The 108964-nt window shown below is 52.8% G+C and overlaps 3 protein-coding genes across 9 annotated transcripts; 2 read left to right on the plus strand and 1 right to left on the minus strand.

Moving 5' to 3' along the window:
• Nucleotides 1-2113: 2113 nt before the first annotated feature.
• Nucleotides 2114-64891, plus strand: AGRN (agrin). Of its 6 annotated transcripts, XM_090123136.1 has the most exons (39): nt 2114-2479; nt 6795-7056; nt 23233-23253; nt 29653-29700; nt 36925-37140; nt 38024-38248; nt 39277-39501; nt 39605-39811; nt 43358-43579; nt 44312-44506; nt 45011-45211; nt 46500-46645; nt 46764-46869; nt 47063-47176; nt 48161-48325; nt 48464-48607; nt 48759-48883; nt 49158-49263; nt 49373-49756; nt 49869-50003; nt 50729-50856; nt 52349-52463; nt 52683-52802; nt 52993-53352; nt 54152-54344; nt 54732-54947; nt 55064-55293; nt 55723-55857; nt 55980-56076; nt 56409-56573; nt 56815-56926; nt 57235-57246; nt 57702-57818; nt 57969-58158; nt 58518-58605; nt 60967-61191; nt 61570-61673; nt 62199-62403; nt 62513-64891. In XM_090123136.1, the coding sequence occupies exons 1-38, from the start codon at nt 2294-2296 to the stop codon at nt 62354-62356; spliced, it is 6198 nt and encodes a 2065-aa protein (XP_089979262.1). In that variant the 5' UTR covers nt 2114-2293; the 3' UTR covers nt 62357-62403; nt 62513-64891. The 6 variants fall into 6 exon arrangements, with proteins under 6 accessions (XP_089979262.1, XP_089979263.1, XP_089979264.1 ...); XM_090123139.1 differs by having other exon boundaries at nt 2200-2479; nt 62199-64891; XM_090123137.1 differs by lacking the exon at nt 57235-57246 and having other exon boundaries at nt 2115-2479; nt 62199-64891.
• Nucleotides 64892-67261: 2370 nt separating this feature from the next.
• Nucleotides 67262-95274, plus strand: LOC116242713 (tyrosine-protein phosphatase non-receptor type 11-like). The gene is made up of 16 exons (XM_031613658.2): nt 67262-67364; nt 80943-81065; nt 86057-86251; nt 87241-87433; nt 87526-87645; nt 87798-87911; nt 88290-88386; nt 88946-89025; nt 89648-89803; nt 90279-90410; nt 90688-90842; nt 91004-91071; nt 91385-91536; nt 91751-91851; nt 92213-92322; nt 92656-95274. Exons 1-15 carry the CDS (start codon nt 67351-67353, stop codon nt 92295-92297), a joined length of 1785 nt encoding a protein of 594 aa, XP_031469518.1. The 5' UTR covers nt 67262-67350; the 3' UTR covers nt 92298-92322; nt 92656-95274.
• A 383-nt stretch (nt 95275-95657) lies between these two features.
• RNF223 (ring finger protein 223) lies at nt 95658-99183 on the minus strand. Of its 2 annotated transcripts, none has more exons than XM_031613659.2 (2): nt 96966-97017; nt 95658-96634 (listed from the first exon to the last, which is right to left on the minus strand). In XM_031613659.2, the coding sequence occupies exons 1-2, from the start codon at nt 97015-97017 to the stop codon at nt 95787-95789; spliced, it is 900 nt and encodes a 299-aa protein (XP_031469519.1). In that variant the 3' UTR covers nt 95658-95786. The 2 variants fall into 2 exon arrangements, 1 of the variants encoding a protein (XP_031469519.1); XR_016459458.1 differs by lacking the exon at nt 96966-97017 and adding an exon at nt 99095-99183 and having other exon boundaries at nt 96524-96634.
• Between the last annotated feature and the right edge of the window lie 9781 nt (nt 99184-108964).

Here is a 108964-nt window from a genome sequence, read left to right on the forward strand (position 1 = left end):
AGGCCCCTCCTGCAAGAAAATCTTGGAGACGCAAAGCAAACACACCCGGAGGTGTCGGGCAGCACACACAGCATCCATCCCTTCCTGTTCTCCCACCCATTCAGAAGCTGAATGCCACACTTTGCTTGATTCACTGAAGGTTTTGCAAGCCCCAGGTTTACAATAGCTGTCTTGTAAAGTGTCTGAACCAAGCTGGTGATTTACACACTTTTGTCAGCGACGCAGTTTATTTATTTTGTGCGTTGATTTGGCAAATATTTTGTTTCAGTTTTCCCACAGTCGCTCAGCCAATGGCTCCAGCAGAGCAAGGAGCAGAAAAGCTCAATGCTCTCCTTTGGAAAGCCAACTCCTTTCTACTCATGGCCTGCACTAAAGCTCCATCAGTCTCCCTACCCAAAGCCTACAAGTTTGAAGTGTTTTGCTTGAAGGAGAGGGGCAAACCCACCCCAAAAGCTTGCAAATCCATTTTTCTCTTTGGAAGCAGATGGTGGGGTGGGGCTGGGAGGGAGGGAGCAAACAGAAAAGAATCCGAACACAGCATCCGTAATGCTTCCCCTCTCCCCTTTGTGAGGTTAGGGAGGAGAACATCACCGCTGCTTTCTCCCACCTCAAGCTGAGGTCGTTGCTTTGCGATTTAGAGGAACGCAATGCCAATCGTTAATTGGAATAACGAAAACAATCTGCTGGGTGCTGAAATGTATTTAGCTGGGGGGTAATAGGAGCAGAATGTCACGGAGTCCTTTATGCTGTGCAGAGGTTGGGATCCCAGGGCCACATGGTGGGTGCAGGGTGAGTTCTTCCCACCATGCTGAGCATCCTTCCCCAAAACCAGCTCTGTTATGGGCCGCTTCCTTCAGACAATGGCATCCCCAAAGTCATTATAAGGTGCTATCAAGGGGAGGCTTTTCTTGGGTGTTGAGGTGTTGGTTTATGGGACGGAAGCTGAGGTTTGGGAGCAGAAGAAGAGCTGGAGGGGTTTAGCAGAAGCTAAAAAGTTGGGGCTGAAGGCAGGGTTGAGGTGCACGGTTTGAGACATAGCCATCAGACCCTGTAAAACCACAGCGGTTGTGCTGCACTCAGACAGATTTATGGGACCTCTGGTATTTTGGTAGGCTCGGATGGCGCTCTGAATGCTCAATGTGATTCATTTGTTCCTATCTTCAGCGAATTTGTGCTCATGGTCCAGAGGAGATAAAGGATTGGCACACACACAGACTGCAGGGCTGAGGGAGCAGCACGACGAGCACTCAGGGGATGCAGACGAGGGATGTTCGCTTGCACAGCCCTATGGTGTGGGATGCAAACCCTGCACCATGGTTAAACTTCACCTGCAGGGCTCATGGACACCGCTTGTTTAGGTCCAGCAAGGAAAACAGGCGTGTAAAATGCCCCAGGGGACGGCTAATTTATGGAGGGGGGAAACAATATCCCTCCCTCGGTGCCACTTAACTTTTCATTTTATATTTGCGGTAATTGCAGGCGACATCTGGGAAGGTTGCCCCGCCGTCCCCGGGGGAGGGCAGGGCAGAGGGTCACGGTGCTGCTGGGGGCAAAGCATGGCGCGGTGCCCCCCCCCCCCCAGCCGGACAGCGCTGCCTGCTATTGTGGGGGCTGGGTGGGAATGGGGAGGAGGGGGGGGATAGGAGGGGGGTTGGCTCTGCCAACCTCAGTTTCCTCGGATGGGAAAAAAAGGAAACGTCACCAGAATGGGATCGCAGGGCGGCCGCACCCGCTGTGGGGTTCGGTCCCGTGGGGAGAGCCTGGCGGAGCGGGCAGCTTCTATGGGCTGCTCCCAGCACCCTTCTAGGACAGATCGGGTTCCGTGCACCTTTCCCAGTCCCCCCCCCCTCCCTCCCATCGCTCCGTGCTGGGCCGGTTAGCCATTAACCTGCCGTGAGCCCCCGGGCCGGGGGAGGGCGTACGCGCAGCTCCCGGCCCCGCAGCGGCAGCTCCCCCCGCTCCGCTCCCCTACCCCCCTCTGCTTCCCTTATCAGCAATTCAGATTGCATGCAAATCTCCGGGCTTTCTTACAGGGGCAAGGCAGGGGACACAGCATTTCTCCCCGATCGCTGCTTCGGAGGGGGGGGGGGGGGGAGAGAGAGAGAGAGGGAGAGATATCTCCTCCTTCTTCTCCACCTCCTCCTCCTCCTCCTCTCGGGATTTTCCTCCCCGCCTCCCTCTCTCTCTCTCTCTCTTTCTTTCCTCCTTTTCACCTCCTGGAACAAAAGTAGCCCTTCTCTCCGCGCTCGGCCCGACCCGCTTTGTGCAGCGGGGACTCGGGGGGCTGCGGACGATGGGGGGGTCGGGGGCTGCCGCGATCCTGGCTTTGGGTTTGGCGCTGGGATTGGCGCTGGGAGGGTGGGCGAATTGCCCCGAACGGGAGCTGCAACGCCGGGAGGAGGAGGCCAACGTGGTGCTTACCGGAACGGTGGAGGAAATCATGAACGTGGACCCCGTGCACCACACCTACTCGTGCAAGGTGAGGGGTTTGGAGGGCGGGGGGGTTGCGTGGTGGAGGGGGTTTGTCCGTCGTCCTCTCCCCCCACCCCCAAAACCTTCCGATGAAGCTCGGGGGAAACTTTGGGCTCGTTCGCGTGCGGGAGCATGTGGTTTTTATTGTCTAAATGAGAGCTTTGGGGTGTAATTAGGTATTTTTAGACTGCGGGAGGCTCGCCCCGGCGCGGCCCCGCCAGCTGTTTCGAGGGGAATCACTCAGGGTTGCTTTTTATGGGCATTTCCCTCTGTTCAGCGATGCGGAGCCCATTCCCAGCTTCGTGCTGCGGGAAGGTGCCGGCGTTGGGAACTCGGCTCCCCAGCTGCTGCAGCAGCATCCCGAGTTCCTCCGGCTCCAGCTATTGTTTAACCACGGCTCTGGCCTCTGGCTATGGTTTTTCCACCCCCCCCCCCCCCTAAGCTGAGAGTCGGTGAAGTACTGAACAACCTGAAATACCATCCGCCTGCCTGTCAGAAAACGTGCTGCGTGGTTTAACCCTTCCCGGGACAGGACTTGCCGCTGTGCTGCGTGGTTTTGCTCTCACCTCCCGGTTCCTTTTTGCCATCCTAAAATGTGCTGCGGTTCCACCCCGCAACCAACCCTATGGGGAGCTTTGGGGCGATGCCCAGCTGCTGAAAGAGCTCCGGGCTGGGTTAACTTCAAAACACGGAATTAGCCTTTATTCTGGAGGACCTCTCGGCTTTAGAAAGTAGTTGAAAAGCTTCTCTCTGTCCAGCTGGTGCCTGCTGCTGCTCGCTGCTTTGCTTGCACGGCTCTGCCCCTTGCCACGCTGCTGCAGGGGACAATCTGTATTCCTGTAAATTAGCTCACAACCTCCCCCCCCCCCCAGACCGTATGTTTGCAAAGTGTCTGGCACATCCTGGGTGCTACGTGGAAAATGAATAAGCTGCTGCGAGCAGCTTGGGGCACATATGGCCGGGTGGCTGCAGCCACCTGATGCTGGGCTGCCATGCATGGAGGCAGGAGGTGCTCAGCTGAGAGGTCGTTCTCCTCCTTCTGCTCTGGGTCCATAGCAAGGTGTCTGTCTGGCGTGAAATCCGGGCTTGGTCTAGGTGTAGGGAAACTGTTCTGTCTGTGCTCTTGCCCTGCTTTATGGGAGAAAAGCAGAGGGCAGGTGGGGGCTGCATGGGGAAACCCAGCGCTCAGCATGGGGAGAGGTTGTGCCCATCTTCCTACAGGATGCTGCTGAGCTCTGTGCTATTAATCCAAGGTTAAGCATAGGGTTTTGTTGGGGTCACAGCAGTGCCCGAAGGCTGGAGCTCAGCCCAAGATGCCTTTCCTGAAAAAGAAACTGAAAGGAGAAAAGCCTTCTGCCATCTGTGAGGGTGCCCATCCCATCGCGGTGGCAGCGCTCTCCCGGTCGCGCTGTGACGTTGGTGATTTCCTTAAAGCAGTGGTTCCTTACTTAGCGACAGCGTTGCTCATCCCCGGGTCGTGTTTTAACGGTGTGCTCACAAAGCTTTGCCCTACAAATGCTCTGAAATGGGATTCGGGGTGGCACGAGGACCTGGCAAATGGATAAATGGCCATCTCTCCAAGCGGTGTGACTGGCTGTCACGCTGCTAACTGCTCTTCAGACCCTGAGATTGCCTCCAAATACCGCAGCTATCTGCTGTCAGGTTCTCCTTTATCTGCACGGGAAACACAAGGGCCAGGCGTGCACTGGGATCCCATTGGGGCTGGGTGGTCTGTGAGCAGCAGGCACAGCCCCGTGAGGCTGCATTAGTGCCTTGTTCTTCCTAGTTAAACTCTAAACCCTCCCAGCTGAAGCCTTTGATATACAAAGATAAGCACATTACAACTCGGAGGAGAAATGTGAGGCTAATGTTAGATAAACACCCCAAAATAGCTACCAGCCATTCAGTTGCTAGCAGAGGAGATTAATAATTAGGAGTTCTGTTAGTCTCCTCTTCCTCCAGCTGAAGCTCGCTAATGTGCCCCTTCACCCAGGGATGGGCTTGGCATGGCAGCAGAGCTTTGCTCCTAGCTGCAGCCACTCACTTCCAGCCCTTGCTATGATGTCTGTGAAGTTTGCTCCCATTTATGGGGTGAGCACGGGTTCTCCACCTGCTATAACTGGAAGTGCTGGGGAGGATGTGGATCCTGTTTGGAACAATGGAGCTTGTAGTTTGGGGGAGGATGGGGGGATGTGGATGGGGGTTGGCAGCCTCAGAGCTCTGTTAGCTCCTGCAGAAAGCTGCTCCAGTCCCATAGTGACCCTTCTGCTTTCCACCCAGGAGTGAAAGCTCTCTTCTAAGGGTACTTCTCACCTTCCCAGCTTCCCTAGGAGCCCTTAGCTGGCATTTCTCACATTGCACTCGCCTGTGCAGGCGGTCCCATGCCCTGCTGGGGGATGGACCCCATGGCAAATTGGAAAATCCTTTGACTCCCTGGTTCTGTACCACGCTCAAAACACACTTGTGCAAAAATCTGCCTGAATAAAGTCTTCGCTGTTCTCACTCCACCTCCCTGCAGCTGCCAGGAGTCTCATAAAACAGCCTTAATCCACTGTTTTATGTGCTCTTTGGTGAAAGAGTGAGCAGCCTGCCACAGGGAAGGGACCTTCTGGAACCCGGCTCCAGCCTCCTCTCTTCTCTCTCCCTTTTCTTCCCCCATCCTTGATGTAGCCAGTGAGTCACCGGCATAACAAGGTCTTAATTGCGTGTGATGATGAATGGGATGCCCTACAGGTAATCGCTCGGGCTTTGGTGCCTTCGCATCCATTCATTACAGAGGATGAGGGTGCGGAGGGAGCTGGTGGACTCTGATGTTGCTTGCGAATGCTGCAGCCTGGCTCTGCGAGCTCTGACTACAACAACCTCGCTAATTAACTCCAATTACCATCTGCTTCACAAGAGGGGCTCGGCTTCAGCCCTTCTTCCCCATAGACCTAGCTGTGAAAGCTCCCGGCTGCACGCAGGAGCCTCGGGGTGCGGGCTCTCCGCCTGCCTCTCTTTTCTTTTCCTCCTTTCTTTCCCTTTTTGTTTCCTTCGTGTTCTTGGGTTTTCACCCCGGCTGCTTCTTTCTGCACCTCACCTTGTTGCAGCCTGAGCGTGCCCTGCGGCTGCTGCGGAGGAAGAGGAGGTGGGGCTGGGAGGAAGGTGTCTTGACTTGACTGTGGGGCGAAGAGCAACCACGGGGAGCCGAGCTGCTGCGGGCAGGCAGGAGGGGAGAAGGTGGCTTGCAAGCCTGCAGGAAGGCTGTGCTCCCAGCTGCATCACCCGGGGTGCCATCGTTGCAATTGTCCCTGCATGAGCTCTTTGGAGGTGTGTGCAAAGCAGCCCATTCTGCTCCTCGCCTTCTTTCTACGGTTGCTCTCTTCAAGTGCATACCTGCGTGTCTCCTCTGAAGAGAGGCTGGAGAGTCTCTTTAGCACTCAGCACCTCCCCTGCCCCGTGTCTGGCATGCCGTGCTGGGCTGAAGTGCTCTCTGGGCAGCTGGGGAATGCGGGGCCCAGAGATGCATGGAGGGGAGGTGGTGGCTGTTGGAGCACCTGAGGCTTTCCTATCCATTGGGAATGAATGGGGACACATCTCTTGCTTGTTAGATTAACCTCTTCCTGCTCAAAACTGCAGGTTTCTGCTCCTGCAAGGGAAACACTCGGGCATCCTTTATGCTAGTCCCTAAGGTTGAAGGCTTTGGCCTCAAGATGCACCAGGGGAGGTTCAGGTTGGATATTAAGAAGTCTTTCTTCTCAGAAAGAGTGGTCAGGCATTGGCACAGGCTGTTTGGGGGTGAGGGGGAGTTACTGTCCCTGGAGGTGTCCAAGAGATGTGGAGATGTGGCACTGAAGGGACGTGGTCAGTGGGCACAGTGGGGTGGGTTGGACTGTTTGATCTTAGTGGTCTTTTCCAATCTTAATGGTTATCTGTGATGACCCTCAAGAGTTTGCTGGGAAGCAGCAGCTTATCTGGAGCCCTGATAAGGGAGGGGTATTGATACAGCCAGCCCTAAGGGAAGGGAAGGGGCCAGCCCATGGTACCCTTTGTGCTGGGGTCCTCAGGTGTGTTTGCACTGAGGGTGGGGAAGGTGGAAGGGAGCTGGAGAACCCATGAGGGAGCCCTTGGGTTGTGGAAAAGGTGATGCATTGGGAAGCTGGGTGTGATTTGGGCAGAAATAAGATGTGCTTTAGCCTTATCCATGTGTTGATGACATTGGCTCTGCTGGAAGATTCAGCCAGCTTGCGTTGCCCCTGAGCATCCCATGGTGGCGTGGTTAAAAATCAACCCAGAAGGTGCCAGGGCAAGATGTCAAATGCTTTTTCTCCCTCTTCTTCAAGGTGAGAGTGTGGCGTTACCTGAAAGGCAAAGACATCGTCACCCACGAGATCCTCCTGGATGGTGGGAACAAAGTGGTCATCGGTGGCTTCGGGGACCCCTTAATCTGTGACAACCAAGTGTCAACCGGGGACACACGGATTTTCTTTGTCAACCCTGCCCCACAGTACATGTGGCCAGCCCACCGCAACGAGCTGATGCTCAACTCCAGCCTGATGCGGATCACGCTGCGCAACCTGGAGGAGGTGGAGCACTGCGTGGAAGGTGAGGCTCTGCTGCAACCCTCAAACGATGGGTCACCATGCTGCTGGTGGTGGCCACGTGGATTGGCTGTTCTTGTTCTTGTTGAATCGTGGAATTGTTGGGTTGGAAGGGACCTTTAAAGGTGATTGGGTTCAGCTCGTTGCCTTTGGGGTGGTGCGTGGTGTTGGCTGTGTTGCCAGAAGTGGTGCGGCCAAACAAGGTTGATTCACGTTGCTTTTGCTCCAGATTGAACGTAGGTTCTTGGTGCCCTTTGCAAAGGGATGTGAGGAGCCAGCTGAGTTCTCCTGGGGCTGAAGCAAGGTCTCCTTGCTGCTCCATGATGAAGCCAAGTCACGGCCAAGCTGAGCAATCTGGGGCATGAGTTGTGCGTTGGTATCGTTGTGGTGTGGAGTAAGGCTTCCACGGAGAGGGCATGCCCAACAACATGAAAGCACTTCTGCAACATCCCATCTGCTGGCTTCTCGCTTCCTCCCCTTGTGCTCATCCTGTTCCAGCAATGAGCTCTGGGCTTGGGGGGAGCACAGTGCCCCAAAAGCCCTTTGGGGTTCGAGCACGTCCTGCGAGCAGATGAGTAAACAAGGGAAGGAATGCAGGAATTCTGCACGGACAACAAATAAACACAGGCGGTCTCCCTCCTCCTCTCGGGATGTGCAGAGCAGAGGCCATAACCCCTTCCTCCAGCTGTGAATGCACACAGAGGTGAACGACCGAACTGGGGCTGGGAAAGAGCTGTTTCAGCAGAAGGGCTCCAAGAGGTACTGTCTCAAGTGGCTTTTGCAAGAGGTTGATATGCTGGAGGCTTTCTAGCTAGAGATGTGTTTAGTATTGCACTTGAAAGGCATCAGCTCTAGTGGAGGGGGTGGGAGGAGAAAGAAGAGCGTGTGTGTGGTGTGTTGTGTTTTGTTGGTTTTTTTTCTGTTAAACCTGAGCAAACTTTTGGAAGAATTTTGCCCTCACCTAGCAGTCTGTGTTCTTTGGCACGCTCTCTTTGCACACACCGCATGCACGCCGTGCTGGGCTGGCTGAGCTCGGTGCTTCCCATTTCTGCTGAAGGATGTTGTCCCTTCAGGCCCCTGGGAGATGAATGATCTGATTTCTCTTCTTAATATTCGACGCCAAATTTATCTGGGACCCGTGCCTGCTTCCTCCTTCCGTGGGGGAAGGCTCTGAGTTGCTGCGCATTGACGTGGTGCTGGTTGCATCCCCATCATGGAGACGCATCCCCATCATGGAGACGCATCCCTCAGCCCTTCTTATAGGATGTGGGGCTGCCCGTTCCCTGCAGCCATGCAGGTGTCCCCGATTGATGTGTCTGTCTATAGCACGTCCTCTGATGCAACACCCCAGGGAGAATTTGCTCCATGACCTGTTGTGCAAGCGGGCTGAAGGTGCCAGACCTGGGCTTGTTTGAACTTTCTCCTTGCTGTGTGCTGAAATGACCGGTCTATGGCGTGAGAGGTGGGTTTGTCCTTCTTCCCTGTGATGCTGACAAACTGTCCTGATGAGAGGCCAAAATTCCTCCTGGGAATCCCCTCCTCTCTGAAGATGGCCCGACGTTTCGCTTCCTTTAATTAAGGATGATGGCTCAGTGGGATGCTGTGGTAAGGGAATGGCTGAGGGCTGAACCACAGCCTGTGGGCATCTCACCATGCATGTTGAGCCCAGCATGGTGGAGATCTGCTCGAAATGCTGGTGGGAAGGGGCAATCCCAAGGCAACCTGGAGCTATTGATGGCTCAGGTTGGTCAAGGTGGGTCGCATGAGAGGAGATGCAGCAACTTTTGTGTTTCAGTGCTTCGGTGAAGCCACTGTTCTGGTCATACCCATTCTCCAAGTCTTGGTCATTGCATGGGTGCCAGCAGCTTGGCTGTAGACAGCCTAGGACAGATCAACCCTTGCAAAAAAATTGGTTTTCTGCAAGCTGTACACAAACCTATGACATCTCTTGGTCTCTGAAAGTTCTTGACTAGATAGGTGCAAAACCAGCCATGAGAACCTGTTCCCATCACCCTGGGGACCATCTCAGAGCTCTCAAGCTGAGGATTTAGCTCCAGGACTTGTTTCCCATCAGCTCCCCCACAGGAGGGTTCAAAGCAACGCTGCTCTGAGTCAAAAAAACAAACCTTGGAGTGCTTTTGCAGAAAGAATTGGAGGAATGGCGGCAGCTGAACGGAAAAACACGAATGTTTTGAGAATCTTCATCTCCTGTTGCTTCAGCCTGGAAAAATCCTTGAGATCAAAATCTTTCTTAAAGCCTAAAAACGGGGAGTTCAAACCGGGGCACCTTTGGGTTGCAGCTCAGGTTGAAGTTAAGGCAGTGCCGTATCGTGCGTTGCTTTGATCGCAGCTCAGCGTTGAGAAAATGAAGATTTGTGTGCACGGTGAGGGAGGGGTGGTGCTGACTCCACGCTGAGCTGTCTGGGTGGAAGGAAGTGCAGATTAAAGCCGTGTTAGGGCCCTGGTTAATGAGAACCCAGGGCTGCTTTTAAATAGCGCCTTGCTCGCGGCACGGTTTGCATGAACCCGGGTGCAATTGCCCCAGTGAGGATTGTTTTGTTTGGAGCGCTGGGTGGACCTTGAACCTCCTGGGAAAAGCCATGTGTGACGTAGTGTGGGGTGGAAGCTGATAGACTTGGGTACGGGGAGCCCACGTGGCTGCAGGACGACGTCCCATCCGTGGCACGGAGCCCTTGTTCCAGGCAGCACGTGGGTGAGAAACTCCTTGCATTGTGCCTCAGATGTGAGAAAGGGGGCACAAAGTGGAGTTTTGTTGAGCGTTGTGGTTGGGGTGGATCCATCCCGCGTGGTGAGGCAGCCCATTGGTGATGCTGGGCCTCCCGATGGGGGATATCCCAGCACTGGTGACTCTCAGCATATCTCACATCACACCTTGGTGTCCCCAGTGCTGCTGTGTGGTATCTATGGGTGCATCCCTTTGTTTCCCCCCATGCAGATGCTTGTAATCACACTAGCTGTTCTGGCACGTGTTCAAGATGCAGTGTGCTGCAGATGCTCCGTATGTTTAAAAATGTCACTTAGCTCTTATTAAAATTCTTATTATAGCCAGTCCAGAACTCTCCCGACTTTTCATCTCTGTGGCAACCCCATTAATTACTCCCATTGAAGAATTGCATCCAGCCTCAGTTCTCCCATCTTTTCACCCTGGGATAACTCGTTTTTGCTTTCCTTCCCCTCTTTTTTTTCTATGTACGTTTTCCCCCATGTGCTTTATGGGGTGGAATCCCACCATGGTCTGGAGGGACCCTCAGCCTGCATGGAATTCTCCTCTCTTCCAGCCGCCTTCTCTCCACAGCAAATCCCACAGTTGCTACACTTCTCCTCCACTTTATTCTGTGCTCAGAAGTTTCTGCTGGGCTTGTGAGCGGGGCTGCTTTGAAAACCCCTCTCAAAGTGACATTGCCCACTCCGTTTCATCATCCTGCTCACTCCTATTCTGCCCTCCCTTTCTTTTTTAGCTCTGTGCAGAACTGAGACGTTTTGTTCTTGTAAAGCAGCCCATGCAAAATTCCCTTTTCAGGATCCTTCCAGGGGCTGTAAGCACTGCACAGTGGGGAACTGCTGGCACAGCTCTGCGTTAGGTGATGCGGGCTGTGGTCGCTTCCCATGCTCTGGTCTCATTGCAGCCTTTCCCCACCCTGTGCCTTTTTCTTTTCAATCCATCCCTGGCACTGTTTGTGCAAGGAGGGAGCTGGGAAGCTCGGTGTGTGGGTTTGTGCTCTTTTCCTTTTTTTTTTTTTCCTCTCCTCTCTTCTTGGCTCTGTTTTGAATTCAAGATAACGAGAACAGCATCAACACCTCCATCTCAGGGCAAGGAAGTTCTCCAGCAGCTGTAAGAGTGCAGGAAACAGAGATGGGAGAACACGGTGCTGCAAAACAGTGGGGCCCCTCCTGTCCCCTCTCAAAGGGTCAGCAGGACGGGCTGAGTCCTGGTGATGGGAACACATGGAGCACGATGCTGTCCCCATGCCTAAGAACAGGGCACTGCGTGGTAGTAAGGCGAAACATCCCTTGGGTTTATGGCAGTAGATGAGGGAGTCGATTTGTTTAGCAAATTCCTATGGAATTTTAATCTGGTGTGGGAGGCTACTGCTCTGGGAAGGCTCTGGCCCTGCTCTGAGCACGTCCTGCTGCATTGCTCTGCGGGTGTCTGGGCAGCAGCATCTTCCTTCTGCACTTTGGGCCCTGGCTGTGTGCTCCTGGTGCTGTGCCGTCTTTCGGAGTGGTTTGCTGCTCCCTACAGCTGGAAGCAATCCCTTTGGGTCCATGCAAACCATCCCTTCCTGCACTTCCAGCCCCCTGGTATCGCTTTCTTTGATTGGCAAAAGAAACGGGGCCAGAGTGCTTTCGATAATTTATACCTAATTCAGCTAATTTCAGTCTGGCTGCAGCACAGCCTACAAAAGCAACTCTTTTAATTTGCTCCTAATTCTTACTCCCTATGTATTCTGCAGCTGCCCATCTCCTGCTCACCCACCTTGCAGACCATGGCAAGCCTTACCAACACAGTGGGGTGGGCACAGCCTGGACCCATTTTCTCTTCCCACCTCTTCTATGCTTCAATTCTACTTTTTTCTCCCCATTTTTCTCCCTGAATGTGGAGGTTGGGAATGAGCTCCGCTCCCCAGAGAATGCGATGCTGTCCTGATGGGCTCTGAGTTTGCTTTCTCTCTGATGTTGGAGTGCTGCTCTCTGGTTTGCAGGGATGTCAATTAGCTGAAGTGAGTGGGGGGCTGGCTGTGCCACAGCCTCGTTGATTTGTGGGTGATAACCAATTAACCAATTAAAGCAAGGGGAACAGAGATGCTGAGGAGCTGATCTCTCTCGGTCAGAGCGTGGCTAGAGCGACTTCACACCTCCTAGCATCAATCCTGCAGTGCAGCTCATCCCTTCTGGTGCTCAGGTGCAGTACCAATGGGCCAAGCTGTCCTGCAGCACCCCAGTACCCCCAGCACTCTGCATCCCCAGCCTGCAGAGCAGCATCCCTAGGGGTGTGGGTTTAGGCACAGCGCTGCCTGCCTGCCAGCTCCATCCTCCTGCCAAGCTGTGATTGCCTTGGCTTTGGCACTGCACTCTGCAGCCAAGAAGCACCCTATCTCCCTCTGTTTCTGGGATAAAATCCATGCTCTGGGGCCTTGAGTGCAGGTACCTCTGTAAAATCAAGGGATGGCTGCTCTACTGGGGAAGCACTGGTGTGTGGGGCAGGATACAAGAGATCTGGATGGGCACCCTGAATGCCTTCCTGCTTGCAGCTCCTCACCCTGCTGTGGGCTGCTTGCAATCCATTGAGCTGATCCTGCAGGCCGCAGCACAGCCAGTTGATCACAGGCTGCAGGGAGCGTTTCTACCAACCACTGTTATCAAAACACTTCCAGAGCTGCACTTTGCAGAAGGTGTCCCAGGGTTACCTTTCGGAGTTGGTAAATGTGCTTCCCCAGGTAGAGCAGTCTGCCCCCCCCCCATCCCTATTTAACAAACAGCCCCTATTTGCATGGCTCAGGGAGCAGCTGGCAGGGATGGATATGGGCACTGAAATTGAATCGGTGCTCTGGAGCTGCCAGCTTTGTGCTGCCCCAGGATGGCAAAGCCTGGGAGCTGCCCCAGGGCACTGCGGCATGTGGGGTCTTTCTGTGCCCCTTCCTGTGGCACCTCTGTCCCAAAGCTGTCCCCTGGGTGCCTCCCCCCCCCCCTTACACCTTTCTGCTCAATAAACCTTAATCCTCTCCCAGCCCCGGGCGGGCGGCCAGGGCCGGCATTCCGCTCATAGCTCAGCCAGGTACGCCCGGATAAGCTGCTGGGTGCGGGGGGAGCAGCATAGGGATGGGGGCTTGGGAACGTGTGGGGTCACTGCCATGGGCCCGTGGTGCTGGGGGGCAGTGGCAGCGTGGGTTGGTGACTGTGGGTCCTCTGCTGGGTCCCTCCAGAACTCAGTCTTTATGGTGGGGGTCTTGGGGCAAAGCCACAACCCTGACCCTTGGTTGCTGGGTTAAGAGGGTGGCTTGACCCTATAGTGGCTTCTGACACTATAGGGTCAGAACTGGGTTCTTGGTTGTTGCCCGTGCAAAAGGTGTCAGTTGGGCTGTAGGAGCAATTTGGGTTTGGCGAGAGGCTGCATTTAGGGCAGCCGTGCTCTCGGGGAGTTATTTCTTTGCTTAATGTATCCATCTCCTGCTTCTCGCAGCCTCCCTCGTAGCGCTGGGCTGCCTGTTTATGCAGCAATAAAATCCCTGAGCAAATTGTTTGAACTGATGCTGTTTATCTAAGAGATAAAGTGGGATCAGCGGCAGCGCCTGGCAGCAGTGCAGGGAGGCTCGGCCCTGGGGAGCAGCTCCAGCCCCATGAAGGTGAGCATCCCGTCCCCGCTATTCCCAGCACCGTTGCATTCCTGGGCAGTGAGGTTGCCTGAAAGCAATGGCACGGGGACACTTTGTCACCCAGTGACGTAACCCTGGCCAGGGAGAGACCTCTCCCCATAGGTTGCATCGGTCTCCGGGGCGTGTTCCTGTGCCCTTTGGGTAAGTCCCCATCCTGGGTGCCAAATTCCTGCATGGGGGATGCTTGGGATGGGGGAGGGAAATGTCTGCTTGCTGTATTGGAGACACTGAAGTTTGGAGAGCTGGTGTCCAGACCTGGGGGAGGTGTGCTTGTGTTGGAGGCGAGCTCAGCCCTTGATCAGCTCTGATACTCCTTAAACATCTGCTGTGAGCAGCAGGATGCGACCCAGGCGGACCTTGGTCTTCCAGCCTCATTCCCTAAGGCTTGCAGGGGGAAATTAAGCAGCAGCACCCACATTTGCGTGCTCTGTGCATGGTGGGAGGTGGGCACAAAGCTGGGTTCTTGCACCAGAGCTGCAAATATCCCCGTTCTCATCCTTTTGGGATATCCTGGTGTGCTGTACGGAGTGCGACGGCTGCACGCCCGCCTGTGCCTGCACGCTTCCTTCTTTGCAGGGCGGGTGCATGGCTTCCCCAGCACGGGGCTGGGCAGGCTGCTGTGCTGCACTAACTTGCCTGAGAAGCTGCTTTTATTATTATTATTATTTTTATTCTTTTTCCTTTTTTTTTTTTCCTTTTTTCCTTCTCCCCCTTTCAGTTGTGCCTGTGCTGCCTGGTGTCGCTGGCTGTAGGCGCAGTGGTTGGGTAGGATGAGGGTGGCTGCAAGACCCTTTGTCAAAGCAGATGGAGAGGTGTTGGGAAGCTTCATTCCTGCAGAGAAAATGGGGAGGGAAGGGCCAAATAGCAAATATGCATCTATGCCTGGTCTCCTGCATAGCACTGCCAGCCCTGCTCTGCCTCTGCCAATCTGTCCCCCCCAGAAGCATGGGCTGCACCTTGAGCTATTGCTTGGTTGCAACACTCTTTTTTGGCCAAGATAGGAGCTACCAACACGTGGTGCAGAGCCATGGATCAGAACCAAACCCCTCGCTGCCAGCTGTTGGTTTGCATTCTGCTTGATAGGTACAGAGTGCCCCAGGGCTGTTGGGTGCTTGGGTAGGGGCAGGGCCGTCCTGCCAAGAGGACAAAGCGAAATGCAGCAGGAGGATGGATTGCTTGGACCCCAACCCAAGGTGGGGAGGGGAGAGGGGAGGGCATGAGGAATGCACCCAGGGCAAGTGCAGCTCTTCCTCCTCCTCCGTGTGCTGTATGCTCTCCATTTTGCAACCTGCCATGGCACGCGCCGTGGTCAGGTGTCTGCCGTGCGGCGGAGCGCTGCCAGGCTGGAATGCCAGCAATGCATCTCCACGTGCAGCAGGAGCGCTCGGACACTGCCGGTGCACGTCTGGGAGGGTGGGGAAGGGCTACGAAGGCAGCACCTCTCCATGAGGGTGTGGGGAAGGCTGCTGGGGAGCAGCTGCCCGCCCTGCTGTGCTGCTTGTGGGAACTTGCGCTGGGGTTGCGAAGTGCTCGGGCTTTGCAGTGGGGAAGGATAGAGGTTTTCAAGCAGGATTGCAGCAGTGCCGTGGAAAATTCAGCTCTGCTGTCCTGATTCTGCTGATTTAGAGTTCCTGTTCCCTCTCCTTGCAGCTTGTTGTTCACGTGAAAGGGGTTTAATCTCTTTCTAGTGTTATTTTCCACTGGCAACCAGGTGGGATAGCACCAGGCACGGCGCTTCTCTGCTCCCCAGCTTCCTGCCTAGATAAAACTCCTCATCCCATCCAAAAAAGTGTTTTTCCACTTGAGGCAGTGCTGGGCTGCCCTGTAAATCTGTGCTCACTCCGTGCCTGCAGGTTGCTGGCTCTTGTGCAGCATCAGGAGCTAATTCCTGTGATGCGCTCCTGGGCAGCAAAGTTATTCTTAGAGGACAGATGCTGGGATACCATCTGGCTTCTTGCAGCCCTATTGCTGGGGTTCCCCAGCACCCCCTGGCACCTAGACCCTCAAACAAGCCCTCAGGGGAAGCAAGCAGTATGGCTGGGATGTTTTCCCTTGGAGGATGCCAAGGGTTGCTGCTTGTCCCCAGTGGCATTTCTATGCAAGCAGCATTCTGCAACATGATGCCAGCTCTGCTAACAGCTCATCCTCTGGGGATGCACTGCTGGGATTGAATCTTGGAGGTTTGGCAGCTCAGGTGCTTGCCCTGGGATGGATGCAGTGCTGGTGGCTTCCCTGCGTGCTCCCTGAGTGTTGTGGTTGCTGCTGGGAGATGGAGCTCAGCTTTTTCAGCTCCTGTGCTGGTTTGTTGTTGTTGCTTCTGCTTTTTGGAAACCACATGAGCAGTGGTGCTGGTTTCCAGATGGCATTTTCAAACTGGGGCAGCCTGTCCCACCCATCTGTAACGTGCTGGTGTGGTGCCATAAAGGGCAGTAGTGGAAAACATCATCTGCGTGGTGATTCCATGGACCACATGCGATCCCTTCCATGGAAATGAAATTCTTTCCCTCTTTATCTCCCGGATGTACCCTGTTGTGAAGTCTGTTGTTTTTCTTTTATCTCCCATAGCCCATCTTTGCTGAGGAGCTGCCCAGTGGAACATCGAAGCTTCTCCCACCCATTTAGATGGGAAAATACACATCAGAGCTGAGCCCAGGGGCTGCACCCATGCATATCGTGGCAAGGGCACCCTGCGCTTGGATGCTACACCAGGATGTGCTGCCTGTGCAGTGCTGCTTTGCTGTCTGTGCCATTGGTGTGAGCCTGGGGTGTTCTGTTTAAATAACAGCACTGGGACCTCTCGTTGTGGAAGTGTGTTTGCAGGCTGCCTACGTGCAGCACAGCTCAGCAGCTGGCGGGTAACTGCGGTGCTGGAGGTCTGGTGATGCTCAGAGTGATGCACAGAGCTCTGGGGCTGCATTGGGTGCTCACAGCCTCTCTGCCCTGCTCCAAACACCGCCTGCATCCCTCACTGCTGGTTGATGTGCCTCGTGCTCATGAGAAACCTTGCTAGCCGCGCTCAGGGCTGTTGGCTGGAACCCAGTTCCCAGGCACTGAAACAGGAGGGAATCTAAAGAAACCCGGGCTGGGATTGTTTTTCTAGACTGATAATTCCTCCCAGACAGTTCTGTTAGACTCTTAGCCAGCTGGACTTGCACTTTCTTTGCTCAAGGGAATCTTTTAAACTGCACAGCGCTGCTGCAAGCGGTGCTTCTGCAGACACCCTGCAGATCTGCACGTTGGTAGCGGGGATGCAGCTGGGTGCTCTGCTTGCAGCATCTGCATCGAGATACAGAAGGAACAGGACAGGATGGTGGGAGAAGCTGTACCATGCCCAGCCCAGGCGTGGGAACCCTTGGAACAGTCCCCGGAAATCCCATATTCTCCTGCAGGCGGATGACGGGAAGCAGCAGCGTGGGCTGCAGCTCTGCCCTGTGAACCCAAGCAGTGAGTGCAGCCCCTGGGGAGCCCTCAGCCACTTTCACAGTAAGGGAAAGTATTGCTCCGGCCTCCTGCTGCCCTAGCAGGGTCCGGCTCCTTCACGCCTATGCACTCAGATACTCTCTACCCCATCCTGCATGCTCAGTGACCCTGTCGCAGCTGATGTTTACAGGAGGACAGGGTTGAAAGGAGCTGGCACTTGCTTGAAGCCTGCCTCAGATTAAAGGCTTTCCCTTCACGCTGAATCTGGCGTGTCTTATGTGTTAGCATGGTGCATTTTTGCTCTGAAGCAGGGCTGGAAACGGCCGTTGGAATGCTGTCCTGTGAGAGGAGCTGTGCCCGTGGGCATCACAGAATTGCTGGACCTATGATTAGTGCCATAGGAACTATGAGTGTGATGGGATGGGAGATGTGGGCATCTCTTGGTTCCGCAGTGTGGGAGTTTGGGAGCTGCCTGCTGAATATGTGGGCTCAGCACGGTGCTTAATGACCATCGGGGATGGATAATTGGCTCTGTGAGCTTGTTTTGACCGCGTCTTCAACCCCGTGGGTGCCTCGTAGGGGGTGGTGGCAGCTTCACACCCATCCTGGTGCCAACTCTGCTGCTGAGCTCATGGCAGCCCCCAGTTGGGACAGATGGTCGGCAACGCGCCGGGGGTGTCAGCACACAGCACTCATTGTTTGCAGGCAGCAAAGCTGCCTACGTGCGAATCGACACCCAAAATTCGCCGGAGTTTGTACAGATGGAGTGCGGGGCATCCGTCAGCAACTCAAGGATGTGCATAGAGGGGATGGCTCAAATTGAGGATCTGGTGGTGCCGAGCCGTGCGGTCCTGCAGCTCTTGGCTCGGCGGGATGCTCCGTGCCTGCAGTTCACCCAGCACGGCGGTGGCTGTGTGCCCTGCCTTGGCCGAACGGATAGGGATGCATTCCTCTGCCCTGACTTCAAAGCTTGTTGCTACATATACAGAGCCCAGCCGCCTTGGCAACCCCGGGCGGGTGGCAGCAGCTGCCTGCTGAGGTTCCATTGGGCACTCGCTGCCCTTTTGGCCGTGCCCGTTTCGTCCCCAGCGTGGCACGCACCCCTCTTCCTGCAGCCTGCTGCCCCAAATCCCTTTGTTTCAACCCACTTGGATGTCTCTCAGCATCCTCAGGCTCTCAGTGCCCCGCTGTGATTTTCCCCCTGGTTTAAGCAGAGTAATCTCAGGGCTGTGTGCTGGAGACCCTGGTGGAGGTGTTGGGATTTTCCAGCCCTGGCCACTCGCCCAGCCCTTTCTGAGCCATCCAGGTGACTTAACCCCATGCTGGGAGTGGTGCTGCAGCCCAATTAGGAGATTAAAGCGTGCCATTAGGAAATGAGAGTGCTGCAGCATGGGCTGCTTGCTGGCTGCCAGCCCCTCTAGCTGGCTGCAGGGCTGACCCTCCCTTGGATCTCCTGAGCTCTTTTCACCTGATCTCAGCCTTCAGCGTGGGATTCTTGCCACAGTCATGCTTCTCTCCCTAATCTGGGTGCATCCCTTCTGGCAGAGGAGAGAAGGGAACTGAGCAGAACTGATGCTGTGGGGTTTGCAGAGGAAGAGGAGGGTAGAAGGCATTGCCCTTCTGTCCTGGCAGGGCTTCTGCTAAATGCCTCTGAAAGTTTCTTGGGCAGATGAATCCTTTCTTTCCCCTTGCAGCTTCGTGCTACGTCCTGATTGCCTCTCTGCCACGATGTGTTGTTTGCATGGGTTGTGGTGGGCATCTCCCTGGGAAATGGGTACAGAAGTGCTCCAGCCTCCCACCAGCAGCAGGGTTTTGCTTTGCTCTCACCAACTGCTTTTGCTCTGTTTTCTTTTGCATGTGCTGCCCTCTCTCCCGTGGCTTCTGGATTATTCATTACTAGGTAAGAACAGCATTTATCTCTGTTCTTGGACTGAAAGTGGGGCAAGGGAGGCTGGGGCACACGGGGATGCTTTGTGTGATGGTGTCCTTGCAAAAGACAGGTCCCCATGGTTTGCTCCTCCTGGTTTGGGAGGTGGTGGCAGTGGGAGATATCCTCTGGTGTAATGCAGGATGCTATTTCAGCATCTCCATTCAAGTGAGTTTTCTTTAGCCAGAGAGAAGGGAGTTAAATGCTGTGACCGGAGGCAGCTGTGTGTGCTGTCTGCTCGACGTGGGACTCCGGCAATGACAATTCTCCAAGGGGAGAGGGAATGAATTTTAATGACATCTTGAAAGACTTTAAATTTTCATGTTAACTTCAATTATTCAGGACAGTTGGAAAGTGACTTTAAAGCTTCATAAAAAGGAAAGGGGAGGGAAAAAAAAAAAAAAAGTGGCCAGTTTGATGCATAAATATATATTTTTTTAGATTAATTGATTGGCACTTTGTAGTAGAACACGGGCATCTTAAAGGCTGTGATGTTGGCTATTGCACCTGACAGCAGTGCTGAGGAGGAGGGGTACCAGAATGAATGATGTACTGCCTAGAGCTATAATAACAGCCCAGTGGGGTGCAGTGCTGTGTTTGCAGCCTGTGGGGTATTGCACCTGCTGGGCTGCATGGGGTGCTGCAAGCTGGTTGCTGCAGCAGCAAACTGGGGAGATTGGACCAATTGGGGGCCATGCCTCTGCTGCCAGCAGGAGGACAGGTGGCACCCAGCAGGCATTCCTCTGCTTGGGGACATTGGTGCAGATGTCCCCAGCTCTGGCTGCTGGCTCAGGGTGCTGAGCCACAGCCTTAAATCCTGGGTGCCCAGAGCCACAGCCTTAAATCCTGCACTGGGTGCCCAGAGCATCCCCAGCTCCCGATGCTCTCTTGGCAGGGGATGCTGAGCATCTCTGAGCAAGCAGCTTGGAACAAGCTCTCTGCCCTGCTGCCTTTCTCCCTCTCGCTGAGCCCGGGGCATCTGTCTGTCTTTCTGTGCCTGCTCCCCAGCAGGCTGATGCCTTGCCTCCCTCCCTTTGAGGGTGCCCCACTGGTGCAGAGGGGCTGCGCGGCACAAATGCGCCTTTTATTCCCCGCTGCTGAGAGCTGCCAGCCCTGGCTGCCGGCCCAGAAAGCTGCGCTGCTTCAGAACATAAGCAGCTATTGTCTCAGCCCTGGAGACGGCGATCCGAGCTCTGCTGGGGCCGGGAGGGAGCCAGGCTGCAGGAAAGAACCCAAGGAGGGAGGGAGTGAGGTTTGTAGGGTCTGGTGTGCTCATCTCCCCTTAAATAAGGCACGGCTCCTTTGAATCCCTGTCACTGGGATGCCGGGGTTAGTTTCACTCCTGTATAAAGCAGATCCTTTGTGTTGCAGAGGATGGAAAGCAGCTGGAAGAGTGGTCCTGCAGTGAGGGTCTCCTCCAGGTGTGCCCATTGGGATTGCAGGGACAGAGCAGAGCAGTGGCAGCCAGCTGGGGGCTGTGCGCCTGCAGCATCCCCCTGTGCACAGCTCTGTATCCTCGCTGGGATGGGAGAACAAACAGAAGAAATGCGAGAGCGTGCAGGGATGCTGCCCTTGGCTTTGTGTCATTGTGTGTTCAGATCTGTGACCTGGGCAAAAGCACTCCCTGGGTAATGGTAGGGGTGAGGAAGGAGAGATGGCCACACTCCTCCTTGGGTGCTGCTTCCCAAACCATTTGGCCACAAGGGGTTGTAGATGCTGAGTGTTTTCAGCCTAATCCGCTGCTGCAGCGATCCTCTACAGCCAGCCTGGACTGAGTAAACTTCTCCTGGCTTCAATGAAAATGTTAGTGTAGCTGAGGCTCTGCCCTCACTGTTTTTTCCTCTCTCCTCTCCCTCCGGTGCCCGACACACGGCTGCTTCTGAAAAGTAAGCTCGGTGGTGGCACGAAGGGGAAACCTCAAATCCTTGCAAAGCAATTACTGCTAATGAGACACTTCCTACACATCTGGTTTCAATTCTGGCTGTGTGTCGGGGACTGTTCTTCCCAGCTCGGCAGTGGGGAAGGTGAGAAAGCTCCTGCTGCCCTAATGCCCAGGTGCCATTCTTACCTCCAATGCCAAGCAGAGACAATTAATTCTGAGTGTTGTCCAGCCTAGGTGGTACCTGTCCTGCCAATCCCCTGCCCCACTGCTGGGTTTGGGCTCGATACCAGCCCTGGAGCTCATCCAGAGATCCCACGCTGGCCTTACATCAATGGGGGGAAGCCAAGAGAAAAGGCTTCATCTCCACTGGCTGACCATTCAAATTGGGTCTTTGTTTGCATGCAGATTTGTGTGGATCATGGGCCCCTCTGGCTGCTGTTTTTGGCAGCGGAGCGCCTTGTTATCTCACTGCAGAGTGTGGCCTTGGAGCAGGATGCAGAGGAACAGTAGGGAGGGTCAGGGAGAGAGGGATTTCAGGAAGTCTGTGTCGCTTTTATGCACTGAGCAGCAGGAAGGTGGCGTGGGAAACCTTGGCTGGTTTCCTTGGGAATGAGGCAGCACGACGTGGGCTCACCAGAGCCAGCACCACGTTGGTGGCTTCCTGGGATCCACCAGTGGCATGGCAATGCTCTGGGATGGGCGTTGGTTGAGCATCAGGAGGTGAGTTGTTGGAGTGCTCTTAGAAATGGGCTCTGCTTCGTTCCAGGTCTGGCTGCACGCTGATCTGTGCTCCTTGGGTGCAGCATCAGCACTCGGTGTTGCCCCTTTGCAGAACTTGGGTGCATTCCCCTGCTCATTTTGCATGGGGAAATTTTCCAGAGCCGAGTGCCTGACCTTGGAACACATCCTCTGGCCCTCCCTTCCTTTCTGGTTTATTTAATATCTAGTGAAACAAACTTGTTTTCCCCTTTTGATGCTAACAGCTGCTTCGCTTTGCTGCGAAATGATGAAGGGGAAATCAAAGCACGGTGGATTTTGTTGAGTTGGAAGGCAGGCTGGGCTCTGAGGCTCCTTGTCTCAATCACACTTTGGTTCTAACTGAGGGAAAGATGTGTGCCTTGGGGTGGGATTTTGTGCCCCTGCACTTCTGGTCCCAGTGCCCCTATGGTGCCCAATGGACCTCTTCCACATTTTCTCTCCCAATCATCTCAGGCAAATCCCTGCTTATCAGAAGCATCCCAGAATGTGCAACAACCAACAGCCATCTGTGCTGTCAACTCTTCTTTCCCTTGGCAATGACAGCAGCCAGCTTGGATCCCCTAAAATACAGCAGGTAGACAGCTCTGTGGCAACCCCAGCCCAGCTCATCCTGAGGCTCTTAGACCCAAATGCTGCAGGGTCTGTTCCCTCCACCAACTCCAGGCCACGCTGTCCAGGAGCACAGAAGAGCTGCCAAGTGCTGAGGATGGCACAGCCCATGTCATTTGAATTGGAAGCCAGGGAAGGAGCACAGCAGCCAGATGCTGATGTTTCATCTCCACCAGAGCCAGCCATAGTACTTTGGCTTTCATTTCTGCCTTTTTTTTTTTTTTTTTCTTTAATAAATGAAAATCCCAAAATAACCGTGCTGCTCTGGGATATTTTTAAGCTGTTTTTCCCCCTCTTCCTTTCTTCCCTGCATCTCCCAGCAGCTCCGAGCCGAGCGGGCTCCCGGTTGCCAATGGAGAAGGCTACACGTCACTTCCTTGGCATGGGGCCTTCTCCAGCCCTCAATGCTCACTTTGTTTTTTTCCCCCTCATAGTCTGGGTGAGCTGTCAGGGCTCTTCTCAGGGTCACATTACTCATGTCCCACAGCCCATTGTGGGAGCTGATGCTGACGCTGCACTGGGGAGCCCTCTGTGCCCCACAGGTCGGGTGTTGGAGTGGAGGAGCAGAGCTTTGGAGTTGTGTTGGAGTTGCATCCCCTCATCCTGGTGGGATGCAGAGCTGGGAGGAGACCTCTTGTGCTCTGCACAGTCACAGGTCGCTCCCAGGTGATGCATTTGGGTAGGAGGAATCAGTGCAGGATGTGCTCCTTCAAAGTGAATGGGAAGCAGCTGGTTCTTGGGAGATGCATGGGGAAGTTGGGGAGGCCTCCAGGCTGAGCTCCTGAATGCTTCCAAAGCATGAGCTTGGTTTTGGAAAACATATTGGAATATTGACAAGGCAATCCTACTGCTGCTTGCTCCCTTCTGGCTCTTTGGCTGCACTCGTTGCCCTCTGCAGGATCTTTGTTAGCCATTGTGTGCTGCAGTGCCAATGGTTATCGGTCAGAGCTGACATCTTCCCATGCTGCAGGACAAGGTGGGACTTCTGCACCCCATGGGAAAATGCCACTGCTGCACGGCATCTCCTCTGTCTGCTTCATCTGTGCAACGTGGGGCTGCAGGGCCAGGGGTGCCCCTGCTAGGGGGGCAGGAGGAGGGATCTGGGGGCAGGAGAGTGCTGGGTGAGCTGCCTGTTCTCTTGTTCTAACTGTTGTTCTCTCCTTTTTCTCTTCCCCTCGCTTTCTAAAGAACATAGGAAGCTTCTTGCTGGTAAGTGGTGGTGTGTCATGCAAAAAAAATACCATTTATTCTTTTTCCCATCCACTGTCAAACTCACTGGTTAGTCTCCCTCATCTTTCCATCCATCCAGGACACGCTGGAGCAATAGGGCCCTTCCAGAGGTGGGGACAGCACGCCCATCCCCATGGCCTGCTGGCTGCACTCACCTCAGGGGCATCTATTGCCTTTAGATCACAGTTTGAAGAGCTGCCTGTTCTTTCTGTCAATATCCTCTCAGCCTGACGTCGGTGGGCTCAGCTGGATTGCCACTGTCCTTGCAAAACGGACAGTCAAACTGTGATCTAAGGCCACCTCTCACCTAGTGCCTGTCTCATGTCCCTCTCCATCCTCAGCCCTTCATTGCCTTCCTGGGGAAGGGTGGGGGGGGGAGAACAGCATCGCTCCAGGTGGTGTTGGGGTGGGATGTGGGGTGGGATGGAGCATGGAGCGCAGGCTGGCTTGGCCACGTGCTTTCACTGTAAAACATGCTGAATGGGGAATGGAGGGATATAAAAGTTTTATTGAAAGCTGCTTGCTCCTGGTTTGGACCCTGGGCCTCTCTGGGAGCAGCATAGCTGGGAGCTGTGCTAGCTGAGCCGACAGCATCCCCTGCTGGCATCCTGCTCCTTAGCTGTAAGATGCTGCTGGTGGTGAGGGGATAAAGGGCTTCCTTAGGTGCTCCCTTCAAGCCCCTGAGCAGGGCTTAGAACATCCCAAGTTGGAAAGGACCCATGAAGGATCATTGAGTCCAGCTCTGATGGCTTTGCTCGTGTGCCTGCTTCTTGTTAGCAGGATGGATTTCCCCACTGGTTGATCTGTGGGGTTATTGAGCTGATTGTTTGCCTCACTGTGTTGCTGTAGGATCATCCTGACAGCCCATGGCTTGGGCAGATGTATTCTTTGTTGGGTAAAAAAATGTCTGGACCAGAGAGTGGTGGTGAATGGAGTTGCATCCAGCTGGAGTCTGGTCACTGGTGGTGTTCCCCAGGATTGGTAGCGGGCTCAGCTGTGATTAATAGAGTTTATGACAGTCTGGTTGAGGGGATTGAGTGCACCCTCAGTAAGTTTGCTGATGACACCAAGTTGGGAGGGTGTGTTGATCTGCCTGAGGGTAGGAAGGCTCTGCAGAGGGACCTGGACAGGCTGCATTGCTGGGCTGAGGGACATGGTTAGTGGGCATGGTGGGGATGGGTAATCTTAAAGGGTCTTTTCCAATCTGACAGGTTCTGTGATCCCCTCCATGCTGTACTCGTGCCATAATGCAGTGGGTGGCCTCAGTGCAATGTTCCCAGCCTGGCTGGAGCTCCTCACATCCAAACGTTTGCAGTGAGAGCAGCAGATGGCAGTGTGAGACCACAGGAAGAGCAGGCTGTGCTGTGCTGTGTTGTGTCGGGGCTCTTGGCTGGCTGTGAACGGTGCTGGTTTTGGGATGAGCTTCCAGACCTTTGTCCTGCATTAGGATTAGGGCAGGAGTGCTGCATACCTGCAGTAACAGGGATGCTAAGAGAGGGATGAGCTTTGAGGGTCTTTGTCTCATCAGCTGGCTTCAGCCCTGCTCTGCAGCCCTTGTCCTACAACAGGGAATTGTCCTGGCAGCCCAACGAGCCAAGGGACAGCAGTGTGACCAGGGGCTGCCACGGGTTCCTGGGCACAGCAGTGGGCATCAGCATGGATTTAGCATCAAACTGCACCACTTCCCTCCCTGGGTTGATTTTGGTTTGCTGTGTGACCACTTCGGGGCAGCAGCCTCATCCTTATAGCAGCACACGGATTGCTGTGTGCAACTCTTGTTTTAAAGCACTGCCTTTATGTGTATTTTTTTTTAATCAAGAGGGGTGGCAGAGACATAAAACCCATTCACTGCTGCATAGTGGGACAAGGTAGATGAGGTGTGGGCTCCATGCTGTGACTTTGGGATAGCAGAAGAACAGGCTCCTGCCTGCATGCAGGTTGTGCACGGATGGGACTTGCACACAGAGAGTGGCTGTGACCCTCTCTCCCCCATCTCCCATTGGCAGGGTTTTAAAGCTCTTTATTTCTAGGCAGTGCTCAGCAGGAGTCGAGCTGGGTCCTGCCAAGTGTTAAATGAAATAATTAAAATCCCCACTTTCTCCCCCTCCCTCTCCTCTCACTGTAATGCTGGTAATTAGCCTGTAAAACTGCAGGAGGGGATGGGGAAGGGAGAACGTGCAAGCACCTTCTGCGGGCTCCCTCCTCCTCCTCCTCCCCAGGAGGGAGTGCGAAATGGCTCTCCAGGCACTGGGTGCTGTCACATAAATCCCAATTAGCTCCCTGCCAAACAGGATTAGCGAGAAGGGAGCCAGGTGGGGAATCAGCCTGGCAGCAGCAGGAGCTGGGGGGGGGGTTCTGCAGGGGCTCTGCAAGGAGGGACAGATTGACAGCTGTCAGACCCGCCCCCGAGCATCACTGCGTTTGGGGCTCAGGTTGGTACGTGGCATTTGGTAAGGAGAAATGAAGAGGCAAAGGGAATGAAATGGGCATCTGCTGGTGGTGTTTCTTCCCACTTTGAGGTTGGTGTCCTGCAAAATGCACGTGAGCGTTCCCCCATCTGTGGGATGTGCATGGACCACGATGCACTGACCCGAGATGGAGCCCACATCTGCAGCTATGGGCTTGGGGACCCCACCCCACCCAGCCCCTTCTGCTGGCAGCAGCTGTGACCTCTTGGCTGTAAAATCCCAGGAATAAACCCATTAACAGCACCAGCCTTTCCAGTGACTGGTGACCACACGGAGGCCTTAATGCGTCGAACGCTTTCATTTGGAGAAATGGGCGGGGGAGGATGGATGTGCACAAAGATAATGTTTTCTTCCCCCTAATAGAGGAGTAGCAGCTGTGCCTGAGGCTGGGCAGCTCTTGTGAGCCAGGTTTGGGGAGCCTGAGGTGGTTTGTCACCACGGTGGCTCTGTTATATTCTTCTGTCTGGTCCTTCACGGTGCCCAAAGCATGAAGAGTGTGTGCTGGGGATAACAAACAAAACTGATGGCCCACGTGGCAAATGTGATATATCCCTAATGCAGGTGGCTCCTCTGACCATAAAACCTCATCCAAAATACACAGAGGGCAAAGGTATGGATGTTGTGCTCTTTGAGGATGCAGTGAGCTGGAACCTGCCTCCCCCAGGACGTGCATAGGGAGCTCCTGCAGAGCTGCCCCTACAAGTGGCCCCCAATGGATGGGGTTGGGGGGGAGGAGGGGGTCCAAGTCCTGCAACCCCGAGAAGAAAGGGAAGACTGTGCCAGGCTGATTTGCATGTGTAAACATGCACCAGGGGGATGCAAATGGCCTCGCTTTGCTTTGGGGATTTTTTTTTTCTTCTTTATGGGAGGCCAAGCCTTGTTGGGCGGGGGCTATGGGGGGGGAATTGACTTTCCAGTGAGACCCTGACCCGAGGGGAGCAGTGAGGGCATGGGCTGGGCATTGCCGTGCTGCAGGCTCCGGGCACCTACGTGTGTGGGAGATGCAGGATGCCAAGCCTGGGTGAAGGATTTTGTCACCTGCGTGGTGGTGACCAAGAGGAGGAGAGGGCTGGAGCACTCCGCACCTTTTTATGATGCTCCAGAAATTCCCAGGGAGAATTTTCTGCTCCCGTAGGGCAGCATTTTGCCTAGGCATGGGTTTCTTCCTTACCTCCCCAGCTCTGAGCGTACCAGAAGGTGTAATTACACCTCGCTCTCTTTCTAATATGTTATCTTAAAAACGGTTGGTATTTTTTTTCTTGCTGATTTTCATGCTCCGCTCTGTTTGGCTCCTGGGGGTCCTGGCCCGGGCGGGCGGAGCGGGGAGGGGGCTCGGGCAGAGGCGCTGCCGGGGGAGGCATAATGAGTTTTGACAGTACAGTCCCCGCCTCTCCCAACATCTTTAGTTCACGAATGAAAAGGCGAAGGGGGTGGGGGGAAGAGGCGGAGGAGAGGGATTTTTTTTTTCCCCTTCCCGTGCTCTCCCGGGGGAGCAGGGCGAGGAGGACCCCGCGCTCCGTCTCGCCGGGAGCAGCGGGATGCTGGCGGGGATGCTCGCAGGTGGCTGCGGCGTGGGGACGAGGGGCGAGGAGCCGAGCTGAGCTCCCGCTGCCTTTGTGCTCCTCAAGCGTTGGGGCAGAGCGCTGCCCGCTGCCTTTGTTCACAGCCGTTCCTGCTCCCATCACGGGCACGGGCGAAGCGGACGAGCCGGCGTCCTTCCTCATCCTCCTTTCTCATCCCTATTGTCGGCAGCCGTTCCTCTCCGTAGGGACCGGGACACCGGAGCTGAGCGAGGCGGAGAAACTTCGGGGCGTGGGGCAGGCGGGGACACGCGGTTGCTTGGCTTTTTTCTTCCTTTTCCCTTGTCATTTTATTGTCTGGTGCCGCTCAGCCCTCTGACCGCACGCGGGTGGATGAGGGCTGAGCGCTGTCACATCACACGCATCGCTCTCACCGTCGCTCTCTTGATGCCCGGCTCAGCGAGGGACGGGGACCGCCTTGGGACGGACTGGCATGTCACAGCAGTGTGAGAAGGGGAGCTGGCCCATCCCAGCCACCACGCAGGTGACAGCTGGCAGCGTGCTCCCTGCCGGCGAGGTGACAGCTCGAGGAGGGGGACGAGCGAGGCGGTGGCTCCTTGCTGCTGGCCCGAGGGCTGGGAGGGTGCCGGAGAGCTGGCGAGGCGGCGGGGGAGAGGAGCTGTGCACCAGCAGAACGGGGATGGATTTGGATTTGCGGTCGCTGTGAGAAGGGCTGCAGTTTGTGGGGGTCCTCCCCAGCCCTGTCTGCAGGGTACGGGATTGGGAAAACTCATCCCAAGGAGCTGCGGCTGCAGGAGGTGCGAGGAGCGTGGAGGGAGCAGAGGCATCCCTGGAGCCATTGGGAGGACGTGGAGGCTGAGAGAGGGGTCCTATGCTGGTCCCCTTCCTGCTGCCCCTCTGCCAGCTCTGCTCGCAGGCACCGGGGTGTGTGGGTGCTGCGGTGGCTCCCCAACATACTTGTCATCGTTCCGGTGGGCTTGGAGGCAGGAGTTGAGCTCTCAGCACTTTTGCTCGTGGTTTCTTTGCCCGCTCTCTGCTGGCACGCACGGATTGACGTCTCCCTGGCTGGAAGGGGCATTGCTGAGCACGGGGCTGTGGGGGTCTCTCCGGAACACGCTCGGATCCATGATGGCAGATGTGAGGATAAACTCTTGGTCCTGAAGGTGCCACCAACCTGCCCTGCCCTCCTGTTCCCTTGAGGATGGGAACCTCTGGGAAAACTGGGGTCTTGCTGCTGCTGAAAAAAGGGGAACAGAGGGCATCTGTGTGAGCTCGTGGCTGCTCTGCCTTGGATGGATCACCAGCAGGTTGAACTTTAAGCACAGCATGACGGCTTGCCAGTACCCCATGGCACCGGGAGCCTTGGAACGGGACCGGCTGTACCAGCACAAGGTCTCCTTGGTGGTGCGCTACTTCATGATCCCATGCAACATTTGCCTCATCCTCCTGGCCACCTCCACGCTGGGATTTGCTGTGCTGCTCTTCCTCAATAACTGTAGGTGCCCCTCAGGGGCGTGGGAGGAGCAGGGGAGGGAAGGGGAAGGAGAAGCAGGAGAAGGCTGGGGAGAGGTGGAAGTCCTTTTTCAGTGCTCAGGCTGCCAGTCTGCTTCTGGCGTGGCTGAGCATATTGCACACAGCCACGTGTTGCTGGCTGCTCTGTGGCCTCATCCTTGCACCAGCCTTTCTCCAGGCACGCTCCTTGCAATGGTGTCATTGACCTCCTTGATGCTGGAATGCACCTGCAGGGAGGAAAGCCTTGAGAGGATGGGTGAATCCTCCAGCTCTGGGGTGCATAGCTTCCCTGGTGTGTGTGCTTGGACAGCTGGTAAAAGGTGTGAATACACTGCAAAAGTACTGCCCAGAGCAGGGTAGATGCAATGGGAGGGGGAATACTCGGGTGTTAAGGAAGCAGTGTGTCCCCTCTGCTGCCATGGGTGCTTTGCTTACTAGGTGGCAGCTTGACACCGGCTATGGGCTGCTCCTGAGTGAAACTCTTCTGTTTTTCCAAATGCAAAGGACTGGCTGATGGCAGGGTTGTGCCTCACAGTCCTATCCTTGAGATATTCTGTCTGCCTGTGTTCCTTTGTCCCCTCTTCTTTTCTGGGCTCCCCTGGTGCTGTCCCTGTCCCAAGCAATGGGCCACACAGTGGGATTTGCACTGCAGCCGTGGCCAAATGGCACAGAGGGGGGCTGCAGCCAGAGATGCTCAGTGATGCCAGTGGGAGAGACAGGCTCCTGGGGCTGTTCCTAATGTTCCCTGCTCACTGCAGGTGCTCCATGGCCCCAGATCCACCAGGGAGAGAAGCTGTGGGGAAGGAGGAGTGTGTGCAATAAGACTGCTGATAGCTCCTTGTTTTTTTTCTTTGCAGATAAGCCCAATAGTTATTTTACCCAGACTCCACCGACCCCTCGAGATGGTAAGTACACCTCTGCTTCCTGCAGCTTGGTTCCCATGAAGGCAAATTGCTGGAGCCTCCCTGACCCAGTGATCTATTTTGTGATCTATCTGTGCTCAGAGCAGAGCAGCTCGCTGCTCGCCCTCCCTGGGGATGCATTTATCTCCGGGTAAGGAGGGAGGGCAGAGCCTCTGCCCTTCTGCTGCTTGTGTGATGCGTTCTGGAAGTGGGGAAGGGCTGGAGGAGCAGATGGGGCCTTTGCTGTGCTCTGGCAGCATTGCTGATTTGTCTGCTGAGGTTGTGGGGGCTGGAGAAAGGGACCTTAGAAAGCAGCAGTGCTGAGTTCAGTGGTTGTGCTGTGTGGATTTTGGGAAAAGGAACTGGGAAGATGGAGATGCAGAAGTTCTGCAAGCAAGGAGCAAAAAGCAAAGCAAGTGGCACATGTACCTGTGGCATGTGGCCATGCCAGATCCGCACATTTGTAGAACTTCGCTTTCTGGCAGCCAATGGGCTTAAAAGCTGCTGGCAGGCAAGCATGTGCTCAGATAATGTCATCATATGAGCTGTGTTTTCTTTGAAAATCAGGCTTCAAGTGCCCTGCTTTCTGCTGGCAGGCTCCTTCCCCAGCCACCTTCCCCATCCTCCCTCATCTCATGTGCACAGAGAAGAACCCAGCAGAAAAACTGCAGCCAATTAATAACACGTTTGTTTCTTTCTTTCCTTCTCTGATGGGGGTGGGGAAGGAGGCGGGGGAGAAACGGATGCTAGATAAAATGTGATTAATCTATAATTGGACCAGAGAAGATATCTAAAGCAAAAATAAAAACGAACGTAGGTGTAACTCCTAGCTTAGGGCTCCAAAATATGAGCAGCCCTGCCCATCCAGATGACATACTCCCAAAGATCTCTGGTCCTCATGGGAGATGGAAAAGTACCACGGTTGGTGCTGTGCCAGGCAAAGTGCCTCCTCCTGGTGCTGCAAACATCTCCCATGCCCCCCAGGGCAGCACTGCTTGAGCAGGTGAAGTGCAGGGTGGGCTGCACCTTTCTGCACCCCCTGGAGCGAGATGAACCGAGAGGGAGGATTCAGTGGGTGTTCTTCCAGCATCTGTGATGAGTGGTTGGAGCTCTGTTTGTTTGCAGCAACCCTTGGTGGAGTTGCACGCAGGAGATGTGGAGGTTTGTGTTGTTTGCTCTGCTCTCACCATGCCCATGCACGCTCTGCTCCTGTTCCAGTGAGGAATAAGATGGAGCTGTTCTACTGAGCAGCCCTTGTAGATGGGAAAGGTGTGATGGCTTGCTTGGGGTGCCATCTCTTGCTGGTAGTTATGCTTATGGTACCAACCAGCTGTGGGAAAGGCTCAGGTCCCATCCCTGTTGGGCTTGGATACATCCCAGAAGGCAGAGAGGGTTGAAAACCCATTTTGTTTTGGCGACTGAGAATGGAGTGATGTTGGCCCAACATGCCAGGCCTGGGAGCAGCTCTTCATGCTTATTTATGGATGCATAAAAGCAGCAGTGACGCATGAGATGGGGGCATAAATACAGGGTTTGCAGAGCAGAGCTTGACTGGTCCCAGACATGGAGCTAGGCGTGGAAATGCTGGTGCAGGTGGCTTTCTGTACTGGCTTAGGAAATCAGCTGGTTAGTGCTCTAGTGCTCTCAATCCTGGATATTGTCTTCTTCTGGCTCTGGAGAACAGATGTTGGGAAATAATTGCTTTGGGCTTGGAAGTCACATCAGGTGCTCACCTCCCCTTGGTTGCTCTGCAGTTCCTCCGTGGACAGGGTCTTCATCACTGCCCCAGGCACTGGAACCCTTTCCAATGCTCAGCCATTGTCTCTGTGAAGTCCTTCCTTATGTTCGGTCGGTCTAAACTCCCCTGGTGCAGCTTGAGACTGCTTCCTCATGTCCTATCACTTGTCACCTAGCATCACCTCCGCTTGCACTGGAACACCCTCATGCAGGTGCAGGTCTCTTCTGGTGGGAGGCTGTAAAAGGAGGGGAGGTGGGGAGAGCTTTGGCTGTGGGCTGGTTTTGCCTTGCTCTAAGGCAGGGTCAGGCATGGGGATAAAGCCTTGAGCTCCTCTTTTCTCAGAGCCAGGTGGCTCTCCAGGCAGCTCTGCACCTGCTCAAGGGGACAGGGAAGGAGATGCTCAGCTAGCCTGGGAGACAAGCCATACAAATATAACTTAAAATAAAACAGTCTCTTCAATCCTATTCCCTTTGTGCCTGGCAGCACTGGAACACCCTGCTGGTTTTGGCTGCTAGTCCTAGCCTAGTCCTCTTTTGACAGGAGCCAATGTGAGACTTGGATCCTGCAAAATGAATTGGCAGCGGGGCTGATCCCAGCTGGGAGCAGGGGAAGGTCTTCCATCCTTGGTGTGATGGGGAGCAGGGGGAGGTTCGTGCCCCATGTTGGAGCACTGGTGCTCTTTACCTGCTCAGTGTGGAGGAGAGAGAGGGGATGGCAAGAGAGGAACTGAACCATTCCTTTGGAACAGCAGGGCTCTGCTGGTGGCTGAGCCAGTTTGGAGTGGCTCTGGAGAGAGGAGAGAAGCTAAACATAGCTCTTCAAAAAAGCTGAGCAGTAGATAAGGTAGCAGCAGTTATTAGACACCACTTTTGATCTCTTGAGAGCATTTTCCTCTCCATTTACAGTGAGGTTTGAGCTTTCTCTTGGGGATCAATTTATGTTCTTTTATGTTATGTGGCTTAAGTGTTAGAGGAGAAGGAGATGGGGGACCTGCAAAGGTGTTCCCACTTTTCTTTGCATCAGGTCCTTGATAGGATTGCAGTCCTTGAGCCTTACCCACATCTGTGCCCCATGTCTCTCAAGATGCAGCATTTAGCACTGGAGCCTTGTGACAAAGCAGCAGCATCACAAAGGGCTTTATCTTTTCTTCCCCTTGGCCGTGCTGTGCTGAAGTTGTTGCATGAAGCTTGCATCACTGCAAGCTCCCAAGTTAGGAAACACTGCCAGGCTCTGTGCTTTGCAGGAGGTTGTGCTGACCAGTGAATGCTGCTTTTGTAGGAGTGTGTCCCAATGTCACAGTGGCACAGTGCGAGCCTCTCTGTTTTGGTGATGGAGAGGTGTTTGCCAAGAGCAGGAGCTGCAGGTGTGCAGGGGGATGCTTGTGTGCAGCCAACTGGATGCCACACATGAGGTACGTGTGAGCTCCTCGCAGCCAGCATGAGCAAACCTCAAAGCAGAAAGGCTTTGCCAGAGCTTGCAGCCTTGAGAAAGGGCAGCAAAGGGCAGCATGCTGCGTTGGCCTGTCAGCACAGATGGAGATGGGCTATGGACCCGCTGCAGCTGGGGAGGAGCTGTGTTCCCTGCGGGCACCCAGCCGGCTGCTCCTCATCTTCCTGCTTTGTAAACACCCCGCTCTGCAGTACACAGCCAGTGGGAGAAGCTTGGAACGATGCACGGGTGTTTTCCCCTCGCATCCTCATGCAGGCTCGGTGTAGGCTGCATCCCAGCTGGGCGCGTGCTGGCTGCCATCAAGCTTTGAGTTTTGCTGCTGTGCTGGGGCAGAGCCTGCTCCCCAGGGGAGCCTATGTGCTTTCAGTGCACTGGGTCAGGCAGAACCCCTCTGCTGGGGCTCCTTCCCATCCTGCTCCCCTCCCCGATGAATCCTCCCTGTGATTTGGAGCCACGACATCTTGCTTCGAGCCGCTCTCGCAGCGGGGCTCTGACAGATTAATGAGAGACCCTTTTAAGATGGTGTTTGATTCGCAAGAGCAGCTTTGATGTCTCACAGCCCAAGGAGGTGATGCTTTCACTTCCCTCTGCCCTGTCCGCCCCCGGCACCACCTTCACCTTGCTCACCACCGCCTCCAGCACAAGATTTTGCTTTCAGATCTTCCAAATGATCAGCTTTTCCTCCTCTTAATTACAGAAGCACGAGGGCAGCCCCGCTCTGCTGCAGGGGCCGGGCTGTGTGCTCCGGGTGGGAGCTGGGGCTGAGATGCTTCGCTCAGATTCAGATCCTGGTGGTTTTTGGAAGGGAATAATGCTTCAATGGGCTCTCCATGGCTGTGGCAGGGGAAGGCTGGAGCTGCTGGGGTTGTGCCCCTGATCATCACAGGCATTCCAGGCAGGGTGATGCTGCCTTTCAGCCCCATCTCAGAGGCCAGACCTTCTGGGTTAAGCATGGCTCTGCCAATTCTGGGCGGTGTGAATGTTGTCATGCCGTGGTGATGGGGCAGGCGGCTCCGCTGTCTCGCCAAGCAAGTAATTAATATTGATGGCAAGGAGGGTGGGCCCGGAGCAGGCGATGCGCTCAGACAGGCCTCGGCGGGAGCGCAGGCCTCGCACGTCTCCATGGCAACGCGCATCAGGCTCATGCAGAATTCATGTCAGCCGCGATGTCCTGATGCACCGCTGCTCCTCGGCCTGATGGTTTAGGTTGAGAAAAGCCTCCAGGATCACCAAGTCCTACTGCCAGCCTGGCTTGCTGAATGTCATCACTGAGCCGCATCCATTTGTGCCACATCCATCTGAAATGCCTCAGGCCTGGGGTAGCACTGCCTTGGGTAGACATTGCAAGGCTCAGCCATCCTCTTCGTGAAGAAATTTGCTCATCCTTCCTCTTTCCATGAAGAAATGTGCTCATCCGTACTATTTCGTGAAGAAATTTGCATGCCTGCTCCCTTCCCAAAAGAACTTCACTCCTTACCCTTGGCATGAAGAGATTTGCCCATTTTTATTCTCTTCATGAAGAAATTTGCTCGTCTTTATCCTTTCCATGATGAGATTTGTTCATCCTTACCCCTTCCATGAAAAAAAATAACTTATCCTTACCGCTTTCAAGAAGAAATTCACTCGTCCATACCCTTTCCATGAAGAAATTTTGCTCCTTACCTTTTGCATGAAGAAATTCTCTTATCCTTGCCTATCCGTATCCTAACGAAACGATCATAACTATAACGTGAATGCTTTGGGCTTATTAGGTAGAGCTTTTTACCTCAAGATCTCAAAGCATTTGACAAAGCCAGCTTGTTATTTATCCATACTGCTCATGTTGAGCTGTTTACCTGTTGACACCAGGGACCTGGGGATTGTTATCATTTAGATTTTTTTGCATATCAATGAGCCAAGGCATTTTTTTTAGTGAGCTGGGGAGCAGGCATGGGGTGCTTGATTTCCCACTCTTACTCCTCTCACATCAGTTATGGTCACGCTTCTTGCATCCTCCCAGATAAAATTAGAGAGGTGCTTGGGAAGGAGGAGGCTGCCTCTGAATCTCAGTCTGTTCCACCTCCTGCGTCTGGCAGGGGAATTAAGGCAGTTGGTTTTATTCTGATGGGTTCTGAGCTTATATCATCCAAACGCACCGCAGCGTGGGGTGGGTGAGGTTTAAATCCATCTGCTGGAAACAAATAGGCTTCTTCACTGGTAGCAATGGTGGTGATTAGAAGTGAAAGGAACTTAAACAGCCAATTTGCCTGTCACAATTTGTTTCTGGTTTGAAGTGTTTGTGCATCTTGCTTTGCTTCTTGGCCTGATCAGTGATGCAGGGTCCTTATTCCCTGTGTGCCTGGCTGCCCATGCTGTGCACTGATGGAGCTTGCTGGGATATTTACCTTCCTCTTTGGGCCTGGAGATAAATGGATGTTCTTTACTATCTCTTTTGTTTGTGTGGTGGGCTCTGATATTCCTGGTGTGTTTCAGAATAGAGTTCTAGACAGAAGAATAGACAGACTTCAATTCTGATAAAATATCAGTGTTCATTATGTAGCCTGACTCGTTTAACTTTGAAATACTTTGTCACCTTTTTGTCATTTGCCATTCCTTTTGCCACTTCAAAATGTGACATACTTAAATACAGTGGGCAACATGAGTACAAAGCAGATTGCTTTAAAATTGGTACAACCAAGCGTGGCAGCAGATCTGAATCAACCATGTTAAAAATTCCCTTGAGGAAGGGTCAAGACCACTAGTAGAGTTTTGGCTTAACTGGCGTTGTTGTCCAGTTGGCTGCTGGCACGGAGGGCAAAGTGAGAGGGATGCATGAGCTGTATGGTGCTGGTGTGTCCCCCAGTTGCTTTCCCCCCAAGTGGCAGCAGGATGGACATGGTGGTGGACATGGACATGGTGGTGGATGCCCTGGAGACATTCAAGGTCAGGCAAGGTGGGGTCAGAGCACCTGATCTGGCTATGGATGTCCGTGTTGAGTGCAGGGGAGCTGGACTAGATGACCTTTAAAGGCCGCTTCCAACTCGAATAATTCTACAGTTCTATGACTTGCTGTGCAAAACTCATGACCTGGGTCTAGGGGAAGGAGCCTCTTTGCCCTGTGGTGTTTTCTTGCTCTGCACACCCAGCGCCATGGGAAAGGGACAGAGGAGTCACCACTTGTCCTGCTGTTCCCATTCCTTTCTTACCATCCTCCCCTGCATCCTCTAATCTCAAAGCTCAACAGGCTTATCAGCAGTTGTAAGAATGGGAGAGAAAGAGCAGCAATGAAAGAGCAGGAGAGACTATCCAGAGCGCTTCGTAAAAATGATAAATTGCTTTTAGATATTGGGCAGGAGAGAAAGAGAGTTCTTTTTTATTTGATGATATTAGTCTCTTAGTGGCACATTGTTGCTGTGCATATGAGCTCGAAATCTCAAGGCAGTCCAAGGCAAACGCCCGGGAATTGAAGTGTAAATGAGCCACTGTCGAGCTCATTTTATTTTGCCCTTTATGATTTCTTGTTCTGCCATTATGTAGGTCAATCTCTATCTCTAATGTACGCTGTGTACGCGGTGGTGAGACACACAGGCTGCCCGGTACTGGCAGAAAGCTCCAGCATCTCTTGCTCCCTCTGTCTCACCTGCGTCAGCTGAGTTTGGGGACATCCATCCTGTCCATTCCTCTCCTGAATGTAAAATTTGCATTCCTTCCTGCATTAGCAATTCAGATGCTGAACTGGTCTGTGCTGGCTGCTCTGATTAGTGGATGTGATAAAGAGATTCGCGCATCTCCTCCTGGAGGGCCTCCAGCCACGTGATTCTGCTGCTTTGCATAAATGACAATGAATAAAGCAGCGTGTGCGGGACGACCTGTCCCACGCGGGGACCGTTCCTTGATTCTCCTTTCTCCTACCAGTTGACAAGGTGACATCTGAAGATGGCACCCTTCTCCTCCCTGTGTCATCACCCTCTACCACCCTGTGAGCTGCAGCCCCCTGAGCCAGGCTCTGCCTCCTATCTTGGATGTCCCGTGGCTCAGGTGTCCCCTATCTCTGTCCCCAGCCTGCCGAGGGATGCTGTGTGGGTTTGGGGCAGTGTGCGAGCGCAGCCCCACCGACCCCTCCCAAGCCTCCTGTGTCTGCAAGAAGACAGCTTGCCCTGTGGTGGTGGCTCCTGTCTGTGGCTCCGACTATTCCACCTACAGCAATGAGTGTGAGCTGGAGAAAGCCCAGTGCAACCAGCAGCGGCGGATCAAGGTCATCAGCAAGGGACCATGCGGTGAGCACAAACCAGGGCTGCATCCCCTCTTGGAGAAGGCGAGGGTCTGCATGGATGTGTGAGGATGGGGGTGCTCCTCCAGATCCCACATCATTGTCTGGGCTGGCGATGCTCTGAGGACAGAGCTGACGGAAGGGACAAGGAGAGAGCCACCAGCAGTGCTTAATAATAAGCAGGCAGGCTGATGGCCTGAGGGCGTTGCGGAGATGCAGGGCAGACCCGGGGGAGCAGCCCCCTCTCATCCATCTCCACTTCCCCACCGTGACTCAGCCCTGCGGCTGCAAGCACAGGCAGGATGGGCTGATGAAAGCCCTTCCCCAGCCTGGCATTCACCAGCTGGGAGCAAGGAGCTGTGTAAATGAGACCCAGTCTCCTCATCTCAGAGTAAATTAACTTGACCTTTCTCGCATGCAGTGCGCTGGCTTGCAATAAATCTGCACCCAGCTTCCCTGCTGGGGCTCTCAGCAGAGAGGGGAGAGCGCCGAGTGACTTATTTAAAATAATCATCATAAAAAAGTGACAAATTAAGAAGGAAAAAAAAAAAAAAAAAAGCTGGCAAATACACCATAGCCCTCCCCTGTCAGAGAGGAAATTGCTCCTTAAGCTCTTCCTCTAATTACAGTGTGCAGGAGGTGCCTTAAGGACCCTCGTTCTGCTTAAAGAGATGCTGGCAGTAAGGAGCTGGGGGTGCAGCCAGGGTGGGGGGAGCTCCCCTTCCCCGTGCACTGTGGTTAAGGCTGAGTTTTGCACACTTTGGGGTGGATGCAACCGGCTGCTTCAGCATCAGCAGTGGACGGCAGCACCCACTGAAGCCAAGGGCAGGATGGTGCTACGTTAGCACTGCTGGTGGAGGCAATGTTTTCACTGTGCACCCTCTCCTCAGGCTCCAAGGACCCCTGTGCAGAGGTGACGTGCAGCTTTGGCAGCACATGCGTCCGTTCTGCAGACGGCCAGACGGCCAGGTGTGTGTGCCCTGCATCCTGCAGCGGCGTGGCTGAGAGCATCGTCTGCGGCAGCGACGGCAAGGACTACCGCAGCGAGTGTGACCTCAACAAGCATGCCTGTGACAAGCAGGAGAACGTCTTCAAGAAGTTTGATGGAGCCTGTGGTGAGTGCCCCGGTCCTCAGTGGGTGTTGCATGGCAAGTGTTTCTTGCATCGGGGCAAGTGGAAAATGGGAAGGGCTGGGGGGAAAAGTTCAGCCACTCCGAGGATGTCTTGTGATGACTGTGGATGCTTGTAATTAAAAGCAACTGTATTCATTAGGAAAGCCATGAGATCAGCCAGGACACGTGCCAGGCCCCTGTTTGTCCCCAGGGAAAAGAGTGTGGGAGTGTGCTTGGGAAGGCTGCAGAGCTAGAAGAGCATGAGTTGTGCGTTTATCACTCAGTCCCAAGTAGGGTGAGATGGGCACAGGTCAGGAGCATCATGTTGGGTGCTCCTTTTTTCTAGGGCAGAGGGGAGGCTTTGGGCAGCACTCAGAAATATCTGAAATGCTATCATTGTGCAGTCCCCAGGATGATGTCTGTGCAGCTCCCCACCCCACCGTGTTGTCTCATCTCCTCAGCCAGACCACATCCCTCACTTACCTACAGCATTTTGGATCTACACAAAGCATTCTGCTGTTTTTGTTGGATTTGTAGAGGTCTCAGCAGGGGTTACACATCCCTGCTGCGATTCAGAGCAGCAGTGAGCCCTGGTAGCATTTGCCAGAAGGGAAACAGGAGATGGATAGGGCAGGTCCTGCGGGAGCTCCTTCATTTCCATGATTGCTGCACGTGCTGAGATAGGCAAAGCTTTTGGCTTCATCTGCAACCCTGTCCACTGCAGCCTCCTCCCTCTTCCAGGAAGGGATGGCATCATTGCTTCCCTTTGTCAGCCCGGGATTCTGGTAAATGCAGGGATTTCAGATAGTAGGATTAAAGAGTGGAAACGCTTGGAAAAATAAAATGCTCCTCCTATCTGATGGTTGCCTTGGAAAGGGCAAGCAGCTCCGCAATATGAGTCAGTCCTAAAGGGGGGACTGGTACCCCCTGAGCCCTGATGGGGGCACAAAGAGTGGGACAGGGTGATTTGGAAGCACTGCCTAGGCAGGATGTGAGCTGACTCCTCTCTCCTCCTCCCTTTGCTCTATTAGACCCTTGTAAGGGCATCCTCAACGACATGAACCGCGTGTGCCGGGTGAATCCCCGCACCCGCCGGGTGGAGCTGCTCTCCCGTCCCGAGAACTGTCCCTCAAAACGGGAGCCGGTGTGCGGTGACGACGGGGTGACGTACGCCAGCGAGTGTGTGATGGGGCGCACAGGGGCCATCCGGGGGCTGGAGATCCAGAAGGTTCGCTCTGGGCAGTGCCAGCACCAGGGTGAGTACCTCTTGCTTTTCTCTACGCTCGCAGAAAGGAGAGCATCCCTTTTCTGAGGGATGCATCCCTGGGGATGCAACGCATCTCTGTGTTCCTTTCCCAGACAAATGTAAAGATGAATGCAAGTTCAATGCTGTCTGCCTGAACCGCCGTGGCACGGCGCGTTGCTCCTGCGACCGCATCACTTGTGATGGCACCTACCGGCCTGTCTGCGCCCGCGACAGCCGCACCTACAGCAATGACTGCGAGCGGCAGAAAGCCGAGTGCCACCAGAAAACTGCCATCCCAGTGAAGCACAGCGGACCCTGTGGTAAGCCTGCACCTCTCCTCCTCTTGCACCCAGCCTGTGTCCGTCCCACGCAGGCTCAGCTGGGAAGCCCGCAGGTAAGTGGTGGTTGGGTTCCCACCTGGCAGCAAGCCCCCAGGATCTCCTCAATTCTACAGCCAACTGAGTGTCTGCTCCTCGTGCTCTTTTTCCTTCCAGCAGTCAACTGTATGTCTGTGTCTTGTCTCTGTCTGATGTTCTCACTAAACTGGGGAGCAACCATCTGTGTTGAGCACATGACATAGCTGTGATGTCCATCAGCTCCTCTCCATCACCACTCATTCCCATCCCAGGGTAGTGCCAGCCCCTGCTCCTGCCATGCTTCCCTTCCATGCCCACCCCTCTCAGCTCCAGGTTCTCCAGCAGGAACGCTCTCCAGAGGACTCGCCGTGGCTTTGTCTCGTCTCTGGGAGAAGCTTTTGTATGTGCTAGAAGGGGTCCTTAAGATGTTGGGAACATTCCATCTTAAAATGATTGCATGGCACATGAAGAAAGTTGAACGCAGTCATTGAATTAAGTTTGAAGGACCGGTTGTTTCAGCTTGGATTTGTTTTTACTGGAGGCATAGAACTGTGTCCTGTTTTAAGCTGATGTTTTATAAGGTGTTGGGTGCTTCAGACCTTCTGAAATGCTTGAAAATTCAGCCTGGCGCGTTGGGTTTGTTGGGTTGGTTTTGTGCTCCTGCGGTAGGTTTTAATCCTGCCAGGCTCAGCTGCTGGAAAATCATTTGTCAGGCTCCCAAAATCGCACTTAATATAATGACAACTGTTATTTTTAATCACCCACTTCAGTGTGCTTCTGGCTGCTGGATGATAACGAGTCAGATCCCCAAGTCCTTTCTGGGCAGGAAAAGCACTTCTCAGTCCTTCACCTCCTGTGTCCCTGGAAGCTGCTGGGGATGCCAGCTGCCCTGGATGTGGGAGGAAAAGGAGGATGGGGACAATCAAGGAGCAAATTTCCCATGGCATCCCAAATTTCCAGGGCAAGTGGAGAGCTATTGCTGGAGCTGCCCTGCTGCCAGACTGCCATCCTTCCCACTGCACCCATGAAGTGAGGACAGTGGGATACGCTCCCTGTGCACCTGTCCATCCCCTCTCCATCGTATTCTCTGTTATTTCATCCCCCCTCCCATCTTTTCTCCCTCTGTGTGAGTGTTTTCCAGAGGGCAGACTGTGAACACAGCAGCAGCATTTTAATCTCACACACACCTCTTTTCCAGCAGCAGGGCAAAGGAGGCAGAGCCAAACAAAACAGCTCAGAGCCTGTTTTTAATCTTTCTCTGCTTTCATACCACGATGGGACAGCTGAGAAAGGAGGGCTGGGATGACATGCCAGGAGGTGGAGGGAAGGTGGCTGGAGTTGCATCTGTCTTTTCCTCCCTGCCTCTTTTTGCTCTCTTTCTCTCCCCCTCCGCTCTCTCTCTCTTTCCTTTTTCGTCTGTCTTGTGTTTTACAGTGTTGCCTGTTTGGAGGAAGGAGTTGTGTCCTCGCAGCACCCTTCTACTCCCTACCTGGACATCTCTGCTAGGAGGTCGGCTTTCTCCCCTTCTCCATAGCCAGTGCCAGCCCTGGCCTCTCCCCACTGCTCCCTTCCTCTCCAGTTTTCCTTAAGACTCCTGGAACAGAGAGGTTCCCCCTGTTCTGCTCCCATCCCCTTGACCCGCACGCTTCCTGCCGGAATGGAGGATGCTGACTGTGCCTTGATCCTTAGAGGCAGATGAGAGTGGGAGCAGAGGTGGGTGGTACGAGACCCCACTCCTCTGCGAGCCGATACCTCTGGACTGCTCCCAGTTGCTCTCACCTCTCCTTTCACCCCTGACTAACCCCCTCCCTTCCCTGCCTCCTGCTTCCCCAGCCCTTGCATCAGCCAGGAAGCATAACAAGCAGTGTGCTTCTTCCATGCCTCAGTTTCCCTGCCTGCAGGATGGAGAAGGGATGACAGCAGGGCTTGATTATAGCATAGCCAAAGGTCCTTGCTTGCTCTCTCCTCATTATATCCACCCACATCAAAATTGGTGCCAAAACCCCCCACTGACTTCTGCAGGTGCCCAGGGCTGCATTTTGGGTTTCTCTCTCCATACAAGCATGCTGCCTCTGTGTGTTTGGGGATATGGTTATGGTACGTGTGTTGTGTTTTGTACTGAACACAAGCAGGAGATGTAAGCAGCACCACAGGGCGAAGCACCATGAGGAGCAGTTCCTGCTCCTTGGGAGCTGCTTGTAAACCCTTCAGCCACAGGGAAATTGAGGACAGAGAGGGAAGGGCTGGGTGAGAGAAGTAACCACGTGCCTCAATTGCTCTCCTGTTCCTTTGCAGCCCCTTGGCTCTGAGCTTTGGCTTGGCAGGGACTTCCCAAAGGGCCAGACCCCAAATTCAGACCTGTTTATGCCCAAGTTTTGGACTGTTCTCTCGCTGGTTCATAGCATGCAGCCAAGCTCCTGAGGCTCAAGCTTTGATCCTACTCTGCAGCTGCATCACATCGGTCCTTGCAGAGGAGGAAGGCAGGGCATTGCCCCTTCCCACCCCTGTGCTGCCCACTGGGGCTGTGCTGCATCCTCTGCTGCATCCATCTCACCTCTGCCACCCTGTCTGTTCCCACATCCTTCTTGTTGATGTGTCCTTGTCCGTGTCCAGCATGTGTTACACTGATGTCCTTTCCTTGCTCTGGGTCCTCGGGGCTTTTGTGATGAATCACAGCAATGGGTCTCAGGGCAGTGCTGGGGCACTGTTGGCTTTCAGCTGCCCACGGATGAAGGGTAGTAGGACATGGGGGATTTCCCCCAGAGCCTTGCAGAACTCTGCCAGGAGGCTCAGCATTGCCTTTTTGCTGCCAACCACCAGAAGGGCTGGCTGATCACCTTCTCACTACTGGGCATCTTGTGGGGAAGGATGCCAGCTGCTCGGCTGACTTTGATGGACTAGCTCCATTATGAGAGCAGAGGGCATGGCTGCCTCTCAGCCTGCAGCCCATGTTGTGGGGCATCCTCAGGGCTCTGCTCCCCGAGCCAGGTGCTGGAGGATTGGAGTGAAGTAAGGACAGTGGCTCTCTTCATCCTGCCCCACCAGGAGGGGAAGGCATGGGGTGTGGTGAAGCCAGGCATCATTTCCAGTTGTCCCAGGCTGGTGACATCGCTGCTGCATGGGATGAGAGGTGTGGCTTCTGGCAAAAGAAGGTTGTCCTCCATCAGTACGATGCCTTGTGGTGTTGGCTGGGAACCCATATGGGGCTTTTTGCAGAAATCTGTACAAAAACTGTGGGCTGATCAGAGTCCCATGAGGTGCATGGGACAGAAGAACAAGCGTTCAGGGAGGAGTTCTCGTGCCTGCTTCCCAACCCTAACCTCCGCTGAGCATGGGGGAGATGCTATGCTGGGGGGTACAGGCTGGTGCAAGGCCAGGAGCTCTGTGCATTGCCACAGCTTGGGGGAGGCAGGCTGCAGCCGCCGGCATGCCTCGCTGTGCACCGTGCCTGGGGATGCTCAGCAGGCAGCGAACTCACCCTGCCACCCATTTCCTATGCCCCTTCTGCAGACCTGGGTACTCCCAGCCCCTGCCTGAGCGTGGAATGTACTTTTGGGGCCACCTGCGTGGTGAAGAACCGGGAGCCCGTGTGCGAGTGCCAGCAGGTGTGCCAGGGCCGCTATGACCCCGTCTGCGGCACCGACAACCGCACCTATGGCAACCCCTGCGAGCTCAACGCCATGGCCTGCGTCCTCAAGAGGGAGATCAGGGTGAAGCACAAGGGGCCCTGCGGTAAGGAGACAGCCATACTGTGCTCGTTGGTGGGGTTGCTGACATGCATTGTGCTGTGCAAAGGGAAGGAGGGGAGCATGGCACCATTGTGCATCCTTACCCTGCGGGGATGCTGCCTGGCACGGATGCGGTGATCTTTCCTGTGGAGGTCTTCTTTCTTAACATGAGCCCTCAGTGCAAACGCAAATCAGAGCCATGTGCAGCTCTCCCATCTGCAGGCTCACTGCTTGTGCCAGCACAGCTTTGCCAGGCGGGAAGTGTTTGCATACAGGCAGAGCCCAAGCTGGTTGCTCGTGCTCCTTTGTGCAATCTGCTGGGCTCTTGCAGTTTTGTCCAAATACTGCTGTTCTGCCCTTAAATCTCCAGGCTGGGCAGCAGGTGCTCTGTACCCAGTGCTGCGCTCGTCCTCCCGTGGCCAGCACTGATTTATTGCTCCCCATAACGACGCTCAGCCTCATACTCTCTGCATCCCATTTAGCTGTAACAGCTCACAGCTCCAGTGACATTTCATCGCAATTACTCCTGGCCCTGATGGCTTTTACAAGCAGTTATTGCCATGCAGTCTCTCTCCTCCCTCCTGCAGCCTCACCTCTGCTGGAACTCCGGTCCTACAGGGCTTAGCACAAGGGGTGAGGTTGCAGGAGGGTTTGATTTTAGCTCTGACACTTCCATACAAAGCAGTTCTCGCCCTGCTGATTTAACCCACTGCTTTTTTGTTCCTCGCCCCTGCAGACCGCTGTGGCAAGTGTCAGTTTGGGGCCATCTGTGAAGCAGAGACGGGGCGGTGCGTGTGCCCCACGGAGTGTGTGCCCTCCTCCCAGCCCGTCTGTGGCACAGATGGCAACACCTACAGCAGCGAGTGTGAGCTCCACGTCCGAGCGTGCACGCAGCAGAAGAACATTTTGGTGGCTGCCCAAGGCGACTGCAGTGAGTCTGGCAAGGTCCCCTTCTTCCCTCTTCTTGCTCCTTTCAGTGGCGTTTCGAGGAGCGGATGCTCAGCATCCCCCTGCTCACCCAGGGCCCTTCGAGGTCCTGTGGGTGTCTGTGTGCTGGGGGAGGCACCGGAGTAACCTGAGGGTGGGGATGTGTGGGGCCAAGCAAAGGAAATGGGCTGCCATCAAAATGGGAGGGGTTTCATCCCCAGGGGGTGATTCTTCCCTGCTTGTGTGTGTTCCCAGCACAGGAAACCGTCTGTGCTGATTTCTCAATGAATTAAATGCCTTGCCTTGGTTTTTTTTTTGTCATTAGAACAAATGACACTTGAGCAAAAGCAGCGCGTTGAGCCCCATAAAACCAGTCCAGCTGGTCTGGTGTTCAAGGGCTGAGCAGTGCATGGGTATCCTCTCTAAAACTGGGAGAAAAGAGTAATGGGGCGCGACTCCCGGGAGCCGGAATGAGAGTCAATGGAATTTCTTGCTGGTGTCCTTGCAGAGTCCTGCGGCAGCACGGTGTGCTCCTTCGGCAGCACGTGTGTGGCTGGGCAGTGCGTGTGTCCCCGCTGTGAGCAGCAGCCCCTGGCCCAGGTTTGTGGCAGCGATGGCCTCACCTATGACAACCGCTGCGAGCTCCGAGCAGCCTCCTGCCAGCAGCAGAAGAGCATCGAGGTGGCCAAGATGGGGCCGTGTGAGGACGGTGGGTTGTTGCTCTTCCCTTGGCTGATGTCACCTGGGCAGGGAGTTGTATTGCTGCGTGAATTGCATGCCTTATCTTACACTTATTCTGGAGGAAGGGGAGTGGTTGAGGTGCTCAAGGGTTGCTCTGGGTGGAGATGCTCGAGGAGGATGCCCAGGGTTGTTCCATGGTGCTGCTCCCTGATGGTTCCCACTTGGCTCTGTCAGCAGGAACAGTGTGGATAGGTCTGGGCAGCACCAGGCTGCTCTTCCCGACCCCTTTCCAGAATATGAAAGTGTTGAGGAGGTGGGAGCTCACCTGTAGGATGCAGCATCCCCCATTGCTAGCCATGATCCCACTCTCCTCAGTAGTATCTTTTAATTATCTCTGGGTACGTGGGTAAAGCAGCTCAGCATCCCTCTGGAAGCAAGCTGGGACCTCTCAGCCTTGCCTTGCTGGTGGTCAGACACCAAGAGCCTCCTGAGCTCCCCTCTCTGTGGGGTGAAGCCATGGGTTAATGCAGGCTGAAAGCACAGACCTCCCCCAAACCTCACTGCTGTGATGCTGCCATTCCCCATCTCACTGCACTGGGAAGGATGTCAGTTGTGGCAGAGCTGAGGGATAGGGCAAGGCAGAACATGGTGTTTGATCACAGCCCTCCTTTGGGAATTTCAGGTTGATATCCCTCTGGGAAAAGATCTTAAATAATTCTCTGTGTAATGCCAACTCCCAGCCTTTGATCACTCAATAAAAAGGGGCAGGTTTTCCTTTTTTGCTTTTCTTTTTTCCCCCCTCCTTTTTTTTTTTTTTTTCCTTTTAATTAAAGAAGCCTTTGAAATCAGCGACATCTCTATTCTTGCTGCTGGAGCTCTGGGCACCTTATGGAGAGGCAGCCAGGCAGAGCACAGCATTTATAGGTTGGGCAAGAAGGCCTCTGGTCAGCTGGTAAGGCATCCCTATGCCATTTGCATTGCTTAACTCATTATTGTAATGATGGGAGAACTTGCTTTCTGCAGGGGAGGGGATCTTCTCTGCGGTACAGGCAGGAGCATCCTAACATATGGGCAACCTGATCTGGTGGTTGACAACCCTGCCCACAGCAGGGGGATGGAACTGGGTGATCTTTAAGGTCTCTTCCAACCCATGCCAGTCTATGATTCTATGGCATGTTGGCCCAGGAGATATTCATGGTTCAGATATTCAGAAGCTGTCTGGACACTTGCTCCTGGGCAAGGTGGCCCTGCTTAAGCCCTTTGCTTTCCCCTGGGTCTGCCAGGACCGCCTCTCACCATGCTTCTCTTCCATCCAGAATGTGGCTCGGGAGGCTCAGGCTCTGGTGATGGCAGTGAGTGTGAGCAGGACCGGTGCCGGCACTACGGGGGCTGGTGGGATGAGGATGCAGAGGACGACCGCTGTGTGTGTGACTTCACCTGCCTGGCAGTGCCGCGCAGCCCGGTAAGCACACGAAGCATTCCTGGGCTGCTGTCCTTGCTCTCTTCAGCCTGGTGACCTTGCCACACGCATCCCATGGGCAGGAAACCTGCTCTGAGATCTCCCCTCACCATCTTGACAGGTCTGTGGCTCTGATGATGTGACCTACGCCAATGAGTGTGAGCTGAAGAAGACGCGGTGTGAAAAACGCCAGGACCTCTTTGTCACCAGCCAAGGAGCCTGCCGTGGTGAGCGAGTCCCTGCAGCATCTGCCATCCCCATCCTGGTGCCCTGACATTCCTGTTTCATGCCTGGCCAAAGCTAGGGTCTCACTCCATCACCTACTCCAGCATCTCTGCAAGGACCGCGTGGTTTTGAGAAATGCTGCTCAATCTCTGCGTTGGCCATAACGCCCCTGTGCCTTTCTGCCTTTCTCCACAGCCCTCACCACGACCCCACCGCCTCTCCCAGTTGTGCACTGCAGTCAGACCATCTATGGGTGCTGCCCGGACAACATGACCCTGGCACTTGGAGTGGGTGCAGCCGGGTGCCCAAGTGAGTGATGGTCCCCATCTGGAGGGATGCTTGGGGTTCCACTCTGGGGAGAGAATTCCTCAGTTCCCAATTCCTCAGTTAGCTAGCTAGTTTCATTAATATTTACTAAATCATCGTCAGAGTCAGCACTTCAGCAGAAGGTACATTTTGAAAGGCATTAGCACGCTGCTAACAGCTGAGGCTGTGACTGCCTGTTAGGGAAACCCATCACCCCATGGAGACACGGCTCACGCCATGCTTGGGCCTGGCTAATGCCTGTGTGATGAGGATGTAGTGCTGCTTAATGTACCATATAATTTAAAAAGCAGAAGTATTCAGCCAGCGTCTCTTCCTGGAGCTGGCTGAGATGGCAGGAATGGGTCAGGGGGACGCTAGGGAGGAGGTGGAGCATCTTGCTTTAGCATCACCCCGATGGTGATGGTCAAAGTGATGTTCCACAGATCATCCAGTCATGGGAAGAGCTTCTTCCTCACTGTGGAATCCCGTATCCCACTGGTTTCTGTCCTGTATGTGCTGGCAACAAACATACACCAGGAGATAATCCCCACTTGAACCCCTAGTGCAGATTTCTTCTCTTGCTTCCTGCCCTGCACACACCATCTCCCTGCCTCTATCTGCTCCTAAGGTCTCCTTTGCACTCCAGCTCTAACCCACATCCCCTTCCCACTGCTCCCCAGGGGCTAAGGGAGCATTTCACCATCTATCTTTGGATCACTTCCCTCCATCAACTTCCTAATTAATGAATTAATAATAAACTCCTAATAGCTTCCTCTCTCTTTGATGTCAATGAGCAAAAAGCTGTAGATGAGAGCAGAGCAAGCGGGTTAATCCCTGGAGATCAGCCCTGCCTTGTAGCTGGAGGAGGTGGTGGGCACAGTGGCGATGGGTTGATGGTTGGATTAGATGATCTTAGAGGTCATTTCCAAACTTTATGATTCATTCTACTTGGCCAGGACTCACCTTGTGCTCTCTGTTGGCTCGCAGGCACCTGCCAGTGCAACCCCTATGGCTCCTATGGAGGAGCCTGCGACCCTGCCACGGGGCAGTGCTCCTGCAAGCCAGGTGTTGGGGGGCTCAAGTGTGACCGCTGTGAGCCTGGCTTCTGGAACTTCCGTGGCATCGTCACCGACAGCAAGAGTGGCTGCACACGTGAGTGCTGGCTACTGTGCCATTTCCAGCTAGGAACCCTAATGCTGTTCCTGTTGTGAGCCGAATTCGGTGGCTGTTTCTGCAAAATTTGCACGACTGCATCAGTTTAATGATTTCTTTTTCCCCCTCCTTGCTCAGCCTGTAACTGCGACCCGGTGGGCTCAGTGCGTGATGACTGTGAGCAGATGACTGGGCTCTGCTCCTGCAAGACTGGTATCACTGGCATGAAGTGCAACCAGTGTCCCAACGGCAGCAAGATGGGCATGGCTGGCTGTGAAAAAGGTGAGGGGGAGGTGTGTGGCACACAGAAATGCTGCTTTACGGAGTCCCTGGGAGAGCTGAGACCTGAGGAGGGGGGTTTGGATTTGACATTGGCTTTTTTATGCTTGGTATGTGTTTTGTTCATCTCTTCCCCCTTCTCTCCCTACCCTAGATCCATCAGCTCCAAAATCCTGTGAGGAAATGAGCTGCGAGTTCGGGGCCTCATGCGTGGAGGTCAACGGCTTTGCCCACTGCGAGTGCCCGTCCCCACTCTGCTCAGAGGCCAACATGACCAAGGTCTGGGGGATCACTAGGGGCTGAGCTGGGCTGTGGGCACAGGTACATGTGGCCAGCTTGGTCCTGCCAGGCTTGGAGTTCAGCTCCTGCCCACCAGGTCACTGTCCTCGGTGCATGGGGCAGGAATGTGCCAGCCATGAGTGTCCCCAGCACAGAGCGTTGTGCATCACTGATGCCTCTGAGCTGCTCTGCTCAGTTTGAGGACAGGTTTATTTTGCCTGAGGCTTGTTGGAGAACAGATACAACTCATACCTTGTATCATTTCTTCTCCCAGGTGTGTGGCTCTGATGGTGTCACCTATGGGGACCAGTGCCAGCTGAAGACCATTGCGTGCCGGCAGGGACAGCTCATCACAGTGAAGCATGTGGGGCAGTGCCATGGTGAGTGCCTCCTGCACTGCCTATGGCTTGCACTGTGCTTCACATCACCATGGGCACCCTTTCCCAGACCAGACCCTTCTTAACTTCCCTCCCTTGCTGCTCCTTTTAGAGTCCATCACTCACATGAGCCACACGATGCCACCCACCCCTCTGCCCACCTTGCCCTTGGACAAGCTCATCATACCCCCACCACTACAGCTGACCACCCGGGCTACAGAAATCACCGAGCTGGCTACTAGCTCCCTGCTGATGGAAGCCAGCCCCACTGCAAGAAGTCACCCTACAACAAGGCGTGTCACGACAACCCGACCTGCCACCACACCATGGATGACCCATGGAGTACTGAAGACCACCGTCCGCCCTCTCTCCACCTCTCCAGTGGTCCTGGCCACCACTCAGCCTGCCTTCGCTGAATCAGGCAGTGCAGAAGGCAGTGGGGACCAGGAGATGAGCATCAGTGGGGACCAGGAATCCAGTGGGGCAGGCTCTGCTGGTGAGCATTGCTTGGCAGGTCACCTGGGGTCTTAGTGAAAGAGATGAGGCTGTGTCCCAGCCTCATGGTCTAACAGGAGTGAGGTCCTACCCTTGTTAATACTTCCTTGCAGGGGAAGAAGAGGTGGAGGAAAGCCAGGTAACCCCAACGCCAGCCATTGAGAGGGCAACGTGCTACAACACCCCACTCGGGTGCTGCTCTGATGGCAAGACTGCAGCTGCTGATGCAGAAGGGAGCAACTGTCCGGGTGAGTCTGTCTGTTTTGGTGGCCAGGAGATGGACAGAACCTTTGCAGGGCACAGAGCAGGGCAAATGTTGGCAGTGAGCCCTGCCTTGACCCCAGCCTGGGCCTGGGCTCTCAGTGTGTCCTCCCCTCTTTGCTCTGGACACCACATTTCCCTTTTTAACACACAAAAGAATATAAGTTACGGACTCTCCACATGGTTACCCACAGCAGGGATCTCCATAGCTCCTAAAGCTTTCCTGGAAGGGAACCACACTTCGGGTTCCCATTGCAGTTTTGCCAGGCTGACCCCAGCATCTTTACTCAGTTCTCTCAGCACAGGTCTTCTCCTTGCCCACAGCCACATGTGGTTCTGCTGTGCCCCTGTTGCATGCCCATATCTGATTCGACCGTGTTGACTGTGTGCTGCTCTGGCTAATGTCTTTCTCTTGTTACTTAGCCGGTGCAGGGGGGCTGCTCTCCGGGCCGGAGCTCAGAGGAAACTGTATGGTAAAAGCTGCCATCTTCAGCTTGGTCTTTGCCATCTGCTCCAGCACCCTCTGATACTAATCCTCCATGGCGCTCCCCCAGACCCATCCACACTAACCCCAACACTGGCACTACCCACACACTGCCATCACCCTTTCCCCCCAGGGACTCGAACGCTCCTCATGGGTCAGCCAGATGCCTGCCCTCCATCCCTGTGAGCCAACTAAAGGAGTTTGTCTTGTCTGCCCTCCTTCCCGCAGCTACAAAAGTCTTCCAAGGAGTCCTCATCTTGGAGGAGGTGGAAGGCCAGGAGTTGTTTTACACACCTGAGATGGCTGACCCCAAGTCAGAGCTCTTCGGGGAGACGGCCAGGAGCATCGAGAGCGCAGTGAGTCCTTTGCACTTGATTGGAAGTCCAGATAGTGCATTTCTTGCTTTGGAGGAAAAAAAGACCCCATGCAGCCACCCCACTAGGACAAGGGCCAGGTGCTTTCCTAGAATCACAGAATCATGCAGATTGGAAAAGATCATTTTGGTGATGGGGCTATTCAGATGAGAGAGCCTTCCTTAATTTCTTGGATTTCCCAAAGCACCTGCATCTTCTTGAAAAGCCCATAGGCAAAAACATGTCCCAGATCCCTTTGCTCCTCCAGTTCAGCTATGCAGCTTTTGGAAATCCACTCTCCCACACTTAAGGAGAAGCCCCCTGTGTTGCCAGCTCTTGGAGCAGGTGGGCTTTCGTAGTAATGTGTACATCAAGGCATGCCAAGGAAATATTGGTGGGGTAAAAGCACTGTAACACAGCCTGCAGCGTGGCACAGCAAATACAAAGCATCTTTGCAAGGAGATTAGCATATTTAGAGCTGCTTCCAAGCTGCACTTAGAAGCTGGCAAGCCCTCGGTACAGTCATATAAGCAGATGTGTGCCTGGCATATGGACCGTATGGTTCATTCAGTTCTGCATCACAAAAGCAATATTTCCCAATACAATAGTGGCTTTTAGCTGAGGATCCAAACACACACACGTAAGGCTTCATTCACTGGTTCTTCTGTTCTCCCCTCTGAGGATACAGAAGACTTGACTGGGTTCTGTTCTCCCGGGGATGGAGGAAATGACAACACAGCATTGGCCCATAGGGCATCACATACCTGATGTGCTCCCCTTTGCCCCTCTAAGACCACTGTGCCCAAATTTATGGGGGTGACTATGGCACGGGTCCAGTTTTAAGTTATTTCTTCTGTCTTTGCCTTGCAGCCAAGGAAGGAAGTGGTGCCCTCCAGCTGTAGTGGTGCTGGTCCCACACGAGGCTGGGCAGGCTGCTAGCAGGGTGATAAAGCCCTGACTGTGTTTAAGTGGTTGGACTATCACTGTCTCTTTCGTGTGACTTCAGACAAATCCTGCAGCGTCTGAGAGGCAGGTTTTAAAAGGCATTCATGTGCTTAGAGATGCAGAATGGTGCCTTATGGGATTTTCCAAAGCGCATAAGCAGGTTTATCCAGATTTAGAAGAGATCAGTAAGACTTAGGTGCCACACAATAGCAAATCCTTATATGAACTGCAAGGTGTCTCTGGTCTGCACACATCTCCTCCATGGAGATCTCCTCTGCACTTTCCCCATGTTGCCTTGGTCCTGTTCTAACCTTTGAATTCAGACCATAACGAATAGGGACCTTCCCAAATTATCCCTACCCAAAGGAGCACTGTTCTCTGCATGCATCAGTGGGATTTCTTGCAGAGGTTTTGAAGCAAACCTAACTAGGTTGAAACCAATGAGACTCGCTGAGACCTGAGATGTTTTGCTGAAGGAGCCTAACCCCATGCCCCTCATCTCCCCATTAACCAATTGTTTGCCTTTCCTCCTCCACCTCCAATCCATTAGTTGGATGAGCTTTTCCGAAATTCTGACGTTAAGAAAGATTTCAAGAGCATCCGTGTCCGAGACCTGGGGCAGAGCAGTGCTGTCCGTGTCATTGTGGAGTCCCACTTTGACCCAGGTAAGAGCTGTTCCAGTGCTGAGAAACCAGCAAACCTTGTAATTTGTCAGAGATGTGCCCTTTGTCCAACAAAATCAGGAAGTGCTGAGCTGTGCATGGAAGGCTGGAAGCGTTCTTGTGGGGCAGGGAGTGATTCAGATGCATCAAAGGGAGGTTGTGAAGGGAAAACTGCTTGGTGGGGTTGCGTTTCACATTTGTCTTTCTCCTGGCTGTGATCAGCCACTTCCTACACGGCCGCTGATGTCCAGGCGGCTCTGCTGAAGCAGATCAGAGCCTCCAAGAAAAGGACCATCCAGGTGAAGAAGCCCCAAGAGGAGCACGTCAAATTTGTGGACTTTGGTGAGCGCTCTGTCTGTCTATGGCCAATCCCCCATCCCTTGGGTTGGGCACTTGGGTTAGGGGAGAGGGCCCTCATGCTTTGGTGCACACAGCAGTCTCGCCGAGCCTCCCTCCAAAACCCAAGCTCCTTTCCTCTTTGCAAAGAGACCTGCAAAGCACCAGCCTCACCCCACGCATTGCTGCCTTCCAGACTGGATCCCCAGGCTCTTCACCACCACCGTCACCACCACCACAGCCACCACCATGGCACCTGCCACCACACGGAGGCACACCACAGCCTCTGCTGCCACCACAGCCCATGTCCTGCACCAGGACATCACGGGCCACCCCAGTGCCAAGCTGGCAGCACCCGTGAGCACCAGGAGGCCAACATCTACCCTGCCTACCACTGCCCGGCGCAAGCCCACTCGCCAACCCCCCAGCACCACCAAGAAGCCCTCACGACCCTGCGACTCACACCCCTGCCTGCACGGTGGCACCTGTGAGGACGATGGGAAAGAGTTCACCTGCAGCTGCCCAGCGGGCAAAGGAGGAGCTGTGTGTGAGAAACGTAGGTGGCCTCTGGTTTGCCTAGGGGAGATGAAGCTCGTGGTCATTGGATGGCAAGGGAGTTAGAACCTTTAAAGGTCCCTTCCAATTCAAATGGTTCTGTGATTCTATGAAAACTGGGGGCAGCAAAGTCGTGGGAAGGGAATCTCTTGGGGCTTTTGGTTCCAAACTCATGTTCCAACCAAGGATGCTGAGGGGGATACAAGTGGGAAAGTGATCTCCAGTCATTCGTTCTGTTGCATGCTCTCCCCAAGCACCGTGATGTGCACTGGTTGAATGGGGATAAGGAGCAAACCCAGCCCTGAACTGAATGCTAGTGCAGCAAGGGTCAGTGTAACCTCTGTACCCTAGCCAGGAGCAGACTGTGCAAGCACTGTAAATAGAAAGAGGCAAAGCTGCAGGAGAAGAAGGTGGCAGCAGCAATTTCTTGCTGGCAGTGCCCTGGAGCATGAGGATTGTGAGCTTCTGCTTTTGTATCTCGTGGCATTGCCTGCGGCTCCTGAAGTTACTGAGCGCAGAGAGACCGGTGCTGTCTTTTGCTGATGATTCAGGTGCTGTTCCCCCGTGCTCAGAGCTGCTTAGCAAACAGCCACCTGCACATCATGCTCACCCAGAGCTGCTGTTACACACTGTGAGCTCCCACTGTCACAGCAGAGCTCTGGGTGGCTCCGAGTGCTGATTCCTGGAAAGCTGCATCCCTGAAGCTCTAAGCTGAAGCTCTTGAAGCTGCTTCTGGATGCGGATGCTGAATCCTGTTCCTTTTAACGGGGCTTGCTCTCCTCCCTCCCTGCCTCTTGCAGCCATCAGGTACTTCATCCCCAGCTTCGGTGGCAAGTCCTACCTGGCCTTCAAGATGATGAAGGCGTACCACACCGTGCGCATCGCCATGGAATTCAGGGCCACGGAGCTCAGCGGGCTGCTGCTCTACAACGGGCAGAATCATGGCAAGGACTTCATCTCCCTGGCGCTGGTGGGCGGCTTCGTGGAGCTCAGGTGGGTGCCCTAGGTGCAGGCTCCCAGATGAGGGAGTGGTAGGAGCAAATGGAGAAGAGGGGGAGCAGTTTTTGCAGTGTATTTCCCTGTGGCACTTTGATTAATTCGTGTCGCTCGGTTTGAATTTTAAAAAGCAAGAAGGTGTAGGAGGTTGATTTTTTTTTTTGGAGCTCTTTTTTTGGCGCTGTTCTTACACTGTAAAAAGAAACATAGGGGGAGTAGAGGGAGAGAAAAGCCCCAGAAACCCGAGGTAAAATTATTTTTCCCTTTCCAAAAAGGCACAGATTCAAGTTCTCAGCTTCAGCCTGGGGCGCAGCTGCCCTTACGGTGCATGCAACCTCTCTGCGAGGTGGCACGGCTGTCAGCCCTCCCCATCCTCTGCTCCAGGTTTAACACGGGCTCTGGCACGGGCGTCATCACCAGCAAGGTGCGCGTGGAGCCTGGCAAGTGGCACCAGCTGGTGGTGAACCGCAACCGCCGCAGTGGCATGCTGGCTGTGGATGGGGAGCCCCACGTCAGTGGGGAGAGCCCCACGGGCACCGATGGGCTCAACCTCGACACCGACCTCTTTGTTGGAGGAGCTCCCGAGGACCAGATGGCTGTGTGAGTAAAGGCGTTGCACCGTGCTGTGGCACCCCGATGGGGCACCCATTAAACCAAGTGCATGGAAAGTGCTGGTGTTTTTCTCCCCCGCTCACCGTGTCCTTTTGTCCCTTCAGAGTGGCAGAGCGTACTGCAGCTACGGTTGGCCTGAAGGGCTGCATCCGCCTCCTGGATGTGAACAACCAGATGTACGACCTGCGGGAGAAAGGCAGCGATGTGCTGTACGGCAGCGGGGTGGGCGAGTGCGGCAACGACCCCTGCCACCCCAATCCCTGCCACCATGGGGGCATCTGCCACGTCAAGGAGGCAGAGATGTTCCACTGCGAGTGTCTCCACTCCTACACCGGTACGGGGCAGGGCATTGCTGGGGCTCCTGGTCCTGCTGGGTGGTCATGAGGGGTTCAAAAGCCTTTGGGGTGGCAGAGGGGAAGATGCAGTGGGGAGCTTTGGCAATGCCTCCAAGAAGTGTAGGATGAAGCCATGCCCGTTGGAGACAGAGTCAATTTCAGATCTCTCCATACATACATGAGACAGGGGACAGGATCTGTGTATTTGAGGGCAGAGCCATGTGTGGGCATCACCTGTCCTTTTGTGGGGTCCATTGCAGAGGGTCCTTGGGCCATGTGAGCCCAACCTGAGGTAGGACAGAAAGGCTGGCAGAGCCATCAGGGGACATGCCATCCTCTACCCACCCCAGAGCAGGGTTGTCTTTGGCCAGATCGTGCCTGCTGGCTGTTAGGGATGCCCATGTGACCATCTTGCTCTTCTGCTGCAGGTCCAACGTGTGCTGATGAGAGGAACCCATGCGACCCAACGCCGTGCCACATCTCTGCCACCTGCCTGGTGCTGCCAGAGGGAGGTGCCATGTGTGCCTGTCCCATGGGGCGGGAAGGAGAGTTCTGTGAGCGAGGTGTGTTGGGGCTGGGGAGGGCTGGAGCTGCAGATGTCCTCAGCTTGCATGACTAGGAGCCCCTGTTTGATGCTGAAGCTGCTCTGCCTCCTCTTCCTCACCATTCCCTCGTTTGTGCCCAGTGACGGAGCAAGACCACACCATACCCTTCCTCCCAGAGTTCAATGGCTTTTCCTACCTGGAGCTGAACGGGCTGCAGACCTTCGTTCCTGACCTGCAGTAAGTGCTCGAGAGAGTGTTGCCAATGGCAAAACCTTGGAGATTTTACCTAGAGGGTCTGGGATTGCTGGAATTGCTGTTGCCAGGCTGCGGCAGTGATGTGCCAAGGTGCCTTGTGCTGCAGTGGGCTGGGTGAGCACTGCAGGCTGGTATCCTGAAGGTGGCATATGTCTCTCCTACATGGCAGTTCTGCCTGTTGGGTCAATGGGTGGCATCCCTAAGAGATCTGTGGGACCAGGCAGGCAGATTTCTCCAGGGCCCTTTGTACAAGGGTGGTGGAAGAGTCTGTGGGCAGCTGGTTTGAGGGGTATTTGTCATCCTTCTCTTCTCAGGGACAAAATGTCCATGGAAGTGGTGTTCCTGGCCAAGAGTCCCAGCGGCATGATCTTCTACAATGGGCAGAAGACAGATGGCAAAGGAGACTTTGTGTCTCTGGCTTTGCACGATGGCTATCTGGAATATCGATACGACCTGGGCAAAGGGGCAGCTGTGCTCAGGTAGGGCTGGAAGCAGGATGGTGGTGATGACAGGGATGGTGGCTGCTTCCACTGCCCAGTGCTGCCTGGAGCTCCATCCCCAGGATGGATGCAGGGGAGGTCCCATGCTGGCAGCAGTGACTCCTGTTGGCTGTGACTGGGGCTTATCCCATGGGCTGTGCCTGTACAGGTGCAGTGGGTATTCACAGGGGCTCATTGCAGAGCTTTCACTGTATGTCTTCTCCTCCCTTCCCACCACCAGGAGCAAAGAGCCAGTTCCCCTCAACACCTGGATAAGCGTTTTGTTGGAGAGGAGTGGGCGCAAAGGGGTAATGAGGATCAACAATGGCGAGAGGGTGATGGGAGAGTCACCGGTACGTTGACAGGCCAAAGCAAGCTGCCCAGACCTCTCTGGGCTTCCAACCCTGCTCCCCTCCTGTGTGAAACCAGCTGAGATACCAGACTTGTGGGCTTTTAATCCTGGAGGTGCATGGAGGGTGGAGGAGGAGTGGGCGAGACCTGGGAGCTGAGGATGCTGTGGGACAGCCGCTGCACACTCCTTGCTCTTGCAACCCTGCATGTTGTGATGTTACCCACTGATCTTCCATTTCTCTTTCTCTTTCTCTCTCTCTCCCTTTGATTTGCATTTGTATTTTTCCTTCCCCTGCTGTCTGGATCCCAGAAATCCCGTAAGGTACAGATAAGTATGACCCACTGCACCTCCATCTCATCTGCCATTGGCACGTTGTTCTTCTGTTTTCCATCCAGATCTCAGTGTCTCACCTGCTCCCCTTCCCATCTGACCAAGCAGCTTTAGGATCTCTGTAGATTAGAGACACTCGTTTCCTCTTCATTAATTTCCAGCCAGTTGTTGCATTTTTGTTTCGGAAGCATTACAATTAATCTGGTCATGTTTCTTGTGTTAACTCCACAAAGCATTAGCTAGTGACTCATATAACTGCATCCTGGTCCTGCTGCCATGGCTCAGGCTCCCAAATCATTTGAGTTAGAGGAGAACCTCCTTTTTATCATTGAAATGGCCGACAGAGTCATGGAATGGCTTGGGTTGGCAGGGCAAGGATGCCACTCGCTAGATCAGGTTTGCTGCAGCATCTGAATGAATCTCTTTTCATCTCCCCTCCTTGCCAGGTGCCTCATGCCTTCCTGAACCTGAAGGAGCCATTCTACGTGGGGGGAGCCCCCGATTTCAGCAAGCTGGCTCGAGCTGCAGCCATCTCCACCAGCTTCTATGGAGCTGTGCAGAGGGTAAGCCTGGTGCCAGACGTGCCAATCTCCATGAGGACATCCCCAGCACACGAGTTCCTATGCACAAGGATGTGTCACGAGGACGTGTGGGGCTCAGGGCTCATAGTTATGGGGTACAAAGGCTGACTCTTGTCCTTCCCCACCTTCCAGATCTCCATCAAAGGGATTCCCTTGCTGAAGGAGCAGCACATCCGCAGTGCTGTTGAAATCTCCCCCTTCCGCGCCCACCCCTGCACCCAAAAGCCCAACCCATGCCAGAATGGAGGCACCTGCAGCCCCCGGATGGAGAGCTACGAGTGTGTCTGCCAGAGAGGCTTCTCTGGGGCTCACTGCGAGAAAGGTGAGGCTGTCATGGCAGGAACCCCCACCAGTTCCATCTTCTTGTTGTGCTGGGGAAGCACAGGGTGTTGGCCGGTTGGCAGTCTCCTGCAGATGGGTGGTGGGGACCATCACCAAGCCCAGGTTCCTCCCTGACTTTAGCCAAGAAACCACAAAAGCTGCAGATTTCATGTCAGTTGGCTGCAAAACTGGAAGCTGGCCCTTGCTCTGCCTGTAAAGTCAGAGTTCAGGGTTGCTGTGCTGCCATGTCTGTGCCTGCCTCCCTCCTTTGTGGATAAAGGAGGATCTTCCTGATCCCCCAAGGACAGACAGACAGGCTGTGCTGTGTTTCCTGACAGCTCTTCTTTTTCCCACCTTCAGTGATCATTGAGAAGGCAGCTGGAGATGCAGAGGCCATTGCATTTGATGGTAGGACGTACATGGAGTACCACAACGCCGTGACAAAGAGGTAACCTGGCTGTGGAGCTGAGCTGTGATCAAAACGAGGAGTTGGAGAGATAGGGGCAAAGAAGCCTAAAACCAATGTCCAAAGAGAGGCTGTGAACCTTCACTTCCAGCCCATGCCTCAAAAACTGCCTTGTTGATGGAGGGGTTCCCCACAATGCCAGCGTTGGGTCTGGGTGCTGGGGTGGGGTGACACTGATGTTATGCTCCATCCATTTCCTCTTTGCACCCTCTGACCGCTCTTGCACTAAATTCCTGCCTGAGGAGAGTGTCTGCGTTCTGTTTGTTGTCTGTCTCTCTGTCTGTCCGTCTCTTCTCAGTGTCGTTGTTTCTTTGTTTTCAAGCCACCTGAGCAATGAGATCCCCGCGTAAGTACAGCCCTCCCTGCAGCCCACCCGTGGGACAGGATGGGGACAGGCATGGGGACATTTGCCTGGGGCTGCCACGGGTGGGCACTCCCAGCCCGTGGCAAGGATGGCACAGCTCTGGTGACTCGCCGGGGCTGCTGTTTGGCTTTGCTGCAGGCAGATGTTGCTTGCTGCAACTTAGCTTTAGTTCCAAGGGATGAGCGCAGAGCAGGAAAGGTCCCAGTACGAGCCTCTTCCATCAGCAGCAAAGTATTAAATATGGAAATAAAATAAGTGGACAAGCAGCACTGATGAACCACATCCCTGCAGAGGAGCAGAAAGCTGCTGCCTTCATGTCTTGTCTCTCCTAGCACCCGCAAGGGGAAGGTCACCCTCCCCAGCCACCTCCCCACCTGAGCCAGCCCGTGCCCGTTTGGGCTGTGCATGCCCCATCCTGCAAAGGGAGCTTAGCACTTCTTCCCAAACCCCTCAGCTGGGATTTGGCAGCGGCTCTCACCAGGCCTCAAGGGCTCGTTGGGTTGCCCATAAAAAGTCACTTCTCCTTCTTGCAGACAGATATCGGGTGTGCCTCGGGCAGGACCGGCGCTCCAGTTGCTTCTCTGGGCTCTGCTGGCCGTGACATGCCCGTACATTTTGTTTTGAACATACCTTGTGATACGTACATATCTCTGGAGCTGGAGCCCCTAACGCACCCAGCAGTGCCAGCAAGAACAGCTGTACTCCTGGGTTTCCCCTTCTCTGTGCACGCCCAAGTGCCCTGAGGCTGACTCAGAGCAGCCTTACGTGACCGTGCAGCTCCCATTCCCCATCCCAAAGGCTGGCAGGTGGCTGGCCATGAAGTGCTCCTTGCACGGGGCCTTCCCCAGAAGGTCCCTTCCCCAAAATGTCCCTTCCCCAGCAGTGCCCCACTATCCCATCCTAGCTGCCTGGCTGCACACCCCAACATTTTAGCATGAGGGATCAGCAGGAACATAAGCAATCCCAACCCAGGAGAGCATCGCCGTGCTGGGACAGGGCTCTGGGACAGCAGCAACATGCACACTTGTCTTGTTGGCTTGAGGAAGCTCAGCCCAAGAACTGCTGAGGCTGGGCAGGGTGGGAGGGCAGGGTCTCCTCTGCTGCCTCGTGCTTATTGCATGCTCCCCTTTCTTCCTGCATCTAAGTCCTGACGCATTGGACTACCCCGCAGAGCCCAGGTGAGTTGTGCCAGGCTTCTTGTGCCCCGTGCTCTGCTCTCCCTGCCTCTGCGTGTCCATGTCTCCATGCTCCTTCTGTATGCTGTATACTCTGGGCTTTTTGTTTGTAAAGGATGCAGCTCTGCAGGTGGTGAGAGCAAACGCACAAAGGAAGCCCCAGCAGATGAGCAGCAGCTCTGTCCCTTGTTCCTTGGGGCCTTTGTTTGGCAGTGGGTGAAAGGGAAACAGAGCTACAGGTTGGATATTAGGAAAAACTTCTCCCAGAGAGTGGTGAGGCATGGGCACAAGCTGCCCAGGGAGGTGGGAGAGTCTCTGTCCCTGTTGAGAACCATGGAGATGTGGTATTGAGGGTCAGTAGGCATGGTGAGGGAGGGTTGGGGATCTTAGAGGTCTTTCCCAACTTCAGAGATTCTGTGGTTCTACCCTGGGAGCACAGTGGGCGTTTTGCTTCTGTCCAGCCCTCCGAGTGTGGTGTCCCTTGGAAACAAAAAGCTGTCTGTGTTGTCCTGTCTGTGTGCACGTGTCTTGGAGCATCCTAGGAGGGTGGATGTTGACTCTGTATGAGAAAGATGGAAACAGCAATGTGGGGAAAATGCTGTCCTTCCAGCATTCCTCCCCTGGAAAAAGGCTGTGTCTGGGATGGAGAGGGTTTTGCTGCCTCTATGGGCAAGCTCAGGTGCCAGAGCCCAGATCTCTGGCTATCTATCTCTGGTGATGGCCTTGCTGGGAGCAGGAGCTGGGTTGGGGACCTGTTGCTTTCACAGCCACGTTTTAACACTGCTCTGTGCTCTCCTGATGTAGCGAGAAGGCTTTGCAATCCAATCACTTTGAGCTGAGCATCAAAACAGAAGCCACCCAGGGCCTGATCCTGTGGAGTGGGAAGGGGCTGGAGCGATCCGACTACATCGCCCTCGCCATCGTGGATGGCTTCGTCCAGATGATGTATGACCTGGGCTCCAAGCCAGTCGTCCTGCGGTCCACAGTCCCCATCAACACCAACCACTGGACCCACATCAAAGCATACAGGTGGGAAGGGGGCAAGAATGGGGTTGGGGTGGATTACTTTGGGATGGGCAAGCAGTGACACGGGGTCAAGAGCGAGGCCCCCAAGGGTCACTCCCGTCCTTGGATAAGAATAGAGGAGAGGCATGTGGGCAATGGGGTGCGTTCTGCGACACGCCTGTCCTCCATTCTGGGAAATGCCAAAGGGAAAGGCTAAAGGAAAGGTTCGTGCCTTTTAGTTTGGCCAGCAGAAGGTTTGACATTCTGCTGTCCCCGCGTTTGGGCGGTCAGGGAGTGGCGAGCGCGGCGTGGTTGGCGTGCCATGGATTGCCGCGGGGGCAGCCCTGGGTGCCTCCTCCAAGGGTTTTAATTCTATCCCTTCCTCCTTCCCTGACGGAGCAGAGTACAGAGAGAAGGCTCCCTCCAGGTCGGCAATGAAGCTCCCATCACTGGCTCCTCGCCGCTGGGTGCCACACAGCTGGACACGGATGGGGCCCTGTGGCTGGGTAAGGGCTTGGGCAGAGTGAAAACCCCGTGCACTCGTGGCTGGGGATCTGCAATGCCTTTGCATCCAAGCGCTTCGGACAAGTTTGGCCTTCCTGAAGCATCTCTTCCTGCTCTAGCTTCAGGTCTAACCCATCTTACAAAGACTTCACATACAAATAACATCAGTTTGCTTCTGAAAAGACATAGAATCACAGTATGGCTTAGGTTGGAAGGGATCTTAAAGACCGTCAAGTTCCAACCCCATGCCATGGAGTGGGTTGCCACCCACCAGGTCAGGCTGCCCAGTGCCCCATCCAACCAGGCCTTTGAACACCTCCAAGAACGGGGCAGCCACGACTTCTTCAGGCAACCCGTTCTGTTGCCTCTGTAGCCTCTGAGTAAATTTATTCCAAACATCTAACCTAACACAAAGTAAATTCTGGTCAGGAAAGAGGTTTCTGAGTAAGGCACGTGTGTGCGACGCTGGTGGGCAGGGTGCTGGAGCACAACGATGTGTCTTTTGACATCCCTGTTCTCTCTTGCAGGGGGAATGGAGCGGCTCAGCGTGGCTCACAAGCTGCCCAAAGCCTACAGCACTGGCTTTATTGGCTGTATAAGGGACGTGATTGTCGACCGCCAAGAACTGCATCTGGTGGAGGACGCTTTAAACAACCCCACGATATTACACTGCTCAGCCAAATAGACCCCCAGGGAACCTTCCTTCTCCTTCCCTTCCTCCTGCCTATTGCTGTAATTATTTTCTATTTTTGTAAACTTATTGCTTTTTATATTTTGGGGGGAGGGGGGAAAGGGAGGGGAGGAACCACCATTTCTGTTGGGTTATTTTGTTCGGTTGCAGTATATCCAGGTCAGTCAGACTCTAATCGAGCAGCAGCAACAAAGAACAAACCTTGAACCAAGTCTCCAAGAAGTGACAGAAGAACTTCCCCATTGCACCCGTGTTGTAAATCTCACTCATACTTGAAGCTTCTTTTGGGGTTTGTTTATTTTCCCCTCCTTACTTGTGTTCTTGGGTTGCCATTCACACCATGGGGGGATAAAGGATGCTGGTGCTGGCAAGCCCTGTGGCCTTTGTGGGTTCACCACTCGCCTATCTCAGGCCCCTGTGTTCACCCCATCTCCCTCCTCCCCCCTCCCTCTCACTATAATTTATGTGTGTAAGGATCTCAAGTGCTTTTCTCCTTTGTGCTCTGTTAAATCAGGGATGCCATGCACTGGAAGAGAGACCAAGGTCTGCTCTGAGCAGGCAGAAAAGCATTGCTCTTTGGTTGTCTTATGCCTGTTTGCTGGACTGAGAGGGGCTGGGGGGAGGGGGAGGGAGTGTCTGTTTCTCTGTTGGCTCTCCTCCTCCTCCTCCTCTTGGACACATGCAGAAGCAGCTGTGAAACCTCATTTCCATGCTTTGTGTTGACCCAGACTTGTCCTCACCACCTGCTTGTCCTGGCTGCTCTTCTGAGAGCTTCTGTGCCCCAAACCGTGCACCACTGACAACTTGCAACACATCCTCAGGAGCTGGGGGTCCCCTCCTTCCAGCACTGGCTACAGAGGGCATGGGATTGGGTCCTCTTCTGCTTTAAAGAAACCTCTTGGACCTGTCCTGCCTTGACCCACATCTATTTTCCAACCTCCTGGCACAACTTGCCCTCTGCTTACCGTGAGGATGGTTGCAGAGCATCTCTGTAAGCTGGTGTTAGAACCCATGCCATGGCAAATGCTCACCGTTTTACCTTTGTCTTCAAGCTTTTGCAACACCCGGTGCAACGCAGGGGCTTCCATGCCACGATCAAAGCTCCTCCAGTGCCATCAGCAATGGCTCCAGCAGGATGGGATGGGATGGCAGCCAAGTTGGCCGGATGGGAGAGCTGGGGAAGGGTTTTTTTTTTTTTCAAGTGTTGTCTTTACTGTCTTTGAAGTGTTGTCTTCCTCCATTCGAGTCCTGAAAGCAAAGTGCCAGCTACACAGCCACTGTGTGCATGTGTGTGTGTGTGTGTGAGATGTGTGCAAACACTGGGTCTCCCCGAAGCAAAAACAAAGGGATTGCAGCTCTGAGCACCGTGTCTCAGGTTCCTTCTCCATGGGAAGAGTTCCCTGCTGCCACGTGGCATCTGTCACCACTGGGCCACCACGGTGTCCCCATCCCACCCTGTGAAGGCAGCTGGCAGTGCTTTGTGGCCAACTGCCTTACGGAGCATGCAGAATGGGTTGGAAGGGTCCAGCTGGCTGTCAGGTGCTCCCTGATATCCCAGGGGCTGTCGCTTTGTGGTTTTGCACCGATTCCTATCTCACCTTCTGGTGTGCCCTTCCCTTCCAAAATGCTTTCAGCCATGAGAAGTCAAAGGGCTTTTCTGAGGACGAGCCCTGAATGCAGACCTAATGAATGGGGAGAGCACCGTGGCAAACCACTCGGGCTGCCTTTTGCTTTTTGCTTCTTGCCCAAGCCAAGAAGAACCCCATTGCCTCCCCTCACCCATGCAAGTCAATGCTTGATCTATTGTCATGCCCCTAAAAACCCAATGGTTACATATTTCAGGGAAGACTGTGAGATGTGGAGGCTCCAGTGTTTGTGTGCGTGGCAATAGCACGTGTTGAGTGGCTGCTGTATATAATGTGTGGGTCCTGAGGGTGATGACTGCATTGGGGCTTCCAGCTGGATGACACGGCCACCCCACTGAGACCAACAGGGAGCGTGCCAGCTCCAGTGGGTAAGGGCACCATGGAGGAAGCTGCTCAATTTCCAGAATGCCACTGAAATGAAGCCAGGGTCACTGCAAAAAAAAAAAAAAAAAGAAAAAAAAAAAAAAGAGAAAAAAAAAATGCAACAAGAACTCTGTCTGCTTTTGCTGGGGCTTGGAAATGCCTTAAAACAGGACACCGTGTCCTCATTGTCAAGCCTGGGTCAGATTCTGCAGTGCTCCCTAGGGGCCGTGCACTCAACCTCGGCTTTATTTTTAATAGCATTTATAACATGTATGTACAACAACGAAAAATAATGACATTGAGGTTTGGGTTTTCTTTTTTTTTTTTTTTTTTTTTTTAAATAATGTCCATGTGGCTTCATTGATAGGGTAAATTAATGACCATTGTGAACTGCTGTATGAATTCTGAAGGGCAATGCACAGTAGAGGAGCAGCATGATATAACCATTACTAACTTGTGTCTTTCGTCAATCACCATGAAATAAAGTTTGAAAACGATTAAGTATGTTTTTAAGGGGCCTGTTTTGCTTTCTTATTCTTTCTGCTCCTGCGTGCCCACTGGTTTTCATTCATCTCCTGGGTGGAATCCAACCAAGCTCTCCCATAGTGGCTCATGTGGGTATGTACATCTTCCTATGGATGCCAACCTCATGCTTGGAAGACTTGGTGTCTTTGCTTCCCCTCTTCTCAGTACAATCCATTTCTTTTCCTTCCTTGCCATCGCTTCTTCTTGGCTTTCAGCAGCAGCTTTGCATCCCATTGGCACCATATCAGCGCAACCTACATGATGCCCCATGCCCTGCATCTTAACCTGGGGCAGCAGTTCCTGTTCTCCAGCAGCATGGGAGCCATGGATGTGGTTGGAGATGTTCCATATCCTCATTTCCTCTCCCAAATGGGTTTTCCTCCCAAAGCCTTTCCACGTTGAGCTGTTCTGCAAGATAAGGCGACTGGTAGGGAAGAATTTTATCCAGCCAAGAGCTCATCTGAGTGCTGTTAGGTGAGAACATCGTGTCGTGCCATTCAGGAGGCAGCTAACTCAGCACACCCCATCCTTCTGACACTCAGCAATGATGCACGATGGAGCAGTGTCTGCAGCAGCCCAGCGTGAGCCGGCTCTGTGCTGGATAACGAGGCGCCCTGGCCTCACAATGGGAAACAATGGGGCCACTGTTGGAGCAGCCACAGGGGTTGCACAACGCACCACTGGGGCCATGTTTTGCTCAAGATCAGCCTCCCTGTGCCGCGTCTTCTTGACAATGACCTTATTATGCTACAACAGGCACGGGCTTGCAAAGTCAGTACCTCTTTCACGGGCTCTCCGCCAGCTCGCTGCAAAGCAATAGGAGAAAAAGCTGTCATTGTCTTGGCCAGAATGAAAAGCTGAGCTCTGACAGCTGGATGTGTTGGTTTTCTGTTCTGTTTTTTCTTTTCTTTTTTTTTTTTTTTTAACTACATGCTGGAAAAACTCTTTGTGAGTGGAAAGAGGAAGGAAAGAAGGGGAAGAGCCGAGTTGGGGGCACGCTTGGGCAGGCAGCAGGCGTGATTCAGGGAAGGGCTTGGCTGTGCTTCTGGCAGCCCCCCAGCCCACACCCAGCCTGTACTGGGACTGAGGGGACTTGGGTGCCACTGTGCCCGGCCGATGGGGTCAGGAGGGAAGCTCAGATGGCTTTGAGCAGCACCTCCAGTTGACTGTCATGGTTGGAAAGGGATTTTGGTACCCAGGACAAACCCAGAGATGCTTGCTGCAGAATCAGTGCCCTAACCCAGAGGGCAACCCGGGCACTGGGTGATCTTTAAGGTCCCTTCCATAGTATCTCAGGGTGGCTGGGGTTGGAAGGGACCTTACAGCCCACCCAGTCCCAACCCCTGCTGTGGGCTGAGCAGCACAGCATGCTGCTCAGGGCCCCATCCAGCCTGGGCTTGGGCACCTCCAGGGATGGAGCATCCATGCTGCTCTGGATAGCCTGAGCCACACTCTGTTTCTATGACACAGGGCATGAAATCATCCAGCTGAGACAGAGCATGGGATGGAGCAGGGGGGTCACAGCCATCTCACACACACAGAAGCCACAGTGTGGTCCCTCACAGTGCAGTCTCAGTGCTGTGGCAGCCACTACATCCTGGGCAAAGGGGGGGGAGGGGAGGAATGAGGAAGGAGAGCGCAGGGCGCGTTGTTACTGGGATTGCTGCTTGGTCCCCATTGCCCCGCAGCGCATCTGTGTGACCCCACTGAGCCATGAGCTGCTGCTCCGCCAGCTGCCGGGTATTCCCCGAATAGACACGGAATTCGCTGAGTCTTATTATAGTTATAAAAGTGCTATTTTTGCCACCGTGAGCGGGCTGGGTTTGGGAGGAGGGGGGGGGGAGGGGGGGAAGCGGGAGGGGACAGCTGGCTTTGTTTCCTCACCCTGCATTCATGGGAGGTGCCAGATTCAGAGCATTCGTTCGGGTTGGTCGCTGCCTTTTGTGAGAAGCGATGCCAATTATTTGACACGAGCTCCTCAAAGACCCCAAACTGACGCATCGGATGGCAAAACGGGCACAAACCCTACGGCACACCCGGGTCAGCCCTGCCGAAAATTCGGATGTTGTGGTTTGTGCATCACCACGGACGCGGGGTGGGAGGGGGAGAAGAGATCCCTGGGTGGGAGGGGGAGGGGGGTGAAGGGGATGGGGATGAGGATGGGGAGCAGCTCAGTGCTGGCACTCGGCGGTGTGAAGTTTGGCCAGCAGCTCTTCATCTTGATGGCTTCAGCCCCAAATCAGCGCGGAGTTGAGATCGCTGCCCATAGAGGGAAACACGTGGGGAGTGGTCAGAATAGGGGGCGTGGTCAAAGGGGGCGTGGTCAACTGGGGGCGTGGTTTTAAGGGGGCGGGGCCAGCGCGATGTCACTGGGAGGGGTTTCCCCCCTTGCGGGGCTCCCCGCCCGCCGGGTGCGGTGGCAGCGCGGCAGTCGGTGCGGAGCCGTGCGGAGCCATGACCTCCCGCAGGTAAGGGCTGACGGCTGCCCCCGCCTCTCCTTTTCCCCTTCCTCCCCCCTCGTTGCCGGGCGTGCTGCCGGGTGTTGGGAGTGAGGCTTTGCCCGATGCCCCCGTATGAAGTGTTTTCTCTCTTTTTCCTGCCCCTGTCCCGCGTGCCGTTGCCTTGTAGCGCGTGGTGCTGTGGGATGGTGGGAGCAAACTTACTAACTTGCTTTTTTGGGGGGGTGGGAGTTTGCAGTGAGGCACTTGGAGCATCCGGCACGGTGCTGGCTCTTCTGTTTCATAGCTTTGCTCTCTTTTCTGCGGTGGCAGCAGGAGCCCATACAGCACGAGGGCATCAGTCCCCGGTTCCTCCTTCCCTAATCTGCCTTCGGGAAGGGCACCCGCCCACCCGATGCATGGTCTCCTCTACTGCCCCTTTGCCATAGGAGCTGAGAGCAGCAGGACGTGGTTCCCTATAGCTGCCGTCTGGCCGGTCCTTCTCCTTAGCTCTTATGGCACAGGGTGACCTGCAGGGGCCGATTCTGCTGTCAGAAGTCAATCGTGGTTTGGAAAATCCCGGGATGGGAGTGGAGCTGATGGGCACCTCGCAGTGAGAGTCGGTTACAGGCAGGGTGTGCTCGTTTGGGGATGGGATGTGGGCAGGGGTCTCTGGAGCATCTGTTAACCACAGGTCCTCCTCAGACACATTTATACAGTGCTGTGATTCAGGGTCTTGGCTGATTTATGGGATTTTTGGGTCTCTCTGCCATCCAGCTCTGGATGCAACAGGTGCTGAGTGGTGTTTTGTGAGCATCCCTGCTCTGTCAAGAGCTTGGAGCTGTGTGGAGCAGCTCTGTTGCCATCATCTGTTGCCCCTGTTCCTCCCACCCACATGCTGAATGTGTTGCCCCTGGGCCTGCAGCACTGCTCAGGTTCTTTCTCACATAGTGTACCAGCCCTAGTGGGATGGAATCATTCTCATTTTGCATTTGGACAATACCCTTCTCCCTCTAGTTGAACCCAGGTGCACCCTCTGAGCTCCTACCTGTGCTGCTGGGCAGTTGGGAGCGGTTCCTGGAAAGGAATGCTCACTACAAGGCCCAGCCAAAGTGCTGGCATCAATTCTTTGTGCATGTCAGCATTGCACCTCCATCCTTTCCTCCAGGCTCACATGGGATCCCTTGGAATTAAGGGCGTTTTGGCATTTGTAGGCTGATGGATGGTGTGGAGCTGCTGTGAGCCTGTGTGCCCCATTTGCTGTGACTGTCCCATCCTTACGGCCTTCTTAGGGCCTTGCATCAGTGTTGGTGAGTGAGTGAGTGAGGGAGAACCAAGCCCTGCTGCAGCAGTGCCATCACCAATGCAGCATCTGGAACATGGGCTGGATGGCAGCTGGTGCGTGCCTTGCCCTCGTCTGCAGGGCCAGGTTTCCTGAGATGCTGGAAGGAAGGAAAAGTCTGGAGGAAATGAGGAAATGTCACTTTCTGGCATCTTCTTCCAAAGTAGGCTTTGCCCTGGGTCTGCAGTGGAACCCATGCTGTAAGCTGTGGAGGTCCCTGCTCCTCAGTCCTGATGCTGTGGTTCCAGCGTTGTACATCAGCTGCATCCCGAAACTCTGTCTACACCAGCCTCCCTCATCTGCTGCCATTATTACAGTGAGAAAACACATGCTTCCTGCCCCCGCTGCAAATGTCAATATTAAGCTGAAGTATTTGCAAGAGCTGCTTACTTTGGCCTTTGAGTACAGGAGGGAGGTGGTGATTCCTGGTGCAGGAAGCACAAACATTCTGATTCCCATCCCTTTTTCAGCAAGGGAATAAGAACGGTTAATAGCCCAGCTCAGAGAAGCAGAGCTGCCATTGCCAAGGAGAGGGCTTTGGATCAGGCCCTGGGTGATTTTCCAGCATCCCATGGCTTCCCCAGGGCAGCAAGCTGTTCTTGTTACAGTCCCAAGACAAACGTGGTGCTCTCAGCCCTGAAACACGTTCCTGGGATGCAGCTGTATCTCCTGTGGGCTGCCAAGCAGAATTCCTCGCCGTCTGCAATGGGGAAGCCAGTGTTCCAGCTCCTGCAGGCTCAGGGTGAGCTTCCTCTGCGGTTCTGGAGCTGCTCACAGCTCCTTCCAATGAGGTTCGAATTACTGGGCTCCTAGGAGGTGTTTCTTCCCAGGGATGGGATGAATGGCAGCTTTGTGCTCCAGGAGCTGCTGGGTGTTCCAGGTGTGCACACGAGTGGCTCTGCGAGCACCGCTTCAGTCCTTTCCCTGCAGTCATTATGGGGTTGTCCCATTGCTTTGGCAGCACCTTGGGCAGAAGCAGAGCTTGGGCACCTCTGCCCCATGGGATGCACTGGGAGGGATGAGCACAGCTCCCATAACCCTGTGCTGTGCTTCAGGAAGCATGCGTAGGACGGGGCCTAATCAGATGATGGGGCTGCTGTGCTTGCAGGCTTCCTGCACAGGGTTGAGGGGAAGGAGGAAATTCTTCACATTAACCCAAGCTGGAAAGCAGGAACTGTGCCTTTCCTGTATATGTGTTCTGTTCGTGCAAATAGCTCCTGCTGCTGTTGTATCCATAGTGCTTTCCAAAGGTCTCCATTGCTCGCAGTGGGTGTAGCTTGGGGAGGTGTGTGCTTCAGCATCTCCTCCTCAGCTGGTGCTGCACACGTGTCCCCATGTGCAGGTGCTGCTCCAGCTGCTGCTAGGGTGCGACTCTGAGTTTGGGATCTGGTGGAGGAGGTTTTCTGCATCCACTTGCAGATGTTCCCATGCACCTGCTGCATCTTTGAGGTACTGCTGGGATGGGATGGGCTCGGTGCCTCCATCCTGGAGCAGAATGTCCCCTGGTGCAGCAGCGTGCATGCACAGGGCAAACTGCAGCAGTGATCCCTGCTGTCCCTCTGCAGGAGCTGGGGCAGCTCAGCAAGGAGCGATTCTGCTTATCTCAGTGGTGGAAGCAGCAGTGGGGGAGGAAGAGGTGAGCTGAGCTTTGTGCTGGGCTGGAGCTCGCTGTGACTGCCCTGATTGCATTATCAGGCAGAGAGCCCATGTCATGGCAAGTGTCTGCCCGAGGCTTCCTGCACACCAGCTGGCTGCGTGCTGCTTGGCCTCTGCTCTTCATCTTCCCCAGTGAAATGCAAGCTGATCCGCAGGCTGCTGGCTGGCCTGGGAGAGAAAAAAGGCACCAAGCGATAGGGAGAGATGCACACAGCCTGGTGCACACCTCCTGCACAGCCTGAGCAGGACCAGAGCTGCTGCCATCACCGTGCCCATGCTGCCCATGGGGTTTCCTTTCAATGCTGCAAGCTGCAGCCCTCGCCTGCAGTGCCACAGTGTTGGGGTTTTCTGTTTGTTTTTGTTTTTTTTTCCTTCCTCTCTGCAAAACAATGGGTTTGAAAGTTCCCTTTTTGGTCAGCTGGAGGTTCCAGTTGGCTATCGAGAGAACTGCTGCTCCCTCCATCTCTGGGCTGAGGGCTGGTGGAGGTGGTTGGTTCCCTTTCTATGCAGGGTGACATGGCTTTGGTCCCTGCTCATATCCCCCTTCTTCTCCTCCTGGCCCTGAGCTGATGAAGACCAAGCAGATCGAGCCCCTTCATGCCTCTGAGCCACATCCTTTGTACATAAGGGAGATTCCAAGGCTGGTTTTGGCCTTGGTTTGTTTATTAATTTATTTACTTCTGTGGTTTTTTGTTTGGTTTTCTTGGAAGTGGGGGTGTTTTTTGTTGTTGTTGTTGTTGTTCTCCCCCATCCTTCCTCCCACCCTCCTGAACTATTTCCATCGGTCTCCTCTCTAAGAAGTGTAACGAGCCCCGCCACTGATTAAATTCTAAATATAGCCCTGGTATTTTTTCTCCCTCCAATTCTTCATGATGTATCAAGGTAAAAAATAGCCTTGGCGACTCTTCAAAGGGGACGTGGGCCTGTTATGGGCTATATTTTCATCTTGACACCCTGCCCAGGTCCAAAATAGACCTCCTCGTTTTTAATTAGCTCGCCAGGTTATATAATCCTGAAAGCTGAGGATTTCTGGGCTCAGCAGAAGCACGCGTGATGTCGTGGTGGGGATGGAGCAGCCTTGGTGCCAAGTGGGGAAGCCAGGATGAGGCCATCACCTGGTTCTTCTTCCCTAGGCTCTGCTCTTGCCTTTCTTCCTCACTGCCTTGACTTTTTTTTTGGTACCTGGGGAGGAACTTGTTGAGTGAGAACTCCTTGGACATCTGGGTTGCCTTGGAGGTTGAACAGAGCCATGTAGATGTGGCACTGAAGGATGCTGTCAGTGGGCATAGTTGGGTGTGTTGGTCTTGGTGGGGATCTGAGAGGTCTTTTTCAATTATAATGATCCAAACAAGGAGCCTTTTCTCACTCCTGGCTGTATGGAGCATGTTGGTTTTCCCACAGTTTGGGTCTGGATGCTTAAGCTTAGGAAAGCATCACCTTCCTCCCATCATGCAGTGGGTGCTGGACCCCAAACACGCAGCACAAAGAGGCAGCACATCACAAAGCTTCTGAAAACCTTCTAACCACCAGATGGAGCAAAGGACCTTAGAACAACTTGGCCAACACTTTGCCCAGGGTGTGCTGTTGGGCCACCACTTCTGTGCAGTCCCTGTGCCTCACATTGTCTTGCTTCCTTCCCCCAACCTCCTCCTGCAGGGCAGAGCGTGGGGTTTGTCCTGGTGTGGTTTGGTGAGAGGGGGCTGCAAGCATGCATTCACCATCAGCCCACTCCTCACCCATTGGCCATTGGGCGCCCAACAGATTGCAGTTTTCCAGCTCTGTGGTGTGTTTTCAGTTGGAGCTTTCTCCAACTTGTGCTGCACCAGCAATGGGGTTTGAGCTGCACCTGTAGCTCAGCCAGGAGTTTCAGTCGTGCTCCCATGGGGGTTGGGGCCAGAGCTTGTTGCTCTTGCAGCAGTGGAAACTTTCGGTGTTGTCGCCTCGATATTCAAAGCTAATAGAAACTGACACGCGTTGAGAATCACAATTAGTGAGGAAGTCACAACTTTGAAGCATTCAGGTTGGAAATCAGCAGGTTTCAGTGTCCCCCCTGAAGAAAGGAAGAAGAGGGATGTGGTACATCTACGATTCGAAGAGGCTTCTCCAAATCTTAGACCTCCAGTTTGGTTGATGTTCCTAACCACCTTCAGGGATGGTCCTGGGGGAAGGGAAGCACAGCTCTAAGGAGGGCTGATACAACCTCCTGTCGCCCCCTTTTTTTGCTGTATCATCACAGCTTTTATCTCCAGCATCTCTGGTTCTCACCCATGCTGCTGTCCGCCCACCTGCAGCACTGAGCACGGTGCACGAGTGCAAGAAGGGAGGTGGTGGTTCTTATAAAGCACAGAAGTGCTGGTAGCAACCAAAGGAAAGCCCTGTACTGGAGATGGAGGTGCCCTGGGTTGTTAGCCAACAGTTCAGCCCTTCCCTAGCAGCGTGGCTGGATTTCCAACATTGCCTTCAGCCATGGAGTGATGCCTCCATGATTCCCTGGTCTGGGTGCCTCGTGTTGGCCGTCACAACAGATGGGGCCAGGACTGAGCTGCTTTAAAGGGAAGGCAGTTCTCCACACTGAGCCTGCCGCTGATCTTTAATCTCCTCTGTGCCTCAGCTGCTCTGCTGGCACATTAAGGGCTAGCCACAAAGCAACCATAATTGTGTTGAGTGTCTGCGGGATAATGGACTAAATACTCCGGATTGCAGCAGCAGCCGCATTCCCAGCCATTTAATGCCTTGATTGATGTGTGTGCAGCTTTGTGCCAGCCCACAGCCTTCTGAGGTTTCGTTCCTCCTGCTGTAGGAAGCTGCTGGTGCAGGGATGCAATGGCCAGCTGTCCAGCTGCAGGGCTGTTGTGGTCCTGGGTTTGCTGGGATTGGGCTTGTGCTCTTCTTCCTGCAGTCGTTGGGGAGAATTAGGCTCTGCTCTGCACCACCCTCAGGAAGTGCCTGTTTCTCTCTATGGATAAGGATGCAGGACTCCAGCTGGTGTGCAGGGATGGGGTTTCCATGTTCTTCCAGCTGTCCAAGAGTTGGGTTGGGTTGTGCTCCTCGTGGAGGCTCAGCCACATTTGGTTCCAAGCAGGATGTGTTGCTTGGTGAGGGAGCAGGGCAGAAATGGGGCTCACCAGCACTGTGAATCCCACTTTCGATTGCAGAGCCGACTTGGGGATGACTGCTTAAGCATACATTAGAAAACCCCAAAAGCAAAAGATGCTTTGGAGCACTTGAAAACCTCGCCCTTCCCAAAAGCACCGCTGCTTCAGCCCTCACTCAGCTCTGGAGCAGAAGTCTGGAGGAGGAAGACTTAATGGGGAGCAAGGTTTGGATGCAGGAGCCCCACGGCATGTAACGTTGCCATGAGCCAGATGGCTTCTCTGTCCCTGGCAGCACACACTGCGCCGTGCTTACCTTGCTGGTCCCCTTCTTTACACCCAGCTCACAGCTGCTGGGGCTGTGCCGATAAGAGGATGAGATGACTTCCTTTTCTTCTCTCCACCCCCTTCTCCCGTCCACAATAACTGTGCTTTTTGGTACAGAACCAGCTGTTCACCTCCCCGCTCGGAGCGTCCCATGCTCCAGCACTTTGGGTAGGGATGTTCCTACTGGGCACCACGCTGCCTGCCGTGTCCTAGAGCAAGCTCCCACCTCCTGTATCCTACAGACCTTGCTGCCTTCGAGCTCTCCTGTGGTTTCCGTGGACTAACGAACCTCTCTGCACACCCAGGAGCAGTGATGGTGAGGTAGGATGTCTGCTCTGCCTTTGACAAAGGGGAGAAGGCACGGAGACCAAGAAAGGTTCTGTTGCTGCGACGGGATGTGAGTTACAAAGGTGTGGGTGCTGCTGGAGTGGGAATAGTGATTAACAGTGCTTATTAGCAGTATTTCTGCAGAAGTGTAACATTCTCCAGTGGAAATTACCCCTCACCTGCCTCTGCAGTGACGACGGTGGCTTTCTCCTTGCACCAGGAAACACTGTGTTGGCAGTTTCATTAATGTGATTATTAAAGTGGCGGTGCTGAGCACAGCCCAGGAGGGGTTATCCCTGCTGGGAAACAGAATGTTATTTATGGCTTGTTATTAGATCTGTATCTTGCATTACTTTGTTAGCAATACTGCATTAATGGCTGCTTATCTCTCCGTTTGCTGGAGCAGAGCATGCTTTGCTTTGCTGATAACGAGCATCCCAAGGCCTTTCTGCTCACTCTCCTTCCAACGTTGCTCCATCCCGTCTTATAGGAGTGATGCTTTCTCCTTCCCTTGCCTCTGCCCTCAATGTGGGATGGTAGCACAGACCTAACCAACAGCTCTGCTGCTCCAGGAGGAAGCCCATTGCTCAGACAGCAGCTGGGCTGCTTTCATTCCTGCCTGCTGCGACGTATTTATTTGTAATGCCCCAGCAGTCTGGCAGGTGGGCTGCAGTGTAATTTTAGCTTGTTTAATGAGAACAAAAACATCTGCAATAGACAGCAGAAAACTCTCACGAACTCTTGGAGACCAATAGGCAGTGCCTGGCCGTGGTTAAACCGTGCAGTTTTTGGTGGTCTCAACAGCAGAATGCACACTGAGGCTGTTTCAACCATAAGTTCAGTTTGGAGAGTTAATTCAGAAAGCGTGGAAATCGCAGCTGAGAATAATACCTTCCCACACCTTTGGGACTGATGGATTCAAAGGAGCTCCAGGCACTCGCTACACCTTTTTTAATTAAGGGAACATGGGTGTAAGTCCTCTGGGCAAGTTGGAAGAGCCCCAGCTTCCTGCAGGGAGCAGAGCTGGGTGTGGGAATGCGTGCTGGCCAGATGGAGCCAGGTCTGCCTCTCCCACAATGGAAATGGGGAAGAGGCACAATTTGTACCATTTTTTTTCCCAGCAGTTTCGGTCCCGTGTTGTGATTCCTGTCTTCCTGTGTGGATCCCATAAGGGGTTTTTCTGCTTTCTTTAAAGGCAAACCCAAACTATCTCAGTGTCCTCGGGGCGTTGGGCCCTCATCCCACGGTGAGATCAGTGGGATGCTGGGAAGGGGGTGGCAAGATGGGAAGATGCTTGATGCACACTAATTATCCCCCATATCCCCCTGCTTTGACCTGATGCTCGCTGTGCAGCAAATATCCCTGAGCTCAAGCAGTGCGTGCACTCAGGTCTGTGCAAGCTGCTGTGCTCAGGGTCAGAGCTGCTCGCTGCAATGAGGCGAGGAGAAGGCAGCAGGTGCTGGTGTCTCTCACATCCCCTGTGCAGCCATGCAGTGCCAAGGCAACCCTGCTTCTGGCTGTAGGGGAAGGCCCTGTCACGGGCTCATGCACTCTCACCCTGCAGAGCAAAACCTCATCTTCATCTGCAGAGGATGTATTGTTGTGCCACGGGTCTTAATTTTGTCCGTGGTTTCCTCTCCTGGTCGCTGTCAGCCTTTATCTGCAGGGTACCAGGCTGGATGCTGAAGGATGTTTTCCATGTGTGGGAGGGGCTGTGCTGCTCCATGTCCCATCCTCTGCTTGGGTCAAAGGGAAGAATTTGAGCGTGGCTCTTCCTTTTCATTCTCAGCCCCCATAGCAATGCTGTCACACTTTGCTTCTAGGAGCAGAGCGAGGCCTTTGGTCCATAAGGGTCACCCAGTGATGAAAATTGCATCCGTCACAAAAGGAGGGTCTGCATTTGCAGGCTTTTCTGCTCCTTTTTTAATTTCTCTTCTGGCTTTTCTTCTGGAAACTGCTATTTCTGAGCTTCTGAGCTGAGCAACAGCCTTGGATTTCCCCCAGGGAGTGAACAGGTGACCACATAATTGCATTTGGACCCTTCTCATCTTTGAAGATAGCATTTAAAAAGAGCACAAAGCGCTGGATGGACGTCAGCAGCCCACACTGCCCTGCATCCTCTCCCACATTCTCCTTTCCAGACATCACATCATGAGCTCTTGATGCAGGGTTCACCCTCTGGGACCTTCCTGTGACATCTGTGATGTCTCTGTGTCCTGGTGTTGGGCAGATTCAAGGAGCTGCTGGGTTGCTTCAGGCACCTAACCAACCCAACCAACTTGAAACTCTTTGTTGAGAGGCTGTTGCAGCTGGTGAGTGTGTTGCTGCTTTTAGGAGGTGGGATGGATGGATCAGAAGGAGAAAGAATGGGATGTTGTGCGTGGGGTTTGGGGGGAGGGGGGGGGGGATGAGGATGTGCCAACAGCAAGCATGGACTGGAATAATGGAGACTGAATAATGCAGATAAAGGGATTGAATCAGACGGAGTAGATGAGCACAGACTCCTGCATGTGTCAGAGAGATAGGACAGATGTGGATTTATATTAATTAACACTTAATGAGGCTCCAGCGCCAGTCAATGTCTTTGCCTGAAACCACTCTGCCCTGTGCTCTGTCTTGTGATGACGTCTATGGAAACCATTGCCAGGCTTTTGTTGCAGTGCCCAGCACAGTGCTCTGAGTTCATTGCTGGGCTGCTGCACAGGGGCAGGATGAGACCTCCTGTGAGCTGAAGGTGGTCAGAGCAATCAGCACCCCATCCTTCTGGTGGCAAAGCCATTTGTGCCCATTGCTGAGCCCCTGCTGGGTTGCTTTGCCTCTTCTCTCCCCTTCTGGCACAGCGTCTGCGTTGTTCTGCTGGGGTTTTCTCTGGGGAAGTCCCTGTGTGTGCACACTCTCACTGACTGTATGCCTTGAAATTGAATGGAAAAAAGAAAAAGCAACAAAATGCTGAACAAAAGCCAAGCCATTGGTGGAAAGCTGGCCTTTCTCAAGGAGGTTTTAGCTGGAGATGTGCATCTTCAGCCTGGCTGCCTGCTACGTGCTGGGGTTGCTGGTGGTTGGTGATCTGCTCCTTCTGAAATACTGCTTGACTTCTGCTTTGCAGCAGAAGGGTGTTTGTCTTCTTCCAAAGCAGCACGTCTTATCCTCTTGCCTGCTTTGTGGTTTGCTTTTTTGGTCATTCAACCATTCACCAGCTATGGTGCAAGGAGCTGGGTATCCATGCCAAAGCCATGGCAGGGTTTATCTTGCTTATCCAATTAACCAAAGGTCCTGCTGTTGGTGCTGAAGGGTTCATTAGGAACCTCATTAATATCCCATGAAGAAGTGTGCTTGCTTCTGTGCTTCTCCATCCCAGGTCTACTGGAGGCTTTCTTTGGGATGGCATTCAATCCTGTTGGCAAAGGGGCATGGAAGAGCTCAAGAGTGCCCTGTCCTGCCCACGTGAGTGGTGAAATTTGGCAAAGTTTGTGTTTGTACTCACTCAGAGAGTAAGATTAGGTGTTGGGAATGGGTGAACCCAACCATTCTATGATTCTCACCTGAGCTTGACAGCAAGCAGGTTCCTATAGAAGTGACTGTTGCAGCCCAGAGAACGCAAGGCAGGTTGTGTGCCTTCCGTGGGAATGGTTATGCTGATTTTTAGAGTGTAATAAGTTTTTGGGAGCTGTTTCTCAGTTGTTAACAGAAGTCCTGGGGGATATTAGATGTTGGGCACGGTCACGGCGAGCTGTCATGGTGCTAATTGCTTTAGGAAAATGAAAATATTTACCTGTATGCAGAGCTGAGGAGGTTTGCAGGGTATGTTTGTTTAGAACATTCCCTTGGGGCTCTGCCTGCTCTAATGACTCTTCTGATGGGATTTGCGTCGAACCAGGCTAGAGACAACAAAGGATGCTGCTGTGGGTTTGAGATGCTGTACGTGCAGGCGTGCCTGTGTAGAACAGCTTTCAATGAAGATGTAAACACTAATGATTTCAGCATGGAAGCATCATGGAAACAAAAGCAGTTTTTACTGTAGAGTTAACGCACAGCTCGCTTATTTCTCTTCTGTAAGAAGCCTCTGTTTATATGCTTGGCTGCTGAGAGCAGAGTGAACCCTGCCCTGGATGTGGGCTGGGAGGTGGGTGGCTTTGGCAGGTGCCCAGGGTTGGTGGCCTTTGTCCCTTTGTCCCCCTTTTCCATCTCCTTGAAGCGAGCAGTGCTCACCGCACACCGTGTGTGGAGGCGTTGTCTCTTGAGCCAGATTAGCTCTGATCCTCTCCAAGCCTGACCAAGGCATGTTACCATCAAAACACTCCACTTTCTCCTACTCGCAGTGGCATAACTGCCCTTCGGACCCAATGAACACTGCAGACAGGAGGTGCTTTCCCTGGGGATGCCCCAAAATGAGTGCAGTGGAAGAGCACATCCCAGCTCTACAGCAGTGGCTTTAATGTGGTGAGCAGTGCTGGGGCAGAGCTGTGTCCCTCAGGTCCCTCAGGCATTTCCAATGGCCCATCTGCTGATGGAGCAGGATGCTGGCACCCAGCATCCCTACTGCCACGTTTCATTTTTATCCCAAGGCACGAGGATGCATTTCCAGCAGAAAAAGCATGGGAGTGAGCATGAAAACAATGGCATGATTTTAATAATGATTATTATTTTTTTTTTCCCTCTCTCCTAGGCTAGAGATCTAGTCTGCATTCTCTTTATTTGCTTTCCTCCTACAAATACTGCAGACCTCCCTATAAACAGCTGTGAGCAGGCAGTGCTGCTCCTCCAGGCGTGGTTTGTGGGAGGCAGTTTGCAGGCTGTGATGCCCTCGTGCAGTGAGGGATGTGTGGGTGGGTGCTTTCTTCTCCCCTGCTGTGTTGTGGGCTGGTTCTGCTTACCAACAAACGTACTTCAGTAAAAGCCTAGCGTGAAAAACAGCTCTGAAGATGCTTTGTGCAAGCACAACTTGTTCCAGGTCGGACTGAAGTCGGTTGTGTTGATGAAGATCCTCCAGCTGTGATGGCTGTGACCTCCCTTGTAGTCCAAGCCTAATGTGGTGAGGTTTGTTTTAGTGTAGGAATCCATGGGAGAGGTGCAAACTTCTGTTTGCAAAGGGCTTTTTCTCCTTCCCTCCCCCCCTCCCCCCCCCCCCTTCTTATTTCACTATTTCACTTCTGAGTTTGGCAGTTGCCTGCCTGCTTTCTCCTGCTTGTGAGGGCTGTGGAGGTTTCCTCCCCAGCTCGTTGTTTGTGCTTTTTGCAAGCAAAATAACAAGCAGCCTGTGTGTGCTTGTGTGAATTGGTTCGTGTCCAAGCAGTGGGAGTGATGAGGGAAAAGGCACTTAGAGTTTGGCTTTCTGTTGGGTGGCACAAACAGAGCAGCAGAGTTGATGCACCCTGTAGGGTTGATGTGATCCTGTAGGCTTTTTCCCTGCCTCTCATTGGGCTGTGCTGTCCCACTCCTTGTTGTCTGCGGGGGAAATCCTGCTTATTCCCATGCAGTGTTTTGCAGAGAAAAAGATGCTGGGTGGGGTTGGTGCAAGTTGATTGAGCAGCTCTGCTCAAAGCAGCTGCGAGGGAGAAGGAAAAGTGCTGTGGGTCGCTTCCCTCTCTTCCCATCCACCCAACCATCTATTTGCAGAGACACGGGACGCACAGCCCGCTGCTCCTGGTCCCCAAGATGTTGTCTTTGTTTTCTCCTGCTGCGTTCTGAGCTGTTTTCATTGCCATTAGGCATTCAGAACAAACCACGATGCGTGGCCCTTGGCAGCTTCGCCTTGTCCCTGAGCTCCATTAAGCTCCATTAGAGGCTCGGTCCTCGTGCCAGGAGGAGTTCTGCAGGATGCTAAGTGCTGGCCCTGCACAGGGTGGGTTTATAAAAGGGTGTCGCTGGTGATGTCAGGAATACGAGGCTTGGAAACGTTGGGATTCCTGTTTACCATTTGTTTGCGTGGCCCTTTCCTAATAGAGCCGCCTTCCTGCAGAACTTTAAACAAAACTGTTTGGGTTGTGGTGTGAGGGAGGAAATCTCAAATTGTGGAGGAGATTGTGACATTTCTTGACCTTTTCAGTGTGTATCTCTGAGACAAACACGCTCCAGTGTTTGTAGATTCGGTCTTTGGTTGTGTTTCCCAAGGCAGGCTCTCAGCAAGATGCTGGCTTGCACAGTTTCGTGCCGTGATGTCTGCTGGTGCATGAGCTAAAATGGGAGAGCATTTTCCGTGGTTCTCACTTGGGGTGCACTTTGTGTGATGCGTGAGATTACTCAAAAGAAGCTGGCATTTAGAAAGTGGATTTTCGGTGGCTGCTGAAATGTTGAGCCATAGAAGTGGTGTCACAAGGGAAATCGTTAGCCTGCTATGCATATTTAGCGCATGTTAAAGCCTGGAGAAACACCAGTTCTTGTGATTTCATCAAAAGCTCTTGATCAAAAGTGATAGCGTCAGAAATGAGGTCAATGGGTAGTTTGATGTCACTTAAAACACAAAGGTTGCATTGAAGCAGTGTGTTATACGATGAAACATCTTTCCCTGTGGGTCAGCTGCCTCTTTTTCCCTGACTTACGTCCCATTACGTAAGTACACTAATTGCCACATGTTGCAAACCAGAGCGTGGCTTTCCCTCCTGATGGGGTTTGAAAGGGACATCTTTCTGCCATCCAGCCAGGGCAGGACCTCCTTTGGGAAAGGAGTTAAATGGAGAGAGTGAAGGGCTGAGGCTTGTATTCTTGCTTGAGAGAATGAGAGGCTCAGTGCTTTGGTAGTGGAGCCATAACATATGGGTGGGGGCTTCTGAGTGAGAGCTGCCCCTGCAGCATGCTGGGTGGGGGTCAGGGCTGGCACCCAGGAGCTGTCGTTGCCCTTTCACATGTGATATTTGCACTTTGCAGGTGGTTTCATCCCAACATCAGTGGCATCGAGGCAGAGAAGCTGCTCCTGACCAGGGGGGTCCATGGCAGCTTTCTGGCTCGGCCCAGCAAGAGCAACCCTGGAGACTTCACTCTCTCTGTCAGGTAAGGAACCAGAAGGTGTGAGGAAGGGTCCATTCTGCTCCCGTTGGCAGGGAGATGGCTCTGCACAGAGCTGACCTCTCTGGGTACCACTCGTAGCTCATCCTGCTGGAGCCATTGGTACAGAGCAGGAAGATGACGTGCTCGACTGAGTTTCTAGGGAGAGCATCTTCCATCCCAGCCCGAATGAGTCATCTCATCTCTACTTCAATGGAACATCAGGAAACTGCCTCTGGGAGGGATTCAGTTTGTGTCCATAGGGGAAGAAGAGGCAAAGAGTGACATTGACCCAGCAAGTCCCCGTTATAAGAGGATAAGGGGAGGAGGATGTGCTGTGACCCCCTCCTATGAGAACCACCCAGCTGGTGCCTTGCAGGGGGAGAATTCAGCAGAGCTTCCTGCAGGCACTTGTGGTGTAGAAATAGTGATTTCTGTTCAGTTTAAACAACTCTCATTTTGTTTAGGAAACTCCAGTGACTTTATACATCCTTGCACCAGCACTGTGTTTAGAGAAACTTTGTGCAAACGACAGAAGGAATGAGAATTTCTTTATTTCTTCCCCCCTTGCAGTCCTGTCTGTGCTTGAACCTGCATTCCTCCTCCTGCAGGAGTTTGCAGCTGCCTTGCTTTGTACACGCTGCCTTTTGTGGCAGGGAATGCTGCCTGTTTCTCCCAGCTCTGGCCGTTGGAGCATAGAGCTTTGCAGCTTTTATGGTGTTCTGGCAGGGCAGGGATCCAACTCCACTAGCTCATCCATCCTCTTGCAATAAGAAGTAGCTGAGAGTTAATGAGGGAGGTGGAAGTGCTGCCTAATTAGAACGGGAAATAAAGCCAGAGAGCTGCCTGGAGCAAGCAATGACAACGAGGGGATGCATGTGAGACAGGGTTGGGCTTCACGTGAGCTCTGTGTCTCTTCTCACGTAGTGCTGTGAGTCAGGGTGTTGCCTGACTGTACAGCAAAGTCCTGGCAGCACCTGCTGAGCCAGGCTCTGTGCAAGCAGACGCAGGTCGTGTCTGTGCAGCAGTGTCGTGATGTGGAAAGATGCCCAACCCTTGGTGTCATCACCCTGAATTAGCAGGGAATTGCTTTGCTATGAGAGTCGTGCCCACACCTGCATTACTGCACTTGGGCTGCGGAGTCACGCTGTGATTTGGTGTCGTTTCCCTCCCCTGGCTCTGCCCTGTGCTTTGCTGCTCTTTGCAGTTTGGTGCCTGCCTCCCTTGTGTGGTCCCAATGCAGTTTTGTCATTGCTGTTACCTCTGTGGCAGGTTATTGGAGGGGGCTGGACCGCTGCCTCCAGCATCAAGTGCTGTCATTAAACATTATTTTGCTCGTGAGATCTGGAAATGCCCTTCAATCATGAGCAGTGCTCTGTGTGTTGAGAGCAGAGCAGAGCAGCATGGCGTGCCTTGGTGTGATGGTGCTGAGCAGCACCGCACAGCCCACTCAGTGGAAAGTCTGACCAAAAGGAAACCAAGGCTGTGACATGTACCGTGTTTCCAGGAAAGCACATCTACCATGACACACCAGCATCTTGAACTGAAGACAAGGGAAGAATCCTCTGCATGGACTGATTTTACCTACCAGTCCTCATCTCCGCCTGGTTCATCCCATCTCTCTGTCTCTATAGGCTTGTTCCAATGTCCTGAGCATGAAAGATCTGCTTGGATGTGGTCCCTGGTTGGGTTCTGCTTCTACTTTATCTGAACAACGTGCTCTTGTCCCCTCAAAACGTGGCCATAAATGGTTTTGGGAATTAGAAAACACAATGAATAGGTTCCTTTAGAACAAGCGGTACCTTATTTCTCTTCTCTTGCCCTCCTTTCAGCTTCTTCTAGGGTTTCTGAGAGACAGTGAAAGGAAAAGGCAGCTCTGTTTAATTACAGAGAGGATGTGGGCTGCAAGGAAAGCAGGCAATGGAGTTCTGGCTGACCAGACCAGACAACAGGTGACCTACGTGCTGGTGTGCATCCAGATCCAGATCCCCGAAGAGGAGCTAGGAAATAAAATTGCAGAAGTTACAAGTTTTCCATGAAGTTCTATGGCTGCTCCCCATTCTTTTCTTTACCTCTGCGTATCCTTGCAGCCTCTATTTCAAAACCTTGGGTCTCATTGTAGTAACACCTCCCAGCCTTTGTAAGGCCCTGAACACAAGTTGGTATTGAAGGATAGGTCTAGTCCTGCCTTTTCCAAGCTTGATGCCTGGATGTGCTGGAGCTTCAGGGAATGCAGGGCTGATGCAGGTGTGCAGAATCCAAAAGCCATACATAATCCCTGAAATCTACTTGGCTGCATCTCTGAGATAGCGTGGAAATGTCGCTTGTTGGCGGGTAGTGAGTTTCATCTGAGAGCCCAAGCTGTCATCTGATTGAAACCAAACGTTCATCAAAGTTTCTAAGCCGTGTGGGAAAACCTTCCAGCTTTGCATAGAAAGCCTTTGGGGGTTTTTGGGGTTGCTTTTTGCAGCTTGTCAGAGGGGTCATACGTGCACGCTGTGAAAGTTTTTCCTGTCTGATGCAAGGAGAAGCACATAACTTAAGAAGATTCTATGGGATGCAAGAGAGAGCTGTAATTCTGATGCTTAGAGCAGCTCTTTTCTTTCAATGACAAAAAAAGAAAGGGTCTGTCTTGTTCTCTGGAGTTCAGTTGGCTTTTATTGGCTTTGGTTATTTTGGTGTGTGTGTGTTGGGTTTTTTTTTCGCATGTTCTTCTCAGCTCCATTGCAAAGAAGAGCAGGTTGTATCCGCACTGGCTGTCAATGCGGTGTGGACTGAAAACGTTGGGCTGAGATTCACAAGTTGGGTTATTTTGGATCAGGAAACCCTGCTGTATATCCAGCGAGGCAGCCGTGCTGTTTGTGGAAATAAGAACAGTTTTTCACAGCGCCAGGAATAACTGCTCCGATGCTTACCGTAAACGAAAGGCAACCATTCAACAAATATCCTCCTTTTGTATTTAAATTGTGCTCTGGATGGGTTTGGGGATCAGTATTCATTTCAGAAATCGTGATGTTGGCTGACAGCAAATTGCTTTTTCCGAATTATCCTGAATGCAATGCAAACTCGCTGCTGAATACTCAAATTCCTGGGTCTTTCCAGGTTCCATTTCTGGGACCTTGCATGAGCCCTCCTGTCTCTCTCGGGGTCAGAGATTGCCTTTTGCATGAAGAGTGAAGCTGTTGGAGCAGCTGAGCCCTCGGGCACGGGGCTACAGAGCCTCTTTGGGTGTCTCTTTGTGCTTTATGTCAGCAGCCAGCATGCTGAGGGCACAGTTCCATGGATGGGCTCGCATGGAGCCCAGCTCTGCCCCAGCAATGTGCTGCCGAGGTGACGCAAACTCAGCGAGAAGAAAAGAAGGGAGAAAGGAATGGATCAATGCCCTTTGTGTTCAGCCTGACCTTGGGGGCCGAGGGGATGAATGATCCCCATTATTTCAGTGCTTTTCATCCCCGGAGAGCTCGATGGGATGGCGGTGGCTCTGTGAACGGAGCCTTTTGTAGGCTGTGTGGGGAGAAGGGAACTCCAGAGCCTCGAGCCAAATGGCCAAAGCACAGCTTCATCCTCTGCCTTCCCTATGGTGGGAGGGCTCCTCATGTCCCGCTGCTGGCTTGGAAGGCTGGAGCCAAGCACCAGCTTGGAGGGGCACAGCCATCGGGGCCCAGCTTTCCTCACAGCCCAATCTCATTTCCATCTCGCAAGCTCTGCTCGTGCCCCCAAAATGAACACTGCCCATGGGGTGGCTGGAATGGCAGCAGCAGGTTTTCACGGCTCAGGCTTGGCAGCCAGCCTCGTGCTCCCCTGTTGGTGCAGGGAGGTGGCAATGGATGCCACGGTTGTTTCCTCTGGGTTGGCTCTAATTGGAAATCACCTCGGTGCCCGACCCAAGCCAGACGGAGCATCTGAGAAGAGCTGTGTGAGCACAACCTGCAATTATGGATTCTGCCTTGACGAGCTCCCTGCCAGCAGCTGGGATGGAGCGTGCGGGGTTGCAGCCATCTGTCAGGGCAGCATTTTGGGCAGGGCACGCAGGGACTGAGGCAGAGTCTCTGCTAAAGGAGGCCCAGAAGAGGGTACACAAGGCTGTTAGCACACTGCTGCCCAGCTTCTGGGGGCTCTTGGAGGTGTGGCACACATAAACCTCATTGCCCAGCTCTGCTCTGCCCTCCTCTTGTCTCATCCACCACAGACTGATGGCTTTACTCTAGCACAGCCAGCTGCTTGTCCTCACATCCCCCCCAAACCTCTCAAAAGCCCAAAGTGGTTGCTGTTAAAATCCCTGAGACAGGTATCTACAACTGCAGCTTTTAGCTAGAGGTCACCACAGCTCTGGGTGATGTGAGTGCATCCCAGGGATGGGTTGGCCATCCCATCACTGCCAGGGGGCTGCTGTGCCCCTCCCCGTTCATCCCACAGTCCTGGTATCTATCAGGAGGTGGTTTTTGTGGAGCTGGGATTAGCCTGATGCTATCAGAAACGTTTTTCTATGGCATTGGCTGTCCTGCTTAGGGCCGTACCTTGCTGCAGGAATGGAGCAGCACCGCAGCTGAGAGTTTTTTCCTCCCGTTTAACCCCATGCACAGAGCGATGTAGCATTTCTAATTTCACGCTCCGTGAAATGGCTTTTTTGTCTGACCTGATATGCAGCTTTACAGCACCGTGGGTCTCCTGCATCTCGCTGTCGTGGTTGCTTTAGCAACAAATTGAGAGAGGCTGGGAGCAGCTCAGTAAAAAAAAAAAAACAAAAACAACAACAACAACAAAAACCAGGAAGGAAAAAAAAAAAGAGAGAAATTTGCCCAGATTTACAAATCTCTCTGACCCAGCTTATCTATCAAGCCTTGGACTTCTAGCCACATCTGCTAGGCTTGGTGGAGCTGCTGCTGAGTGCATTTAAAATGCAATTACTCTGCATCTTGGAAAGGCGTCCTGGATAGGGAAGCTAGCTGAGTGCCCCTTCTGCCCCGCTGACAGACCCACCTGCCTTTCTTCCCCAGGAGGAATGATGAGGTGACGCACATTAAGATCCAGAATACAGGAGATTACTATGACTTGTACGGAGGGGAGAAGTTTGCCACCCTGGCAGAGCTGGTGCAGTACTACACTGAGCAGCAGGGGCTGCTGAGGGAGAAGAACAGCAATGTCATCGAGCTGAAGTACCCCCTGAACTGCCAGGACCCGACCTCGGAGAGGTAAGCTGAGCCCGATGGGAGCTGCTGTGCCAGCTGCAGCCCTGGGAAGCCCCTCCAGTGAGGTTTTGCCACATGTACCACATTGCAGCACGGGATGAGCGGCCGTTCCTGTTTGCAGGTCTGGAGAAGTGGAAAGCCCCTCCGGCTGGGTTTCCCCCTGCTCTGCCGCCAAGAACAGTCTGGCTTGGCAGAGGAGTTCTGTAAGAGCCTGTGTTCCAGACCACACATCTAGCTGTACCAGGGAGAGGAGAGGGAAAAGGGCCCAGGTCCTCTAAATATAAGAAATGACGGTGGTGTCAGAATATAGCAGGGTGCGTCAGGATCGCAGCATTTCCGGGACCTGGCCTTGATCAGCAGCAGTGCTGGAAGCAGTGCTGAGCTTCTCCATGCTGCCCTGTCCTGCTTTCTACTGCAGCTCACACAGACACCTGTGATGCTGGTTTCTTCTCCATCCTGGAGGAAGGGATTTTGCTCTTTAGAGGTCTTGTCAGTATTGGAGTAGCTGGGAGGGGGATTTAAAATCCTCGGCTTGGTTCTCTGGACCAAAGTGTCTGAGATGTGGTGTCATGATGTTGACCCTGGAAAAATATTTTGAGCTCCTGGCTGGCAGACCAGCATCTTCAAAGGCAGCCTACGTTTCTCTAGGCCTGCAGTGTAAGTGTAAGGGGATGGATTAGGAGAGATGAAATGGAGGACATAAGTGTGTGAGTGCAAACCGTATGCTACCATGTAAGATAGAACAGCTTGATCCTGTTCACAGAAGGGCTTGGAAGAGCTGAGCACAGCCTCCTGCTCTCTCCAGGTGACCTGGGATGGGGGCAGCAGTGACCACAGCAAGGTCCAAAATCAAAGTCCTTTCCAAAAACGGTTCCCAAAGCATGCCAAAGCCTCTCGCTTTGTGATCCCAAAGATGAGTGCCCTGTGAGCATCATCCCAAGCAGGGAGTGTAGCTCTTGTCTAAAAGTGATGCTCTGTGCCTTCTTCTGCAGATGGTACCATGGCCACCTCACTGGCAAGGAGGCAGAGAAGCTGCTGACGGAGAAGGGGAAGCCAGGCAGCTTTTTGGTGCGGGAGAGTCAGAGCAAACCGGGAGATTTCGTGTTGTCAGTGCTGACAAACGAGGATAAGATGGAGACGGGGGACCGCAAACCACACGTGACCCATGTGATGATCCACTACCAGGTGGGCAACCTGCTGCCCTCGCTCGCCTGCCGTGCTGCCCCAGCTGGGAGCTGTGCATTGAGCCTCACCGTGCCTCTGTCGCTCTCCTGCAGCCAGATGGGAAGTACGACGTGGGGGGAGGAGAGAGGTTTGACACACTCACAGACCTGGTGGAGCACTACAAGAAAAACCCCATGGTGGAGAAATCTGGAGCTGTGGTCCACCTGAAGCAGGTAGGATCTGCTGTTGTGCACAGCTGTCGGTTCAGCCCTCTAAAGCGGATCCAACTTCTGCCAGCACCCTCCCAAGAATCCATTTTTCAAGGGAAAAGGAAGCCTTTCTGCTGTTGAAAGTGATTTCTGCTCTGTCTCCATCTGTCCTTCAGCCATTCAATGCCACGCGCATCAACGCAGCCAACATTGAGAACAGAGTGAGGGAGCTGAACAAAATGGCAGATCACAGCGAGAAGGCCAAGCAAGGGTTCTGGGAAGAGTTTGAGGTATGGGAGGCTGCCCTGCTCCGTCCCACTTGTGTCTGCAAGTGAGCAATATCATCCCTGCACGAGAGTGCCGTGGTTTTCCATCTTTTTGCAATGCTGTCGTTCCCTTCCCTGCTTTCTGTGTTGGTCGTCTTTCATTGTCTTTTCTTGTATTTCTCCTTCATCCTCCAGCCTGTTGTGTGCCTGTTGTTCCCTGCAGGGCTCTTTGCCTTCTCCCCCAATTAGGGACCAATTAGGTCCCTCACCAAACTGTATCTCAGCCCCCTTCCCCTCCTGCCAGCATTCCCTCAGCCTTGGGAAGCCAAGCAGTTTGTTATAAGAGCCTCCACGTCCTCTTGTGTGCCCAGAACAGTTTGTTCTTGTGTGCTTTGCCCACAGATGCTGCAGCAGCAGGAGTGCAAGCTCCTGTACCCCAGGAAGGAGGGGCAGCGACCTGAGAACAAGGCGAAGAATCGCTACAAGAACATCCTTCCCTGTAAGGAGATGCTGAATATTGTGGGCTTTTTTTTCTCACTATGAACTTCTACAGCCTTGTGTGAGGCTGGGAAACCTTGAAGAGCTCTCTGATCACAGCTTTTTGGAAGCTGAGCTGGAGGGAGGAGTACTCTGTACTGTTGTAGTGATCCAGTTTGTTCGTGCCCTCCTCCGTTCCCTTTTTAACCTGGTCCTTCCCCTTTGCTTAGCAAATGGGTACCTTGCTATCCTCTCCTTGTGCTGAAAGTCCACATATGCTCAAGCGTAGTTTAGAAGTAACACGGAGCCACAGCTAGAGGCTCCAAAGGAAATAGTGGTGAGCTTGAGCTCAGCTCAGTCTGTAGCACTGCCTATCACCAATATCCACCCAAGTGACCGGAGTGGCAACGTGGCTGTGAACCAGGCAGAATGCGCTGCTAAGTGTCATTAGGAGAGCATCGTGCTCCCTTTTCTGCAATACCTCCCCATGTCTCTTCCCTCTGAGAGCCTCGTGGGAGCCCACGGGTGGCCCTGTGCATGGCACTGCCCTTCTGTGCTCACTCTGTGTTCCTCTCCCTCAGTTGACACCACGCGGGTGGCACTCCGAGATGTGGATGAGAGCGTGCCTGGCTCTGACTACATCAATGCCAACTACATCAAGGTACTTGGGAAGGGAAGGCAGCACGTGGGGCTGTGTTTGTGGTGGGGGTGTGCAGTAATGGGACCAGCCTTGAGGGAACAGCAGTGCAGGAACCGTTCTGTTTCTTCAGTTCCAGACCAAGCACTGGACTTTTCTGCTGTATCCTTAGGGATCTCATCATTCTGACACGTTCTGTTTGCCCTGATCTAAGAGTTTATCTCAATCTCCTGCTTTCCTTGCCTGCTCAGGGAGTCCCAGGGGACTGATCTAGTCTCTCTGTCACTGCCTGTTATCACAGGGGTCAAATTATAATTGCCATCTGTAAGCTGAGAGCTGCTCGAAGCTGTATTTCCATCAGTGCTATTCTGGCATTTACACACCAAGCTCTAGAAAACCGTCAAGGTTGCTTTCTTACAGGCAACTTCTGCAGTTACCTCATGGCTTGAGCCTGTGCTCAGTACTGTGTGCTACAAAGGTCCCTGGAGGCAAGCAGATTTTGCTGGTGATGTTGGCTTCTGTTGAAGCTGGTGATGGGAGCAGTTCGTGTCCATGGGTGATGAGCAGGGGAAAATTGGCTGGCTCGCAAACACTGCACAGCAAGACTTTGCTGCTGAAGGGTGCACTAAAGCAATTCTCTCCTCAGAGCATCCCTGAGGATGGAAGGAACTCGGAGCACTGCAAGATCTACATAGCCACCCAGGGCTGCCTGCAGACAACAGTGAATGACTTCTGGACCATGGTGTACCAAGAGAACAGTCACGTCATTGTCATGACAACCAAGGAAGTGGAGCGGGGCAGGGTGAGAGCTGCTGCCAAGCCCCAGTGTCACCTGCATCCTGTGCCAACCTGGGAGGCTGGATGCAAACTGGTTTTAAAGCCTTCAGAAGTGAAAGGCTGGGTAGTTGGTAGGGGCTTGTGTTAAAATGTGAAGTGGAATCAGCGATTAATTAATCTGGGCAACCAACCTAACTGTGTTATCCTGCTTGGACAATTGCAGCTCCTTGCCCAATGATGGCAGGGGCTTCTTGCAGCAAGCTGGGAAGCAGAGCAGGAGGTTTCAGCAGGTTTCCTGCCTGCTGGGAGGCAGGAAAGTAATTGCAGAACCTATCCAAGCCCCAGCTCAAGGGAATGCTCTGCATGTGTGGTTCTCCTTAAATTTTTTGCACTGTTGCTGCTCATCCTTTGACCACCGAGCATCCCTGGGTGATACATCTGGGGTCCGTCCCCCACCTCCCCTCTCTTGGCTCACCAGCAGCTCTCCTGTGTCGCTACAGAACAAGTGTTTCCGCTACTGGCCAGACAAGGGCTGTGCCAAGGAGTATGGCTGCATCTGTGTGCGAAACATCAGCGAGCGCGAGGCGCAGGGCTACTACCTCCGGGAGCTGGAGATCCGGCACGTGGACAGGGTGAGCTCACCGTGGTTCTGCAGCCCTGGGGATGGGATCTGGAGCATCTCTTGGTTTTTACCTAATGGTCCCATTGCTGAAGTTCTGGGCTGTTTTGCTCCAGTTTTGTTGATGGGAAAGGAATGGAGATGTGGTAGCATTGAGGGATGTGGTACGTTTGGTGATGGGTTGGCAGTTGGGCTTGGTCTTAGTGGTCTTTTCCAACCTTAATGGTTTAATATATGAAGGGGAAGCCTGGTGCTCCTTCTGATGGTTGCTGGGTCTCTGCTCCACACAGGATGAGCGTCCCAGGGTGGTGAAGCACTACCAGTATTTCAGCTGGCCAGACCACGGGGTGCCCAATGAACCAGGAGGGGTTCTCAGCTTTCTGGACCAAGTGAACCGGACACAACGAAGCATTCCAGACACGGGGCCGATCATAGTGCACTGCAGGTAGGAACCAGCTCTGTCATGGGGATGGGGAACAAAAAGGGAGTCTCTTCCCTTTGTTACCTATAACCGGCCCATCACACGGTCTGGTGGTGGGCAATTGGGAAACAGAGGTGATACAGGTATGCACATAGGGAAATATAGCCTTCCTTCTCTTTCTCCAGTGCTGGAATAGGACGCACAGGCACCATCATAGTGATAGACATTCTGGTGGATATTATTCACAGGCAAGGTATGTCTCCATGTCAGTCTTGTGACTCTCACTGTTTGCCTTGTTATGGAATAAGCCTGCTCAGGTGCAAGCAGTGGTCCATGATCTCCCAGCAGTGGGTTTGTCTCATTCTGGGTTCAGGCTTGATCCTAAAGCTGGGGTGAGAGTGACTTTTGTAGCATGTCTGGACCCTCAGTTCTCTTAGTGGGAGCATTTAGGCAGGCGGACCTTTTTCAGCAGTGGTTGTGTTTATTTCTTAAGCCGCAGGAGGAGTGATAAGCAAGAATAATTTCTCAACCTCATTGCCACTTCCCACTTTCTGGCTCTTGAGCAGGTTTGGACTGCGACATTGACATCCCCAAAACGATCCAGATGGTACGCAGGCAGCGCTCTGGCATGGTGCAGACAGAGGCCCAGTACAAATTCGTTTACATGGCTGTCCAGCAGTTCATTGAAGCAGAGCAGAAGAGGCTGGAGGAAGAGCAGGTGAGTCCTGTTCAGCTTGGTTGGAGGATAAAGGGCACATTTTGCCCCACACCAGGCACCGTAACCACTTCCTTTATTCTGGAACCTCAATGCTGCCCTGAACATATGGGAATAAACCCACAGCCACTCCTCCCTGCTGGCATATGGGATCCTGCGAGGCTTCCTTCTGCATCAGCCCTGAGTAGGATTTTAATGTATTTGCTTCCTATTTCAGAGAAGTAAAAGGAAAGAGCGAGACTACTTGAATATTGGATACCCTCCTGTGGAAAAAGGCAGAGCCAAAGGGCAGCCCCCTTCACCACGAGCCCAGCCTGTGTAAGTCTGTCTGCTGGGAAGAGGACTTTCTGTAGCAGCAGGAGAACGGCGGTAGTCTGGTCCCCAGCACTTATCCTCCCTCTCCCATTCCTAAAACCTCACCAGTTCCTGGCTGTCGGATGGGAATGGCTCAAAATGAGCAGGTGATCCCACCACGCTGCCAGCACTGTGATGGCAGCCCACCTTCCTCTTGTGGGAAGGGCAAATAGATCCTGACCTGTGGTATCTTGAGCCCCACAGGCTATGGGGAGGAGTAAAGGGAACTTGGCCAGGCCACTGCCTGCTTCCGACCGGCCACCTGCCTCTGGGAACACATCCAGAGCAGCGAGGCAGTTCACAACAAGGCTTTGTTTCTTGACAGGGCTGATGATGAGTCAGCTTCCGTCTATGAGAACCTCAACATCAAAAGCCCAAAGGTTTCAGGGATGAGTAACACGGGGCGATAGAGGAGCTGAAGGTGAGGCTGTGCAGGTAGGAATGCTTTGGTTAGGCTGCATGTCACCACTGTGTTTATGTTGCATTTATCCTGTGTGCTTCAGTGCATGCAGATCTCCGTGGCTCTGCTTGCATCAGGGAAGCCAAATAGGCTTTAATGAAATGGGACGGAGCTTAAAGACGTGGCTGTGTGGCAGAACAGGGAGAAATGTGATAATGGGATCATGGTTGTTTTAAATCGTGCCCGGTGCTGCAGGGGAGAAACTACATAAACAAGGAGAGATGTTGAATGCTGGGAGTACGTCTGTGTCACATCAGTGCATTTTTTCTCCCAGTTGTAAGCCGTGCCCTTTCTTCCTTCTTGCTTAGGACTGCAGGACTTACAGTGTTTACGTCCACCCTTTTCACATGCTGCATCTGCGGACAGTGCTTTTTTGCCCATTTTGCCTTCCCCGAGCACCTTGGATTCAGCGAGGAGCTAAGAAGCAAGCAGAGCCTTAAGAACATGCCTTGAGCTAACTTATTCTTGAGAAGGACCTTCTCCTGGTCTCCCCTGTATCAGTAGGTTGATATTTATGTGGAAGTGCCTCTGGACATTCGTTGGGCATCGAAGCTGTTTTAATTGTTGGTGGTTTTTTTTGTTTGTTTTTGTTTTTTTTTAATTTAAGATTGTTATTTTTTACATGTAAATTGTTAAGAATGGAAATGCCTATTTGCTTAGGAGCTTTCCCAGGGTTGCCCACTTAGGGCATTAATCAAGTATTAGTGCACTTCAATATATTCATTAGGTCAATCATTTCCGAGCTAGAAGTGTTTGCTTCTAGGCTAATTTCCAGGCTAACTTTGCTACCTTGAAGGTGGGAAGTAGCACTGCCTGGAACCCAGGTATCTGTGCCTCTGTTGATTCTTCTCCTCACACTTCTGGCTGTTGCAGCTATAGCTTTCTATGCAACCCTGCTGTACAGCAGGTGAGTGTGTGTGTGTGCTTGGAGCTGCGTGAGCATCATGGCAAGGCTGCAGGGGTGAGCATCCTCACTTTGGTGTGAGCATTGAGCCCTGAAAGCCCATCTAGCTGGAGTGTGCTGACGAGCAGGAAAGCAGCTTTGACTGTGCACTGTGCTTTTAGCCCTCCTGGGTGAATAACACACCCTAGGATGCTGGGCTGAGCTGAACTTGTAGAGCTGGGTACCTCTAAGCTTGATGCAGCTCTGCTGTTTCCTTGCTGTATGACCTCTCTTTCCCCCCACAACTATATGACAAGTGCTGTGTGTGCTGGGTTGGGTGCTGTAGGAGCACTTATTTTGACCAGTGACATGAAGATGAGTGTGTTACTGAGTGGAGTGTTCCAGCTCTGTTGGTGAATCTTGACTTGTGACTGCTGGGGCTTCCTGCTGTTCCAGCCCTTCGGTCTGCAAATAGAACCCCCCCCCTTTTTGCAGGATTCATTGGGGTCAGAGTGCCAGTGTTGACTTCTGGAGCATGCAGGGTGCTGATGTGCTCCTGGGTCACTGCCCCTCTGCCTGGTCAGGGACCTTGGTGCCCAAGAGCCAGCAATGAGCAGGAGGGGCTGAATGAAAGCACGATGGCATCCCTTGGCTGTATTTCCTGACTGGTCTTCCTGGTCCCTTCTTACAGGACAGGAAAACTGTTTTATTTTTATTGCACTTTTAATAAATGTTGAATATTCTCAAAGCTTTTCTTATTCTTTTACCCCCCCCTCTTTTTAAGTGGTTTGGGAAATTGACTGACAATCATTGTGGACAAGGAGCCTCCTCAACTCCTCAACACCTGTGAGCTGTGAGATCTCTGTGCTCACTGTTTACCACCCATAACAATGGGTGTGATGAGGCTGAGGATGCTGTTTCCCTCCCCCCTGTCCTTAGATCTCATCAGTGGGATTGAGCAGTAGTTGTACGTGACAGAACACTTCATCACTGCTAATGCCAGTTTGCTGGGCTTCATCTCAAATGCTCCTTTTACAGTGAAAGTACCTTCTCTGCCCTAAGTCTCAGTGAGCCACTTTTTCCAAGAACGCACTTAAGCTGGTGCTGTGAAGATATCCTTCCAGCAGCAAGCGGGTGGGATGATGCAAGGGAGAATCCCTGTCGAGCCCAGGGCCTTTGGCAGAAGTTGTTGCAGTGCCTGGACCAATTTCTGCAGCCGTGTGGCTGGCACAGATAATAGCAGCCTGCAGCTAAACAACAAAGGTGGTGCAGATACAGAAAGCACTCAGCAGCTTTACAGAAGTTTTGCATAGCAACGGACTTGGGGTACTTCTGCTGCTGCTTCAGCCTTTTGTGTTTCAGATCAGATTTGCTGCAAAGAGAGACTGAAAACATCTTTGATCCAGCTGGGAGGAAGCAAAAGATGAGCAGTCTTTGCAGCTTCTCCTTTTTCAAGGGTGGTTTTGCCTGGGACAGCATCGCTGGGATGGCAGTAAGTATGAAGGTGGAGGATAAAGAGAACAGCTGTGCTGCTGCTGCATCTGGTAAGGGGGGGAAACGGGGAGTAAATGTTACACACCAACACCTTGCATTGTATAAAACATAATTTAATACATCCATGGTACTTGTGTACAATCCTGTCTCACATCCATGTGCTTGAATAAACAAGATTCAATTGTAAGCCGCCTTCTTCATGAAGACCATTGTTAACCACTGTCAGAAGATCACTGGGTTAAATAAAAAGAGAGTGTAAGCAACTGGCCTGTGTCTTAATACTGACACCTTGGAAGATGAGGAGGGTAGAGCTGTCAGAAGGAGGGTAGAGCTGTCAGAAGGAGGGTAGAGCTGTCAGAAGGTGCAACTTCTGCCACTTCAGCAGCAGTTGGCCGGGGAGCAGTGGGAAGGAAGCTCACGGAGGACAGTGTGATGCTGTGCTCAGGGCGAGTTTGCTCTCCTTTCCAGGTTAAGGATGAGTGATTACTCTTTTTTAAGCACTTTCTTAGAGAGAAAAACAAAACGGCAATAGGATGGCTTTTATTTTCTGTTGGAAATTCAGCAGTGCTCAGCTCAGGTGAGGAGCAGGGATGGATCGACGTGTTGTCAGCAGGAGGCAGCATTTCACACCTCCTGTGCTGAATCCACAACGGAAATGTTTTGAGCATGTGGAATGAGGTTAATTTTCATCTGCTTCTGCAGCTTCGACATGTCCTTACCCTTCCAAGCCCAGCTCCTCTTAGAAATAACCATGAAGATAGCCCTTTATTCCCCAAAGGAGCTGGAAGGAGCTACACCCACTGTCACCTGGTATCAGCCTGTGGGCAAACAGTCCTAGAAGCTCATCTGTCACCCATCACACCTTTGCAGCAGCTTTGAAGGCTCAGGTTTCCGTGGAGTTTGGCAGCAGGAAACTGAGGCAGCTCCTCATGAGGGAGCATTTGTGGGCTGCTGGAGGTGAGTGCATGCATCCGAGTGTGGGCACAGAACGGGAGTGGGGAGCGTGGGGTCTGCAAGCACACCGAGGGATGCTCCTGGGGGTGTGCCATCTTATGCCTCGTGCTACAGGAATGGGAGCTGTGTCACAGGCGTGGCTGCTGTGGTGTGTTTCGAGGGGAGATATTCTGGCCTGCTCATTGCAACAGTCCTCGTGAAGCAGCGGAGGTTCCCCGTCTTCAGCGCGCATTGCACCGGCCATAGGATGATGCAGAAGAGGATGATGATGAGAGCAGAGAGCAGGACGATGCGCTTCCAGTCGTCACACATGTCACAGCGGGACAGCCTCCCTGCCAGCCCCGTCGGAGGGACCTCTGGGCTTTCGGGTTTGCTCATGGCAACGTCGATGGAGATGCACGAGTCTGGGTTCTCGGGGTCATCAGAGGCCTGCCGGCAGCACAGCTTGGTGCCTTCCATCCAGAGCACTTTCTCCTGCTGGAGCTCGGGGGGCAGAGTGGCCAGCAGCTCCTTGCTGGTCTCCAGGGCTGGGGCACCTTCCAGCGGGATGCTGGTCAACTGCCTGCAGAAGGGGCAGGGGAGCTGGTCCTCGGGGTGGTTGGGGGGCAGCCCTTTGCTCAGGCGGGCCACGCACTCCAGGCAGAAAACATGCGAGCATTGGAGCAGTTTGGGGGTCTTAAAGGTGTTGTCGTATGTGTTGAAGCAGATGGAGCATTCAACGGGGGAGGCTGGCTTTGGGGATGTTGGGTTTGGAGAGCCTGGTTTGTCGGTCGGGGACCTTGCTTTCCTCTTGCTGTCCACTGGGGAGGTGATAACAATAGGGCTGATGGGAATGGGGATTTCATGTGGGGATGCAGGGACCGGGCTGGTGGGAGAGTCCGGTGTGCTGGAGTGCCATAGCTGGGTGAAGCACGACATGACGGAGCTCGAGGAGATGAATAGAGCCCTGGGAGACTCTGCAAGAGAAGGACAACCACGGCTTTAGCTTTTAACAGTGCAAAGATACCCATCACCAGACCTATCTTTAACCCCACAGGAGGACTGAAGAGCAAGCTCGTGGCTTGCGATGCCTCCAGAGGCTGGAAAACCACTGCTAGAGCTGCCTGTTCGAAGCTGCATGATGAAGATGAAGATAACCAACCTGCAAAGCAAGCAGCCACCAGAAATCCACCATCCAGAGATCCGCCATCCAGCCAAAGCCTTTCCACCACAGTCACCCTGGCACTAAAGATGGCTGCAGCCTTTCCGCAAACCTCGCTCTGGGCAGAGAAAACATAAAGGACCTACCCTGGGTGGTGCTGCCCAATACCTGAGCAGGGAGCAGAGCAGAGGATTCCATGGGGTCAAGCAGGGACCTCCCTATAGCAGCCTATTGGGCTGGGAGGTACTCAGATACTATGGTGAGGCCTAAGAGACAGATAACAGTGTTCAGTGGTGGAGCAGCAGCAGGGTGAAGCTCTTCGGGGTGCTCTGTGCACTGGGGCTGCCAGGTGGCACCAATGGGGCTGTGGGTGCACAATGGGATCTGAATGCTTCCATGCGGCAGCGGGACCGAGGGAGTGAGGAAACACTGTTATCTCACTACGTTTGTTCTATCTTGTCACCGTGACACAGCAAGAAACGAATCGTTGGAGGAAATGGCTTTTGTGCCAGAACAAGGGGGAATTCGCCAGTGTTTCCTTATTGCTCTGCTTTCCCCAGGAAAGTGCAGCTCTTCCCTATTCTCAGCACTGGAGGAGCGCCAGCGCAGCCCAAGCCTTGCTGTGTGCTGCCATCTGCTTTCTGCTTTCTCTCCGTGTGCAAGCAGAGCCCTGAGCTGAGCGGCTGATACGGCAGCTCCAGCAAATTGATTTACAACCGAGTTCCTCCAGCCTTCCAGCAATCTGGGTATTACCTTGAATTCCAGTTATCTGGAGCTGGAAACGCAGCTCTGAGCACATTCTGATACCAGGTGTATGGCTTTCTAGATACAGAGTGCTTATCCCTGAAAGCAAGTGTTTGGCTGGAGGAAGTTCTCAGCATCGGCCACACTGCTGTGTGCCTGGGGAACATTTTTTGAGGGCGTATCACTGAACTGGCTGGGCTTGATTCTTTGTGCTGGGAGATTTACCAGTGACAAGTCAGAAATGGTAATTATAGGCCTGCAGTCTGTGTCCTGCAGTGGCTCAGCAACGCGGGCTGCAGACTCTGTGTCTTAGCAAGAAGGCTGATGTAAGGGATGGGAAAGATCTGCTTATTCCTAACGTTGCACAGAAATATCTCCATGATGCATGAACATAATCTCCCATCATGGTTAGCTTTTGATTGCCATAACCAAAAGCAATCTTAAGCTCCCAGGCTGCACCTATGGGAGGAAACTTTGCCGTCGATGCAAAGTGTTGGCTTAAATACTTCCTTTATTGCTTCTCTCACGCTCACCGGAGCCTCTCCTCGAGTTAATCTTTAGTCTGCACTTTTTTATCTGAGCTTTTCAGCAAGTTGTAATATTTGTTGTCTGTCTCTTTCCCTGGCTGCAGCTCAGCCTGCATATTTTAGCACTATCTGGCAGATGCTGATGAATTACAGAACTACAGATCCAAATCTGGCTGGCACAAAGACACAGGAAAGCCCTCACTCTGTTGTTTTCTTTTTGGTGTTTTTTGGTGGTTTTTTTTTTTTTCTCTTTTTGCTTTTACCAAATCCTCTGTTTTGCAGATGCCCTCCCCTACACTTCCACAAATGTCTGTTCCATAACCTATCTAAAAAAGATCACAGAACGACAGACTGACTGAGGCTGGCAGATGCTCCCTTGGTACTTCTTTCTAAGACAGCCATAGCAGAGCAGCAGGGTCTTGAGAATAAACTTGAGGAAGTTTGTTTGCAATGGGTACTTTTAGATGACCATACAAGCTTTTGTGCCCCCATCTTCCCTTTTGCTCGAGGTGATAGTGATGCTTGTTGGGTTTGCTTCGTGGGGAAGCCAGCATCAAATTTCTCCTGGATGCTACCGCTGCACTGCCCAACCTTGCTTTTGTTTTGGTAGCAAATTTCTCTCACTACGTGTGGTTATTTTAACATAAACAATTCAGACCTCTGTGGTCACAGCACTCTTCCTCAGCCTGTGCAGCTGTTTCCACCACTGCCAACCAGAACTTTGGAGCACCACAACTAAACCGTTCCATAACTGAGCTCAGCCATCCCACTGGCGTTCACCCAGCCTCAAATCTACTAAGATAAGTACTTTTTGCTTCCCTCAAATCCACCGAGTAAAGTACTTTTTGCTTCCCGACGACTTCTAGAAAGCTTCTTCCCACCCCATAAAACCAGACCTGAGAGTCCCTGCAGCTCAGTGCCAGCTCTACAGCACCGTTCCCAAAGTAGCTGTGCCTTGGAGCAGACATCAAGGAGGCGAACAGCAGGTCAAATGCTATAAATACCTGTTCAAAGAGCAGCGTAGAAGGAGAAAAGCATGTTCTGGGCTCTTGCTTGCTATCCCAAAGAGTCTTCTCTCCAGCTAGGCTCTGTATCTCCCACCTTCTCCTGTAGCATAGGCTCCCTTTGGGTTTGTTTGAGCAGCTCCGCACCAGTGGCCGCGCGGCCGCACGCCGCAGCCTCTTATACCTTCCTGGCTGCAGGTGAGTTCCCTGCTCCGCCCGTCCTGCCCACAGCCATGCGTCACCCATTGCCTCCCAGCACTCTTCCACTGCAGCCAGCTCTTGGGAAGCCCTGATAAGAGGTGACGGCACTGGGTAGGAGGTGTTGCTTCGGTCATCTCCTCTATACGGGGGAACACCTTCCTCTTCCCACTGAGTCCCGATAGTCTTTTTCCCAGATTGGACCTTTTAAAATAATTCTTTGCGATGCCATCTTGTTTTCAGTGCGCTGTATAACTCTGCTTCCGGCTCCTATAGACTTTTTTGGAATAATACTGCATGGGATGCATAAGGAGGAATTTCATTCTTTGCAGCTTTTGGCAGTAATTATCACAGAGAAATGCTGTTCAGAGTGCAAAGCCTTTGTGGTTCAAAGGGCACTGGTTTGTGGCTCGGAGAAACAAGCCAACAATTTTAAATTCGCATGCAGATAAGGAAACAGATGGGGAAAGGAGGGATGGGAAAACCTTCCCGGTTTGGTTTAGTTCTCATTTGTTGCAAATAATTATTTTCTTGGCTCAGTTCCTTTAAAAAAAAAAAAAAAAAAAAAAGTGAGACTGGATTTTCAGGGAGGTATTTTGGGAGTCCCTTAAAAAATGGTTGAGAAATGGCGAGCAGGTTAAGATGGGGCTCTCCCAGATCTGCAAGGGGGTCTGCACAGCAGGTGGGTCGCAGCCCCTCGTGGTGCCCCTCTGTTTGTATTGCTGCTGTCACGGTGTGTGGCTGCCTGGCAGGATGCAGCAGGAGGGCTGTGTGTCAGGCTCGTGGAGGGCTTGCCCACTGAGTCACCTGCATAGGCACTTTGGTAAACTGGGCTCGAGGTTAGTGATGTTCAGTACTGCTGCACATAGCTGCTTTGCATTCAGCACTCTGGGTTGGATATAGCTAAGATCTCTCCTTATGCACTCAGTGCAGCTACAGCAATTCCCTCTTTGATCATCAGGAGGATGATCAGTGCTCTTTCATGCTCTAAAGGCAGCCCCAACCCCGCTTTAAGCCCTTTATCCTTCTGCCTGTGTCAGCCTCATTTTCTCTGCCTTTGCTTTCCCATCACCCTCTGTGTGCATGACATGCAGCAATCCAGCCCCACAGCCCCTCCCTGGGCTGGGACACACCGTGTGTCCTGTCACATAGCATCACTGTGGCCACAGCCAGAGGCCTACCCATGCAGCACCCCAATCGTACTGATCGTACTGCAGCTTTCTGTTATTGGCTCTCCTCCATTTCCCAGCCCTTCTCATCCCAGGTGAAGTGCTGAGGGTGTACTATTTCCAGGGGGTGTAGGAAGCCAGCTGGTTGTGGATGTGGCCTTTGAGAGATTTGCAAGCTCCTTGCTGCAAAAAGAAGCAATCATAGAATAGATTGGTAAAAAGAGGCTGCTTAGTGTGGCTTCAGCTAGTTTCCTCGGCTTGTTGTTGTCGATGCTTTAGATAAATCAAAGCCACTCAATAATGATGGCTGAGAAATCATTGGGCTCAGCCTTGCAGGACACAGCTCCAAGGTGTGCAGCATTATTCCTGCCTGAAAACCCATCCCTGTGATGTTTTCTCTATGATCCTACAGTATTCCTACAGTTATTGCTGCAGAGTGGTAAACAGCTTGAAGAAGCACTGATTCCCTGGCTCCACATGTAGCCAGCTGCCTGGCCAGGCATTTGATGGAGCCTCATCAGCAGCAGGTTGTACCTGTGGCTATTGGAATTCCAAAGCATGTCATCCATCCCGTCGGGAACAAGCTTGGTGAATCATCAGATAAGTGAGACAGGACCTCACCGTGGGATAGTTCTAATGTAATTATATTTTGTCCTTCTGTAACCGCTTCTATCAAGCTGTCCCAAGGTGCTTTAGGGATGTAACTAAGCCTTCCAGTAACTATGGTTATCAGGGATGTTATCTGTAGGGGAAGCTTCTGGTGCACAGGAGCCCAGAAGGCATTGAGTAACGCATTGGGGAGCATCTCCGGGGGGAAGCCATGCACCTTAGCATGGCAGAGCACAGGGAGAAGCCTTTAAACAGGAGCTGGAATAGGAAAACACCATCAGAGTTCTATAAGCAGTGCCCTTCTTGAGTTGCCCAGCTCTGGAACCACCTGCCCCATAGTTTATCTCACTCAAACACTCAAACACTGGATCCACCTGGCACCTACCTTAGCACCGTCCTTCACTTCCTGTAGTCACCAGGAAAGCGCCACGATTAGATAATCATTACAAGGCACACAGGCAACGTGGTAATTTTCCTGATAGCCCACACCTCATGTGACCATTACTGCTCAGCAGCTCGGGGCTGTGTGATTCAGGCACTCATGGCCACTCTCGAATAGCAGGAATAGCAACCATTCCCTGCACGTAACGTCAGGTCCTCTGTTCCACCCCTTAATTCGAAAGGGGTAAGTGACTGGGATCAATGGATAAACTGTGGTTTAAGGATCACTAGTGATCCGTGATACCGTGCTGTGAAGTCTGTGGCTGTCCCAAATGTCTGCGTCCTTCTACAGAAGTTTGCATGGAAAGTCTGGCTGAACTGCTCCAGGTTTCAGCCTGCTGCCAGGGGGAGCACGCTGTTGGAGAAGGTGAAAGGGATCAACCCAGGATTGTGGCTGCTGTCGCAAGCCTAGAGGCAGCCGCAGTCCCTGTGTAGCAGAGGAGAGGGACCACTGCAGGACAAGAGAGGTGCCAGGGGGAACAAGGTGAGGGGAAGCTGCAGTGTGCTCTCAGTGCTGCACCATGAGTCACTCCCATGTTGTCCCACACAGGTCATGGTGCTGCGGTTATTCACTTCCCACCCTGCACAGGGACGTGCTGAATTTGGGAAACGGGGTGTGATGTCAGAGTGTTTGCGGGGATATCTCGATTCCCTGATGACTTTTGCTTATGTAAAAAACCTCCTGCCCTCTGCTGCCTGGATCCTTCCCTTCCGCACTGCAGCTGCGCTCAGGCTTGCACACACACAGCAGAAGAAATGGTTCACCCTGCATTGGGCTGCGGGTGCACATCAGAGCAGGAGAAGCTGTCAGATGGCTGATGCATTGATCAGGGACATCCCACCATGCCAGAGCTGAGTTTCAGCATATTGGAACCCAACAGGCCACTGAAGAAAGGGGCTGATGGTGGTGAGGGACAGGCTCCTCTGTGGTAAATGCTGATGCCCTCAATGATCTCTGCTGATAACCCCAAAGATGAAATCCTACAGCCCCTATGTATAACCTCAGAAGTCAATAGAACTTCTCCATAGGGCTCAGAAAGGCAAACGGAACGACAGACATGGCAATCTGTCACTCCCCACTGGGGTTGGGCACTAGTGCTCTTTGGCCTCAATGATACTCTATTCTTCTACACTGAACAGGTGTAGGACTCCACCTACTGTCGCCTTTCCCATCCCAGAAACTTAATTACACCCCTCTGAGCCTTATCATAATCCTAAATATAATCCATAATCATAATGCAACAGCAGAAGTGAGATGTCTGTAAAACCCTAGAAAGAAATAGTTATCTTCCACCTACCCACCCAACGTAGAATGATGGGTGCAATCACAGCTGTCCTTTTTAAAGAGTGATCATTTTGTATCTGTATTTTAGAGATGGGGTCTGTATTTCCTTTGCACTCCTTTGGTATCTCAAGTATTGATGGAGATTTGATAGCTCCACATGGTGGCTGAATGCTTTTTTGCACATCGGCAACAGCCAGTATGTAGCTCAGAAGGATCCATAGGTGTAGTTCTCACAATGATATTTCCAGTTGGGTATTTATTTGTCTTACTACTGTATGCAGTTAATCATTCAACTGCTTAAGGGAGTATAGGAGGAGTGTAGCACCATCTCCCAGGTGTGTGGCTGATTGGTAGGACTGTAAACAAAATAACTGTGTTTGCCCGGGCTGAAGAGAGCGATTTGTACTTTGATCCCAAAGAATGTGGTGGGGCAAGAATGCAAAACGTGCCCTCAATGAATTTGTAAATGCATTAGAAGAGGTGGAGATGTGTGCCGAGTCCCACTGAGATAAGGCAAAGTTGGCACAAGGGCAAAACGCCGTTCTGATGCATCAGGTACGTTATCACCATTACCTGCATATGGAGATATAAAAAGAACATCAGGGTGCTCTTAATGACTTCGTAGAATTTCAATTTACAGTTTCATCTCTAGGCCTGACTGCCCCCAAATCCTTTCTGACATATGCATTTGAGCTGCAGAGACACTCCTATGTTTTGCACTCCGATGAGAGACAGCAGTTTAGTTCGTGATCCAAAGGGAAGGGGCCATCACGAGCGACGTCCTTTAATACACTGCCACCATTTTCCACATACATATTCATTATCCTATTTTAGCAAAGTAGGACATCTGAGCACTTTGCAGCTCTCTCCTTGGGCCCAGAGTCTGTTGAAGTTCCCTCTGGGGACGGGTGGAACACAAGGGCTGCCGTTTCATAATAGTGCGTCTAGAAAGACCAAACCTGGGCAGAATCTCCCCAGATGTGCAGTGGACAAAAGTTGGCTTCACCACTCTATCAATGAGGATCCAAAATTTCAAGGGGATAGCAGCTCTCCTGCCTGCAGTGTGTGATGTCCCTGTGCTTTAGCTGGACAGGAGCTTTGTCCCAGCGCAGTGTGAGTAGGAACTCTGACAAGCATTGTAGGATTTGTCCCTCTCCACCGAATGGAATTGCAGAATCCTTTATGCATGCAAAAACACAGAGTGCATTACAGTATTTGTATTCTCAGTGCAAACCGCTTTCCATCTGTCAATACAGATACTGCCTCTAGTTTACATAGAAAATGCAAATTGTTTTTTTTTTTTACACTCGCTTCCTTCAAGCCTAATCCTGTGCTACACAGCACTACTTACACTGACTTCAGAAGAAACCGAGGATGCTCTGTGGCTTCCAGGAGCAGACCTTTGGTTCCATGAAAAATTCAACATCTCATGCCCTGCCTCTCATTCGAAGCAAACTACACTCCAACAGAAGAATGACATCTTTTAAAGTTAGGAAGTAAAGGAATATAATTGCTGTGTATTCTCCATAGAAAACCTCCAGCTAGTTAGCGGGATGAAAGATTGAGTTCTAGATTGAGGTAGCAGCCCCCAGAGACCTGATTCTGAATTCATGGGCAGCACTCAGTTTGCAGGGATGCCGTGTGGACACTCGTTGCTGATTATACCAGTGGAACTACGTGCCTCAGAGATTCCTCCCATCACTGCTCTGTCTCTCTGAAAGATGTCAGTGAATATATTTGAAGTCTTCCATGGACCTTTCATGCATGGGAACTCTCAGCACAGGGATGCTGATTGAGCTTGTGTCTCCAGCCTTGCTTCTTTGCTCCCTTCTGCCACCAAAGAAAGCTACAACAAAACTTTTTGGGACAAATGTTTGTGATTTACTTTTTACTTGCTGCATCGTTTATATTTAAGCGTTCTCGACAGCTGACAGACACCGGTACTCCTCACCTCCTCCCTCGTGTTTCAATGCTGTGCTATCACAGCACTGGAGAACTACAGTCCTGGAAACAGGCTGCCATGTCATAAAGATGAGAATCCCACTGCCTGGCTGCGATGCTTAAGAAAGGAGGGACAAGGATCTGACAGAAGAGGCAGGTCATCTCCATGGTTTTTCTTTAAACTACAGAACATCCTACTTAGTCTTATTATTAGTAACAGAGAAAGCACAGTAGTTTTACTTTTGTAATGCTCAGAGGAATGAGCTATACGACATGCAGAAAGTCTTGGTTGTCCCTGCAGTATTTGCACCAAAGGAGAAAGGAAAAGAAAAGCCATCCGGGGTATAAACAGAGAGATCAAACACGATAGCTCCGTACACCTTTTGTTTAGGAAATTCCTTTTTGCATGAGCACGCGGGTTTGGAGATTTCGATCCTGTACTCACTCTCCCCCAAACACCCACCCCCAAGAAACAAAAACTGAGCTCACTTCATCCTGAGAACTAAGTACACCCCATTGCAAGAGGTCGCAGTGAGCCAACGTCGAGGCAGCATGCTACTGCTCGAGATGTGCCTCCAGCAAGCTGGAGCTCACAAACACCACCCTCCAGGCCTATGGAGTAGAGATTTTACAGCCATGAGTGGATGTTAGGAAAATTGCTGGTTCCTCTGCTGACTTCCTGTGCATTATGAAGCCCTGGGTAAACACAGTGCCTCACCCCACCCTGTTCCCAGACACTGATGGAGCAGGGTGCCAAGAGCACATCAGGCACAGTGGCACAACATGAGGTCCGCAAGGTTCCGAGGTCCAGAAGGTCCAGGAGGTGCTGAGGTCCACCTGGGAATCTGATGGCCTTGGGCACAGAAGAACCTTGGGCACAGCTGTGATTAGAGCTTGCATTCCAGGTCACTCATACACCGAATGCAGAATGCTGACAATTACACCATGGTAAGCATTCTGCTCATTGACTGAAGGGTTAAAACCTGTTTTTGTAAGCAGGCAGAAGAATTCCTTAAATTTTTGTTGCTTTATGCTGATGTGCCATCTTCTTGTTTATGCTTTTGACTGGGTCTGGTGATCAACTTTTTATCGTATAACCTTTATGAATAGAACACTTTTTTAATTTCTTTCCCTTGTTCATTTGTCTTTACTGTGAACTAAATCCAATTTAAATGCTGCTACATTTGAGGATTGAATCACAGAATCATTAAGGTTGGAAAAGATTGCTAAGATCATCTAGTCTGACCATTAACCCATCTGTCCAACAATCAACCCATTAACAATGGCACATTGCTTCTGGACTCTGAAAGGATCATAGCATCATAGGACAGCGTAGGTTGGAGGGGTCCTTAAAGATCACCCATTCCAACCTCACTGCCATGGGCAGGTTTGCCAACCACTAAATCAAGCTGCCCAGGATCCCATCCAACCTGGCCTTGGATGCCTTCATGCTGGATGACACATTGCTTCTGGACCCAGAAAACTGGAGGCATGGAATGACATGAATTAGCTGTTAAATAAAAGTGAAGGAGGGAAAAGGAAATAAATTGTTCTATCTTTTGCTAAATATAAGGCAAGCATAGAGTTAAACCCATTCCAGATCAGAGCTCTGATTAGCATGCTGCTGGAGCCCTGCCCGCTGAGTAGGTGTTAATTTGGGAGGACTGCAGTATAAATAGGCAAGCCCAATGCTAGCAAGGGTTTTTTTTCTTCTTTCTTCATGCTTTTTTCTTGGTGAGATGGAGATATGCCAATGATATTGTGGAAGCTGGGAGAAAGACAGTTGGAATTACAATTTATTATTTATAAACAATGCCCGCAGACGTGTTACCTGATGGGCTGGTACGTGTGTTGTGTGGCTGGACCTGGCGAGCTGGTCATTTTCTATGAGCCTCTCTTGCCATAAGCTGCACTCATTTAAAATCAAAATATAAGTTTTAAAGTAGCCAATGGATTTCCCCTGTTATTCGAGATGACAGCTTGAAGTTGAATTTGTAGGGAACACAAAAGCAAGGCTTTGTACGAAGCGGTAATAGCTTTTACTAGGCGAGTTCTGCTAAGCTTTCAGCTGTGAGAACAGCCAAGAGAAAATTGCCCTCGGCGTTAATGGAGAGATCCAGAGATAGAGACGTGAGCCTGTGGGTCATGTGCTGCCAGTCTCCCAAACTATGGTAGCTATTTACTTTCATAAAAGCAATAAAAAAACACACCAGGCTCCTTCCTCCTCCTGCAGATCCGTGCGTGCCTTTTGAAATATGCCGTGAATTTCCTGAGTATGAGAAAGATATTTACAAATTGCCAGCCTGAGCCCCAAGGGACAGCCTCATAAATGGCAGAAACCCCGCAGTCGGTGAGCAGGGAGCCCCAGGACCACCCCATCTAATGGCTGTGACCCAAAGGTCCTGGCAGGAAATCCTGTTGCGCAAAGCTGTTTCCTTGTTGCTTCCTTTGCTGTAACTTATTTTTTTTTTTTTCCTTCTTTCAGAAACAATCCATCTCTTGAACACAGGGCTGAGGAAGTGGGGGTTTTGTTGTTTCTTGGTTTATTCTTTGCTTGGCTTTTCTCTTAGGTGCTGGTGATGAATGCCAGAGCCATGCTTGCTCGGTGCTCTCCTTGCACGCTCTGTAAGTACTGAGCTGGGAGCTGATAATTCTGTGGCTCAGCAATCCTTCTGTGAACAGAAAACCTGAAAAAGGCCCCAATAAAGGAGGATTGCACTGAGCTGTGGCCACGCACACGGCAGCGAGGAAACGCAGCCGCTCACATCTCCCAGATAAAGAAGCTCTCCAGGTGAGGAGAGCGGATTTCCCCCAGCACTTCTTAGGTTGTGCTGCTGTGATAAAGGCTCAGATGTGCCTGGGCTGCCCAACATCTCATTCCGTGGTGCAAAAGGAAAGATGAGTTTCTACGTGTGCGTGACCACACACTTCACATACTGGAAGGACCGATCTTTTCTGCTTTTTATAGATACGTTTTTACAACACTGTATTTTTAAAAAGGGAGGATTGCTCAGGAATACGAGCTCTGCACTGCGGATTGCAATTCACTTTTTAATAAAGCTCAAGAAGAAGTCAATACATTGCTGAGAGTTTCTTTTCGATGTGATAGTAATTAAAGCCATATATTACTAGAATCATTACCACTTTCATATGCTCTCATGTTTATTTATACAGTCGATGTTGGATCTTTGTTCTCACACCAACAGCCTCAGGAGTCATTTTGGTCTCTCCCTCCTCACCTCTTTGCCCTCCCTCCCTTTCTCTCAGCTGAGAAATGTATGGAAAATGTTGACTAAGCCTCAGAAATTGAACAAGATTTAAACCTTATTAGGACTAATTCATTTAGCTATGCATATTTGGTAAATTTACCTTCAACTAAGCGTGCGGAAATAAATGGTTCATTAAGAATGATGAATATTTATGTTTTTCCACTTCCCACTTCTTGCATAGGAAGGCTTTGTTACATAACAAAGGACGAACACCTAGGGAGAGAAGAACCACATCCACAAAAACACAAATGCAATTTGCAGAGCATTGAAAGGTTTAGCTAATAGAAACATCAGAAATCATCCCAATTCTCTTTTAAATTGCACATCTAAGGTACTTTTAAGACAGCATAGGCAGGAAAATAATGCGGGGTGAATTTGGATGTGAGTTCTTCTATCACAATTGGTACCAACCTTGGCAGAAGAACCATCCCATCATCTGTAATGTCTTCCGTTCATCATCAGACTGTGTGCAGAGCATTTCTCTTATGCCCTGCTCTAAACCAAAGAGCCATCGTGCCCATCTGTTCTGTTGTTCTGAAATCTGGAACATCTCCTGCATGAACTTTCAGGGTTTATCATAAAAAGCAATTTCAGTTTCCATCCTAGAGCACAACCTCGAGGGGGAAAAACTGGAAAAGGATCTTACAATTAAAACAAAGCTGGTAAATGAGGTGATGCACACGTTTGTTCTGGTGGTATTAAAATCCCTCCTTAAAAGAAATAATAGAACAAGTTGTTTTGGTGGTAAAACATTCAGTTCAAGGTATCCATGAAAACTGCCCTGGAATAACCCCCTTTCAATTTACCCACTCCAAGACTTCTGCTGTAAAGGAGCACCACGCATGGCAGCAGATACCCCCATGTATTTTAGTTCAAAGGGCCAACACTTGAGATATCTCTTGGCTTGGCTGAAAGGTGTTTCTCAAAAGGTCTTTCCTCCCCCAACTCAGACGATGAG

This window comes from Phasianus colchicus, chromosome 22, assembly GCF_987193195.1.
Source record: "Phasianus colchicus chromosome 22, bPhaCol1.hap1.1, whole genome shotgun sequence".
Classification (NCBI taxonomy): Eukaryota; Metazoa; Chordata; class Aves; order Galliformes; family Phasianidae; genus Phasianus; species Phasianus colchicus.

What these genes read in the sequence shown, in the direction of transcription:
- AGRN (XM_090123136.1), top strand. Translation starts at nt 2,294, where the DNA reads ATGGGGGGGTCGGGGGCTGCCGCGATCCTGGCTTTGGGTTTGGCGCTG. An exon ending in CAGTGGGGCAGGCTCTGCTG is followed by an intron (nt 49,757 to 49,868) that starts GTGAGCATTGCT and finishes ACTTCCTTGCAG; the next exon opens with GGGAAGAAGAGGTGGAGGAA. An exon ending in ACCTTCGTTCCTGACCTGCA is followed by an intron (nt 56,077 to 56,408) that starts GTAAGTGCTCGA and finishes TTCTCTTCTCAG; the next exon opens with GGACAAAATGTCCATGGAAG.
- LOC116242713 (XM_031613658.2), top strand. An exon ending in GGTTCTGGGAAGAGTTTGAG is followed by an intron (nt 87,912 to 88,289) that starts GTATGGGAGGCT and finishes CTTTGCCCACAG; the next exon opens with ATGCTGCAGCAGCAGGAGTG. An exon ending in AGATCCGGCACGTGGACAGG is followed by an intron (nt 90,411 to 90,687) that starts GTGAGCTCACCG and finishes TGCTCCACACAG; the next exon opens with GATGAGCGTCCCAGGGTGGT.
- RNF223 (XM_031613659.2), bottom strand. Translation starts at nt 97,017, where the DNA reads ATGGAATCCTCTGCTCTGCTCCCTGCTCAGGTATTGGGCAGCACCACC. An exon ending in ATTGGGCAGCACCACCCAGG is followed by an intron (nt 96,635 to 96,965) that starts GTAGGTCCTTTA and finishes CTTCTCTTGCAG; the next exon opens with AGTCTCCCAGGGCTCTATTC.